Source organism: Acomys minous, assembly GCF_964271855.1.
Source record: "Acomys minous genome assembly, chromosome: 16".
Taxonomy (NCBI): domain Eukaryota; kingdom Metazoa; phylum Chordata; class Mammalia; order Rodentia; family Muridae; genus Acomys; species Acomys minous.
The window spans coordinates 21242626-21386804 of NC_140498.1; the positions used below are offsets into that span (position 1 = coordinate 21242626).

The 144179-nt window shown below is 47.2% G+C and overlaps 2 protein-coding genes across 5 annotated transcripts in view; both read right to left on the reverse strand.

The window, feature by feature from the left end:
• Window positions 1-26011: 26011 nt before the first annotated feature.
• Window positions 26012-99477, reverse strand: RASGEF1C (RasGEF domain family member 1C). Its single transcript, XM_084763305.1, has 14 exons — window positions 99361-99477; window positions 50475-50657; window positions 50223-50345; window positions 48707-48844; window positions 46615-46815; window positions 45995-46066; window positions 38478-38567; window positions 36085-36187; window positions 35367-35446; window positions 35189-35284; window positions 34037-34132; window positions 30108-30231; window positions 27308-27380; window positions 26012-26750 (listed from the first exon to the last, which is right to left on the reverse strand). The coding sequence occupies exons 2-14, from the start codon at window positions 50649-50651 to the stop codon at window positions 26726-26728; spliced, it is 1398 nt and encodes a 465-aa protein (XP_084619431.1). The 5' UTR covers window positions 50652-50657; window positions 99361-99477; the 3' UTR covers window positions 26012-26725.
• Window positions 99478-113487: 14010 nt separating this feature from the next.
• MAPK9 (mitogen-activated protein kinase 9) overlaps window positions 113488-144179 on the reverse strand; it is a 45769-nt gene continuing 15077 nt past the window's right edge. For 2 of the 4 annotated variants that reach the window (XM_084761901.1, XM_084761903.1), the window contains exons 3-12: window positions 139262-139391; window positions 135021-135079; window positions 132611-132749; window positions 127214-127379; window positions 125728-125799; window positions 121504-121686; window positions 119861-119985; window positions 118771-118834; window positions 117894-117962; window positions 113488-116781 (exon numbers count right to left, since the gene is read on the reverse strand). In XM_084761901.1, the coding sequence (XP_084618027.1) occupies window positions 116639-116781; window positions 117894-117962; window positions 118771-118834; window positions 119861-119985; window positions 121504-121686; window positions 125728-125799; window positions 127214-127379; window positions 132611-132749; window positions 135021-135079; window positions 139262-139391 (1150 nt within the window). In that variant the 3' untranslated portion in view covers window positions 113488-116638. Of the gene's footprint in view, window positions 116787-117893; window positions 117963-118770; window positions 118835-119860; window positions 119986-121503; window positions 121687-125727; window positions 125800-126162; window positions 126235-127213; window positions 127380-132610; window positions 132750-135020; window positions 135080-139261; window positions 139392-144179 lie in introns of all 4 variants that reach the window. The other 2 variants (XM_084761902.1, XM_084761904.1) reach the window with 2 other exon arrangements.

Below are 144179 nucleotides of genomic sequence, written 5' to 3' on the forward strand. Positions count from 1 at the left end.
ACCAGAGGAGGAAGTTTCTTATTGCAACACCACCGGGGTTTTTTAACAGAGGTGGCGACTGTGCCTCATTCTCTTGCTGGGACCTCGACCTCACAATCTCACATTCCTGGCCAATTCATAATCTATATATAGGAAAGAATGTTATAGTCAAGTCTCAGGAGTGGCCAGGGTTTGGACAGACGACAGGACACATACTCAAGAGTTTCGTAAGATGGGGTGCTTCATGGAAAGCTAGCCATTGGCAGGTCAGGCAACTTTGATAGGACAAAACACACACACACACACACACACACACACACACACACACACACACACACACACCACCACCAACAAAAGCATCTGTTTCTCACATACATAAGACCTTAGGTTTGATACCCAGCACAACAACCACAGAAAGAACTAAACTGCTTTATAGAGAACTTCAGTTGAAACTGAAGCTTGAGAAAGAAAGGGGCTTATATGGCACGGGTTGAAGAGGAGGTAAGAAACTGTGAGTGCGGTGCTTCTCGCTAGGCGCCTTGAGTCTCTGGAGACTGTGTAACCCTCTGTCAGAAAGGACCCCAGATTCACACTCCCAGCCAGCAGCTGGAAGCGTGCCAAGTCCTTCCGCGGCCTCCCCGTTCACCCCAACAGGCTCTTTCAGCGTTCTTTACATCTTTCTGTCCTTACCCTTCTGACCCTTTTTTGCCTCCACCTCTCCAGTGCTGGGGTCACAGGCATGCACCAGCATCCCCAGTCTCTACCGTAGCCTTGCTTACTCTGAGAAGCAGAAGAAGAGAAACCCTGACATGACACTGTGGACAGAGAATGGATGATGAGCTGAAGAAAACAGAAACAAAACAACTAAATATTTGGTCTTTGTTTCCAGGCTCAGGGCACAACTCTTTAAACCCCTTGGGATTTCAGACACTAGGCGTCTTTTGTATGCTAATCAGACGAGTAGCTGGTAGCTTTGCAGAGAGCTTTACCTGGGAGTTGACCCTCAAAGGAACTAGCCATGTGACTAGGCAAAGCGGGCCATTCAACACTATGGCCAAAGATGTCAAGGAGGGAGACAGGCTGGACACTAAGTTATTCACCAATGGCCAATGATTTAATCACTCAAGCCTGTACATGGAAGCTGCCTTTAAAAAAAAAAATCCTTAAATCATGTAGACTTCAGCCATACAGAAAGAACTACAGACAACTAAGGGGTGCTGGGGCGGGGGGTGGGGGGCAGGGGGGGTGGGGGGGGCAGGGAGAGACATAGTCTTCCCCAGGGAGGAACACACCAACTGGCTGTCCGACATCAAATGGTCAGCCCTAAAAACACCCATCTAAGTAACAAGATACAGACTGAGCAGGCTATATTTAGAAACATATGTATATAAATATACATGTATGTGTATATTTATACACATACGGAATAAGAGCATTAGTCATTACAATTAATGAAAGGAGAGGCTGTGAATTTGAAAGAGAGCAAGGGAGGGTATATGGGAGGGGTTTAGAAGGATGCAAGAGAAGAGAAATGTTGCATTAAAATATCAAAAAAATAAAAAAGAAAGAAAAGAATTTAAAAATCCTTAAATTGCAGGTCCAAAGAGCTTACAAGTTGGTAAAAACACCAAGACAACTGGCAGAGGACATCCGCAGGCAGGGCATAGAAACGCTACATTTCCAAGGCCTTGTCCTACGTATCTCTTCCATTTGACTGGTTTATGGTCATCTAATGGCTGTGCTACAGTTTGAATGTCTCCTCCAAAACTCATATGGAAGCCGGGCGGTGGTGACAAACACCTTTAATCCCAGGACTAGGGAAGAAGAGGCAGGAAGATCTCTGTGAGTTCAAGGCCAGCCTGGTCTACAAAGAAAGTCTAGGACAGCCAGGCCTCTGTGTAACAGAGAAACTCTGTCTTGAAAAAACTAGGTCAAAACTCATATTGAAATGTAATTGTTACTCTGATGGGGCAGGGTGAGGTGGGGGATGGGCCCTTTAAGAAATGACGGAATAAGAGCATTATCTCCTGGAATAGGCTGTGTCTCGAGAGTGAGTTATTAGAAAAGTGAGGTCAACTACATTGGGGTTCTATTGCTTCCACCCTTTTGCTGCCTTCCAGCGCGATGCCTTCTGTTATGTTATGATGCAGCAAGAAGGCTTGCCAGGTGTTGGCCCCCTAATATTGGGCTTCCTAGCCTCCTGAGCCATGAGGAATAAATTCCTCTTCTCTGTAAATCACCCATTCTGTTATAGGTATTCTGTTACAGGAAGATACTAAGCTATTGTTTCCAGAGTTGAGCAAAGTGTAGAACAGGAATTAGGAGAGGTTGTGGGAACTCTGACTTTGTGGGCAAGTTGAACAAAAGTGTGGGTATTTGGAGATTTGGAGGGATCGGTGGTTTTTATGTTGGGGAGAGCAACAGAGGGGTTTCCTAAGGAATTTGGGGGTGTCCCTATAAGCATGAAAGGCATATCCAAGCATATAAGGTATAGATATGAGTACAGAAAATAACAGATGCACCTGCTTCCCTCCCTGTGACCAGAGATGACTTCCTCTGATCCTAGGCCCGGAGTCAAGAATCTCTCCAGCACCCACACAATAGGGAAAAGACCTTAGACCACTTTCCAGGAGCAGCTTGGGCTGGAAGGAGACCTTTTAGCCATCTATTAGGATGCTTGGGGCTAAAAGTCACCAAAGACCTGCCTTGGACCGGCTCACTTGAGAGGAAATCCAGAAGCAGGAAAGGCCCTAGACTGTGGCTGCGCATCCACTTCTCCACTTACTGACTTTGGCCCCAGGCTTTTCCCTCCCACTGCGGTGAGCTGAGTACCAGCTACAACTGGAGCAGCCTACATCCTTGTTCCTGCTTAGAGAGGTAGAGAAAAAGCCTTCTCTCTTCTATGTTACAGGAATAATCTTCAGCCAGTTTCGATACCTACCCAACCATCCCAGACGAAAAGGGTCAACAAGGAAATGCCAAGGCTAGCTGGGCTAATCCGGGTCCCCTGGCTGGAAGATGGATAGAATTACCCCTTTGCTTACACTGGCTAGTGTGCCCGCATTTACCTTACGAAGGCGCAGGCTGCATGCAATCAGGGTGGGCTCTGGGTAGAGATTCTCAATGCACTGTGGCCACTGCCTAGTGCTAGCATGCGCCATGAGGGAGACTTCCCCCGCCCTCTCTGTTATCCCCTCCTCTCTCCTGCCCCATTTTGCCTTCTTTCTGCTTCACCACTCTGTTCCTCCATCTCCTGTTTTCCTTTCTTGTCCTTTCCTGTTTTCTGGAAAATATCACACACGCATATATATATCATACGTCAGCTGTTCTGGTAGACAGTTGGGCTCACATGTGTACACACGCACAGCTGTCACCCAGTATCTTAGATGGCCCGCTTTTAGAATATCACAGATCAGCTGTCCTGTGAACACAGCATTTTACTCAACCTCACAGCTCCGGAGAGTGAAGAATCCAAGACCGAGGTGCTGATAGGTCTGGTGTTTGATGGGGATGTTTTTATAGACCCTAGCCCTCCAGAGACAGAAAACATGAGGATAGTGCAGGCCACAGTCAGCAGCCTTCTCAGCTTCATCTCTCCTTGGGTCACCTGTGGTCACCTGTGGTTTGCTTGCCCAAGACTCTTTTCCGTACTGCAGTTAATGACATACATAATGACTTTCAGTTGGCCACAACTATAAACACTATAATTCATAAAACAATGACTGGAAGCCGGGCGGTGGTGGCACTTGCCTTTAATCTCAGAGCATGGAAGGCAGAGGCAGGCGGATCTCTGTGAGTTCAAGGCCAGCCTGGTCTACAGAGTGAGTTTCAGGATACCAAAGCTACACAGAGAAATACTATCTCAAAAACAAAACGATGCCGGGCAGTGGTGGTGCATGCCTTTAATCCCAGCACTTGGGAACTCAGTGAGTTCGAGGCCAGCCTGGTCTACAAAGAGAGTCTAGGACAGCCAAGGCTACATTACACAGAGAAACCCTGTCTCAAAAAAACAAAACAAAAAACAAAACAAAACAACAAAAATTATGACTGTAGATGCTATGGGAAATTTTCTGTTGTCTAGCAATACCAAAGGATCACACTGGGAGAAACAAACTTACTGTGTTGCCAGTCATGAAGACTTTAACATTCATACATATGATCATAATGATGCGCCATCTTACTGCTCTATGTTTTTTCTATGTTATATTTCTTGACTGTTTATTTGGGAGAGAGCCCTACTCTGTGTAGGGATCATATAGACCAGACTGACCTTAAAGTGATAGCAACCCTCTTGCCTCTCCCTCTGATGTTTTAAAAATATTTATTTATGTATTTGTGTGGCGTGTGCACGTGCATGTGTGTGGGTGTGCGCCTGTGTGAGGGGGTGTGGGGGTGTTCATGTGTGTAGGTGTACTTGTGCCACCGAATATGAATGGATTTCAGAAAACAATTTGTAGAAGTTGGTAATCTCCTCCCTTGAGGGCCCTGGGAATTGAACTCAGGCCACCGTTCTTGGCAGCAAGTTCCAAAATGAGCCATCTCATTGATCCCTGACACTTTTAAGTTACTATTACAATTTACTTTATTGTATGTGGGAGTGGGTAAGAAGGTATACGTGTGTGTGTGTGTGTGTGTGTGTGTGTGTGTGTGTGTGTGTGTGTAGACACCAGAGGCAGGTACTGAGTATCTTCCTCTATGGATCTCTTCTAGTTCTTGTTTTGCTTTGTTGTTTTTTTTTTTGTTTTGTTTTGTTTTTTGTTTTTTTGTTTTTTTGCTTTTCTGAGACAGGATTTCTCTGTGTAGCCCTGACTATCCTGGACTCGCTTTGTAGACCAGGCTGGCCTGGAACTCACAGCCATCTGCCTGCCTCTGCCTCCCTGAGTGCTGGGATTTAAAGGCGTGCGCCACCACGCCCAGCCCTCCTCTATATAGATTCTATTTTAGTATTGTTTTTGTTGTTGCTATTATGTGTGTGAACACATGGGTGCCACAGCACACATAGAGGTCAGAGGACAATTTTGTGGAGTCAGTTCTCTCCTTCAACCTCCTTTACGCGGGTTGTGGGGATAGAACTGACGTAGCAGGCATGTGTACAAATACTTGTGCCTGCTTCCTTCCACCTGACTTTTGAGACCAGGTCTCTCATGGAGACTGGAGTTGGCTACGTTGGCTAGGATGGCTGGCCAGCAAGGCCTTAGTGTCTCATACCTCTTCCTCCCCAGCATTGGCTTGCAGGTTCACACTGCCCTGCCCAGCTCTTTTATTTTTATTTTCATATAATATATTTGATCATATTCTTTCCCCTCTCCACCCAACTTCTCCCAGATCCTTCTCACCTTCTAACCCAGGCAGCATTCATGTTCTTTGTCTCTGTCTGTCTCTCTCAGCAAAGCAAATGAAAACAAAAACAAACAAACAAACAAACAAACAACAGAACAGAAAAGAAAAGGGAAAAAAAGGAAACAAAAGGAATCCAGTAAGAGCCAGTGGTGGTATCACAGGCCTTTAACCCCAGCATTTCAGAGGCAGAGGCAGGTGGATCTCTGAGTTCAAGGCCAACCTGGTTTACAGAGTGAGTTCCAGGACAGCCAGGGCTACATAGTGAGACCATGTCTCAAAAAAACCAAAAAGGAAAGAAAGAAAGAAAGAACGAGACCCCATACGAAATCATATCAAAACAAAACAAAGCAAGAGTATAAAAACAAACAAATAAACAAAACCAAACAGTTCATTTTGTGTTGTCCAACTACTTCTGGGCAAGGGGCTTGCCCTGGAGTGTGGTTGAGACAGCCAGTGACACGCCATTAGAGAAAACTGATTTTCCCAGCAGGTACCAATTGCAGATGGCTTCTTGCTTAGGGGTGGGGCCTCTGTCTACTTTTCTCCCCAGTGCTGGGAGCTGGTGTGCCCTATCCACCTTTTTGTTTTCTTTTGTTTTTCGAGGCAGGATTTCTTTGTGTGCAGCCCTGGGTGTCCTGGAACTTGTTCTTTAGACTAGGCTGGCCTCGAACTCTGGAGTGCTGGGATCAAAGTTGGGCGCTGCCACCACCACATTAACGAGGCCTGCCTAGCTTTTATATGGATGTTTTGGGTGTGAACTCTGGTTCTCCCTGCTGGTAAAGCAGCAAGTACTTTAACCCTCGGAGCCATCTCTTAAGCCCACGTTTATTTTTTCTTATATAAGACATGTTTGCTGTGAAATAGTATGTCAGCCGTAGCTCATGCATCTTGCGTTTGTTTATGACCCCTTGAGTGAGTGTATCAAGAGGTCACGGCAAACAATGGACCTTGACCCTCTGTTTTTGTGTGACTACGTGCTGATGTCCACCCAGTGAGAAATCCCCTACGGAAGCATTTCTCAGAATGTACTCTGTTGGAAACACACACATACCTCCTTTGAAGAAAAACTCTTGATTTTTCTTTGCCAAGACTTTGTTCCTTAGCTCTTAGGCGCACCACGAGCACGTGATCACACACCTGGTGCAGCAAGCAGCCCCCCAACCCCCACCCCACAGGCAGCTCTGACTCATCTGTTAGGCTCAGTAGGTGTGGGTCTTTAGGCCACAAGACTGTGGGGCTGGCAGGGGGCGGGGGGTGGGGGGAGCGCTGATGGGGGGGGGGCAGATGCTGTCTTAAGATACGAGTAAAACACATTTTAGTCAAAAATTATATTTGTCTTCATATCAATGCAGTCATAAACATAGATCTTGTGAGGGAGGGCTACGGGGGATGGCTCGGCAGGTAAAATGCTTGTAGGCCGGAGTTTGGATTTCCAGTACCCACTGAAAAGCTGGGGACAGAAATGAGTCTGAAACTCCAGTGCTGGGAAGGGGAGTGGGGTGACAGGCAATTCCTGGGCCTTTGCTTGGCCAGTTTAGCTGAACCAGTGAGTTCCAGGTTCAGACTGTCTCAAAAACTAAGGTGGAGAGTGACTGAAGGAGACCACTGATGTCCACCTCTGGCCTCCAGATGCATGTACACACACACACACACACACACACACACACACATACACACACACACACACACACCACACAACCCCCCCCCAATAGATCATTTGGTATATTGTAGCATATATATTTAGTTCTTTTCCTATATATTTAGGTATTTCAGCATCTTAAACAATTCTTTCTAGCTCAAGAGGTTACTTTCCCAGAGCTAGCCAGTTCTTTAAAAAAAAAAAAAATTATTAAGTATACAGTGCCCTGCCTGCATGTACACCTGCAGGTCAGAAGAGGGCATTAGATCACATTATAGATGGTTGTGAGCCACCATGTGATTGCTGGGATTTGAACTCAGGACCTCTGGAAGAGCAGTCAGTGCTCTTAACCTCTGAGACATCTCTCCAGCCCCAAGCTAGCCAATTCTTAGACATTGGGCAGGCTTAGACTGCAGTATCCCTGAGATGTACAGACTGATCAGTCAGAGCCACACCTCCTCTTGCTGGCCCTGACACCCCAGGAGGCTATCGGACTGGGCCTTAATGACCTAGACCCAGAACTAGGTACAAGGGGCTGAGGGAACACCTATCCTGGCCTGTTTTGTGTCATTAATAACAGAGCCACAGACTGGGGAATTTAAAAACACTAGGAATTTATTTGGCTTGAGGTTCTGGAGATTGCTGAGTCCAGTGGTGGTGAGGGCTTTTTTTAAAAAAGATTTATTTACTTATTATTATATATAGTGTTCTGCCTGCATGTACACTTACAGGCCAGAAGAGGGCACCAGATCACATTACTGATGTTTGTGAAGCACCATGTGGTTGCTGGGAATTGAACTCAGGACCTCTGGCAGCACTCTTAACCACTGAGCCATCTCTCCAGTGCCCTCTCCAAGGGCAAGAGCCTAAGAGAAAGGGCAAGAAGAGACCACCTCTTAGGGCAGATTCTCTCAACGGCCATACATTCCAGCAACCGTGGCATTTACCCTGCATGAAAAGCACAGCACTCACCACCGAGCCTGTTCATATCGGGCCTCCCTGTCGCTGGGCATCAAGTTTCCAGGGCGTGAGCTTTATAGGCACATTCAGCCACAACACCACCCCTGCCCTAGTTCCCACCATGATGAAATTGTTCAAACCAACCAGTCCTAAATCATCTGCCAATCCCACTTTCCTCTCACAAGGAAACCATAATAAGAGTGCTGTTGTAAACCTGCTCTTTACTCTTGTCTTTCGCCTCTTGAATGTCCTAATGTTGTTTTCATATGGCCTCATGAGGCATCATATGCCTCCTCTGTCTGTGACCTGGGAATATATGCGCTTTGTTTCCTGGAACCCTGTGTGAGCCACCCATGCCCCCGCTCACCCCGCCCCTTCCCCCCAGCTATCTATCTCACTGGCCAAGGACACCCATCAGCAAACCCCAAAGCCTGAACTCCCAGAGTTCAATCCCCAAAGTCTCACATGCTGGGAAGAGAGACCAGACTCTCAAAAGCTGCCCTCCAGCCTCCATGTGGGTGCCTTGGTACGCACGTGTGTGTGTGTGTGTGTGTGTGTGTGTGTGTGTGAGTCCTGTCTCCAACACATAACAAATAAATAAATGCAATTTAAAATATACAAATAGGAGACATGTCTTTTATGGAGGAAGGGGCCCATGAGGGGAAGAAGGGCAAGAGTCCAAAATATCGCAATGCAGCCCTGCCTACAGGTGGGCCAAGAGCCCTGTGAGAGTGTGAGCTGCAGCTTTGGTATGTGTGTAGTTATGGTTAAATATTAAATGTCTTCCAACGTCACCCATGTCCTTAGCTAGGGGCACTATTTCAAGTGGTGAAAACTTTAAGAGGTGGGCCCTAGGAGGAAGACATGGCTCATTGGTGACATGTGTCAGGGAGCTCTGCCTTGCGTTGGCCCCTTCCTGTCTCGCTGCTTCGTGCCCATCATAAAGTGATCAGCTTTGCCCTACCACCCACTTTCCACCATGATTTATGTGCCTCTGTCTATGATGTAGACACAGTGGAACCAAGTGACCCCAGACTGAAACATCTAAAATGGCCAAAATAAAACCAGCTTTCTTTAAGTTAGTGGTTCTCAACCTGTGGGTTGAGACCCCTTTGATGGTCTAATGACCCTTTCACAGGGGTTGCCTAAGACCACTGGAAAACACAGATTTACATTATGATTCATAACAGTCGAAAAATTACAGCTATGAAGTAGCAATGAAAATAATTTTATGGTTAGGGGTCAACACAACACGAGGAACTGTATTAAAGAGTCACAGCATTAGAAAGGTTGAGAACCACTGCCTTATCTCAAATCTTTATCATAGTGACCAAAAGAAAAAAGAAAAAAAAGGAAAGAAAGAAAGAAAAGAAAAACACAAACAAACTTACAAAAACACTGACTAACCCAACACAGCTATGTTCTAAGAGCCTTCCTGGAACGTCTGGGTAGAGTGTTGGCATAGTGTGTAGAGGCGCCGCTGAGAGGACAGCCAGGCCAACAGGGAAGCACCAGCCTGACCAACATTGCAGGGACATCTGGATCTCTAGCCACAGCTCACCTGGCCTTTCCAGTTTCTTGAGCCAAAGACTGAAATTTTGCTGGGACCAGTTTGAGTTCCTGTTACTCAAACCAAAAGAGTCCTGGCAGACAATCCTATAGGGAAATGTCTTTTTTCCCCCTCCTTCAAGAAGCTACTGGAATGCTTTAGGATTACCAGCCTTTCACTTTTGATAATCTCTCTTTCTCTGTACCACTCTCGTACTGGGTTTCCTATTGTTTGGACCCCAGACCTCGAGTATGCTAGGTGAGCAAGCTACCCCTGACTCCAGCCCATGTGGGTGTTTCCTACATGAATAATCGATGCTGTTCTCTCGCTCCTCAGAGACGCTTTTACTCGTTGCTTTCTCTTTTCGTTCCAAACCCGGTTGTGGTTGGTAATTTGTTTTATTGAACCATTCCTGTTTATTAAACTTTCACTGTTCAGCTCACTCTGTGGGGCTAGGAACCGTGGCACATGCCTCTGATCCTGACCCTTGGGAGGCGGAGGCAGATGGCTCTCTGAGAATTTGAGGCCATTCTGGTCTACAGAGTGAGACACTGTTTCAAAACAGAAAACAAACAAAACAACAACAAAAACTGCTCTGTGGTTTCTTTATCCTGACAAGATGCACACATTTCATGCCCTTCTGTGCATGCAGATGTGGAGGCCGGAGGAAAAATTCAATTATTATTCCTCAGATTCTATCCACCTGCTCCTGAGTCAGGGTCTCTTTATTGGCCTAAAGCTCATTAAGTGGGCTAGGCTGGCTGGTCAGCATGCTCCAAGGATCTGCCTGCTTGGGACTCATCAGTTCTGGGATTATAAATGTACACAAGCACACTTGGGTTTTTTTTTTTTCATGAATTTGGGGGTTTGAACTCAGGTCTTCATGCTTGCAAGGAAAACACTTTACTGAGTAAGCCATCTCCTAGCCACTGGGAGAATTTTATGTTTTTTTAATAGATATATTTCTTTTTATGTGTATTTTTTGCCTGCATGTACGTGTGTGTGTGCAGTGTGTGTGTGTGTGTGTGTGTGTTGAACCTCCCTTGTGCTCTGTGTCTGTACCACCTTTTGGCAAATTTGTGTGTATAACTCTTCCTCCTGGACCCCATAGACAGATTGCCATTGCTTGAACACACCACTGCTCTCTGTGGGTAACAGAATATGACCTCTACCATGTCTGTTCACAGTTCATTTACTGAGAGGCACTACCCAACTGACTGCAGGTGGGCCGAGTGCCCAGGGTGGGTGTGAGCTGCAGCTGTGGTAAGCATGTCATTATGGGTGGATATGAAATGTCTTTCAAAGGCGTCTGGATTCTAGAAGAAAGAGGAGTGTAATCAAGCCACGGGCCCAGAAGGAGGAGGGGGGGGAGGGAAAAAAAGAAGAAGCCCCAGACATTTCAGTGATCAGCATTAATGGTCACCAGAGCAATCTATTCACACAGCTATGCTCATATGGGATGCATCTATGCACGACATAGACACATGGGTGACACACACACGCAACACACCTGTTCTTCAGCCTATTCTATAGTTATATCCTAAAACACCCATTTGAAGTAAAAAAAAAAAATACAGTAAATAAACCATGCATCCTAAAGACTATATACATCTAAGCTACCAAGGATCATCTTATGGCTTGGGTATGAATTGTTTGTTTGCTTTTTTTTTTTTTTAAACAAACGCTCATGTTCACAGCATGCTTCCTGGTGCAACGTTCAGGGGCAGGGCCTGGGGAAGTGGTTAGGCCACCAGGGCTCTGACTTCATCCGTGGGTGACAGATTTATGGAGTCATACTTTGATGTTACTGGGAGGAGATGGGTACCAGGAAAGAGGGACCTGGTGAGAGGAAGTCTCCCTCCCCATCTCCTCCTCCCTCCTCCTCCCTCCTGGCTGCCACAGGGTGAGCGACTTCCTTTTCCACACTCTTCTGCCATGATGCGCCACCTCACGCCTCAGGCCCAGGGACATGGAGTCAACTGAGCAGAGCTGAGCCCTCTCAAACCAAGAACCAAAACAGTTTTCTTTTTAAAAACTTACTTATCTGTATTTTAAAAGTGTTTTGTTGTTTGTTTGTTTTTGTTTTGGGGGGGTTTTATTTTGCTTTTGCTTTTTCATTTTTTGTTTGTTTGTTTGTTTTTGAGACAGGATTTCTTTTGTGTAGCCTTGGCTGTCCTGGACTCATTTTGTAGACCAGGCTGGCCTCGAACTCATAGAGGTCTCTCTGCCTCTGCCTCCCTAGATTCTCTGGAAGAGAAGTAAGTGCTCTTAGCTGTTGAATCATCTCTCTAGTCATTAAGTGTGCTGGCTGTTTTTTTTGTTTTTTGTGTTTTTTTTTTCAACATGACACAGCTAATTATCTAGAAAGAGGAACTTTAGTTTGGTTGGTTTTGTTTGTTTGTTTGGTTGGTTTTGTGAAGATCAGGTTTCTCCATGTATCCTTGGCTATCCTGGACTCCCTTTGTAGACCACGCTGGCCTCGAACTCACCAGATCCACCTGTTCTGGCCTCCCTGAGTGCTGGGATTACAGGTATGCACCACCTCGCCTGACTGGAAGAGGAAATTTAATTGAAATGACTCCATCAGATAGGTGGTCTGTAGGCAAGATGGTTGATATGGGAGGGCCCAACCCACTAGGGGCAGGGAAACCCCTAGGCAAATGGTCTTAGGTGGCATGAAATAGGAGACTGAGCTAGATGAGGAGCAGGCCAGTGAGCAGCATTCCTCTGTGAGCTCTGCTTCCGTCTCCAGGTTCTTACCTTACCTTCCTGCCTTACTTTCCCCCTCGTAATGGACTATACCCCATAAATCAAATAAACCCTTTCCTCCCCAAAATGCTTTTGGTCATGGTCTTTATCTCAGCAAAAGAAGGCAAATTAAGACACTAAGTTTCCCTTCTTAGGTTTGTTTGTTTGTTTTTTGTCACAGCGATGGAAAACTGAACAACACAGTGCTGTAGAGAGTAAGCCTGTTCTCCATGTGGTGATGTGGCCACCTGGGAGCTGCTGCTCTTGCCTAGACCATGAGAGTGTCAGACTGCACAGACATGAGAGTGTCAGAGTGCACAGACTGCACTAACCTCACAACACAAAGTCTGCCATCTACTCAATGCATATTGTAACCATTGGAGTTACAGGTGTCTGTACAACCACACGGAGATGCCCCTGTGGGATTTACTCACATGAAATGCATCTGAACAGGTTCAGAGATGGGCTTGGCCCTTTGCATCAGACACATAAGCATGTTTTTTGGTCTGGTGTGGTATGTAAGAGCTATCTATAAGGATGCTTGTCACAGCATTGCTTTTCGAGGTAAAGGAGGGAGGAAAGCCAATGAGCTTGTGATAGATTTCTGCTTTTGTAAGTGATTTAAATCCACTGTAGGTAAAGATTGTATAAGGTAAACAGAAGATGCATGTAAGAAAAAATCGGAAGGGTACATATTAGGTTACTTCAGTGAGTAGCCATGGGAGAGGGGAAGGGGAAGGCCGAGTAATAAAAGGAAAAAGAAGATCGTCAAGATCAGGTCAATGTGCAGACGTCACTTGATCTCGACAAACTGAACAATTTTTGAAAGGGTGTGTTAAGAAGCTAGCAGTGGTTCTGTGTGGATTGGGCTTTGCATTGATTTTTTTTTTTCACTTTTCCTTCACATTAAAGTGGATTAGATTGAAGTAATACTAGTAATACAGATCTTCCTAACCTAGATCATTCAACTTAAGGTGGCTTGATTTCATGACACTTCAAAAGTGACTTAAGTCAAATCCACGGTGGGATGGAGACTCTTCTTCTTTTTTTAAAAATTTATTATTATGTATGCAGTGCTCTGGCTGCACATACACCTGCAGGCCAGAAGAGGGCATCATATCACATTATAGATGGTTGTGAGCCACCATGTGGTTGCTGGGAATTGAATTCAGGACCTCTGGAGGAGCAGTCAGTGCCCTTAACCTTTGAGCCATCTCTCCAGCCCGAGACTCCTCTTTTTGTGTCCCTATAGTGGCTTACCACAGGTGAATTTAAAAAAGAAAAGAAATCTATTTCTTACCATTCTGGGGGCTAGAAAGTCCAGTGTCAAGATGTGGGCATCTGGTGAGGACCATCCTGCTGTATCCATGGCAAGACAGGAGGCATCACATAGGGAAAAAGCAGCAGGCACATTGCTTAGACCTCTGTGCTTCTTACAAAGCCAGGGCTTACCTGTGACCTCATCTAAACTACCTCATGACCTCATCTAAACTACCTTATGACCTCATCTTACCTACCTTATGACCTCATATAACCTAGTTTATGACCTCATCTAATCCAGTTTATGACTTCATATAACCCACCTTATGACCTCACATAACCCACCTTATGACTTCATCTTACTACTTTATGATCTCATATAACCCAGTTTATGACCTCATCTAATCTACCTTATGACCTCATATAAGCCACCTTATGACTTCATTTAATCCACCTTATGACCTCATCTTACCTACCTTATGACCTCATATAATCCAGCTATGACCTCACCTAATCTTCCTTATTTTACCTACCTTATGACCTGATATAACCCAGTTTATGACCTCATATAACCCAGTTTATGATTGGCCTATTTTAACACCCACCTCGTGGCCTCACCTCAGGCCCACTTTTAAATACTATCAACATTTGGAGGAATCAACTTTTTAACTATGAAGTTTATGAGGGAGGGGCCCGTTGAAAGCATAGTGTGGGGTGACTGGAAGTGACATTTGGGAAGTGCCATTATGGTCAAGAGTGTAAAGCCCTCATAAAAAAAGCTTGTTGCATTACTAAAGAGGCCCCAGGGCACCGTGCATATGTTAGAGTGCAGGTCTGTAAGGGAGGGGCAGGGGGTGTTCAAAGCTAGCCTGGGCTAAATAGTGAGACCCTGTCTCAAAAACAAAACAAAACAAACAAACAAACAAGACTAAGAACAAAAGAGATCTAATCTAAGGGAACTAAGTCCCCCACTCCTGTCACAGGAGGACACAGTGAGCAGGCACCTCCATGGACCAGGAAGCGGGCCTCACTCCTCGCTAACCCGCCTGCACCCTGATGGCATGCTTCCTTCCAGCAGAGAACTGCAGTCTGTTCTCTCTAAGCCTGCCAGTCTGTAGTGTGCTGTGACAGACGCATGAACTGACCACAGCCCAGGTGGGTCACACAGACATGGGAGATGGCACAAGTGTAATGTTGTTGGATAGCTAGGCGGGGGCCGGAAGACAGGGAAGTCTTTCAGGAGCGGTTGGAAGGCCATGTTTTTCATAATTTCTCCACTCTAAGTGTTTGCCAGTGCAGTTAGCTAAACTGCACTCGTGGTGCTCTCTACACTCAAGGGACTCGGCACTGTCCGGGTTCAGCGCTTCATGCTTTTACATGGTCATTGGCTTGAACACTGCTTGCCGAAACCCAGGCGGCTGTTTTGTCAGGTTGGGGGCCCTGTCACACCCTGCATACGTTATGACTTATGGCCCCGCCTTGGATCACTGATCCAGTGTTCTAGGTGTGGGATCAGAGTTCAGGCCTCTGCCGGAGGATCTTGAGGCATCCAGAACTGTTAAACCTCAAATATGCTTGACTAATTTTGGTCTCAGGACGCCTCCATATTCTACTCCACGTAGAGCCATGGGCTCAGGCCATTCACAGTCTGCCCGCCCACTCACATCAGGCAAACACAGATGTGTGACAATTTAAGCAATCTCTATGCCTCACCCCTGTTTTCAGTGCATGAATGCTACCCGACCACGTTGCAGGCAGGAGTTTTTCAAACACATTCGTGTTCTGTGGGCTTCCCCATTCACCAGGTGGTGTTCGTTTAATGAAAGTCTGTTAAATTTTACCATTTCTGAAGTTCCTTTGCAGTAAACATCGTATCTGCATGGCCGCCACACAAGAAAACTTTGTTCTAGATGCTATTCTGAGGCAGGGAGTCACAAAGCCCAGCTTGGCCTGGTATTTGCTCGGTAGCCCAGTCTGGTTTTTGAACTGGTAGCAATCCTCCTGCTTCCATCTCCTGGGGGTTGGAATCATAGACCTGCGTGAAACACCATGTCCAACGTAACCCCGTTTCCTCAATAAAGTTAGCCGCAAGCGTCAGAGATGGGGCTGTTTAATCCACAGCAGTCAGGGGAACCCTGACCTTTGGGAGATGCCCCCCTGCCCCGCCCCATGCCACTTGCTTGCCTCCTCCCTCTCGCAGGGCCCCTTCCTCACAGTCAGGTTGTAAAGAGGGGAAGATGGGTGGGGGAGGGGAGGGGTAGTGGGAGGGGAGGGGCAGGAAGTGGAGGTGGGGCAGGAGTGGAAAGAAGAGGGTGGGGGAGGGAGTAAGGGTGGGGTGGGGCTGGGGGGGGAAGTTTGGGGGTAAGGAGTGGGGGTTGGGGATAGGTAGTAGGGGGTGTTAGGGGTAAGGATTGAGGGGTGCTAGTAGTCATCTAGAGGGTCTCAGGGCTTGGTTCCCTCCCTGGCACCAAGAATTCCAAGTCCAGGCAGAGAGAGACAAGAGTCCCAAGAAGGAGAAAATACCAGCTGTATTCCTTTGCGATGGGAGTGGCCCTCACTCTGCTCTGCTCAACTGATGCTGGTTTGGACATTTTATAGGGCCTTTGGGTCCTCTTCTTTTCCTAGTTGGTCTTGTTTAGGTAGCCTTTTTTTTTTTCTTTTTCTTGATATGTCTCTGGGAACCAGAAGCTGCCATTGGGGGGCGGGGCAGACTTGCTTTGTCTTTCCTTGTCTGCCTATGTCCCTCTACCTCTCCTTCACTGCCCTCATCCTCAGATGGCCCTGAGGCCCTTGCTGCCCGGCCCTCACTTGTGCTGCCATTCCCAGCATTCCCCCTTTCCTTTCCAATCCCGTCACTCCTCTTTCTCTATTGCTCAAACGTCATTACTTTGGGGGGGGGTTCCCTAGAACCTTGGCGTAGCTCCTCTGTCCTCGACTCTTCACCTTCCCTGCTTTATCTTTCTTAGCCTAATTTTTTTTAAAAAACATAATGATAAAACATATAACACCTTTTGATCCTGGTCTAGCTCTCAAAAGAGTACCCAGCACAGATTAGAACTAGTGCGTCTCAACCTTCCTGACGCCCAGACTCGTAACACAGTTCCTCGTGTGGCGGTGGTGACGGGTTGCTGCTTCCTAACTGGAGTCTTTCTACTGTTATGAACGGTAATGTAAACATCTGATATGTGACCCCTCCCAAGGCGGTCGTGGCCCACAAGGTGAGAACTGCTGGATTTTTTTTTTTTTTTTTGAGACAGGGTTTCTTTGTGTATTCTTAGCTGTCCTAGACTCGCTTTGTAGACCAGGCTGGCCTCGAACTCACAGCGATCCGCCTGCCTCTGCCTCCCGAGTGCTGGGATTAAAGGCGTGCGCCACCACGCCCGGCTAACTGCTGGATTTTATTGGAAGTGATTTGTAGAGTAAATGAGTGATGGCTGTGCGGGCGCTTTCAGCCTCTGGGCCTTTGCAGGGGTTAGTGCCTTAGCTCGGATGTTCTTTTCCTCTGTGGGCCTTTCTTGTCACTCAGACCCCATCAAGTGTCTTTACCACAGAGAGTCTCTTAATACCCCCCCCAATGCATCCAATGCATTTTCTCCTTCATAAATTGAGGTATAATTCACGTACCATTTCATGACACAAAACTCAGCGTCCTTGCATACACGACCAGTGCTATCAAATCCCCGAGCATGCACATCGCCATGCAAAGGAACCCACGGCAGCTTGCAGTCTTCCTCGTCCTCGTGCCCCAGGTCCTGGAAAGAGATGAGACCCTTCTGTCTGTGTGGCCCAGCCTGCCCCAGATCCTGCATGGAAGCGGGATCCACTGCGAGCAGCCTTTGTGTCCGGCTTCCTGTGGTCAGTGCAAGGTTTTCAAGGTTCATTTCATGGTGTGGAGTTCATCAGAGCTCACTTCCTCCTTCTGGCTGAAACATTTTCCACCGTATGGACACTTTGTTCACTAGTCACTTATAAGGTTTTTTGCATAATGCATGTTTTCATCTTTCTTTCTTTCTTTTTTTTTTTTGGTTTTTCAAGACAGTATTTTCTCTGTGTATCCTTGGCTGTCCTGGACTCACTTTGTAGGCCAGGCTGGCCTTGAATTCACAGTGATCCACCTGCCTCTGCCTCCCAAGTGCTGGGATTACAGGCATGCGTCACCACTCCTGGCTATAATGTTGAGATTCTAACAGTCTCTGATAGGGCTGGTAGTAGAGTGCAGTGAGGGAATTACTCGCTTCAGGGGCAACCAGGGCATACTAAAGTATCTCAACTGCCAGAAAACAAAAAACAAAAAACAAAAAACAAAAAACAAAAAACAAAAAAAACTTAAAACATTTAGGACCGGGGCTGAAAAGATTGATGGTTCAGGGGCTAAGAACTTGCTGCTCTTCCAGAGGACCCAAGGTTAGTTCCCAGCACCTACACCAAACAGCTCACAACCACCTGTAACATCAGCACTAAAAAATCTGATGCCCTTTATTGGCCTCCATGGGCACTGCACACACACACACACACACACACACACACACACACACACACACACACACACACACCCCACATAAATAAAAGTAATACGTTTAAAGAATTACAGCAACAAGATGGCTCAGCTGATAAAGGCGCTCCCTTCAAGCCTGACCTGACCCATTTCCTGGACTCATATGGTGGCAGGAGAGAACGGATTCCCACAGGTTGACAACTTGTCCTCTGACCTCCACTCTGGCCGTGTGGCGTGTGTGTACTTCCTTCCTACACACTAAATAAAACTTAAAATGTAAGGGCTGGAGAGATGGCTCAGTGGTTAAGAGCATTGTCTGCTCTTCCAGAGGTCCTGAGTTCAATTCCCAGCATCCACATGGTGGCTCAAAACCACCTATAATGTGATCTGATGCCCTCTTCTGCAGATAAAGCACTCATATACAATAAATAAATAAATAAATAAATAAATAAATAAATAAATCTTTAAAAAAACTTAAAATGTAAAAAAGAAAGAAAGAGAGAAAAACAAACAAACTTTAAACATTTACCTATAAAATGTGTAATGATCAAGTTAGGATAATTAACATTTCAACTAAAAGGTCCAAGAGCTGGAGATTGAGGCAAAGGAAATGTGGAATCCTGGCTGTAAAATATTGGTACTTGGTCCACCAGGACGGCTCACTGGATAAAAGCGATTCACACACAAGCTTGATAACCAGAATTTGGCCCCTGGACCCCCATGGTTGAAAGAGGTCAGACTCCAGAAAAGTATTCTCTGGTCTTTCTACCTGTAATGCTGCTGGCTCTCTCACAGTACACTAATTAAGTGAAAAAAGGGGGGCAGGGGGCTGGAGAGATGGCTCAGAGGTTAAGAGCACTGTCTGCTCTTCCAGAGGTCCTGAGTTCAATTCCCAGCAACCACATGGTGGCTCAGAACTATCCATAATGTGATCTGATGCCCTCTTCTGGTGTGCAGGTGTACATGCAGGCAGAGCACTGCATATGTAATAATAATAATAAAATAGTACTGTGTGGATTCATTCTTCATTAACTTTTTCTTTTTAAATTGCAACTTGGTGTGGTAACCCAGAAACCCTGTCTCAACCAATATAATAAATAAATAAATAAAAATTTAAAACAGACCTATAACCGCAACATTCCTGAGGCCAAAACACTTAACATTGTAGGTACCAGGCCAGTTTGAGCCACACACAGCAAGATTCTGTTTTGTTTTGTAAAAAAAAAAAATCTCTCATTAAGCTGGGCATAGTGGCTCAAGCTTGTGACCCCAGCATCACAGAAACAAGAGGATAATTTCACTGTCCAAACCACCCTGGTCTACATAGCAGGTTGCAGACCAGTCAGAGCTACATAGGAAGAATGTATTAAAAAAAAAAAAAAAAGGCATTAACCTTCTTAATCTGAGTCTTGGGCACTCTGGTAAAATTTGCACCAGGCTTGCGACATACCTAGTCATTCAAATCCCTTCTGGAACATAAACCTCAGGTTGGAATAATTATCACACACAGCGGCCTCGCTGAAAGTTCAAGGAAGAACTTCGTGTGCCTCCACAATTAGCGGGCCTTCACTTTACAGCAGGCCCTCCAGCTGTGAAGCGGACCCAAATCAAATGGGGAGAAAGATTTCCCCAGGTAATCGAACTAAGACCAGCCCCGCCCCCCCAGGGGAGGTTAAGGTGGAAAGTCGAGGGACTAGATTCTAGGGCATCTTGGGAAGAAATAGGGGGGAGCAGGGGTCGGATGGGTAGTGGAGGAGGAGGCGATGTCAGTGGTAAGGCCAGAGGTGCCTTCTGGTACCCTAGAACTCTGAGTTAGGTTTGGGCCTAGAGAGAAGCTACCGTCTTTTCGTCTTTTCTGGCACCTTAGCTGCGCCCCAAGCTTGGCCTGGAGACGAGTCGTGGGTGACAGGGAGAGGGCGCCTCCTGGTGGCTCCACGTAGCCATGCTCACCCTGCAAGCCTCCATAGTAAATAACTCCATAGCAAACACCAGGGCTGCTACCGGGGCGCAGACTTGAAGGGGCCACACAAACCTCAGCAATCAGGATACTATTTTAATGCAATACTTGCCACCATCCCCCGAAAAATCAATCTATTTTGGAGAGCAATTTGCAGGATCTGTCCAGATCTAAAACCTTGGTCCCTGAACTCGAGAGATGGTTTAGCGGTTAAGAGCGCTCACAGCTCTTCCAGAAGATCCAGAGGTCGGTGTCCAGCATCGACACTGGAGCAATTCACAACAGCCTACAACTCCAGCTCTAGGGGATATGCCGCCCTCTTCTGGCCTCCTTGGGTACTGCGCTTGTGCAACCCACATATATTCACAAATGAAAATAAAATATTAATAATTAAATAAAGCCTTGCTCTCTCCTCCTTTTGCACTTGTCCCTCGTTGGTCTTCCAGTGTCCTTGGATTTTCCTTCTCTTTCCCACCTGGCACACTGATCACAGACCATATCTAGAAAATAACATGACTCTAAACCATGAGTCTTCAAAGACTCCTGAGTTACCTTTCCTACATCCCTGTGACAAAATACGTAACAGAGGAGACTTACATAAGGAAAGATTTACTCTGACCATGGTCTCATCCCATTCTAGCCAGGAAGACATGGTAGACGTCATGGTGATGGAAGTACATGGGACAGAGACTCAGGCGGAGAGTTCAGCGTACAAGGACTGCCTCCAAGGACCACCCTCCCTTTCTGCCATGTCACCTTCCAAAGGTTTTATACCCTCCCAGACTAGGACCACCAGCTGGCTAGCAAGTGTTCAAATACACGTGTCATGAGGGGGGGGGCATTTCACATGCACGTCATGATAGCATTCAAGGACCCAGAAGGCGAGAGCCGACCCCTCTGCACACAGTGACTCACCTCTGCCTGCTAGGCTCCACCCCCTAAAGGTTCCACACCCACCACAACACACCACCAACTGGGAACCAGAGTAGTCACACACTTAAGTCTGTAGAGGACGTGTCCTGCAATCCACAACCGTCCCCTCCCCCCCCAGAGGCCCACATGCCAAAGGCTCGGCTGCCAGCCTGCAAGGCTCTTGGAGGTGGCAGAACTTTAGGAATCGGGGTCAGCTGGGAAGGAAGTTATGACACTGAGGTCACACATGCCCTCAAAAAGGGTGCCGTGGGACTGGCAGCTCCCTGTTTTTCTTTTGTGCTTCTGGGAAGCTGATGGGGCGTTTTGTGCACTGTGTGCTTTTGCTGTGACCTACTGTCTCTCTACAGGAGTCAAGCAACCGTGGCTGAATCTCTGAGGTGAACCAAAAATAAGGCTTCTCTCCCGATGGATGACTTAGTTCAGGCCTTTTTGTCACAGTGACAGAAAGCAGAGGGGCATACCGCCACACACCTTTGACACAGGGCCAAACCCCAGAACTCCGGCCCCTCTCTCTAGCCTGCTGCCTCTATTATTGTTATGACACAGCTGTTTATATTATTGGGACTCTCGCGTCGATGATGTCACTTTGCTCCATTCAAACTGCTTCTATGGCTGTTTAGTACTTTTACGACAGTGTGGATGTGGATGTGGTGTGTGTGTGTGTGTGTGTCTGTCTGTCTGTCTGTCTGTCTACTATTTCAACCATGACATATTTTTCCTGCTCTCTTTTTATTCCAATATGTTAACACTGGAGAGGTGAGTGCTGCCACACACTCTTAGGAGAGTCTGTTCATTTTTCTTGATCTTTTTTTCTTCTGTTTTTCAAATAGTATACACTATTTTCATCTGTCTTTCAATCTTCAAGCTTGTGGGCTCTTTCTATTGCCAGTTCAGGTCAAGCTCTCCCCCTCCAGTAACATTTGTTTTTAACTTTAAATTTTAATTTTATGTGTATGGGTGTTTTTTTTTTTAACCTGCACACCACCTGCATGCAGTACCAGAGGGAGCCAGAAGAGGGCGTGTGATTTTTCTGAAACTAACAGCTGTTAGCCACTATGTGGGTAGTGAGAATCAAACCAGGGTCCTCTGGAAAAGCAGCAAATGCTCTCAAGCTCCGAGCCATCTCTCTCTAGCCCACCTCCACCAACACTTTAAAACCTCCTTTATTGTGCTTTCAATGTCAGATTCCATTATTTAAAAAATAAATTGGCTCTGCTTGTCAATATTCTGTATTTGACCAGCCATTGCTACCCACTTTCCTTTACTTCTCAAGCATGGTCCCCAGCTATTTCCACAGACACATAGTAGGTGCTCTCTGACACCTCCTCTCACAGGCATTTTCTGTTACCTTCTCCCCCCACCGCCACCCCGTTCATGGCGTGGCATTTCTGGTTTGTTTTGAACTCATGTCTCTTAGCTTTTGGTTGGACACTGGGCATTCAGAGTGTGGCCCTGGGCATGGATGCAGTCGGTCTGAAAGGACAGTGACTTGCCCAGGGTGCCCTGTGACTGTCTCCCACCTGTCCCTCAGCCATCTGTCTGCCTTTGGTGGTCTCCGCACCTCACTGTTAGGCTTCCGCCTCACTGATGAGCAATCGGTCCACGGTTCACAGCAACGTCCAAGGACATGAACTACAGCACAGACTGATGCTGCCGAGATGCGGGCTCCTATCCAGAGTGGGTTTCCTAGGCAACCATGTGGTTTGTTCTGACCCCAGGTTTTCTCTGGTAGGCTGTTTGCCTTATGGCTTAGTTTACTGGGATTAAGAGGGTGTGGCGTCTTCCCGTGATTTCTTCCTACCAAGATCTCTACTGCTTTTGAAATTGCCCTTGGGTCTGAAGTAGTCCTTGAAGAATTTGGGAGATGTCTGTTGTTACAGCTTGTCTGTGGCCCTTTTTCAGGGTGACACCCTTTGCTTTTTGAGTTCGGACTGTAGCCTCATCTACGCCCCGCCCCCCATGGTATTTCCACCACATGAGTAAGCTGGTGTGAGTGCGACCAGGGCCCCAGCACTCTCAGAGGAAGTGGCCAGGTCAGTCATCTCTCTGTGAATGGGGCTGGGTGCAGGGAGGGCTCCATGCTGCTCAGCTCTGCTCACTCAAGGTTGGTAGCCCAGAGCTGGAGACGCAGCGGGAGAGGCTGGAAGCCTGTCTCTCCTGTGGGGCTGAGCCCTGGCCTGGGGACTGGTGAGGAGGGCCAGGGGGTTCTTGGCTGTGGCCCCTGGAGTTGACTTCTATTGTTCCTCATGGGAGGAAGTGGTCACAGTTCTAATGTCACAAGACTCATACTTCTTATGCAGTTTTAGTAGATTTCCTTTCCTTTCTTTTTTCAGTGTGTGTGTGTGTGTGTACGTGTGTGTGTATACACGTGTGTTTGGGTGTGTGTATACACGTGTATGAGAACGGAGGCCAGATGTCAATGTTTAGTGTCTTCTATCACTCTCCACTTTATTTTTTTGAGACGGCCTTTCACCGAACCTGGAGTTCATCATTTTGACTAGACTGGCTGGCCAGTGGGCTCCTGCGACCTGGGGACCTCAGGTCCCCAGGCTTGCTCAGCAGCAAACACGTTGTTATTCACTGGTCCATCTCCAAAGGCCAGGTTGCCTGAATAACCTTTCCTGAGTGGCACCATGATCTAAGGTAATCTAGAGCGGCCTCACTGGAGGAGCTCGTGCACAGAACTCAGAGTCTGCAGGGCTCTGCGCAAGACCACAGGCTCTCGGTCTTGGGAGCTCCACCCCACCTCCCACTTCAAATTATTGAAATGTTTTTGAAGTGCTGTGGATTGAACTTGGACAGGACTCTACGTTTTAAGCAAGTCATCTACCATGGCATGTGCCCCAGCCACAAGGTGCTGGAGGGAAACACGGTTTATTTTGGGCATATGGTCTTGGCTAGGTAGCTCAGGCTGGCCTTGAACTGTTGATCCTTTAGCCTCAGGCTTTTGAGTGTTAAGATCATAGGCATACATCATCACCTGGCTTAGCAATTCGCTTTTTGTCCAAGTATCATTTGTGTTGAAAGGCTTTGCTTCTGTACACTTGTACACCAAAGAGGGCACCAGGTCTCATTATAGATGGTTGTGACCACCATGTGGTTGCTGGGAATTGAACTCAGGACCTCTGGAAGAGCAGCCAGTGCTCTTAACCTCTGAACCATCTCTCCAGCCCCAAGCCTCTGCTTCTTTTCTCCACCTTTTCTTCCTTATCTCTAGTCCCCAGAGGCGCTCTGCAGTTACAGGAATGCCCCACCTGCTAGCCTACTTTTTCATTTGTTTGTTTTTTGTTTTGTTTTGTTGTTTTTTTTTTTTTTTGAGACAGGGTGTCCTGGACTCATTTTGTAGACCAGGCTGGCCTGGAACTCACAGCAATCTGCCTGCCGGGATTAAAGGCGTGCGCCACCACGCCCGGCAAAGCTAGCCTACTCTTAGCTGAGGCTTCTCCTGGTGCCCTAGCTTCTCCCTTGCTCCACTTCTCCCAGCTTCTCTCTTACTACCAGCCCTTGGTATCTCCAGGGCTTCCTGTTCGTTTTCTTGTGTTGGATTACACGATTGCCAAAGTCATCATCTTTCTTGATTTTTATGTCCTTACTTTGGTGGCGTGTATCTTGCTGCAGGAATATATGCTGTCTAGGCTTTGGGAGGGAGTCCTGAGCCCTGCTGGTGGGGTATGGATGGGCACAGGCATTGGGGTGGGGGTGTGGGGGTGGAGGGGGCAGGGGGGGACGGTCACAGGTACCTTTTCTTGTCCATGCCTGAAACACTCTTACTCACAGCTGCGGAGGTTGGGCCCCATGGTGACTGTGTTATTTAGATTCACATCTATGGATGCTGGGCTGTTTCCAGCCTTTTCTCTCTCAAACAGCTCTGCAGTAAAAGTTTAAAAGCATAAAGACCAGATGAGTCACTAGAGGTGACAGCCACAGACAGCAAGCATTTGTGATTTTGGTGGCAGCTCCCAGCTGGGGTTTGGCTACTGTGTCACCATCCCACAGGTCCCTGCGTTAGAAGCTTAGTGCCTGGGTGGTAGTACTGTGAGAGACAGGAAGCTTTTCAAATTTTTGTTTTGTTTTCTTGTTTTATTTTATGTTGTTGTTGTTTTTGGGGTCTTTTTCTGTTTTTGTTTTTTGTTGTTTTTTCGACACAGGGTCTCTCTGTGTAGCCTTGGTTGTCCTGGACTTGCTTTGTAGACCAGGCTGGCCTTGAACTCACAGCAATTTGCCTGCCTCTGCCTCCCAAGTGCTGGGATTAAAGGTGTGCGCCACTACCACCCAGCTGTTTTCTTGTTTTTTGAGGCGGGGTTTCCTGGCTGTCCTGGAACTTTTGGTAGTTACAGGATTTCCCTGGCTCTCTGTAGAGTTAGCAATCCTTTACCCTCTTAAGCCTCCATCATTGTAATCTGCCCCATGTGCCACACAGCAAGGGCCTTTCCAGAGCTGAATCAATTCAGGTGCCATGTCCCTGGCTTTCTGGACCTGTGAGCTAACTAGAGCGCTTGATTAAGTTAGCCTCTTCAAGGATTCTGTCAAGGGAGTAAACAGTGAATGACACCCTGTCCAAGTTCCATCTTTGGAATGCATCAATTTACATTATAAACTGGGATGCTTGGGCAGCCTTCACGGAGGGTTGGATGTAGACAAGTCAGTAGCCACTACGGAAGGCCAGAGCACTCCCCACAGCTCAGTGAGCCTGGGTGAGGAGCTGCTCAAGGCAAGAGGAGAGCATCTTGGCCGGATGCTGCCATATCTCTTTCAGAATTCTACGGATTCCTCGTGGGCCCGAGGCTGCCTATGTGGCCAGGAAGCAGGGACAGACAACGACAAGGTCTCACACTGAACTTTCAGCTCAGCAACTGGTACAACGGCTGGTCAGCGAGCTCCAGGAATCTGCCAATTTCTGTCCACCTAGCACCAGAGTTACAGATGTGCGTCACCAACACTTGGCTTTTACACAGGAGCAGGGCATCCACACTCAAGCCCTCACGTTTGCACCTCCCTGAGAGAGCCATCTCCCGGCACCACATCCTATTCTGAAAGTGTGTCGACACATTCCCGGGGATGATCTGCGACCCCCACTCCGTACTCTATTGAGGCTCATCTTGGGCCTGAGGCTCAGAGACACACTATGGACACTCGTGCACAGGATGGGCGTACAAACATGTTTACTCCGACTCTTAATGTTTACAGGGGAGCTAGGCGGCAGGTTGTAATATACACATTGCCAACTCCACGACTCCACGGTTTGTCTCGTTGACTTGCTTTACAGCTGTCGCCAAGAAGGTCATCCTGATACCAGCAGGATGCAGATGGGGATGGGTGACCGCACAAACAAGTCCACTGGGGCGGTGGGGGGTGGGGCGGGGGAGCAGGACAGGAGCCCATCAGCAGGGGCTCGAGTGGGCTCTGCGCTGGCACAGGCACGTCTCATGTTGCACCGTGATGCCTGCTGTAGGTACAGAAGCTCCCAAGCCACCGGGTGACAGCACATGTCACTCCACAAGACCACGTGATTGCAGTCACCCAGTCGTCGGGGTAGCACGTGTGTGTGTGTGTGTGTGTGTGTGTGTGTGTGTGTGTCCCTGTCCAGAATGGACAGATTGACGGCGTGACCCACTTGGTCATAAAGGCAAAGTTTGCCCAAAGCATGTCACCCATGCTTTTGAAGGCCCTGCCAGGACAGTCAGGGCTGAGGTCCCGTAAAAGGTTTCCTGTGCCCATGTGGCCATGGTGGCAGGTACAGGGTCTGGGTTTGCAAAGTAGTGAGGCTTTGCATCAACCTCCACCCGTTGGGCCAGCTGAGACAGGGTTGGGATGGCCTGTTGTCAGCTCCTTTGCTTCCTCCTCCTCCTCCTCTGTCTCGGCTTCTCAGGTCTTCCCCAGAATAGAAGATCTGCAGATTGAGACACACAGCAGGGTAAGGTGAGCCTCTCCTGTGGCCAGAGCGCTTCCCCCATAGGCCACCTTCTCAGCATTGCAGAAGTGGCCAGAGAAGGGTGTGGCGAATCCTTTCGGTTCAGCCCTGCGAGTCCATTTCTTGTCTCTGACTTCCATCTGGCTGTGTTAACAAGCTGAGCAAGCAGGAGATTGTGTGTGTGTGTGTGTGTGTGCGTGTGCGTGTGCGTGTGTGTGTGTGTGTGTGCATGTGTGTGTGATATTTTCTGGCACAAAATATGGACCAGGAGTTCCTGGCCCTGGGATACTCATCCTAACCATCCCACAGACATGCAACCAGGGTCATCGGCTCGGTCTCCTTTCGCTATCCATAGGCCTTGAATTCTGCTCCGATGCTCTGATCTCTCTGGTCCCAGTGTGTTCTTCTTCCTTCCTCACAGGGAGGAGCCTCATCAACAAATACCTCGCAAACCTCTCAGCCTCATCCTGGCCCCAGGCAGCCCAGCTGTATCCCTCCGTCCGTCTTGCATGCCCCTTCCTGGCACGCAGACCCACCTTAGAGATTTCCACCTCTCTTTTTCTGTCTGGTTCTCTGGGCTCTCACTTTCATACGAAGCCAAATAGAGACCTAAACCAAAACAGAAGTAAAGGGAAGTGAAATTACGCAACTACAGCAGGTGACCATAACTCTTTGTTCACCCAGAATTTGACCTGATTTTGTTTGTTTGTTTGTTTGTGGATTTAACTTCTCATTTGGAGGCCACCACTTGCAGGCAATTTTAGGAAATAACATGGCCCTGGGAATACCATATGCAAAACTAAAGAGCAGAGTATGTACTTCACTTATGATGGTTTAATATACTATTTTTTTTCTGCTCACGATGCCCTAAGGTAATGCATTTAGTAGAAAACACAATCTGAAATTTGAATTCGGATTCCCCCCCCCCCCCACTTAGCTAGCAATAAGACGTGTGCTCCTCTCTGTGAGCTGCACCTGCACTCCATCAGTCATGTGACTCAACCCACACAGCATATTGTGTTCAATAAATGGACTATCCCACATATAGTGATATGCTCTGTTTTATGCTAGACTAGACGTGGTGGCACATCTTTAATCCCAGTACTCAGGAGACAGAAGCAGTTAGATCTCTGTGAGTTCAAGACCAGCCTGGTTCTACAGAGCAAGTTCCAGGACAACCAGGGATACACAGAGAAACCCTGTCTCGAAAAATGAAACCAAACAAAACCACAAAACACTTACCAGCTGCCTTTGTGTTAGATTACTGTGCTCTTTTGCATTGTGAGCATTCTAAGCATGTCTGCAGCAGGCTGGACTCCTCTGTGATGCCCGTATGCTAGGGCTACGAGAGATGCGGCTTTGACTTATGGTATTTCCAACTTAGGATGGGCTTACTTGGATGTAATCCCATCATGAACTGAAGGGCCCTGGTACAGTTAGTACCATGATCAGAACACTGACATTGGCAGACTTTAGACACAGGACATTTCCATAACAACCAGAGCAGTGCATTTTCAGACTCACATCCACTTCTCATCGCCTTATAATTTCTTTTTCTCTTGTCCTCTCTCCCCTCCCCTCTGCTTCCCCACCTCTCTTTTTCTTTCTGTGATGTTGGGGATTGAACCCTGGGGCAGCATTCTACCACTAAACCACATCCCAGATGCCACCTCCCTTTTCTGACAAATACTAATCTGTTTCTATGATATTTGAAGAATATTATAGAAAGAGTCATATAGTGTGTGTGTGTAACACACACACATGATATATATGTATGTATATATATATGTATATATATATATATATTTATATATATAAATTTTTTTCAAGTCTGGAGACTCATCCACAGGTGGCTGGTATCAATGGCATGTATCCTGTTTGTGTCTGAAAAATTCCAAAGTGGGGGTGTATTATAGTTCATTTAACCATTCACCCACTGTCAGACACTGCAATTGTTTTCAGTTTGAGGCTATAACAAGGGGAACTTATAGACACTGGTTGTTCATTTTTTGTTTCTTGGGAGGCACGGATATCATTTGCCTAGAATAAACCAATGACCAGGAGTGTAATTTCCTGGCCATATAATGTTAATAGTATTTACTTTTATAAGATATTCTGTCAGTTGGGCATGCTGTAATCCTAACACTGGGGACCCAGGTGTAATTTTGGAGTTAGTCTGTTTTTTATTTTTCTTTGTTTTTTTTGAGACAGGGTTTCTCTGTGTAGCCTTGGCTGTCCTGGACTCACTTTGTAGACCAGGCTGGCCTCGAACTTACAGTGATCCTCCTGCCTCTGCCTCCCAAGTGCTGGAATTAAAGGCGTGCGCCACCACACCCGGCCTGGAGTTAGTCTGGGCTATATAACTTGAGCTACACAGCGAGAACCCACCTCTACAAACAAAACAAAACAAGTATCTAGGTAACTATAAAAAGTGAAACAAACCTGAAACCAGGACCTCTTTGTCTACACAGATGCTCTTGGGGTTATGACACCATAATGTCCCAATAAACCTCTGCAAACTGAAAGTGTTGAGGTTTAATCAGCTTATCTAGCAAGGCACAGGCCCGCAACCCCAGCTCCTCTGGAGGCCGAGAGAGTAGGATCACAAGGGCAGGTTTGCCTGGGCCACAAAATTATTCAAAGCCGGGCAGCTTACTGAGCCCCATCCTCAACATAAAAAGCTAAAAAGAGGCCTGGGGGTATAGCCCAGTGTTAGGACATTTGCCTGGTGATGTGTGAGGCCTTGAGTTCCATAGTTCCCAGAAAGCAGTGTCTCATGCCAGTGTGCATCACATGCTGCCCTCACACATGTGCCCCAACACTTGGCTCTGCTTCCTCATGTGAGCCCCACTTCTTATACTCACTCCCACTTTCTTAATGAGGAAAACGGGGGGGGGGGGGGGGGGGGAGGGGAGGCTGGGTGTTGAAGTGAGGCTAGGGCTTACTCTAAGTCTTCCACAGGACATAGAATTCTGACGCCGTGGAAAGACAACTGTGTTCATTTACGCTTGCAACACAGGACGCTCATGCGGGATGGACAGGCTGCACATGCTCAGAACGCACACCAACGATCACACTGTGGTCAGGGAGGGAACTGAACTCAGGGGCCCTTGAGGTCCTGGCCTGCAACCTGCTGAGTTGGTCTTGCGCTCCTTAGCAGACAACTGGGTGCTGTGCATCAGACAAGGGGGCGATGCCTTCTCGGTTCCACTCTGGGGCCAGCAAGTATGAGTGAGATGTATCTCTGCCCAGAGTTGGTGTCCCTGAATGGTGACCGGCTAAGAAGCCACTGGACAGTCCTACCGCCAGAATGTCAAGGCCATGGGGCTACCTTACCGTCTTCGCTGAAGATGGGGGCAGTGTACAGGTAGTGGGTGATGCTTGCATCTTGCTCAAAAGGACATTCCACTTGTTTCCAGGTGATGAACTCTCCAACCTGCTTGGCCAGCTCCAGAAATTTCTGCCAGGTTTACAGAGATACAAAATGGAGCCAAGTGTGTGGCTTGCCTTGGCTCATCACCCTTCAGTCATCTTGTGGGTCTGAGAAGGAACATGGGACCACAGGTGACAGCAGAACCTAAGAAAGGTGCTGGGAGTTCTCTGAGAATCACCTTGCCAATTCTCCTTTATCCCTCTTAGCAATCAGTGACACCTGCCACCTCAGGCTCCCAGCCTCCCCATCAAGGGGGGGTGGCGGCTGTCGGAACACGGCTTTTTAAGAACTACCTATGTACATCAGGCTAGTCTCTAACTCAGAGACATCCTCCTGCCTCTGACTCCAGACAGGTTTGGATTAAAGGCATGTGCCACCACACCCGGCTGCCCACAGCCTTTGCCCGCATGTAGCAAGAAGGTGCATAGCTTACTTTGAATTTCTTTTTGTGTTTTTCTTTGGGAAAGTGACATAAGCTTGTTGACTTATAGGATGGTGTAAACGCGATTCAGCAAATCTATTTAAATAAAAATTGAGTCACTTAAAAAGATTTATGTTATTTTTAAGTATGTGTGTATATGTGGGTGTGTGCACGTGGGGCTGGAGTAATGTGGGTGCTGGGAACCAAACCTGGGGCCTGTGGAAGAACAGTGCACGTCCTTAACTGCTGCTCCAGTTCTGCAGCCCAAGTAAATTCTTTTTTTTTTTTTAAATCTGCGGCATTTTATTTATTTATTTTATACATGTGTATAGGCACATGTGTACCTTGGCACATAGGTGGAGGTCAGAGGACAACTGGCAAGAATCAGTTTTGTCCTACCCCCATGCTGTGTCCGAGGGATGGACTCAGGTCGTTAGGCTTGGCAGCACACACCTTCACCCACTGAGCCATCGCAACAGCTCTAAGTAAATTCTTTTAAGTGTATTGTAAAATAGAATCATCTTTTAATATGCACAGCAATTGGTTCTAGGATCCCTTCGCCCCAACCAAGATACCCCCAGCCAAGTAAGGGATATGCCTCCTCCTCTTGCATGCTTTAAACCCTCTCCAGGCAGCTCCTGACACCTAGCACAATGTAAACGCTATGCAGATGGCTTCTGTGTGCATTGTTCTGGGAACAGCAACAAGCAAAACAGTCTGTACGTCTTCAGTACAGATGTAAATAAGAAATATTTTCCATCCGCCAATGCAGAACCCATGGAAACAGAAGGCTGACTACATATGTGTTTAAATAGTAAAAGTATGCTAATTTTCAGAAGGAGTTTAAACACACAGTAACTGTGGTTTGACTGTGGTTTTGGCTTTTTTTTTTTTTTTCCTCTCTCTGAGACAGGGTTTCTCTGTGCAGCCTCGGCTGAACTGGAACTCTGTAGACCAGGCTGGCCTCAAACTTACAGAGAGCTACCTGCCTCTGCCTCTTCAAGTGCTGGGTTTACAGGCGTGCGCCAACATTTGACTCTGCAATGCTCCCCACAGGCTGGTGCCTTTGCATGTTTCTTTCCCAGCTGGTGGTGCATTTGGAAGGTTATGGACCTTAGGGAGGTGGAGATTTGCTGGGGAAGTGGGTTACTGGGGTGGGGGTGGGGGGGTGGGGGGCTTTGAGGGTTGACAGCCTGGTCCCACTTGCTGTTTGGACTCTCCTTCCTGAGTACAGATGTAATACAGTCAGCCAGCTTCCTGCTCCTTCCCCTCGTGCCTTGCCTTCAACGATGAACTCTCATCCCTTTGGAACTGTAAGTCAAAACAAACCCTTTCCCCTTGGTTTTTGTCAGCGTATTTTATCACAGCAACAGCAAAGAAAACAGGATACAGCCCAGAGCCGTGCCCGGGCTGGAGAGCCTGCCCTGTGACATCCCTCAATCAGCCCTAGTAGCCAGGTCTACTGTACCACCTGCCCCTTCAGTGTGTAGCCACACGAGTGGCTCAAAGTCTTCCTCGGCTTCAACTCTAAGGACCAGTTTAAGAAGAGAAAATGATGGAGTCCTCACCCCGATAGTTTTGAGTCAGGATCAGAAAAAGCCCATCCCAGGCCCCTGGGTCCCTGCAGTCTCATCCAAGTGGCCTCTAGACAACCGTTTGGGACCACATGCTGGGCTGGATGATGATTCCTCCCTATCCTTACCCTGTCCCCCCTTCCCCACCCCCATGCCTGCTCTGCCAACTGTGGGACAGTCAGGTCTGTGGGTCTCCTGAGATCTGTGCAGATACCAGCTGTAGGCCAAAGAGCCCAGGCTTGCGTTGTGGTCCTCATCAGCTGGGGACACTCACAGAGTTCTTGACAGCCTCCAAGACTCTATGTGGCCACAGTTGTGGCCCATTTTACAGAGGCAGGGGATGAGCTTCCTACAGAGCAGGGCTTCTCACCCTTCCTAATGCTGGGACCCTTTAGTACAGTTCCTCATGGTGCGGTGACCCCAACAGTAAAATCATTTTGTTGCTATTTTATAGCTATAATTTTGTGACTGTTTTGAGTTATAAATACCTGAATTTTACGATGGTCTTAGGTGACCCCCTGTGAAAGGGTCATTCGATCTGCAAAGGGGTCACAACCCACAGGTTGAGAACTGCTGCTACAGAGCAAGTACTAGGTCCAGGATTTATGTGTCTTGGAGCTAAAGGCTGAGCGGGCACCAGGTGGGGCTAACCCTCCTGCAAGACCAGAGCCTCTTTCTTCCCACAGACTGAAAGGTCCCACTACTTGACGCCATGCTCTGTGTGCAGGACTCTGTCTGCAGAGCCCACCTGCCTCGTAGGGATGTGGGTGGGCTCTTCTGAGGCATTCAGGAACTCCCGTTCTCTGAGTGAGTTGTGGATGTCCTGACTGCTGTGGGAACCCTGGCAGGTGGGATCTCTCGCCTTGAGAGGTCATGGGGACTTCCGGGAGGAGGTGACAGTTATGAGAGTGGTGAGCTGATGGAGCAGAAAACTCTTTGCCTCCGCCCTCTGTGGTTTCTGCTTCGCGGTTCTGTCTTGCTTCTTATTGGGGATCTTCCCTGGTCCCTAGGTACTACACATTTGTGTGGTCCTTAAAGCACCTTGCCAGCTACCATCTTGGCCCTACAGGGTTGCCTTTCTCTTCAGCCTGGTGCTCTTCAGGGACCAAAGTGATTCTGCTCCCTGTGCTGAGAACAACCTCCAAGCGTGGGGTCTCGGCTTACCCTTGTGGCTGATGTTAGGGGGACCCGGATAACCCCACTTTGGAATGGCTGCAAACTGCGGCACCCTGACTTTCCTGCAGCTCCCATTCATCCAGCTATCCAGGGGCTAGCAGTCCCACGCTGGCAACGTTTGCGTGTGCGTGTGTGTGCGCGCGTGTGTGCGTGTGTGTGTGTGTGTGTGCGTGTGTGTGTGTGTGTGTGTGTGTGTGTGCGCGCGCGCTTGCTTATGTTGTGTGATCTGCAGGTGAATGTGGGCAAGTAGAGGCCAGAGGACAAACTCAGTACTGTCCACCACTCTGGACAGATCTCTGTGAGTTCGAGGCCAGCCTGGTCTACAAAGAGAGGTCCAGGACAGCCAGGGCTACACAGAGAAACCCTGCCTTGAAAAACAAACAAAACAAAGCAAAACAAACAAAAAAGACAGATTCTCTCACTGGCCTAGAACTTACCAATCAGGCTGGGCTGACTGGCCAGGGAGCCCCAGAGGTCTGCCTTTCTCCTCCTCCCAGGACTGGGATTATAAATACCTGCCAACAAACCCAGCTTTTCTTCACATGGGTTCCTCCAGTTCACACCACAAGCACTTTACTGGCTCTCTAGCTGCTTCCCTTGTTTGTAGTAGCAACTTTTAGAGCTTGCCTCATTTGGTGGTGTCGATGGCCTGTGGACCCACCTCAAAGTTGACGTGCCCGTTGGGAAGGCGGTTGGCACAGCCCTCGTTGAGGAAGTAGATATCCTTGATGAGCAGGCTGAAGAAAGGGATGACAATCTAGAAGGGAGAAAGTGCAGGTCAACTCGAAGGCAAAGCCCCCCAGCAGCCCATGGCCAGAAGGGCAGAGTACAAGACGCCAAGTCCCCGCTTGCCCAGCCTGCCCCACGGTCACCCAGCCTCAGCACGGATGGGACTTCTCCAATCAGAGGCCACAGCCCAGCTTCTAGATAGCCCCACCCTACAGTCCAACTCCTGAAGTGTGAGCCGGCAGCCCTGCTAAAACATAGCGCCACCTGTGTCCTGGGAGCAGTGAAGCGGTTGATGGGGCATAACCAGGCCGTGATAATCTGAGCAGCGCAGGATGGGGCTTGGTACCTGGCTCTGCCACTGCCTCACAGTAACTGGACAGTGAGGACCGAGGAACCGTCTCTGGGACTCAGGCTTCCAGTCTGGCTGCTGGGAATACTGAAGCCCATCAGAGTTAAGTAGAGGGCTGGGAAGCCCAGAGCCCACCTGCGCCAGAGGCTCCGTGGAGAGCAGTCGCTGCCCTTGCTGGCTGCCTTTCTAATGTTCTGGCTCCTGGGCTGGGCCAGGCTTCCTAGGGCAGGGACTGGGCCAGGTGATTTGGTCCCTCGGGTTCCTATCTGCTCGTATGGCTATGGCTTGCTTCCCAAGGAGGTGCTCAGGGGAGCTTGTGGGCACACTAGGAGCTGCGGTTTAGCCAGGAAGAGATCTTTAGTCACTGGGCACATGCCTTTGAATTCTGAGGTTTTTTTTTTTTTCTTTTCTTTTTGGCTCCCCTACCACAAAGTGTGCAACTTAATTTTATCACGTGTCTTTACCTTAAAAGGCCTGGTCTACAAAGTGAGTCCAGGACAGACAAGGCTACACAGAGAAACCCTGTCTTGAAAAATCAAAAACAAAACAAAACAAAACCCTTTAAGCCAAAAATTGAACCTTTTTTCTTTATAAATTGGCCATGTCAGACATTTGGTTACAGTGACAGAAAAAGCTGATTAATCCATGGATCCAGCCCGCTTGAGATAATATGGTCTGGAGAAAGGAGGAGCTATGAAGGCTGAAACTTGTGACCTTTGAAAGCCTCACTCCTACCTTTTCCCTGCTGCTGTGGGCGGTCAGTGAGCGGTGGGCAGCCCCGCGCAAGGCAGTCCTGTAGTTGCAGAAATTCCCCGTTGGGTCCATCTGGTGCTGGAAGGAGACAGGAAGACATCTGAGCAGCTATACTCAGGGACCTGCTGGCCACACCCTTTGGACCAGCAACCCTGTTTACCTCTAGGATGAAGAACTTGGCTGTTTTCACTTTGGCCCAAGTCTTCTTCAGCCTGGAGACAGGGCTCATGTTCATGCCGGCTGGAAGAAAGTATACAGAGCTGGGAGGGCTGCTCCAGTGTGGGAAGTCCCCTTTGTCCCCATTGGAAAAGAGGTCTCAGTGTGCCCTGACTGTGGCTGAGTGGGCAGGTGCTGGTGCACATTGTGCTGAGGTGGACTTGGGTGCATGTAACCCTGTTCCAACTACACACCCCCCCCTCCCCCCCGCCCACGGCATCAATACCTATTTTGACCTCCTTGTTCTCTCTGTCTCTGGATGCTCCCTGCCAAACTCTCCAAATGAACCCTTCAGACATTGACGTTGTTTATTTTTTCTGTTTTGTTTTGTGTTTCGAGACAGGGTCTCTCTGTGTAGCCTTGACTGTCCTGGACTCACTTTGTAGACCAGGCTGGCCTCGAACTCACAGAGATCCGCCTGCCTCTCTCTGCCTCCCAAGTGCTGGGATTAAAGGCATGCACCACTACCGCCCGGCTTGACCTTGTTTCGAATGGAGCGCCTCCATCAGCTTCCGGCAGGCCTGCTACTGGTCACCTAGCCCACAGCCCACCCATTGCAGGGATGGCCCTTGACTTGCGCCCCCACCTGCCAGTTCTGCCCACTTTAACCTCCCTAGTGGTCCTCACCCAGGGTATTTGAGGCCTGGGCAAAGTTCACTCACAGATAATGGCCATGAGGGAGTTGAAGTTGCCGATGTTGAAACACTCGCGGGCCACATCGATGAAGAACTCAATCACCTGCGCTCTCTGCTTCTTCTTGGCTGGCTGAGGAGAGGACACCAGAGCTTCAGCGGGCATCTGTTCTCCCCCTTCTCTGCTCAGACACCCCATTCAACCAGCCTGGCCCTCCTGCCCTTCCCGGAGCCCCTGTCACGGCTGAGAAGCAGAAGGCCCAGGGTCTGGGGACCCTTCACCGTACAGCCAGCACACAGCTCAGAGGTGTGGAGGGCAGATGTGGCCCAGTGAAGCGCCTGTGGGGCACAGACATCCCTGCAGCACTGCAGGGGCTGTGAGGCCTCTTTAGGACGGTGCCCCCTCAAGGTTTAACTTTCCCCGAAAGGTGAAAATAGCGCCATTTCCTTTCCTTCCAGTATGGAACTTGGTCTCCCCTCAATGGGGGCCACACACCAATCCTGAGTCCTGCTCTGCGTGCCACCCCTCTTCCTGTCAGAAAACCATGCCACTGTGAGACTCCACCTTGGGGACAAGTACTTGAGACTCTCCACACCTTTCTGGTGGGTTGAAACCAAACTATCTCTCCCCCCCCCCAGGGGGGGCGTCCCAGGAGGGTTCCTGGGTGTCCAGCTGTGCTCCTCCCATCCTCAACACTGGCCTGGCTTAGCTACCGAGCCAGCGATGGAAATGTGGGAACGAGGTCAGGCCAGTACCACTCAGGCACATTTTTCTTGTTTATCAACACCCAAATCTCTCTAGCCACCAGAAAGTGTTCCGCGACACCACTATGGGTGCTAACGCCCCTCCAAGGTCAGTCTCTGCTGCCCGCCTGAGGCGTAGTCCTGTCCTTTAGATGGCAAACACTCACCGATGACAGTGACGGAAGCCAGGTGAGGTTTAGACAAAAGCTGGCCATGTCAGCCCCCTATGGGCACCACAGGTCAGTGTCTCCTTTAGCACGTGCCCAGCTGCCCTGGTCACTGCTCAGCTGCTGAGCCCTAATGAGCATTAACCCTTGACCTCAGGCTCTGTCTTAGCAACTGCACCCTGTGAGGTGTGCGGTTTATCCCACTGTACTTTACCCGTGGGTTGCACAGGGCTGCCTATCAGATGTTTATGTTGCAACTCATAATAGTAGCAAAATTATAGTAATGAAAACAATTTTTATTGGTTGGGGGTCACCACAACATGGGAGACTGTATTAAAGGGGCTCAGCATCAGGAAGGTGGAGGACCATTGCCTTAGGATAAAGGTGCGTGACTGGAGAACTATGCTCTTCACCTCAGTGCCAGCGCGTCTAACACCAGGGTACCAGGCTTCCTGATGACAGAAGCAGACACTGGCCTGGACTCATTTTGGAATTCAGTTCTTAAACATTGTGGCCCATCTTTTATTTTTTTTTCAGAAAATGGCAGATAAGAAGTGACTGGAGGTTGGTGGTTTGGGGAAATCATTCCTATCCTTCAGAGCACTGAATAAACATATTCAAGGCGAGGTTAACGGATACAGAAGGACCCGCCCTCCTTTCCTCTGCGTGCAAAAACAGCAGCATAGCTTTAGGTTACACTGAAGACACTATGTTTAAAAAGTAGTAGGGGCAGGAGCTGGAGAGATGGCTCAGAGGTTAAGAGCACTGGCTGCTCTTCCAAAAGTCCTGAGTTCAATTCCCAGCAACCACATGGTGGCTCACAACTATCTATAATGAGATCTGGTGCCTTCTTCTGGTGTGTAGTTGTACATGTGGACACAACATTATATACATAATAAATAAATCTTTAAAAAAAAAGTAGCAGGGGCTTAGTATTGAATAAATAAAGGATTTAGGAATAGATTTACTTCCAATCTCATCATCAGCCTGGACTTTTATTTTATTTTTGGTTTTTCAATACAGGGTTTCTCTGTGTAGTCTTGGCTGTCCTAGACTCGCTTTGTAGATCAGGCTGGCCTCGAACTCACAGAGATCCGCCTGCCTCTGCCTCCCGAGTGCTGGGATTACAGGCATGAGCCACCACGCCCAGCTGGCCTGGACTTTTAATGTGCGATTTTCCAGTTCCTAAAGGTTTGACCATCTTTACCTCCAAGTCTCAAGCAAGCTACCCAGCCCAGCCGCGTGCGGCAGACGGGCTCAGACTGAGGCGCACAGTGGCCAGCCATCAGTCCTCGGCAATCTGACTTCCAACTTGGCTGGTGGGTCCACCTGAGATGCGCTTCCAGGAGACAGTCGCTGGAGTTAAGAGGTGAACCTGGTCACACCTGTGGTCCAGCCAAGCCCTAGGCTCGGGAGGGTTGGGATTCAATACATCTTCCCAGCCCCCAGCGCCCTCCCACCCGCCCCCTCCAGCCTCCGGCTAGCAGACACGGCCAGGCTGGCTTTACTCACCATGCAGATTTCAGTCGCTACCAGGTAGCACAGCCTGTTGAACCACTTCACGTAGGCCTCTACGTTGTTAGTCTTGTCACTGAAATGGGGCTAGGAAAGACAGGCAGGCTGTGTCTCCTTGTCGATAACTTCTTAGAGCACAGAATCAGGCCACAGCCATTACAGAGAACCAGAACAAAGTGACGAGCTCAGAGTCAACCAGAAACATGAGGATCTGACATGGAACCTCCTGGTCTTCTGCCTTAGGCTGGAGGCCCTGGGCTTACCCCTCCCCCACCCCACCCCCACCCCCCTGTGCCCATCACAGTGGGGGAAGAAGACAAAAGAGGAGGGCTGGGTATAGAGCACCGCGCGGTAGACTGCACCCTCACAGTGTGTGTGTGTGTGTGGGGGGGGGGAATGCCACAGCACCAGATGATGCACAAACACATGAATTAGTGAGGCTGTAACTCAAAATGATGGCTATGTACACATAGAATCAATATTGATTATCCACAGATTCCGAATTTGCAAACTTGCCCACTGATGATGATGATGATGATGATTTTGCTATTCTGATAGTTTGTATTGCTTTCCCGTTCAATGGTGTGCAGGCACAGAGAGACAAAATGTTTGAGCCACTTACATAAGCATTTCCAGCTAAAATTAGACTAAATGAAGCTATTGTGTCTTGCTTCTTCTGCTTGAACTGTGAGCAGGGATCCCTTCCCCGCCTCTGTTTAGTGTTCTCTTTTCTTTTCTTTTTGTGTTTTCTTTGGAGACTATTTCTGGTGTTTTGAAAGGATTCCAAAAATAATACTGAAATGATATATCTTATTCTTAAGCACTCAAAGGCTATGGTGTGTCCTACAGAGAAAATATGTGCTAGATAACTCTCACTTATCTATGACTTGTACGCACATAGATAGACGAACAGAGAGAGATAGATGGATAGACAGACAGACAAACAGATGGAGAGGTAGACAAGTAGGAAGATAGATTAGATGCACATACAGCTAAGTGTTTCCTTTCTGCGGCCCTGGGGATGAAACCTCACTGGGCAGGCATTCTACGCCTGAGCTCCATCTCAGACCCACGCATGAGTTGGCCTGGCCACTTGCCCTGAGTTCAGTGTTAATCACCGGTGCACATTAGAGATGTGTCTTTTGCACATAAGCACATAGCACAGCTAGGTGTTGATTGCTTGTAGAAAGTATTAAGAAGAGAAGTTTGCAGGAACCTGATGCTGCTCTTCCCCCAGGAGCCATGGCTTAGAATTTGCTAATTTGATGTCTGTGTTGGTGTTCTAGAACATAATTACTGGGAATAACAGAATCGACTGTGTGTGTGTGTGTGTGTGTGTGTGTGTGTGTGTGTGTGTTTGTGTAACAACAGATTTCTATCTGAACTTTTTCCTGAGTCATAAAATGTTTGGAGAAAAAATTCAATCTATGCTGAACATTCTGTGTTGTACATACATATGTCATTGTTTAAAGGATTAAACTTAAGGTAGAGAAATATATTTGTTTGTTTCAAGACAGGGTTTCTCTGTGTAGCCTTGGCTGTCCTGGACTCACTTTGTAGACTAGGCTGGCCTCGAATTCACAATGATCCACCTGCCTCTGTCTCCTGAGTGCTAAGATGAAAGGTGTAAGGTATAGAAATATGTATGCTAAAATACCAGGATAATTTTCAATTAATGGGAGGTAAATGAGAAAAGATGTAAAGAAAGGAGAGCAAAAGGAATAAGGAATTCAAGGAAGAGACTGACAAATGCTACAGGAGTCAGTGGGGACAAACCCTTGTAGATAAGCAATTGCAATAAAACCCCATATTCTTGACATTTTCTAAGTCAAGGATATAAGTAAAAAAGAAATAGAAAATTGCACATTTGAAAATGTCACATAGCTATTTGGAGGATACTAACTTTGATGGTTCAACTAAGAATTTTCAACTTCATGCTGGGTTTATCAGGGTAGAACCCCATTGAAAGTAAAGGACCTGTAATGTTTGGACAGGTTTTTTCTGTTTTTTATTTGTTTGTTTTTGTTTTTTTAAAAGATCTTTTTTAAAAGATTTATTTATTTATTATAGTGCTTTCCCTGCATATATGCCTGCAAGCCAGAAGAGGGCACCAGACCTCATCATAGATGCTTGACAGCCACCATGTGGTTGCTGGGAATTGAACCCAGAACCTCTGGAAGAGTCGCCAGTGCTCTTAACCTCTGAGCCACCTCTCCATCCCCATTTGGAAAGATTTTAAGGCAAAAAAAAAAAAAAATCTGCTGGAAAAGTACCATGGAAGCAACTAAAGGGTAACCACACAAAGATAAGAGGTTCAATTTAGGGGAAGGAGAGATGGCTCAACAGTTAAGACCCCTACTGTTCTTCCAGAGGACCCTGGTTCAGTTCCCAGCACCCACATGACAGCTTACAACTGTCTGTAACTCAAATTCCAGGGGATGGGAGCGGGAGAGCTGGTCCTGCCCCCAGGGCATGGGAGCAGCAGAGCAGGCCCTGCCATGATGACAGGGGAGCAGGAGAGCAGACCCTGCCCTGAGGACAAGGGAGTGGGCCCTGATCCAGAGTTCTGAGTGGACCCTACCTCAACATCTACCCCGTGTATGACCTGCTGGAACACATGAAGGGGCCGGACCTGCAGATTCACAGATTAAGAATCTCCTTGACACACGGCAACAGTGGGAGATCTGGCAGCAGTTCCAGTGAGGATCCATTAACGATAGTGCAGGTCTCAAACCAGACCCATGACTCTTAGCAACGAACATTTGAAAGTAAACGTATGTGGACAAAAGGCTGCACTGCATGATACACTACAGCTTCTGTGACAAGATTTTTTGTTTGTCTGTTTTATTTTACTGGGGGGAGGAGAGGGATTTTGGTGCATGATGTGTAAATCATAGACATTCAATAAAAGTAAAAAACAAACAAACAAAATTCCAGGGGATACAATACCCTCATACAGGGACATACATGCAGGCAAAACTCCAATGCACATAAAAAAAAATAAAGAGACATCATTTTTTTAAAAAGTTCCTGACTATATGCTATTTAAAAAAAAAAAAAAAGAGGTTTAATTTGGCCGGGCAGTGGTGGCACACGCTTTTAACCCTAGCACTCGGGAGGCAGAGGCAGGTGATCTCCATGAGCTCAAGGTCAGCTTGGTCTATAGAGTGTGTTCCATGACAGCCAGGGCTACACAGAGGAAACCCTGCCTGAAAACACAAAGAAAAACAAAAACAAAAAGAGGTTGTTAGTTAGGAAAATGTCACAAATCTAACCATGTTTGTGTAAGTAACATGTTTGGTAAAGTGCTCACTAGACAAGAATGACACCAAGCTTGGTCGCATTCACTTGTAATCCCAGCTATGTGATTGCTATATTGATGGGGGAAAAAAGATAAATAAACTACAGATTATAGTAAAGAGACACCAATATGGATGTAAGGAAATTTAAGAGAATAGTTATCAGTGAGTAACTTTATATCTGTAAATGTGAAAATTTAAGGGAAAAGGTTAAATTCTTGAAACAATATAAGAAGTTACAAAACAAGTTAAGAGGAGCTGGGCGTGGTGGTGCACGCCTTTAATCCCAGCATTTGGGAGGCAGAGGCAGTCGGATCGCTGTGAGTTCGAGGCCAGCCTGGTCTACAAAGCAAGTTCAGAACAGCCAAGGCTATACAGAGAAACACTGTCTTGAAAAGCCAACCAACCAACCAACCAACCAACAAAACAACTTAAGAGGAAAGAAAAAAGCAGGAGGCCGAGGCAGGGGGATCCTAAGTTCAAGCCCTAGCTGAGCTAGTTAGTGATCCTGTCACAAAATAAATAAAGCAAAAGGAAGGTTAGGAGTGTACCTCAATGATGGAGTGCCTGCCTAGGAAACAGAAGACTTTGGGTTCCATCCTCAGCACCACTTTGTGGTGAGGAAAGGAGAAACCGAAAACCTAAGTAGTCCTATAGTTAATAAATAACAGCAAGAGTAAACAAAGAAACAATCTAACAAGAAAATTCTGAATGGGTCAATGAAAGTTATCTCACTAAAAACATGTCTATCTCAGATGTTTCCCTGGCAAATGCTGATCAATGCTCCAGTAATAAGAAATTCTAGTCTTTTATACATAATAGAGAAAAGAGTGAGAGAAAATCTAATCAAACACAGGGTCAGGAAGAAAAGTACCAGATCAATCTCACTACTGAGTAACGAAGGCAGAGTCTCTAAGTAAAACAGCACACAGGACCCAGGGATGTGTGGAAGAGAAAAGGGCTTCTCTTCTCCCAATTCTGCTTACCTCAGAAATGTAAAGTGGGTTCGACATTGATTAAAAAAACAAAAACAAATAAAAACAATCACTCGACAGTTTTTTTTTTCTTTTTTGTTTTTTTTTTTCTGAGACAGGGTTTCTCTGTGTAGCTTTGGCTATCTTGGACTGACTTTGTAGACCAGACTGGCCTCGAACTCACAGCGATCTGCCTGCCTCTGCCTCCCAAGTGCTAGGATTAAAGGCGTGCGCCACCACGCCGGCTCACTCGAGGAGGAGAAGCAACACGTGTGTTCTGTGGCAATGCGTTATTATGAACATCCCTCTTACATCCAAGGGACGGGAACTTCTGCTGGACCTTACAGCCACGGTAACAACACACCTTGCGCTCACTTGATACTCTGCTGTGTACTCAGCCTGGCTATTTAACCTGCCTCTAAGAGAACAAGGCAATAGCCATCTTTGTCTTAGACTTCCCACGTAATCAGCTTTTACAGCCTAAGCTGATGCACAGCTTTGATTTAAATTATATACTCTTCCGTGCCCCTGGCCCAGAGCAATGCATGTGTGTTTGTATGCGTACTGTGCTAGGACAATCATTTGTTGAAAACTGCAAATGGGACGAAAGAGGCCTTGTACAATAAATATTTGCCACAAATGCTGCAAATACATTGGAGGTGTCAGTCTGTGCACAGTACTGTTTGTTATTTGGGTCGGTTGGAATGGGCAGTTTCATCCCTTGTGAAACTCGGTTAAAGTGTTTCTGTACAGTGCCCCTCATTCCTTGCTCAGGTGACACATTCTGTTTAATAAAGAAGAGCAAAGTCCTCTGCTGGGGACAGATTCACTAGAAGGCATTCAGGCAGGCAGAGGCAGACTCATTGGCAGACAGGACAGAAACCATAAGCTACACGGAGACAGGAGACACGTGGAGAGGAGTGGAGAATTCTCATCTGGGCTCACTCTTGATCAAAGTCCTCCGAGAGGGAGTGCTGGCGTCCGTCTGAGACTATCTCTAATGCCTTTAATCTAAGACAGGGTTCAACAAAACTCACCAACCATGCATATGGGGCCTCTCGACAAACTAAGAAGCGAGGCGCCTTTCCGACACCTGAAGAAATAGTCTAAAAGCAAACGCACTGCTAAAAGCGTTTCTTTTAAAACTAGGAAAAGAAGGATGCCATTTCTCAAAACTGTTTGACGTGGTGGCGGGGAGCAAGCTGGTGCCTTAAGCAAAACCGGGCAGGGGTGTCCCGCGTTAAATAACAATCTTAGCATTTCGGAGACTTAAAGTGACAACAGAAGGCTGGTCTAAAATTCATGTCCCTCTTATACTGGTGGAGTTTCTATTTACGGCTGCCACAGAACTAAACTGAAAACTGTTTCCAAGGCTGAGGGGATGGCTCAGCAGTTAAGAGCACTTGCTAGAGGCTCCCAGCACCACATGGTGGCTCAGTGGTAGGACACTGGCCTAGCATGCAGGAGGATCCAGGTTCAATCCCTAATACCTAAAAAAAAGTCCTATTCAGTATTGTCAGTTAAAAAAAATTGACATATAAAACCAACCAACCGGGGCTGGAGAGATGACTAAGAGATTAAGAGCACTGACTGGTATTCCAGTGGTCATGAGTTCAATTCCCAGCAACCACATGGTGGCTCACAACCATTTATATGATCAGACACCCTCTTCTGGCCTGCAGGTGTAAATGCAGGCAGAGCCTTGAATACATAATAAATAAATAAATAAATAAATAAATAAATAAATATTAAAAAACAAACAAACAAACAAACTACTGTTCTCTTAAAGGTGAGCACCCGAACCGACTTCTGTTTTGTTTTGTTTGTTTTTTGGCTTTTCAAGACAGAGTTTCTCTGTGTAATCTTGGCTGTCCTGGACTCATTTTGTTGACCAGGCTGGCCTTGAACTCACAGAGATCCGCCTGCCTCTGCCTCCGGAGGGAGGGGATTAAAGGCGTGCGCCACCACACCTGGCTCCGACTACTGGTTCTCACTGAATATAACTTTGACTTGAAGAATCACAGAGGAACTCTCATTATTTAGACCTCAGCATTTGGCTGACTTTGCCTGATAGTGAGTAGAAAGCCTGTCACTTCCAAGAAAACAGTTCGCAGCATTTGCTGTCAATGGTTAAGTTGAAACTTTCAAGAGAAAATTGGGAATTTACAAAACCCTTGTCTACCTCTGGGAGCTTGACAGCATCTGGGTTTCCACAGATTTTCTTCTCAACAGTGGGGAGATTTGCTTCACTCAGTGTTTTTTAAGTGACTTGTGGTGCTACAAAATCACATATACCAGTTGCGTGACAGTCCGGTGGATGTCACAGTATATGGAAAACTCAATCGTATATTTTTAGATCCCATGTTACACTGAGTGTTTAAAAAAACGAGCACTGGCAGTGTCTAACAAGAAGATGGACAAATATCTCTTAAGAATGTCAAATATTTCAATTTTTCAACTATGAGATTTGATCCCCCCCCCCTTCCCCAAGAGTTGACACTAGGATGGAACCTAGGGGTTCCTGACGACCCTGAGCCCCAACCCCCAACCTGAGGACATACATCTTCATAGTGGATGCCACTGCTCATCTGCCTCTTAAAGTCATGTGATCTCTACCAACAACATAGAAAACTTCATTTTCTGTCTAGCTTATTATCCTTGCTTGTCTCCGAGGCAAAACAAAAACAAACGCTACAGCATTTAATTTGCACTACTTTTGTTAGGTTGTAAATAGAGGAAGCTTCCAGTGATGGCTGGAGCTAGCCTGTTGGTTAGACATCCTGCTCCGGTGTTTGGGCCCTTCGGAGGTAAGAAAGCCTACTGTGTGGCTCAACTGCCCAATCTTTTCAAGCACCAGGCACCAGCCGGCACTTCCCGTAGTGACCGCTAGAGGGCATAGGTGCCCGTCAAAAAAAAAAAAAAACGCTCAAGAAGAGCCCGCAGGTCCCAGGCCATGCAAGGTGCACCCTATATCCTCTCCTTCTCCCCAGTATTGATTGAAGCCTTCCTCAAGGTGACAGCAGACTTCCCGACCACCCTTACACTCTAACTGGGTGGGTAATCTGGTGGGGTACGTCCAGTCAGTCCCCTGGGGCTCCTGGGACTCAGTGCTGCTGCCATCTGAGCTGGAAAGGCCTGGGTGGGGTGGCCAGGGGCTTCCCCGGCTGATGCCCGTGAGAGCACTCGTGACTACCACTTGGAGGAGGCCACTGTAGTCTCAGTCCTTCCAAGAACCTTTTACCTTTGTGCCTGCCAGGTCCTTGTTCACAAAAGCCTGGACAAACTCCTCGGGCCCAATGTGTCTCAGTCGCTCCTGCACAGGGAGGGGAGAAGAGTCAGAAAAGAGGGGAGGTGTGTGTGTTGGGGTGGGGGGAGCACATGTTGTAAGGCTTCAAGGGCACAATCAGGAGTGCAAGTGTGGCACAAACATGGCTACTTCCCTTCATCCCCTCTCTGGCGGCCCTTTGGCTTCCACACCTATGTAGACTCCCATGTGTTTGGGGCGAGGTCAGCTCATCCCTTTTACCAGCATGAAGGAGGGCTTAGCTGCTACCCTGGAATGCTGGGAGGGCAGCCTTCCCCACCCCCACCCAATGTGGATAGGGCTCTCCTTAAGCCCGAGAAACGCACACAGTGCGTGGTATCAGAAGGAGAGTTTGAACTGTTCTTAGTCTGGAACTTTATGCTGGCATCTCCAGACCGCCCGTCCCAGGCCCAGAAATGCTGAGGGATTGCTCCAGGGTCTTCTGCAGAGGGGCCCTTGGCCTTGGACCCCTAGGCTATGCTGAGATCAGGAAAGACAGGCTGCGGACAGCGTTTGCTATTTCTAATTGCTCACTTCCTTCCCTGGGGCCCACTCACCAGCTCCACGTGGGTCAATTGCTGGGCCAGCGTGTAGGGGTCACTGCAGACACCCAGGAGCTCCCTGTGGATGGAGGCTGGTGGCTTAGTCCTGTATGAGATGGGTTTGTCGGCCCCTACCAGGCCTTCTGGCCCCTGGCCAAGCGATGCCAGCTTCTGGTGTAGAGTCTGCAGGAGCTGATGCATTCTGTTTCCGTAGGTCTAGGGGGTGGGGGGAGGGGAGGGGAGAGGGCATCCAGGCCTGAATACCCACATCCCAAACTCAACCCTAGCCTGCTGGCTCCTGGGCTCCAAAGTGTGTGTGTGTGTGTGTGTGTGTGTGTGTGTGGTGTGTAGTGTGCCTGTGTGTGGTGTGCATGTGTGTATGGTGTGCTAGTATGTGTGTGTGTGTATGTGTGTGTGTATGGTGTGCATGTGTGTGGTTTGCCTGTGTGTATGGTATGCAAGTGTGTGTGTGTGGTGTGGTGTGCGTGTGTGGTGTGGTGTGCATGTGTGTGTGGTGTGCAAGTGTGTGTGTGTGTGCATGTGGTGTGTGTGATGTGTGTGGTGTGCATGTGTGTGTGGTGTGCAAGTGTGTATGTATGTGCAAGTGTGTGTGTGTGTGTGTGTGTACAAGGCCGGGTACCAGCACATTCTGAAAAAGGATACTACATTGGACATGTTGGGACCAAAGTGAAGGCCAGGTGGGGAGAAGGATGCAGAGTTCCAGGTGGTAGATGAGAAACAGCCTCAGGAGACCGTCGCTGGCTAATGTGCACCAGCTCCCCGGGCCACAGGGTGGAGTAGGACAGGCAAGCCAGGCAAGGAAGGCAAAGGAGGGACAGAAGGCATGGGCAGGCCCTGCCCCAGGGGACTGGCCTCTTACTGGCTCCAGTGGGAACCATCTTGCTTCTCAAGCCGGGCTCAGAAAGGCCTTCCCCACCAGCCTAATTCTCCTGCCTCAGTCCCTGGCACTGCTACCTTCCTCGGTGTGTCTTCTTTTATAGGACCTCAGTTAACACGATGCTGCATGAGACAAGAAGTGCCATCTCTGTCACCAGATCCCAGCCTGGCTCAGGGCACGCAGCATGGCATGTGGTGAACAGGGCAAGAACATTACCTCTCAACACGGAGCTCACACTGACAGCCCTGTGCCCTGAGCTGGGGCCAGACACAAGAGGTTCCCCAGGGGCCCACAAGGGGAGAGCCATCCTCTCTCCTTTGAATACCCTATTTCTTTCTTTTGAAAAAGACTCGTAAAATTAAGAACCAACTTAGATGCATATGTGTTTGTGTGCAGTTGTGCACACTTCAGTGCAGGTGCCCTCAAAGGTCAGACAGGGCCTCAGTCCCCTGGAGCTTGGGTTACAGGTAAGGCATGAGCTTCCCAGATGCTTGAAAGAGAACACTGGTCCTTTTGCTCTTAACCACTGAGCCACGTCCGCCCCAGAGATGCAAGTGATTTCTAAAGGGAGATGCCATTAGCCTAGCTGGGCTTATTGAAAAATCCACATATCCCAAGAGTTTCGGCCATTAGCTCAGGATAGATCCATGAGTGTGTTAGCCTGTGGGCAAATGTCACTCCCAGAGATGACTCCACTTCTCATGAACTGAGGGGTAGCTGGCCGAGCAGGGGCAGGCAAGTGGGGAACCTGCTCTCTCACTTGCTCTTGTGGCTATTTGTGGAACCCTTCTCCTGCCCCTAATTACAGGTCCTTAGCCACTAGCACTGCCTGCCAGCCTGGCTCTGCATGGGGTGCAAGCAAGGCAGGGAGAGGGAGGCCTGTGCAGGTCCAGGGCTATGGGCCTTTGCAGGTGGGTCACAGAGCCGCTGCCCGGCCACCAGCGCATCTGAAGGCCACGGGTGGATTCTATTCACCGCCTACTACTTTTGCCAGGACAGAAGGGAGAGGTAGAGACATGGGGCCTGTTTCAGCCCGTGGATTCCTTCTCAGCTCTGCAGGTCCGGGCTTTTCCTTGGGCTCCAGAGGGCCTGTTGAGGTTGTACCATGCAGTGTGGGGAGAGAAGGGACCAGAGGAGGCTAGAAAGAGACTCAGGTCCTGGGTGGGAAGGTACAGGAAGGGGAAGCGACTTCCACCCTGTCTGGCCCACCTCGTCACACGGGGAGATGCGGCCCACCACGTCCGTCAGGTGTCCGATGGTGGACTCTTCTTCGAAGTCCCGTGGGAAGGTCTCGGTCCACTCAGCCAACAACTGGAGCAATTTGGCACCAAACTTCCGGACTCGGGTCTGCAAGGCAAAGCAGGAGCAGGGGCCGCTGGGTGGGGTGTAGTGAGGCCTCAGGGCCCCACTGCGCATGCTCTGCCCATCTGGGCCCTTGCAGGGTTTGAGGTAAGCCTCGGGCTGTGTCCTGCAGCAGGGCGAGGACAACAGACTACAGGATGGCAGGGGAGGTGTCCCCTTGGCTCTGCTTACACAGGGGATGGGAATGAGGCAGATACGCATCTTGAGGCCAGGTCCGTCTCATTTCTGCTGCCCATAGCATCCCTGGCCTCTGTTTCCGCGGGTCAGGGTATCTTAGTTTGCCCATGGGGCTCCCTCTCTTTTCCCAGACCCAGGCTCAGCTGATTCGGCTCAGGGACAGCGTCATGTGAGAGCTGGCCAATCAGATCCCAGCATTCTAATTCATCATGTGGCATGACTGGCACACAGACGGACATGTGACCTAAGCTAGGCCAATGAAATCTCAACCTTTTACCTTTGCTGGCCTTTCCAGGTGACTGAAAGGTTAGAAGGTCACCCTGACAAAGGTGGCCACCTAGCACCGTGCAGGAGAATCTGCCGGCACAAGGTGAGGCCTGTGGTCCCAGATGAAACCAGGGAGGAACCTTAGAAAGAGAAAAATCTATGTCCTAGTGCTGTGATTTGGGCCCCTCAAAGAGAAGTACCTAATGCTTAGGATCCTTAGGCAGGTACATGGGTCAGCCATGTCCCTTTGCTTGGGCCAGTTGAAGTTGGATTTCTGCCACAGTACCCAAACCCTGACTGACACAGGTGTAAAAAAAAAATCATAAGTTGGGCTAGAGAGATAGCTCAGAGGTTAAGAACACTGGCTGTTCTTTCAAAGGTCCTGAGTTCAAGTCCCAGCAACCATATGGTGGCTCACACCCATCTATAATGGGATCTGGTGCCCTCTTCTGGCCTGCAGGTATACGTGCAGGCAGAACACTGTACATATAACAAATAAAATCTTTAAAAAAAAATAAATCATAAGTCACAGTGAGACAGGGGGAGGGAAAAGGGTCTGAGGAGCCATGGTATGGAGAGGCCATCCTTCTCATACAGAGATGGAGGGCAACCAGAAGGAACCCACCAGGTGCATGGGGCTATCCCAGGCCGCAGGTGCTAAGAGCCCTACAGATTAGGCTCTAGGGACTCAGGTCTGGTTTAATATGATCTCATGGGACTCTGGAAAAACGGCATAGGGGTCAGGGGGCCTATCCTCAGGTCCTGAGGTCCTGAGCCTCAGATAAGTCAGAAGTTTAGTAGGACAGAGCAACCGATTCCTCCCCCAGAAGCTGACACTGTGAGGTCGTGCCCAAGGGATGCTCTCAGAGGCCCCGCCCCCATCCCCCTCCCCCACCCCCCCACCCGCTCAGCTCTTTACCTTGTCCAACACCGGCTTGTCTAGCTGTTGCTGCTCTATGCACAGGTGGCACACCCGAGCCAGGAGCTCCCGGGGCTCGATGAAGAGACGAGAGCTCAGCAGGAAGGTGAAGACGTAGGCTTTCTGGTGACGATACCACACACATTCATCAGAGCACAAAGGGTGTGTCACCAGCCTGCCCCAACTCCCCAGGCCTGTCATCTGCAGCATGCTCTCTCCTGCCCCCCTCCCCCTGCCATCTGGCTCACCTACCTCGGGATAGTAATCGGCTGTGGGTACGAGGTGCTGAATCAGGGTGTCCAAAGAGGCTGAGGATGGAGCTCCGTCCAGGAGGGGCTGGCCAGCCTGCTCGCCTTCTGTGGATTCTGTGGGAGGCGGGCTGAGGTTGCCTGGGGTGACCATGTCGGAGGCACTCAGCGTCCGGGGCATGCCTGCCTGCAATGGCAGGAAACAGTTGGGGTAACCTGAGCTAGCGCCCACTGGTTCTCTGGGTTCCAGGCTGGAGGACCCTGCCTCTCACTGTCCGCCTAAGTTCAGTGAGCACAACGTGTAAGGCAGCCAGTGTCCCCTACTTCACAGCCCAGCACCTTGTAGCCTTCCCAGTTCTCCCCTCAGGAACACCATAACTTTCTCCAGAACGATCTCTTCCTGGAAAATACCTCCATAAAAGTCTCCTTCTCTCTCATCTTCACAATTCAAGCTGGGATTATACAACTCACAGAAAGCCTCCTGTTTCAGATTCCTCTAGTGCCGGCACGACAGAGGTGAACCACCACACACAGGAAAAATTGTTTTTCCAAGTCCTTAATAGTCACCATATTCCCCCCAGCGACTGGCTACAGAAATCGGCTCAGGGACGATCCTGGTCCGGGCTAGGGGGTTCAGAAAAAAAATTCCACATCTTCCTTGACAATAGAAGCTATTGTCCCCATGAGATCCTACTGACTCGTTATTGCTGAGGTCATCTTGTCTCTATGAGACGCTGGGAAAATAGGCACACCCTTTTTGTGGGGCTAGGACTGGGATCGAACACTTGTGCATACGGCCTGAGGACTCTGCCACTGAGCTCGCATCCCCAGCCCCTTTGCTACTTTACATTTTTGAGGCAGGGTCTTACTAAGTTGCCCAAGCTGGCTTTGTGTGTTCTCTGTAGTGCAGGCAGGCTTTGAACTTATGGTCCTCTTGCCTTAGCCTAAATGGGGGCTATCCCTGCTTCCTACTCCCTTCCCTCTACTCCAAAGCCATGCCTGACCCCTGGTGGACGTCAGTGGATTTTCATTGTGAGTCCTGTTGTAGGGGTGAGAACTTCTGCCCATGGCGGTGTAGTGAAAGACCCTCTGTGGGCATTACGATGCTTTCTCCGTACAAGCCTCCTCTAGAGCAATGCTGAGTGCCTCCGTGGCCTGGCCAGCAGAGGGGTTTTGCACATTTTTACAGGGAGCCTGTGCTTGCTCTCAGAAATTCTTCCGCACACCCCTGTAGGTCTGTGGGTGTTGAACCAGCTCCAGCCTAGATAGTCAGGTCACCTTACTTTCTCAAACACAAAATCTTACAGGATCCACCCCCCTGAAAGGCTCTGGCTTTGGCCTTCTTTTTATGTCCCCCAGTGACTCTGACCTAGACATAAGAACTAGACCTAGGACATGAGGTCAGAGCCCACTCAGGGATGAGAGGAAAGCCATCAGAGAGCTGTCCATGGACTAGGAAGGAGTACAGTATTAACAAAGGCTTAGTCCATCCATGTGGACCGCAGCCTGGACAGCCCTGGCCTTGGTGATAGTCACTGCTTCGCCTCCCATCTCCTTGGCAAGCTACAATCAATTGTCAGTCCTGAACATGTAAACTTCACAACCCGCCCCCCTCTGGTCCATCTGTGTGGGGAAGCTGGTGCAGATGAACATTCCGGAGGAGGCGGGTTCCTGAAGCTTCTCCATGGAGATGGCGGCCATCTCTAGACACAGCAGGTGCGGCTCTGTCTCATGTCTGGGGCTCAGCACCTGGCTCTAACTCCACAGGCCAAAACATGTGCACTCAAACGGTCCCCTCTCCTGTGTGATGTCTGCCACCTCTTCACCCTATAGCCTGTCCTGGAGCTTTTTCCAAAATGAGCCAGTGACAGCATGGAGATGACACTAAAACTCTCTGTGACCAGGCAGCTCAGTGGTCTGCCAGGTGGTGGGAGAACCCCAGAGGGAGGGATGCGTCCCGAGATGATCGGGGAAGCTGCCAGGATACCTCTGGGCCTGGCACAGACTTGAACACTTGATGCTGGGTCCATGCTAGATCCTCAAGCTCACAAGTGGAGCTGAAGGAGTATCCCACAGAGAGGAGGTTGGTGAGGTCACTGGACCGATAACTGAAGGCAGGAATGAGCTTGTGGAAAACAAGCCTGGCAAGGGACCAACGTAGGTGAAGGTGGGGTGATTATGAAAAGTGGGCTTAGGTGTCTGGGGCCAGGTGGCAGGTCCCGAGTGACAAAGTGGAGGATGAGGAGAGCACAGGGTGATGAGTACACCATACATCCATGTATGAAAACATTTCCAAGAAGCACATCAAAGCCCCAGGACCTGCCCCAACATGTCCTTTCCTGTAAGTATGATGATTTTTGATTAGCTTCTTATCTATTGCTTTATAGCATCCTCTTCTTCCTCCTCCTTCTTCTCCTCCTCCCCCTTCCTCCTCCTCCTCCTTCTTCTTCGACAGGGTTTCTCTGTGTAGCCTTGGCTGTCCTGGACTTGCTTTGTAGACCAGGCTGGCCTCGAACTCACAACAATCCACCTGGCTCTGCCTCCCAAGTGCTGGGATTAAAGGTGTGAGCCACCATGCCCAGTGCTCTATAGCTTCTTTACACACATGCAATATACACATTTATTTTCCCTCTTCTTTATTTACACACAGAAAAAAAAAAAAACTCCAGCATATTCTCACACTCTCCAGTTCTAGGTTCTTTTTATTAACAATATATCTTGAAAATCTTTCTGTGGCAGGCCAAGGTTTGTTTCATTTTTTGCTTAAAATATTTTATTTTAATTTTTAAACCATATCATTCACTATTGGTATGTCCAAGAGTAATTCCTTAAAAGCCAACGATGAAGCCACCTCAGTGTTCATCAGTGCATGAATATATAAAGTGTATTAGACATTATATGATGAAATATTATTCTACTTTAAAAGAGGAGAACATTCCAATATGCCTTAAAACATAGAGAAACAGTGAGGACATTAAGCTAAGGGCAGAAGCCAGTTACAACAAGAAAAAAGCTGGTCTGGGGAGACAGATGAGCAGTTAAGAGCATATACTTCTGTGACTCAAAACTGCCTGTAACCCAAGCTCCAAGGAACCCAACACTGCCCTCTTTTGGTCTCCACGGGTACCTGCACTCATTTACGTGTGCACGTTTCCCCCCCCCCCCCTCTTGCTGTTTGAATTGTTCTCTTGTTCTTTTTTGGTGGCATGAGGCTTGGTGTGTGAGCTGGATACAGGCACAATGTGGTTCTAGGAGAACTCCATTTTATGATGTGCCAGCAGGCTCCACAGTGCTGTAACATACCTGAGACAGTCAATGTATTAAGGTAAACAGTTTATTTCATACCACTGTTTTGGAGTTTCCATTTTGGTCAGTGACCAGCTGGTCTCAGCGCTTTGGCCCAGAGGAGGCACCATGATAGGACACTTAGTAGAAAATAAAATTCATTCATTTCTTAGGGATTAAAGAGGAGGAGGGACTTTGAGTTGAGGGGTATTTAAGACAACGTGTAGAAGCAGAAGGGGTCTTTGGTGGTTCTTTAGCTTGGGATTTTAGCTTGGCTCTTAGCTTTCTAGCTCTTGAGCTCCTGAGCTCCTCGGCCTTTTGATGTTGGGGCCTGGAGCTAGCAAGCATTTGGCCTTGGTTTGTTTGTTTGTTTTGCCTTTTCCTCCTGAGCTAGTGAGCCTTTTGGGCCCATTGGGAGGTGGAGCTGAGTAGGCAGGTCAGCTGGGTGCTTTCTTTCTGCGTCTCTGGGCTAGCAGGTTTTTCATCCCAGCATCTGGATCCTGAGTCTTTATTGGTAAAATAGAACCATCAGGGATTTTCAACTAAAACAGGCAGGCATGTTGGAGCAACCCTTTTGAACACAGCTGGGGTGAAGGTGTGAGAGGGGTACATGGTGCCACTGCTTTTGAAGTGTACCAAGATTTGGTTTCATGTGCCAAGCACTTCATATCCCATCGCCCTTTCATACTCATAAAATCCTTGGCAATCAATGCATTTCAAAAATGGACAAGGGAAAGGCTCTGGAGAGAGAGGCGTAATGCTGAAACCTGGCTCATCACTGAAGTGGTCAAGCCAAGGGTGTACGCTGCTAAGTCCACCCTGTGGCTCGTACTGACAAGGGTCCCCTTGTTTTTCAACCTAGTGGGAAAGCTGTTAGTTCCCTGTCATCATGTGGATTTTACTGTGTTGAGGTTGTCATCTCCTGGTAGTTTTGTCATGAACAGCGTTCAACTTTGCCAGTTCTGTTCTACACCACGATGACTGTGCAGGTGTATATGTGTTTCCTGTAAATGTGTATTACGTCAGTTTTTTTGTTGAACCATCCTTGCATTCCATCCACAAGTCCCACTTAGCCTTCTCGTATGATCCTTTTAATGTGCTACTGAACTTGGTTTGATACTCCTTGTTGTTGTTGAAGATTTTTGCGTCAATGTTCCTAAAGAAATACTGTCCTTGATTTTCTTTTATTGTAGGGTTCCTGCATCAGACCAAATGCTTGTCCTATAGAATGAGCTAGGGAGCATTCCCCCCTTGGTTATTGATAAAGGTTAGAAAGGATTAGCTCTTCACGTATCTGACAGTGAAACTACCAAGTCTTGGGCTTTTCTCTGTTAGTGGCTTTTGATTATTAACCCAGTCTCCTAAGCAGACTCACAGCTTCTTCAAGTCTTCATCTCTTTGTAATTTGGATGCCATAACTTTTGTGTTTCTAGGAACTTCCATCTGTTTCATCTAGGTTATCCCATTATATAATTGTTCATAGCATTCTGGTTGTCTTTTCATTTTCTGCAGAATTGGTTACATTCAGTTGTACTTCTTTCCCTAAAAGTTCTAGAAAAAGGCTTGAGTTCCTAGCTTTCTCTCGGGACCTGGAGCAAGCCTACTGTTTGGGCAAATGTCTAGGGTCTCAGCAAGTCCAGAGCGTTGGCAAGGCTGCTACTTAGCTGGGATACCTCTTCAGGAACGGGGTACAACCTGTGTCCTTAGGGGCTGGGGCACTGAACACAGGCTTGTTTCCAAGGGTCTGGATGAAGAGCATGCTCCACCTAATCCAGACACCATCTGACCTCCATAGGTTTCAGCAAGAAACAAAGTCTGAGTCTCTTGATCACTTAATCCTTAAAGGATGATGTTCTTTCATTAGATGGTCTCTTGCTTCACAGTAGCAAACCTAGGCCTTAGGTGGTGAGTGGACAGGTTACCCGCGGGAGACTAGTGGACATCCCTGGATCCCTGGGATCCCAACTCTGGACCAAGCTCCTGTCCTGGATCCTGTGAAGTGGGACTTGATAAATGTTGAGTCTTGAGGACAGATGTGGCTTAAATACTCAGCAAGGCTCAGAGTCTGGGAGCCGAGGAAGGACCACCCTAATAGGAGGACTCCCCAGCACAGCACAGCACAGCCTTCCAGGTGAGGATACCTCTGACCATGGCCTGCTGGATTCAGCTGAGGGAGAGACTCCAGTGCCCAGCCCAAGCCTTCTCTTGCATGGATGGGAAGGAGCCACTGTGGGTGGCTGGGGGATGCCACTCTATGCTAGTATATGGGCTTTGACCAGGCCATCTCATCTCTCATTCCCTGAGCTTATCTAGCTCCTAACGCCCTTTCTTCTTTCTTGGCGAAAAAACTGGGAGTGAGGAGGAGTGTCTCATTCTTAGGCAGGTGACAGGACTTGGCTGGAGAGGAGCACTGCGTTGACTTATCTGGGGCTCCCGCTGGCAGACCCTGCTGTTTCCACACTTCCAGAAGCAGTGGTTTTGGAAAGCTCCGGGCACTTGCAGGCAATCTGCTGTTGCAAGTGGCGAGCATCAAGACTCACTGCAGACGGCTAGCTGAAAATAGAGCTCTCCAAAGAGGGATAAGCTGGCTTCTCCCCGCTCCCTCATCCATCCCCAGCCATGCTGACAGTCATTTCCTAAGCTTTGCATTGAAGAGCTGTCTCATTTAACCGATCTCCCAAAACCACAGCAGAGGACTGTAGTTTCTACTTCCCAATCACCATGCTCTTTAAATTTTGGTTTGAGGAAGGTGTCTCTCTTTGTGGCTCTGGCTGTCCTTGAACTCGCTATGTAGACCAGGCTGGATTTGAACTCACAAAGATCCACTGGCCCTTGCCTCCTGAATGCTGAGATCAAAGGTGTGTGCCACCATGCCTGGCTCCAATCACTGTATTACTATTGTTGTTATTAATTTAAATGGTATTAATTTATCTTAAGTGTTAACCTGCATGTATGTATATGTATGTATATGCATCATGTGTGTGCCTGGTGACCATAGAAGCCAGAGAGTGTGTCAGATCCCCTGGAACTAGAGTTTCAGACATTTGTAAGCCATCATCGTGTGGTTCACAAAAACCCAGGTCCTCTGCAAGAACAGCGAAGGTTTTTAAGCACTATCTCTTCAGCCCCGCAACCCCACACCAAGCCCCACTGCCACCCCCATACCCCTCCATGCTTATTTGTTTCCAGAAATTCCATTTGCATTGGTTGGCACTCAAGTCAGGGAGAAGAGAATCAGGGCAGGGGTGAATGAGACCTCGTTAATAAAAGTGTAGCATCTCCTTCCCTTGGAGCTGGTGACCCAGGTCACAATCAGAGTAACTCCTGAGCCTTGTATGGAGTGACCACAGAGAAGTGTCCTTCTGATATCTCCCCTCACTAATAAAAAAGTAAAGAGTCTATAATTTAAATAACATTATTATTATTATTATTATTATTATTATTATTATTATTATTATTATTATTATTATTAAATGAGCATCTGTGACCTACTTCCTAGGCTAATAGATGAGCATTGCTGGTACTGATAACTTGTCATGCCCTCCTTCCATCACTCCCACTATTCACCCTAACCTTTGCTCGATAAGTGGATAAGCATTGTGACTTTTGTGCTAATAGTTCCCTTGCTTTTACTGATGATTTTCCCTATACATCGATCACTAAGCAATATGGCGATATGCAGCAATATATTGCCTAATTGTTGGAGACTTAGAAAATGAGTTTACTAGAGACTGAGAAATGCATCATCAGGTGATTTCATCATTAAGTGAGCACTGGTCCCTGCTTACACAAATCTAGACCAGATCCAGATGACGCAGTCTATTATGTACCAAGGGGGTGTGTGTGTGTGTGTGTGTGTGTGTGTGTGTGTACCTGTGAATGTATATGTACATATGTCACTGCTCCTAGTACTATGGGGAATAAAAAAATATGACAGAAAATCAAAGACAAGAGAAAATGATTCAATCAAGAGAAGTTGTGTACACATGACATGGTATACTTATTATCAAGGGTGATGCCTGGTATTGCCAAGTTGATTAAGTTTCAAACCACCTAGGAGATGAGTCCCCACGCATGCCTGCGGGGGCTTATCTTGATTATATTAGTTGAGGTAGGGAGACCTTCCCACCGTGGGTATCAACCACGCCTTGAGTGGGATACTGGGCTGTATAAACAGAGGACAGGAAATGAATGGCAGCATGCATTCCCCTCTCTCTTCTGACTGTGGATGAAATGTCATCAGCTGAGTCAAGCTCATGCTGCCTTGATTTACTTGACATGATGGGCTGTACCTTGAACTGTGGTCCAGAATAAATAAGCCCTTTCTCCCTTATGCTGACCCTGTCTGGGTGTTTTATCACAATGTAAACAACAACAACAACAACAACAGTGGCAGCGGCAAATAAAGAAAAACCAGACATCAAGCATTAGCATTAACAAGCGCTGTGGTTTACATTTAAAATGTCCCACCCAGGCTTATGTGTTTGAAAACTTGGCTCCCAGCCGGTGCTGCTAATTTGGGAGATTGTCAAACCTTTGCACCGAGGAGCTTAGCTGGGGGGAATGCAATAGATCACTCAGGGTAGCCTTAGAAGGCTGTGGCCACCACCGGCTCGAGTCTGAATTCTCTCGCTTCCTTGTCTGGGCACCATGTGAGGTCACAGCTCCTGTGACCATGGCCAGGTCACGCCTTCCTTGCCATAACAGAATAAGAAGAAAATATCCTGATGCCATGAGTCAAGGTACCGTGTTTCCTCCTTATGCTGTTTCTATCAGGCATTTTGTCATAGCAACCAGACAAGTGACTGATACAGAAAACTGGCAGCAGAGCCGTTGCAGTGATATACCTGACCATGTGGTCCAAAGGCCTGACATGATGGCGGTGTAGGGGAGGAGCGTGGAAGAGCTTGGAGATGTGAGGTAGAGAAGTCCTAGAGAGCTTAATGGGCCATTTGGGTACATGTTTAGATAGATGCTGATAGAAATGCAGACAGAAAAAAAAAAAGAAAGAAAGAAAAGAAAAGAAATGCAGACAGTAAAAACAATGCTCATGACAGTTCGGACAGGAACAAGGACTCCCATCAGGGACATTTGTTATACTCTGGCAAGGAATTTGGCTATGTTCTGTCGGTGTCCAGAAAGCTGGGGTGAAGCTGACTTAGGAAGTAATGGATTAAATGGTTCGGTTGAAAATATTTCAAAACCAGTATCACATCCGGGCGGTGGCATGGTTATTACCTGCTGCTTTTAGCTAGATAGGCAGAGAAAATTTGGAAAACGTACAGCAAAAAGATGTGAAAAAAACGTGCAGCTTGGCAAATAAAAGAGCTTGAGGGCGTTTAAGGCTGCAGACAAGGTGGGCACAGGCCGAGGACCTATAATTGTCAAAGAGAAAATGTACAGTTTATGCTGCGACAACAGGAAAGGTGCTTTGCTGGTGAGATGCTTCCCACTGAAACACAGTTTAAAAAAAAATTCAGGCTGTAAAAAACGCAAATACATTTGAAAGACTTTCCTTCAAAGAGAGAGAACGGTGTGCCCAAGGCAGAGGCCCTGAGCTGGCAATAAAGTGTGGTATAACACGTGGGTTGCAATGCCCAGTGCCAGATGTCAGAGCTGTGACTCAACATTTCAGAAGAGGAGCCATGGGTAACAGGATCAAATCCCCTGCATGGAACTTAGAGAGGACTGTACACAAGGCTGTAAAGGGGAATCCCGAGTTGTAAGGAACCTTTTGGATGTTGGAGACTCTAGGGACATGGAATGTCTGCTGACAGAAGCCTAAGAAACACAGTGGTGCCTATAAAGAGAAAGCCTGTGTGCTGAAGGCAGCAAGGTGCAGACGTAGCCAAGCCTGTTGATCTGAGATCAGGAGCCACCATGAGGCCCTATACCCTCTCTGCTTAGATGGGAGCCACTCTGCCTTGCCTTCTCAATCATGGTGGACCGCAGCCTCGCAAAGTGTGGGCCAGAATAGGATCTTCTTCCCTTCAGTTGCTTCTGTCAATATTACATCACAGAAAGGTGAAAAGTAATTAATACATCAAGGGTCGTCCATACATAATCGTACGTGCTATGTGTTCTACGTGGAGTAACAGCACGGTAATTTTTGCCACCAGCACAACCATGAATATTCAAGCAAGCAATGTATTGCACTATCGCATCATAGGGTAATAATCTTCTGTCATATATGCAACCTATCATTGGTCAGATGCTATACAGCACTTGACTGTACTTTGAAGACAAAGGCCAACTGCAAGACCGGCCTGCCTCCTCTAGACAGAGGCTCCAGGGAAAGGCGTGCGGATCAGTCTCAAGGCTGTGGTCTCACCTCTGTTTCTTTCACAATAGCCAGAGACGTTGTCAGCAAGGTCACCAGAGAGTCTTGGGGGCAGAAAAGGACCCAGCACAGCTGGGAGCCTAGCAGGGCTGAGAGTTGTGGTCTAGATCCTAGACATATAGATGAGATGGTCAGAGGGAGGGCCTGCCCTGTATTCTCAGTTCCTGAGTTCACGGTAGCCTGTCTCCAGAACTTTGAGGGGGAAACTAAAAACTTCTGTGAGTGACATGGATGTCCTCAGGAGAGCAGAAAGGGAGAGACCTTCTTTATCATCTCGTGAGTATGAGACAAATGCTGTTGACAACCTGGGCCAAGCTCTCCAGGGCTTCCGTCCACAGGGCTATAACACAGCCTGATGGAGAATAAAATGTGGCTGCAAGACTTACTCAAAATCAGCGGCAATCAACATTGGTGAAAGAATAGACAAAACGGACCAGCCAGCCTAGAAACAGATGCCACACAAGTACAGTCAACTGGCCTTTGGCAAAGAAACAGAAGCAATAAGGAAAGAGAAATTAGCACCTCTGCCACAAGTGATGCCGGGGCATCTGGATATTCTCATACAAAAATTAACCTAGAGCTGGTGAGATGGCTCAGTGAGTAAAGGACTCGCTACCAAGCCCAGAATTCTGAGTTCTATCCCCGGGACTCACATGATGGGAGGAAAGAACTGATCCTGCAAGTTGCCCTCTGACCTCCACATGTATGCTGTGGCATGCATGTTGCCCTCCCCCTAATAAAATGCATAAAAGAGAAAACAGTGAACATAGGCACAGACATCACATTCTTCACAGGTATCAAAACAACTTGATCTCTGGGTTTAATGTAAAACACAGACTTTCAAAACTCATAGAAGAGGATGTAGGAGAAAATCTGGGTGATCTTGAGTTTTTCAGGTTCAGTGCCGAAGACGTGATCCAGGAAATAGAGAGGTAATGTGCTGGACTTCATTAAGATGGCTAGACATGGCGCAGGTGGGCTCAGTACACCCAGAGGCTTGCTTGCCACCAGGCCATGAAGTGATGCCCACAGGCTCCACACCACATGCCGTGGGTGAGTGGAGGACATTCAGAGGCCAGCCCGACACCACGGGGCATGGGCAGGCTGTAGCATAGGAGAGCTGGCTCCGTCACTTGTCTGACACAGGTGGCATGGACATGGAGAGATTCCCTTCATCACTTAGCCCCTCACCACCTGTGGCAGTCAGGAGCGCTGGCCCCAGGACTGTGAGAGCCGAAGAGCTTGCTTGCCCCTCACTGGCTGCAGCACTTGGGAAAGTGAGCTTTGCATCTCACCTGGGCAGCACAGTAGATCTGGTCCTGAAGGTGGTGGCATGGGTGACGCAGGCCCAAGAGCACGAAAGCTGGCCCTGCCCCTCGCTGGCTGCAGCACTGGATGAGGGTGTGTGTTTGGAGAGCTGGCAGGCTGACCAACTCAGCTAGCAATCAGGCCCAGAACCAGGGCTTTGAACTGGCCCACCCTCAACATCCACCCCATCTATGATCTGCTAGGAACATGTGAAGGGGCCCGTCCTGCAGATCCAAAACTACAGGATCTCCATGACACAGGGCAACAACAGGACATCCCAGAGGAGTCCCAGGGAGGATCTAGTATTGATGATATAGCAGAAGCCAGAGGCCTCGAACCAGACCAATGACTCACTGCAATGAACATTTACAAGTTAAGATGTGTGGATAAAGGAGTATACTGTGGGACACCCTGTGACATGCTAGAACTTCTTCAACAAGATGTTTTTTATGATTTGGATTTTTTTTTTCCTTTCGGGGAAGGTTACAAGGATGGAGGGTGGTTATGAAGAAATGGGGAGTTGAGTGATATCGGGTTGCATAACGTGAAACTCACAAAGAATCAACAAAAAGATTTTTTGTTTTTTTTTTTTGAGACAGAGTTTCTTTGTGTAGCCTTGGATGTTCTGGACTCACTTTGCAGACAAGGCTGCCCTCAAACTCACAGAGATCCGCCTGCCTTTGCCTCCCTGAGTTCTGGGTTTACAGGCATGTGCCACGACGTCTGGGCACAAAATTTATTCAAAAGTTAAGTTTTTTAAAAGGTGGGGTTTTTTATTTGTTTGTTTTTTTAAAAGATGGCCATTTTCTGCTTCTGAAAAGGTGCTGCCCATCAAGAGATTAGAAAGAGGAAACACAGACAGGAGGTAGGTGCCAAGTCAAAGCACCTTCCCAGTTAGCCTCCGGGGCTTTCTGACTGGGTACCAAATGCTACCAGGCTCCTGGGCATGCTGTGGCAGAGTCTTGTGACCTTTCTCAGTCTGTGGTCAGGGGCTGGTTCCCCCCAGAGGATGACTTAGCCTGTATTGCAGACACAAAACCATTGCTTCACCCCCTAGTCTCAGCCACCTGGCTCCTTTAGTGGAGGGAGACCTTCAGACTACCCACACACACATCACCGTTCCATACAACTCCGGCACCACACTTCATCCATGCCAGCTTTGCCTATGGGAACTGGCTCCTTGTTTCAGGAAAGCCATGTTCAGTATGCCTGCCACCAATAACATGCCGCTGCAAAGCTTTAAATGCCTTTACAGCTTGGAGGGACGGCTAAACGATGAAGAGTGTGTGCTGCTCCGACAAAGGGGACTGGGGTTTGGTTGCCAGCACCTACATCAGGTAGCTCACAGCCACTTTTAATTCCAGCCCCAGTGGCCTCTGTGAGCACCTGCACTCCTGTGAACATACCCACGTACAAACAGACACAAATACATGCAATTAAAAATAAAATGACATCTTAAATAATAAAATGGCCTTAAAGCTAAGAAATACGAGAGGAGTCACTACACAGAGGCACGGTGTGAGGTAACGCAGACTGCCTGCATCCCTACGGATCTCTGTCCAGCAGCAATTCACGCACAGCTCAGGAAGCCACCCATAAGAACAGGCAGCCCCACGGTGCAGATTCAGAAATGCTTCCTACAAATGCTTCAGACCCTCTTCCTCGCCCTGCAAACAGCCGTGCGCATATTTATAGCGTCCTTATTTACAGTACAACACAATGTGGTGATTATTCAGGAACTGTGTCAATAAGACATGACAGAAGACTTAAGAAGGGGGCTCACGCTGGCAAACTGGTGCAGCCTAGGAAGGTCGTGGGGTTTGAAATGAGGCGGAAAGGAAGAGCGTTTCTTAAAACAGTGACAACTTCCCTACCAGCATGCCTCTTTCCCCATTTTGTCCCCACATCCACAGCCAGCCCACATTTGGAGACCTGGGGAAGGGAGGAAACAGAGAGCAGAGAAATAAGAGACTGTCCCTTTGAGTTTCACTTGCCTGGGAAAATGTCAAAGACACTGAAGTCTCCTCAACTACAGTTAGCAACAGCGGCTTTCTGGATACTGTAAATTCATCGTGGCAAAAGATTTTAGAGGCTCGTACCATAAAGAAGTATCTAAGATTATGACTATGCAAATGCATTTATAGTAATAATTCTACTATATTTTATGTACACCAGCACATCATATCACACTCGTGAAATCTATACCATTAACAACAACAAGAAGACAAAGTTCTTCCATAATATGCAGAGTAGATAAAAGTTCCCAGGCTTGAGGGAGAGGACATTGTAGGAATAAGGGTTGGGTAAGGGATGGGGTGGCACAGAGGGCTTTTTAGGGTCTCATTGCAACTTTGGGGGGGATGAACACTGGGTAGACCGATGAGTGGAGTCTTAAGTCAACAGACGCCGTTTCCATGGGAGGTGTTGGGGCGGATGGATAGCAAGAAATGGCTCTGAGTCCTTCTTCTGGGAGCCCTGTCTCTCACTTCATGCGGTTGACGCCCTGTCATTCAGAGTTCTGGAAGATGCTGTCTCCTGGAGAGGAGATCACAGTTCACCACAATCACATCTGCCCTGCGGGTCCCTCAGCATTATTTCATGAGGATTATTTTTTTTCTGTAGCCTCTGGTATCTACTGAAGTTCTTGTTTGTTTGTTTGCTTGCTTTTTAATGATTTCTTCTCTATCTCCACACAAGGCTATGAGCCCAGGGAGAAGGCCTATCACATATAAAGCCATGAGTCCAGTGCCTAGAAAGTACTGGGCAGCCGGAAAGTACATGTCTGAAATGAAAAGTGAGCCACTGAGTGGATGACTGTTAGCTGTGTTTTTATTTGATCATCAACTTGCTGTGTGGCTTGGACAGATTGCTTCTTTACTCTTAGTCTCATTTCCCTCTCTGAACTAGAAGGGATGGGAAGGGTGGGGGTGGGGGGGTTGGGAGGGTGGGGCTAGCACTGGTCTGCTGAGTAGCAGGAACATTATAGAAAATCATTAGTTGCCTGGCTTCCTGCTCACAGGCCCCACCTTCCTCTTCCTGAAAGTCAAGATGATGTCACTCACCTCCTCTTTGTCCTAAACCATGGGATTAGCACCCACACCTAAGTTCCTAAAGCACAGGGGCGGGGAGGTTACAGACTTATGGGGCCAGGTGGGGCTCAGGGAGAGGACATCTGTGCTCAGCACACTGCATTCCAGGTTCAAACTCTGGACTCCAGTCTCAGGGACCTCAAATGAGTGGAGAGGGCCACAGACCATAAGCCACATGGCCATTCATAGACACACACAGACGACCCAGGTGAGAAACACAGAGCAGCTCAGAGCTAACCGGCTTGCTCTGCTCACCTCGTTGAATCAGAATGGGTCTTTTTCTACATCAGATTGATCATAAATAGGTTTGTTTATTATACTCCTGTTTTGGTAGCATTAGTTTTTTTTTTTTTTTTACTCTTGCATTTTCATATTCGTTTTTAAATTACCTTGGCTACATCTGTATAAGACAAAAAACAGAAACAAACACAGCAAGAACCACCACCAACAAATCTCCTCTGAGATATCCGAATCTGTAGTTTTATTTGATGGAGAGCTTTATATTTGATATCTTTACTATGTTGAGTCTTCCAATCCATAGAGATGGCATACCTCTCTAATTACATGTATCTTTGACTCTTTCATTAAAGTCTTACAGTTTTTAGCATACCAATTTTGTATGCAGCTATGGTTATTCAGGAGTGCTTTGTGTAGTCAGGGATATAGCAACCACGCTGTATTTCAATTTTAAAAAATGAGTGTGTTTATATGTGTGTGTGTGTGTGCATGTGTAGAGGTCAGAGGATAACCTGAGAGAGTTAGCTCTCCCTTCCATCATGTCGACCCAGGAATTAAACTTAGGTCACCTGGCTTGGTGGCAGGTGCCTGTATCCACTGAGTTACCTCATTGATCTGTGTTGTTCATAGTTAAAATATGACTGTTGGGTGTCATCAAAATGGCTCAGTGAGTAAAAGCACTTGCTATTCCTGATGACCTGAGCCATTTCCCAGGCTCCTTGGCTTTTCATCATTACAACAAAGACCAGAGGCAATCAACTTGTAAAGGAAAAAGGCTTCTTTTTGCCTCAAGTTTTCCAAGGTTCAGCCTGTGACTGGGTAAACTGTATCTAACCTTTAGTGGTAAGACTGCTCAGGGGAGGAAAACTGTTCACCTCATGGTGGGTGCGATGGTTGGCATCAATGAGGGATTATCTATATTGCATCAACTGAGGGTGGAAGACCCACCCTTAAAGTAAGGCAAAAAGGAAAAAAGAAGCAGACCACAACATTTACTGCTTCCCAGTCCCTGACTTCAGATATGATATGAACATCTGCCTCAAGCTCCTGGTGGCCTGAGAGTGGCGTTCTCCACCCTTGCAGGGTAATTCCATTCAAGCTTTTTTTTTCCCTCCAAGACAGGGTTTCTCTGTGTAGCCCTGGCTGTCCTGGACTCACTTTGTAGACCAGGCTGGCCTCGAACACAGAGCTCCTCCTGCCTTTGCCTCCCGAGTGCTGGGATTAAAGGTGTGCGCCACCACGCCCAACTCAAACTTCTTTTTAAGATTTGTTTTGGGGGCTGGAGAGATGGCTCAGCGGTTAAGAGCACTGGCTGCTCTTCTAAAGGTCCTGAGTTTAATTCCCAGTACCACGTGGTAGCTCACATCTATCTGTAATAGGATCTGATGCCCTCTTTTGTCATGAAGACATACAAGGGAACAGAGCACTATCTACAAACAAATAAATATTTTTAAAAAGTTGTTTTTGTTCTTGAGACTATCGTGAAGGCAATGGGCTGCCACAAGGCTTTTACACGCCTCCTTAGTTTTGATTAACACATCCACTGCTCCTCCTTCCACCCCATTCTCATTTATCCCTTCAACCTCCAATGCTCCCCCTTTTCATACATAGTCATTCTATTGCCTCTGCTCCCCTGTACGAACCCTAATGCATATAAAATGATTTTATAAAGTGTCTTCTGAGCAGGGGTGCTATAGAGAGAGACCTGGAAGAGGTGGAGTAGGAGGTGGGTGGAAAGGAACCCTAAGGATGCAGATGGGGTGTTCCTCTTCAAGATGCACACACAACCCCACCCCCGCGCCGCCCCGGTGCACAATAATGATGCTGAGCCTGTGCAAGCATGGATTGGCATTGAGGACACACACCCAGCTCAATGCCACCAGGACATCTTTCAATCTGCCCTGGCCTTTCTGCTGGCTCGGAGCGGCCAACTCTTTAGGCACCAACCCCACCTGCCAAATATTCTAAGTCTCCCCTTGCTTCCCTCTTGCATACACGGGGACTGAGGTCCTGCCATGCTCACCCCCAGGAATGAAATATACAACCTCTTCTCATTTCCCACCCCAGGGCTTGCTGTTCTCTTATTGGAAACACCCTTCTGGCTCTTCCCCTGGCTGCCTCTGCCCCCTCCCTTCCAGAGGGGTCAAGCTATATTGAAGCCATAGTACCTTTGTCGTGTGCTTGGCTCCTGGTGTCCCCAGACTGGATATCCTCTGTACCCAGATAGCTGCTAATTAGCCTATTCTTGTTCATGATTGCTACCCCCCCCCCTCCAGAACACTGAGCAGACTCTGCCAGTGCTGGCCAGAGACACAAGTAAATAAATGAATGGACAACGCCATTGGAGGTGACTGGAGGAGCAGCAGATGGAGGGAGCTGGGTGTCAAGGCATCGAGGAGAAAGCTCAGTATGTGCCTGGCTGGAGCCCAAGGGTGACAGCAGTGACCTGGCTGCCTCTGCAGGGCTGACCAGCTGGCTGACAGCTGGGATGGTGGAGAAGCAACATGGTTGGTGAGGCGAAAACAAGTCCCTTATTTATTGTGGGGAATGAATATCAGACCGTGCATAGATCCTACTCGCCCTTGAGACCTATGATGTGACAAGTGCCCAGAGACAGAAGTTCTGTCTCTTTGGATTGCCCTTACACCAGATGAAAGGTGCCATCTTTTAGGCCCACCTGCCCTGCCTAAGCATGGCCACCTTGTTCCTGCTGTGACCCTAAATCAGCCACCGTGGCTTCTTCACCCAGTACACCTCCTGTAGAGAACCTCTGCCCAAAGCCAGTCTTCCAGAGGCATTTTTTTTTTTTACCCTCTGTACTGTGCTGGGGCCCCCATACCACTGCCCTGCCTACCTGGTCTCCTTCTCTTGATGCTCAAAGACTCTCTTTGTGCAGCCAAAGGGCTTTACCAGCTGCCTAGGCCACATCCTTTCTTACTCCAGTCCTCAGGGTCTGGTCATAGTATGGTGACCCCTCTCTGTGGATCTGTCCCTCAGGATGGGGCTCCCTGCTTTTGACCTATTGCCCGCACTCTCCTCCTTTCTTTCATGTATGTGTTCGTGTGTGTGTGTGTGTGTGTGTGTGTGTGTGTTCATGTGTGTGTGTGCGCGCGTATGCATCTATGTACGCACATGGAGGCCCGAAATCAGCATTTGGGTGTCTTCTTCAATTGCTCCTCACCTTATTCCTTCAGACAAGGTCTCTCACTGAGCCTAAAGCCCATTGATTTGGCTAGATTGGCAGCCAGCCCGCCCCAGGAATCCTTCCCAGGGCCGAGATGACAAGCTTGGGCCATCTCATCTGGCTTATTTACATGGTTGCTGGGGAAGTCGATCATGCTTATGTAGCATCCTATCTCACCAGCCCTGTGCTGCCCATGCTGCCCTTCTCATAGGCTTTATTATAGGGGGAGCCAGCTCATCCTGCCTCAAGCATCCTTGTCTTGCCAGGGCCTGGGTTGAAGGGTACTGCTGAGTTTTCCACTAGGTAGGGAGAGCGCTGAAGGCTACAGTTACATGTTCTAGGATATGGGGACCACTGTGGGACACAGGTCATTGTTCCCCATAATAGACCCTGTCCTGGCTAGGGCTACTGATGCTGCCATGAAACATCATGACCAAAAGCAACGTGGGGAGGAAAGGGTTTATTCGGCTTACAAGAAGTGAGGGAAGCCGGGCGTGGTGGCGCACGCCTTTAATCCCAGCACTCGGGAGGCAGAGGCAGGCGGATCGCTGTGAGTTCGAGGCCAGCCTGGTCTACAAAGTGAGTCCAGGACAGCCAAGGGTACACAGAGAGACCCTGTCTCGAAAAACCAAAAAAAAAAAAAAAAAAAAAAAAAAAAAAAAAAAAAAAAGAAGTGAGGGAAGTGGCACACAGGGCAGTAACCTGGAGGAAGGAGCTGAGGCAGAGGCCATGGCATGGTCCCACTTACTGGCTTGCTTCCCGTGGCTTGCTCAGCCTGCTTTCGTATGGAACCCAGGACCACCAAGCCAAGGGATGGCACCACCTGCAATGGACTGGGCCCTCCCCTTATCAATCACTAATTAAGAAAATGCCCTCCCTACAGGCTTACCCATAGCACAATCTTATGGAGGCATTTTCCCAGTTTGCAGGTCCCTCCTCTCAGATGACTCTAGCCTGTGTCAAACTGACATAAATTTAGCCAACACAGACACATAGAGCTTTCTCTAGTCCCAGCATAGGATCCTCCCGGGGAACAAGACTCTAGTAAAACAGAAGATGCTCAGAACCATTCTCAGAGGGGAGGTTTCTGAGCCCCAAGAGCCTGGGATGCTCAGTTCCCCCTGGTTAACACCATAAAAGAAAGAGAAGACCCAGGAAGGAGTATGGAAGGGTGAAGGAGCTCACTGCAGAAGCAAAACTTGACCTACTCACACTAGGGGTACAGGGCATTGGTGTGGCCAGAGCAGCAGCCTTGTGTTTGGACTCTGGGGACTGGTACGTAGGGAATGCCAACAAAGACCACAGTCCTTCCTCCTTACAACCTGGGACCCCGATAGAACTCAGGAGAGGACCAGACATCCTTCCTCTGACAAGCAGAGCCTGCCTGGGGATGCATCTGCCTCCCTTGGAATGTCCATTCCACCCAAGGGCGTCACTGTGTGGGCACCTACTGTCAGCCCTGGGGCTTTGGGCTTGGCCTCCTGCTGCAGCTCAGCTGAGCCATCCTGAGCCTCCCCCTGCCCCCACCCCTGCCTTGTCCCAGTGACAGGCACCCTGAAGAGATGCTGCCCACCCCCCCCCTCCACTCCTCCAGAGCCTAGGGCAAAAATAGCCAGTTTCATCTCTAAATGCCTTCATGAGTCACCCACACCTCCTGACAAACACCTCTCAGGCTCTTTCCAGAACGGGGAGCATCAGGCAAAAATAAACACTTAGCTTTCCTCTGCGGGCTGTGGGAATTATTTCCAAGGGTGGGTCTGGGAGACAAACTTTGGATGAGGTCTCAAGGGCCTGCTTTCGGGATAGCTGCAGAGTGTGAGCCCTCACCGGGCAAGAGAAGGGGTGTCTTCCCACTGACTGGCTGCAGAACAGCCCCCTCTATGTCCCAGGTCTCAGATTACACATATTTAAAGTGGGGTCAGGAGCCAAAGAGGGTCGGTATTCCAATAGTGGGGTCCTGCTCTGCTCATGTCACCCAAAGGTGAGCTAAGGAGGACCAGGAGGACACCTTTTGTGATGAGGGAGACAGTAAGGAGAAAACAGCCCCCCGATGTCTCAGGACCCCGCATGCCCACCTGCTGGATGTCTAGCCGGCTGGTCATCCCAGCCTTCTACTTGTCTCTCAGGAGCCATCTCTGAGAAGCATCTCTAGGCCTCAGCTGCTGTCCTGAGGCCCTGGCCTCTGCTGAGTTCAGAATCCAGGCTCTGGCTGAGTGCCACTGTGTCCTGGTGTCCACAAAGTGGCTAAGGCAGTGGGGCATACGCTAGGGAACAAGGGTGCAGGGGTCCCTAGCAGTACTGGTGCCAAGTCCACAGCAGCTGTCTCTTCCAGATGGAGTGTGCATTCTGACTTTACTCACCTTCCTACAGAGCCACAGAGCCTACGCATGAAGGTGCAGCCACCTGCCTGGGGCCTCTTGGCCAGCAAAGAACCAGCTCCCCACCCTCCTTTTCTCTAGAATTCCTGGCTAGGGCTGTACCCCAAGCTGGGGTCCACTCAACATTTCCTTCGTGCACCCAGCTAGGCAGAGTGGTACCCTCCCCACTTCCGCTCTCCTACTTGCCCATGATGTTCACTTCCAGTTCCTCTCAACGCTCCCTCTCTCCACACCTTTGCTCGGCCCGTACCGTCTCCCTGGACGCTCCTTCCCTGTCAGCTGGCCTGGTAGAGGCCCTTCAGGTTCAACCCATGTTCTTTCCTCTGGGAAGCCTGTCTTGGCTCCCACCCTGGTGGCCTCAGCTCCTTCCCTGGGCTCTGTACAGTTCTTTGGGTACCTTTGCCTTTCGACAAGTCCTACTTCTCCCTGGCTACTTCCTACCCTGATCCCTCACACCCGAGTCCCCTGAACTGGTTCTGGTAAGGACTTGCCAAGTGCATACTTATAGTAACTCCAGATAAGTGACCCTGAAGCTACTGGGATTCACGGTGTTCTTTTTTTCTTACTGATTTACTGGCCTGATTTACCAACTGGTGGCTTTCATGACAATGCTTCCTTGGAAAGCTAGGGGGGGGGACTGGCCAAATCAGGCACACATCCATGCCCGGTAATGTCTGTTGGCAATGGCTGAGTGGTCTGCCTATAGACTGGGGGAGCCACCATCACACTGCCGTACCCCACTGCTGCACCCACATCTTATGACATCTTCTGTGGCTAGCCAAAGTCTGGGTCAGGTAGAAGTAATTACATGGACATCACTACTTGGGACCTTTCTCTTTCAGCTAGAGCTGTCTACTAAGGCTACAGAAATGCTTAATTAATGAAGAATGAAGAATCAAAAATAAGCCAGGCACAGGGTCACATGCCTGTAATCCCAGCACTTGGGGAGGCAGAGGCAGGTAGATCGCTGTGAGTTCGAGGCCAGCCTGGTCTACAAAGCGAGTCCAGGACAGCCAAGGCTACACAGAGAAACCCTGTCTGGAAAACAAAACAAAACAAAACAAATAAATAAATAATTTCTATTACTCCTCTAATTCTGGAAATTTGAGGGAATGGATTAAAGCCTATGTGTGCATGCATGTATGTATGTGTGCATGTGTGTGTGCATGTGTGTGTGTGTGAGTGTGAGTGTGTGTGCATGTGTACATGTGTGTGTATGTGTGTGTGTTCATAATGGTGATCTGTGACTCAAGTAGACAGGTGTGGGGAGCCCGGGACACAGAGTGGGCTCAGAAAGTTGGGGAATTGTGAACCTGCCGTGGCAACTGGGGTGGAGGCTGAGAATCCCACCCTCGGAGTGATTTGGAGCAGGTCTTTGTGGAGGGCAGGTCTTTGTGGTATCCCTAGAGACAGTGGGACTCAGCGAAACACCAAATGGCCAGCATAGAGCTCAGGCTGTATCATATGGTGTGGGCTCGAAAAATACTGAGACAGACACCAAATAAGACCCGAAATAGCTGAAAATAACTCTGAAAAGCAAGAAGCTGCTTTGAATATTTCTCATTTTTTGCTGGAAGAGTAGGCTCTCGTGGCTGAACTTTAACAAATTCGTCACCGTCTTTTCTGGGAAGGACAAGAAAGATGAAGTCATTGGTGGTGTGATAAAACAAAGAATCATAGTGTTTCCTCAGCCTTCCCTTAGAAAAGACAAGCGTGCAGAGAAAGGGCCCTTGTTAGAAAAGCTGAGAAGACGTGTGTGTGTGTGTGTGTGTGTGTGTGTGTGTGTGTGTGTGTGTGTGTGTGTGTGTGCCACCACGCCCAGAAGCTCCACACAGAATTCTGGGCTTGGACCCCCTTCTAGGTTACAGCCTGTAGCACAGTGAAGCCATTACCCACAGCCAACACCCAGTGTGTGCACAAAGACATGGCCACTGACCTCCTTCTCTTCACCTAGCTGCTAAGGATTTTAAAACATGCTAAGATGTGTTGACATGAAGCCGGCATGCGAGTCCACCCACCATGAGAGATGTACAACTCGCTGTCTTTTAGTATAGTCATGGGTTTCTCTCTGATTGCTCAGGGACATTTCTGCGCCTGCCCATCCTCATGGCCGAACCACTGTGCCTTGCTTATTAGTTTTCTGTGCCTCTCTGTGTGTGTTCATGGGATGCACATGTGTGGAGGCCAGGGGTCATCCTTGGGTGCCATTCTTCAAGTCCCACGCACCATGCGTTTTGAGATAGTTTCTCACTGTCTCATCAACTAGGCTAGCCTAGCTAGTCAGAAAGTCCCAGAGACTGCCTGTTTCTGTACCCAGCCCTGGTATTACAAGCGCTCATCACCACACTCGGCTTTCTGCTTGTCTGTTTGTTGAGACAGGGTTTCTCTGTGTAGTCCTGGCTGTCTTGGAGTTCACTCTGTAGACCAGGCTGGCCTCGAACTCAGAGTACACCCGATTTTGCCTCCCAAGTGCATGGATTAAAGATGTGCACCACCACCGCCCAGCTCACCCGAGCTGTGAAGGCGATTGGCTTGCAAGCACAAGGGCTGCAGTTCCACCACAGAGCACCCAGCCTTTTCCCACCGGTACTGCAGCTTTATAGTGAGTTTGCACATTAGGAAACGTGGGTGCCATATTTTGTTTTTTACTCAGGAGTTGCTTATTTGGAGGCCCTTGAATTTCCATATGAATTTTAAGGTCACCTTGTCAGATTTTCCGAAGAACTCCTCCAAGGCTTTTTACAGGGTTGTGTGAGACCTACCGTGATTGGGGGAATTTGCCTTCCTAATAAGGTCATCTTACAGTACAGGAGCTTGAGGTGCCCTACCACTTCCTTATATATTCTCCAACTTAACATTTTTATGCTGTTTTACATTTTTTAAAAGTTTTACATTCTCCTCTTCCTGTGTATTTTGTGATTAATGCTATTAAACAATAGCATTATTTATACATATAATAATTCTTACAATAATTCATACAAGGTAATTGTGCATATTTGTGGGATACAATGTGAAGTTTCAATGCATATAATCATCAAATGAAGGTATCTGCCATATCTACAGCCTTAAGTGGGTAGTATATTGTGGTGAAAACACTAAAACATCTCCTCTTGCAGGGCAGTTCTGTTGCCATCTACATTCCACAGAAAGGGAAACTGAGGCTTCAACAGAGCATTCCCTGCACTGCACCATGCAGCAGGAATGTGAGGCGATGGGTCAGACTTAGCGCCCCCTATGGACCTAGACTGGTAATTAATTTGAGCATCTTTTGAAGACAGGTTTGGGGTTTCCTAGAGATGAGGTCTCTGTTTCTGACGGGGGTGGGGGGGGTGGGGGGGGGTGGGGGGGGGTGGTGTAGGGCCAGGTAGATCTCCAACTCCTGGGCATACTTGAGGTCTTGAAGGCTCAGCGTAACCAGGTGCTTAGATTTGAGCCCCTCTCACATGTACTGTGTGACCCTGAGTCATGCTGAGAGCCTGGCTTTGCGCTCAGGCAGTTCGGGTTACTCCATGTCAGTGCCTGTGAGTTGAAAGAGCCAGTTCAGGAATATTCCCTGAGGCTGAGCGCTCCCCATGCCACTTGCCCTGTTAATTACACTTTAAAACGAGCATTTATACTCACCACGATATCTGTGGGCTCAAGGATAAAATGTGCTAACTATATGCTTTTTAAAATTCATTACAATAAACACCTACTAGCGACAGAAGACAGTGATGGATGGGGCGTTAATTGTATCTGGTTCTTAGCTGACCCAGAGAGGACACAGCTGTTTGGGGTAGATTTAGACCATGGTGGACTACACTCTCTTAAGAGGATGCCCCCTTAGCCTGGGTCTCAGTGCAGCAGGTGGGCCCTAGAGGCAGAGGCAAAAGCCGGGGCGGGCCCCCCCTGCTCTTTGCAGGCTTTTGGCAGATAGACAGTCCCCTGGAGGGCACTTGATCCAGCCACGCTAAGTGCCCACTTTAATCTTGCAAAGACGGGGCCTCACCCGGGTCCATCAATCCTGTCATCAGAATAATGACTTCCGGCCACATCTCCGCAGCTCTGGGCGCAGCATGGGGCCTCTGGTCAGCTCAGGCAGCATCCATCACACCAGCCCAGCTCTGCCAGGATAGGAAGAGGGGGGAGCTGTCGTGTGGGCTCAGCTGAGCTGCGCCGGTGGTAGAGGGGGTCCTGGCTTTCTGCACGTGCTTGTGTGTGTGTTTGTGTGTTTGAAAATAAATTCAGCAACGATACAATATAGAAACGCCACAACCCTAGAGATGCCAGCTCTTGCCACTGGGCGGGGACAATCCTCTCTACCCTTCCTAGCTTCTCCAGAGCCCAAGGCCTGGCTTCTGTCTCTTGCCTCACCTTAGTCAACCTGGCCTTTTAAAGAAGAAGAAGAAGTCTGAAGGCAAGGGATTGTGAGGAGTGATAATTTTAGTATGTATGGAATTGGGGTGGCAGGCAAGACCCTGACAGGGATAAAGAGTTGCAGCCAATTAGAGTTTCTTCCGGAAACATCTTCTGGGAGAAGATGCATTCAGAGTCCTCTGTGCACTGGAATGCTGCCCGCTCCATTCTCCTCCCAGCCTTGTCTCTGTCGCTTATTATTCAAGCTGAACTCACTGGGTGCCTCGCTGGTCTCCAGCAGCTTCCCTCCAAGGAAACAGGCTGTTAATTGTCTCCACTTTTAGCCTCCTCGAAGCTCCAGCAATGTAGGCCCTCAGAACACACCACTTGCTCGAACCTCCCAACCGGGCTACAGGGAACACGGAGTGAGGCTACTGTGGAGTAAGCCCTGTGTGTCACAGAAAGAACCCAGCTCGCTCGCCTCTTGGGTCCCATGCCAAGGCCTGGCCGTGCCGCAGCTGCCCCGGGGTTGCAGCCTCTATGGCTTCCGCCTGGCCTGCATCTGTTCTTCCTCTGGACAACAGAGCCATTTGTCCTTGTCTCTGGCCTAAGACAGGAGGACACACAGTCCCGATGCCAATGGAAAGGAGCCGCCTGGGTCTGGGGCAGTGTGAAACGGTCATGAGATCCAGGCTTGGAGTGTTTACTTGGACTGTGAGAGCAGAGCCTCTCTCCTGCTGAGGTCAGAGGGAAAAACGGGAGGTGGCACTCTGTAGCTTGTTGGGAAAGAGAGAGACCATGTCTTACAGAAAACCATTCCTGAAGTCCACCCTAGACTTGATTGGCAGAGTGCAGTTACGAAGCCAGGAGCTTCTCCTTCTGTGCTTATGTTTGTTTGAGTCAGATTTCCACGCCTGTAGCAGAACCCTGACACCCAGGCTCTAGAGATCGGCATGGGCCTGGAAAGTACTACCACCATCTAGTGGGGGCTACACTGAGCCAGGTTTGCGCTGTGGGAAGTTGTCTTAGCCTGTTTTCTGTTTCTATAATAGAATACCAGAGACTGGGTAGTTTATAAAGACAAGTTTCTGAAGATGGAGAAGTCCAAGAATGTGGTCCTGCTTGCCACAGTGTGGGAAAGAGAAGGGAGCGGTGTCGGGGGCGGGAGTAGGCATGAAAGACAGATCATCAGGGGCTGTTCTTGTGATGGTGAATTCACTGAGAATTTATTCAGGGCTGTTACAGTGGCATTATTCTCTCTGCGAGGGTGGACTCTTATAACCCAAACACTTCTTAAAGGTCCTACCATCTTCCCAGACTGTTGCACTGGGAATCAAACTGTAATGTGTGTGTGTATAACATGTGTGTACATGTTCACATGTGTTTGTGCATATGGGTGTACATGTGTGTGCATGCATGTTGGGGCCAGAGATAGACATCAGGTGTCTTCTGCAATTACTCTTCACCTTATTTAATCTTTTCAAAAGGCAGCATTGCTCATTGAACCAGAAGTTTACAGATTCAGCAAGACAGGCTAGCCAGAGAGCCCTGGGGACCTTTTGTCTCTGCCTGCATAGATCTGGAATTACACATGTTGTACATGGCTTATTTTTCCATTTATTTATGAAATGCATGTGTGGTGTGTGTGTGTGCGCGCGTGCATGTGTGCGCATGCATCATATTATGTGTGTGGAGCTCAGGAGACAACTTGTGAAAGTCGGTTGTCTTCTTCCAGCATGTGGGTCCGGGAAATCAAAGGCTGGTAGGTCACCAGGCTTAGTGACAAGCACCTTTACCCACTGAGCCATCCGGCTGGTTCGGCTTTGTTTGTTTGTTTAATATGAACGTTGGTGACCTGAACTCAGGTCCTCATGTTAGTGCAGGAAACACATTATTGACTGAGCCATCTCCTGGCCCCTCAACACGAGTTTTTAAGGGAATAAACCATGGTCAAAGCACAGCGGCAAGGCAATGGCTTCACATGGGCTGATCAGAGGGAAAATGTGGGGTCCTTGCTGGCTGTAGGGCCCTGGGGAGGTCACTTCTTTCTACCCTACCTCACAGGCTTATGTGCACAAGTGACTTCCGGTCTGGAATTTAACAGCAGGAAGGAGTGGGGGATGGGCATCATGGGAGCAGAGAGAGGTATGCGTGCACATGAGCTTGTGGGAGAGGAAGTAGAAGGCAGTGAGTACCATGGCCCAGTGAGAGCAGGCTGAGAAGAGCAGCAGCATCACAGCTGGAACAAGACAGACCCTCACCAGGAGGCGAGGGGTAGGGTGGGAGTGGGTGTGGTCAAAGCCACAGAGCATCCCTGGGAGGAAGAATGGGCAGTGGCCAGAGGGAGAGTCAAGGTCCGGAATGAACTGGACTTGAGGGGGTAGCAAGAAAGGGCGGGAAGCTGGAAAGATCTGGAAGATAACACCCTGGGTCATGCTACTGCTTGGATGGAGGTGGGGATCATTGATGACACATGAACCCTTGGTTCCCAGTGTCGGAGCAAGATATATCCTTCAAGGACACCCCGCTGCGATCCAAATCCTCTTGCCAGGCCCTGCCCATCATAGCCCAACGGTAAAAATTAGCTTCTTGTTCATCTAGGTACTTCTCAATGACTGTTTTCAACAGCTGGGGTCCAAGCCTTCGACACACAAACCTTGTAGGGGACTATACCATGTTCATGTTTCAGTTAAGAGAAAACGTACAAAAGAGCCGGAGCAGTTGGGAGAGGTGTGAACTGCAGGAGGGAGTCCTGAAAGGGGAGGTGGTCTTGGCAGTGCAATGAAAGGGCTCAACAGGTTAACAGGGAGTAAGCTGGTCAGTGGACCGGGGGTGGGGGTGCAGAGCAGGGACGAGATCTAAAGGGCACTGAGAACCTCAGGGTGCGAGCATCCCAGGCTCTGAGGATCCCGTCTCCAGAGCAACGCTAGAGACTAGCATGGAAGCAGAAGCCAGCTGGAGCTCGTACCTTTGAATCTGGACCCAGTAATTATTCTGAGGACCCAATTCAGAAAGAAGACGGCCAGTGCGGCAGCTGCTGGCTGAAAAAGACACAAAACCCTGACCACAGCACTGAGCATTGAGAAGCGATTCGTCCAGCCACGGGTGTGGGGTAAGCGAGTGAGCAGCCCACAGCTGTGGAAGGAAGGCAGGGGCCTGGGCCAGAATATGGCTGAACAGATCACTGAGAAAAGTCAATCCGGCTAAGCTTTGCTTAGGACAGACTCTTCACAACCTACAACCCAGAGAAAAGACCCAGAGGTGTCTTCAATTACCTGGGTGGGGGGTGGGGGTGGGGGAGGTGACAGCTTTGTTTTCTAGGTTACCCTGTGTGCATTTCTGATTTTTCCTCTAACAATGAGCTTGTATCTTTTTTTTTCTTTTCTTTTCTCTTTTTAACAAACAGAAAATAGAAAAGTGCTCTCAGTGTAGAGAAGAGAGCAAAAAGAAAGAAAGGAGAGACGAGGGAAGGGTGAAGGGTGATGGAGGCAGGGCCACTGCACTCCACGTGTGTGCCCCACAGCCCGGCTCTCTGGGCAGCCTGCCGGTGCTGAGACTTCACGCAGCTCTGGGGGGAAGCCAGCCAGCCAATTACTCTAAAAGGCGGCAGATGTGGTCCCCTCTCCCTCCAGCCACTTACTACTCTGCAGAGGTAATAACGCACGGGAGCATTTAGGGCACATTTGAGTATGACAAAGAGAGGGGATGATGGATTCCAAGCCATTTGTCAAAGTAGGAGTTGGCATGAAAGGTAGCCCCTTAGCTGCCTTACAATTACAGCTACCCCAGGCGTCCTCTTTTCTGAATCCAGCGGCCCATCACAGCTGCCCTTTGATATGAGCTCCAGGGCTCCAGGTGGTCAGAACACTAACCGGCAACTGCACTATACTTTACAGTTTGCAGAGTCGGTTTGAAATGCACACCCCCACCTTAGGGTTTTGCAGAATCCGGCTGCATGTACACCCTTTTACAGTTTACATCATCGGACTGACACTATGTCACATTTACAGTGTGCAGGGACAGACCAAATGGAGATGCTACTGACCCTGGGTCCTAAGGTCTCACCTACAAACTTAAGGAACTAAGTCTCTGTCCCAGACCTGCTACTGGGCTACTGCCAGTGGGTTACCGATAACAAACACATGCATCTCTAGTACCTCTGGCTCCACTTTCAGACTCAGTTGTTTGTATGATGTTTTTACTGAAATACAGCCTGCGGCCTGGGATGGACAGATATTTGAAGGAGTCGGCTAGGTAAGTCTCCTGCTGACCTGACCGTACTCAGGCCAGCAGCACCCACACTAGAAAACAGATGTTTCCAGCTGTCTGCAAACCCATGGGTGTCCCTTTCCACTAAGCTCTGAGTTCCAACCACGAGGGAACGTGAACAAGATTAACTACATTGCTCTACACTCCATCTTTCAAGTTTTAAACACACTGTACCCAGGTGAGGCATTCCCCAAGCACAGGAAGATGCAGGTGAGCCCCGCATGGCTGACATCATGGACACCAAGACAGGCCACAGGAAGAATGGCTAGGGATTTGCCCACTTGCTGGGCCACGCCCATCTGGGACTCACACTCAGGAATCAGGACCTTTTCTCACCAAAATATGTGTAAGGCATCCCTAATCTAGAAATCTGAAATGCTCCAGAATCTGACTTTCTTTGCATGTCAACATGAACTTCCCCACTTATGGAAGTGGAGATGCCCCACCCCAAAAAGTTCACACTTTAGTGATATTTAATAGCACTGCTCACAGGCTGTATGTTCAAGTTCTATATGACACGTCAGCAAGTCTTGTGTTGCACTTACTTAGATCCTATCCCCAAGATATCCTACTATGGAAATGTAAATCTTTCAAAATCTGAAAACAATTGGAAACTGGAAACACTTCTCTGTCCCACATACGTTGGATGGGAGATACTCAACCTGTGTGGGTTTTTTGTTTGTTTGTTTGTTTTGGTTGTTTTCGAGACAGAGTCTCTCTGTGTAGCTGTGGCTGTCCTGGACTCCCTTTGTAGACCAGGCTGGCCTCGAACTCACAGCGATCCACCTACGTCTGCCTCCTGAGTGCTGGGATTAAAGGCGTGCACCACCACGCCCGGCTACAATTGACCTTTTCAAGCAAACAGCTGTAATGTAGTGTGGGGTTTACAGACACATGGACTAGAGGGGGCGACGGTCACAGCGCTGGGATGGCTGGACTGTGTCTCCTACACAGATGACAGGCTGAAGTCCCAGCTCTCACTACCTCAAAACAAGGTCTTGTTTGGAAATAGGGTCCTAGCTGACACACTAGAGACCTTTGGAGAAACAGAACATCCAGAGACACAGGCACACAGTGGGAAACCCCTGTGACAGTGACGAGAGACTGGAGAAGTATAGCATCACATTGGAGAACACAAAGCATCTCAGGGAAGTTACCAGAAGCTGAGAGGAGGGCAAGAAAAGGATGTGTACTCTTTGGTTCCAGAGGCACCGTGACTCTACTGTCGTCACCTTTAGAGATTACTTTATTTTTTAAATTGTGTGTATACATACACGTATATACATGTGAATACAGATGCCCACAGAGGCCAGAGGAGGACACCAGGTTTCCTAGAGTTGGGGTTACAGGTGGTTGTGAACCCCCTGACTTGGGTGCTGTGAATTGAATGAGGGGGTCCTCTACTAGAACAATGAATGCTCTTCACCATTTGCCCATCTCTCCAGCCCCAACGGCCATCTTGATTTTGGCCTTCTTGCTTCCATAACTGTGAGAGAGCACATTTCTATTGTTTTTATGGCATCCATGTTTGTGACACTTTATCAGAGCTGTTAGGAAACCGACACATGTGCAAAGGCTGAGAGAGCCTTTGGAAGGATGCTGGCACGGGGCCCACTTACTCTATCAGGACGTGCAGCATCCTTTGAAGAGCAGTTGTGCTCAGTTACTGACATTGAAGTGGGAAGAATTCTAAGGCGGCCCTAAATTCGCACCCTGGTGTACCTGGATTGTCCCCTTGTGTTAGCTTCTCTCCTTGAGTGTTGGCAGGACCTGTCAACGTGATGGATGTCAGTCCTGTGATTAGGTTATGTTCTCTGGCAAAGATGAAGGGAGTTTTGCAAATTGAATTAAGGCTGTTCATCAGTTGACTGAGTGAATCAAGAGGGAGAATGTCCTCAGCAAACCTAACCTGATAAGATGAGCTTTGAAAAAGGCCAGACTAAGGCTCCTCTCATCTTGAAGAAGCAAGCTGTCATGAGTTCTGCAGCTCTAAAAATGAAATAAAATAAAATAAAATTTTAAAAATGAATTATATATAAGAGCCTGGAAGAAGACCTTGGATCCCAGATGGGACCCAGCCCCAGCCCCAGACCTGTAAGATTATAATGGAAGGACCTAGATAAACTGTCTGTGAACACCAGATTCTTGGAAACTCAATAATAAACGAATAGTTTAATGACATTAAAGAATAGATGACAAATTTGTGGGTTGGGGACATAGAAGAAATTTGGGGGTGGGAGAGATGTACATACAGGGCTTATATATGAGATTCTAAAACACAAAAGTATGACAATAGATAAGTAAATAAACATGTTTTACATTTTAAAGATGCTTTAACGTTTGGGTGGCACATATGTACTGTGGTCCTTAAGCACTGAGACAGCATAATAAAGGGCTAACATAAGACAACAAATGACATTAACTAGAACCACAAACACTTACTTAACCCAAAGGGGGTTAGGAAAACATGACAAAAGGAACAAATAACTAATGAAACAAATAAAAATAGATTGAAGGAGGTTGGAGAGATGGATCAGAGGTTAAAAACATGCACTGCTCTTGTAGAGGGCCTAGGTTTGGTGGCTAGTACCCACACTGGGTGTCTCACAGCCATGTACAACTACAGCGCCCAGAAATCTGATGTTCTCTTTTGACACTGTAGGCACAGACTTGTGTGCACACTTGTGCACGTGTACACACACACACACACTTTAAAAAAATAAATCTATAGGGCTGGGGAGATGGCTCAGCAGTTAAGAGCACTAGCTGCTCATCCATAGGTCCTGAGTTCAATTCCCAGCAACCACCTGTAATAAAATCTGATGCCCTCTTCTGTCTGATGCCCTCTGCTATCATGCGGTCATACATGCAAAGGAAATTTATTATTTCTTACTTTCTGTAGGATTGGAATCTGGAGCATTCTAGTTGGGTCCTCTGCTCATGTACTCACACAGGCTGAAACTAGGAGGCTGGCTCATTACTTCCAAAACTCATTTCGAAACCTGGTCCCCAGTGTAACAGTACCGAGAGGTAGTGGTCCCCCAAAGAGCTGACGGGCTGTTAGGTGGGATGAATGCCTTTCTCATGGGAATAGGTTAGTTACCGCCACAGCAGGCTGTTGTAAGGCAAATTTCTCCCTTGGGCTCTGCCTCTTCCTCATAGTCTCACTGTCTCTCCCGCTTTCTGCTGAGAGTTGATACAGCTCGAGACCCTCACTATTGGCTCGGCAGATCAATGGCACCTCACCTTGAACCTCCAGCTCCTAGAACTGTGTGCTGAAGTAAATCCCTTTTATCTATAGATGTTCTACTGTTGGGTATCCTGTCATAGCAATGGAAGATGGCCAAGTCCCTGGAATAAGCATGGTCTGCTGTCTCATCTGCAGCAGGCCCTCCTCTTAGCTCACCAGCTATTGGCAGGATTCACGCCCCTACAGCAGTAACATCTGAGGGTCTCGGTTCTAAGAAGCCATTCATCACCCACGTACCACGGCAGAAAGAGAATGTTCTGAGGTCTCTGATCTGTTCTTCTTTCAAGGACTTGCCAGAGTCCTTCTGTTTCCCTGTTTTGTTAACTCAAAGCCAGCTGACTACTGACCTTGACACTGGCAGAACCCTGTCTGCCATAACATACCCAATAGCCAATGTCTTGAGTGACAGTGCGCCCTGTTACTCAAGGGACTGACTTGTGCATCATGGAGCAGGGACTTTTCTTTTTTTTTTTTTTTTGGTTTTTTTTTTGGTTTTTTTTTTTTTTTTTTTTTTGAGACAGGGTTTCTCTGTGTATCCCTGGCTGTCCTGGACTCACTTTGTAGACCAGGCTGGCCTCGAACACACAGTGATCCGCCTGCCTCTGCCTCCCGAGTGCTAGGATTAAAGGCGTGCGCCACCACGCCCGGCTGGAGCAGGGACTTTTCTTTTGTCCTAGTGCTGGGGACCAAATCCAGGGTCACGTGCTTGTGAGACAAGGGTTCTGCTGTTGAATTAAACCCCCAGCTTCTTGAGGCAGCAATCTTTTTTTGTCTATTTTCAAATGATTTTTTAATGTGTGTGTGTGTGTGTGTGTGTGTGTGTGTGTGTGTGTTTACAGGTGTCTGCAGAGGTCAAAATTAGGGAAATGGATCCCCAGAAGCTACATTTACAGGTGTCTGTGAGCTGTCCAACATGGGTACTAGGAACCGAACTCCAGTCCTCTGTAAGAGTTTTGGCACTCTTAAATGCTGAGCCATCTCTCCAGGCCAAGGAGGAATTCTTAAGGACCACCTTAGAATGCTGCCTACCATGATAAGGAAATTATGGTATATCTATAAAATGGAAATACTACTTGAAAATGAAGAGGCAGAAGTTCTTGATACGTAGAAGAACGTGAACACAGTAGTCCTCCTTTATACATGACTTTACTTTCTGCAGTTTTAGTTACCCATGGTCCACCAGGGTCTAAAAATAATAAACGCAAAGTCCCATAAATAAATCATCCACAGCATTTACTTGGAAGCCTACTCTGGGTGTGGTGGTCAAATCTTGTACCATTGTATTCGATGTTGCCTGGGACTTGACTCCTGCCTTTGTGTCTCTGAGGTGTATCCACGCCTCACACGCCACCTGCCCATCAGTTACTGAGTAGCCATTTCAGCTGTCATACTGTTGCTGGTACAGTGATTACATAGGCAGTTTCTGACATCCAATGGGAGTCTTGGAGCATACTCCTTGTGATAATGGGAGATTACTGTGCTTAAGGCAAGCATGAGAAATACTTTCATAAATGCTATATGTTGAAACATGCCACACACGGGAATGCATTGTATGCTAATATAACGTTTTTTAAAAAGGATTATAAATCTGATGTAGTAGAGAACTTGAAAACTTTTTGTTTTTTTATTTGTTTATTTTCATTTTATGTGCTTTGGTGTTTTGGCCGCGTGTATGTCAGTGTGAGGGACTCATATCCCCTGCAACCGGAGTTGCAGACAGTTGTGAGCTACCATGTGGGTGCTGAGAATTGAGCCCAGGTCCTCTGGAAGAGCAGCCAGCGCTCTTAACTGCTGAGCCATCTCTCCAGCATCCAAATTTGAAAATGTTAAAAATATGTTTTTCAATTATGATTTTTATGAAATCCAAATATATATCAACTGTTTCTGATGGAAGCAACCTTGAAATAGGGAGGTGTTGTATCGCAAGAAAACACAGATGACTTTTTCAGGGTCTTCTAAGAGATATAAAATAAGTCCTTCCTCATTTTTATACTAGTTTTATGTTGGGTGGCAACTTCTTTAAGGCTGAGTATGGTGACGCACCCCTTTAATCCCAGCCCTCAGGAGGCAGAGGTAGGTGGCTCTCTGAGGTTGAGGCCAGCCTGGTCTACAAAGCAAGTTCCAGGATAGCCAGGGCTTCACAGAGAAACACTACCTCAAAAAAAACCAATAAAATAAAGATTTATTTTTGTGTATTTGTGTCTGGTGTATGCATACATGTTCACATATGTGTGGGAGCATGTTTGCACATGTGTAGGAAGGCCAGAGGTTGATGTTTGGTGTCTTCCTTCCTTAATCATGCTTTATATACTGAAGTAGGGTCACTCACTTGAACCCAGGATACCTAGGCCAGCTATTTAGCCTGCTCCAGGCCGCACTGTCATTATAGGCAGCCTCCACACAGGCGCTGAGGATCAGAACTCGGGATCACATGCTTGCGTGACAAGTGCCTTATTCACTGAGGCATTTCCCTAGACCCCAAGCTCCCTTTTTAATTCAACTACTAGAAAAGTCCAAGAGGCCCATAGGATCCACATGCCATTTCCACTGGACCAGACTTCTGTAGGGCTAACTACACAGGGATGCGTAGGAAATAGATAAATGAACTAAGTGACATTCCAAGAATACAACCAACCAAATCCGAACACATGGGATTCCCTGCAAACATCCTTATTTCTCTTAAGAAATCAGTGGACCAGACACCAAAGACAAAAAGGAACAAAGGAGAGTTAAGAGCTGTAAAAAAGTTGCTGGGCATGGTGGCGCACGCCTTTAGTCCCAGCACTCAGGGAGGCAGAGGCAGGCGGATCTCTGTTAGAGGCCAGTGTGGTCTACAAAGTGAGTCCAGGACAGCCAGGGCTACACAGAGAAACCCTGTCTCGGAAAACCTTAAGAGAAAAAAAGTTGTAAAAAGCAAAAGCCACATGTGGAACCTGAATCATTAGTGGGCTGGGGAGACGGGTCAGTAGGTCAAATGCCTCTGCTACGTGGGCTGACTCTGAACCCCCAGAACCCATGGACGTGGCGGCTCGCATCTGAAATCCCACTGCTCCTACTGTGAGACAGGACAATCCCTGAGTGCTTGAAGGGCAGCTACCCTGCTGTACTCAGCAGCGAATGACAGCAAGAAAGCAAAAGCTGTCCTCTGACCGCCACATGCATGCCATGGCATGTGAGTACTCGTGTTCACACACATACATATCACAGAGCAAGAGGGAGAGGGGGAGAGAGGGAGAGAGACAGACAGAGAGACAGACAGAGAGACAAAGAGAGACTGAGAGAGACAGAGAGAGTTGAAAATTCATTTTTAAGTAACTGGGGCCTGGTTTCCATGGTTTGAGTGTGTCCCCCTCAGGGGTCATGTTTCAGAAACAAACCCCTATATCCGTGTGTGGATGGTATCTGAAAGTGGGGTCTTCGAGAGGTCTCTACGGTTTGGTTGGTTGGTTGGTTGGTTGGTTGGTTTTTCAAGACGCGGTTTCTCTGTGTAGCCTTGGCTGTCCTGGACTCACTTTGTAGACCAGGCTGGCCTCGAACTCACAGCGATCCGCCTGCCTCTGCCTCCCGGAGTGCTGGGATTAAAGGCATGCGCCACCACCGACTGGCTGTCTCTATGGCTTGTGAAGGTTGGGCCCCCATGATGGTATTAGTAGCTTTACAGGAAGAGGAGGGGAGCCTTCCCGTGTGAAACCCTCTGCAGTGCTGTGAGGGAAGATCCTCACAGGACACCAGCTGGTGACAACCCCATGTTCCTGGCCTTCCCAGCCTCCAGAGCCATGAGCCTAGTAGACTTTTAGCCATTACATACTATACTAACTGATCTTAGGCATTTTGTTGCAGAAATAAAATATTTATTACTAAATTATTACCAGTTTCAAGAAATACATCAAGAATACTAGGGTTATGAAAATAGAGTTGCTGTGTGCTCAAAGATACATACTGGAGGCTTAAGAGGACTTGGGATGGGGCCTTAGGCTTGCCTTAAGAAGCTAAGTGAAGAACAAGTCAGAGAACGTGAGTGGATGAGCTGGAGACACAACTCAGTCAGTACAGTGCTTGTCACACAAGCATGAAGACCGGAGCGTGGAGCCCCAGCACCGGCATGCGACTCCACCAGAAGCGCTGATGTGTGCCTGTAACCCCAGAACTGGAAGCAGAGACAAGAGGGTCCCCCTAGGGCTCAGTGGCCAGTCAGTCTAGCTGAACTGATGCGCTCCAGGTTCCACAGGAGCCACGGTCTCCATAAAATGATGAGTGATAAAAGACGCTGACCGCAATCTCTGGCCTCTACAGTACGCGTGCACGCAAGCACGCAAGCACGCAAGCACGCAAGCACGCAAGCACGCAAGGATGCTCCCGCGCACGCAAGGATGCCCGCGCGCACGCAAGTGAACTGGGAACTGGGGATGGAAACCGTATTAGTTATACTCAGCCTATTATATTCTCTTTCTGTTTTTGAATCTTTCTGTAAGGAAAGGTGGCGGGGAGATGAGGAGGGCCTCTGACTTTCTTCCTGGAACAGCCTGGATGCTGTGTGACCTTGGGCTTTGGCGGGCAGACCTGCTGGGCCCTGATCTCTGTGTGAGCTGGGAAAACAGCGGTAGCAGGAGGGGACGGCAGGCTCCCTGTCGCTCTCTCTCCTCATTAAGGTGAGTGGCAGCCCCGCTGATCACGTTCATTATGTGAAATGTGCCTCTGTCAACGGCTCGGCGCATGGAATTGGTTATGGCACAATAACCTAATTTGTTCCTCCTTCTTAGACTTGCTGTTTACAAAATAGAAGCACATTTTCCCCGCGAACGTTTCAGAACAGCAACCCGAAGCACTTGGAGCCCCTTCCATCACCCAGAGTGCTATCCAGTTTGGCTGTGCTCATGCCCAAACATCTGTTTGCAAACCACAGGCCACCAGGGACCTGCAATTCTTGTCTCCTGAGCAGCTGTCACACACTCTGTCATCTCAGCCTCTTTAAGCCTTTCCCGCAATCTGCCTTGCACAGGCTCACAAGACCTCTGCGTGTGCCATTTTTTTCTTCCTATCCTTAAGGGACTTGTCAGAACAGCCCCATTGCCAGAAGCACTAAGCTGGGGAAAGCCCTGGTGTGGTCTGGACATGGCCACTTCCCAAATGACTGATGGGTGCTGCTGCAGGATACCGAAGTGCTGAGAAGTTAAACAGTCTGATGGGAATTTGTCGCCAAGAGACAGCAAATCCCTGGGGCTAGGGGTGGGGATGCACTACAGACTGTGAGCGACCACTGAGGACCAAGAGCCAGCTCACTGTCCCCAATCCTAAAGCAGAGTGGTCAAGGCCCAGGGTCCCGGACCTCACCTCTGGCTTCTTTACCTCTTGTGCATGGAGTTTGCGGAAGGTTGGCAGGGGACCATGGGAATGGCTGAACCATGGCAGGGAGGGTTCCAACAGTGAACACAGAAAGACAGTGGGGTGGTGGGAGAGAACGCCCAATGCTCTACAGCACTGTGGGGCCACTCACTCTACAATTAGGTTAGCATGCCTCAGTGGCCAGAGAGGAAGGATTTGAAGAACAACAACAACAACAAAAAAAGGTCACATTTGAGGAGATGAAAAGGAGAACTGCCTGGGCATGATCACTGCACGTTGTGTCCATACATGGTAGCATACTGTTGCAGCCTATAAGTAAATACTAATAACTAAATCTGAAAATAAATATTTTAAAGGTAGAAAGGGAAGAAAGTGTGGAGCTCCCTGCACAGTTGATATCACCTTACCCCAGCCACCCAGGCTAGTGATGATAGAGTGGCCCAGTGCTTAATGCAGAGTGAGACCTGAGACCAGGGTCTTCTAGAATAGGACCTAACCGTCACTCCTTCCTTCCTTCCCCAGATACATATATTTGGGTTGACCCCTGTTTGACTTTTGAGTACAGCTGGGGCATCATGTTCCCATATCAGCTTCCCTTAAGTTAATCCCCACTTCAACACACACACACACACACACACACACACACACACACACACACACACAGGCTACTGCAAAAAGGCTTCATTAGTTAGTGGTATCCAAAGTGAGAACAGTCCATGGAGAGCATGGGTGGAGGGTGTCAGGACTCATCTCAATATTTTATTATAGACTGAACGTCCAAAGTGTGGACTACTCCCAAGTCTAAAGCTTTTAAAGGACCAGTGTTGGCGTAATGTGCTTGTGGATTGCGAACAGTTCACCCTGTTCGCTTAAATGTTGATCTCTCTACCACACTGTCTGGATCAATCCGGACATTTGCATTGTGATGTTTATTCTAAGTATCTCCTGTTTCATGTCACCATTTGTTCTCTGTGTTGTCAATAAAACAAACTAGCCAATCCTGAGCAATAACAGAGAATAGGGTGGGACATCCTGATTCAGTGAGGGGAGGAGAAAGGGAAGGAAGAAGAGGATGGAGCCACGAGGAGTAGAGTGGAAAACATCAGGAGACATGAACAGGGTCTTGGAGATAATTTAAAAGCAAATATAAAGTGGGAATTCAGAATGGGGGGTGGGGGAAGCTATCCTAGCCATGGAGGTTTAGGATGGAGTAATTAATGTGCAGCATTATGCTATAGGCTAATAGATCCTGGTCTCTCTGTGTGGTCATTTGGGCTTAAAGCTGGATAAGGAGTAACTATTGATTTTACTAAAATAATCATTCAATATTCAATATTAATATTCTTTCAACATACTGACAAAACAAGTGGAAAATTCCACACTTGATGTCATGTGACAGATGCGGTCAAAATGAAGGTACAGTAAAAAAATAAAAACTGTGTAAAATGATCTTCCAGCTATGTGTGTACAAGACTTCACTGTTTAAATTTGGGTACTATTCTCAACATGCCTTATTATGCATATGTAAATAATCCCACCCAATGCCCAAAATCCCATAAGCATATAAACTTCGGGTTTCAGGTATATGGGATAAGGGATAGTCAACCCTTGCTTGTTGAAAGGATCATGTTATACATGTTACTGCATGAATGTGTAGCAATATGTCATGAGTCACAGTAGCAAATTAGAAACCCAGGGGCTCTCTGGTCATTCAAGCAGGAATGTCATTAGTCATTGTCTTAGCAGGGTCTCTACTGCTGTGATGAAACACCATGACCACAAAGCCAGTTGGGGAGGAAAGGGTTTATTCTGTTTACACTCCCATGTCACTGTTCATCACCCAAGGAGGTCAGGACAGGAACTCCGACAGGACCAGAAGCTGGAGTTGGGAGCTGATGCAGAGGCCATGGAGGAATGCTGCTTACTGGCTTGCTCCCCATGGCCTGCTCAGCCTGCTTTCTTACAGAATCCAGGACCACCAGCCCAGGCATGGCACCACCCACAATGGCCTGGGGCCTCTCCCATCAACCATTAACAAATAAAACATCTTACAGACTCTTCTTTCAGATAACTCTAGCTTTATCAAGTTGACATAAGATCAGCCAGCACAGTCATCTATGTCCCTACCCCAGATCTAAAATATTTGACATTGACATTTTTTATTTTTAGATTGAATTAAGATAATTAGTTATTAAGGCATGTATATGTGTGTGTGTGTGTGTGTGTGTGTGTGTGTGTGTGTGTTGTATTCCTGTGTATATACACGCATGCATGTGTAGAGGCCAGAAGCATCTGTGGAATTGTCCTCCTCTACTGTGCTTTGCCCTGTTCCCTTGGAACAGGGTTCTTCAGTGAACCTGAAGCTCACTAACCCTGGTGTTCACCTTTTCTGCTAGACTGTCTGGCTAGTGAGCGCCCCAGGCTCCACCCTGAAATACTGTGGTATTTCACACATGCCAGCCATGCATGGCCGTGCTTTATTTACATCGGTGCCGGGGACTCAAACCTGGGTCTTCACGATTATACAGCAGGCAGTCTTACCCACTAAGCCATCTTCTCATCCCTATTAAAGCACTTTTTATGAATAAAAATTATATATATATATATATGTATACACACACACACACACACACATATATATGGTTATGGTAAATGACAGCTGTTTTGATAGAGGTATGAGAAGATCAAGCTATTAGTGTATTTTGTTATATAGGACTTTAAAAACTCATTCATCCATCAAAACATTTTCTCTCAGAAGTAGGCATCCCTGAACAGTACATTGTATAGCTGGCTTTTCCATTTTACAAAAAAATGGTGTCACCCTCTATGCACTACTTTGTAATCTAACACGACGCATGTGCAATTGCATTGCTTCCGGTTGTTGCTGTGGTGAGCCAGGTATTGTAACTCACACTCATAATTCTCCTATGGACAGATGCCGTGGGGGCAGGAGCACTGCCTTGCAAGTAAATGCAGCAAGAACCAATTTCACTAAGTGGTTTCGCACCCCTACTCAAAGACGCTAAGGGTTTTGGTCACCCACATCCTTACTAGTATTCAAATTGCCAGACATACTGATTTTTACTGATAGAATTTCTTAAATATTTGATAGGATTCACTGTAGAAGGAAGGCTCCTGGGCCTGATATTTTCTGTCTAGGAAAAAAATGTAATTATAAGTTCAATTTCTTTAATAAAATAGCATTGTGCAGGTTTTCTCTTTCTTATGTTATTTTTGATAAGCTGCAACTTTCAAAGCATTTGTCTATTCTAACTAAAGTATCAAAGTCTTGGTATACTTCTAAAAACAACTTGCTATCCTTTCCTCGTGTGTGTGTGTGTGTGTGTGTGTGTGTGTGTGTGTGTGTAGGTAGGTAGGTGTATGTGTGTGTATGTAATTAGCAATGATATCTCCCATATTTATTCCTGACACTGGTGATGTGTTCTTTCTCACTCCTGCCCTTGTCTCTCTCTCTCTCTCTCTCTCTCTCTCTCTCTCTCTCTCTCTCTCTCTCTCGTCAGTCTTGCTAAGAGTTGACCAATTTCATTAACCTTTCCCAAAGAGGATTTCTCTACCATTTTTTCCACCTTTACGCATGTCCATTTCTCATAAAACAATGCTCACAAGGACCTGGCACCCTGCACAGTGCATAGCAGGGAGTAGGCACTCAATAAACACTCTCTACTGCAAAGCAACAGTGAACTGTAAACACTCCCCTGCATCACTCAGGCTTCCCGAGACCCAGCATCAGCACCAAACATATAGCCAGATGCTGTTGGCTGGAGGCTGACACTGATGGAGTTCCCTCCAAATCTATAATGGAAAGGCCAGGAAACGCTCTCCATGGCCAGCCCAACCTCCTACGTCTCACCAACCCTCCTTAGTCTCTCCAGAACCATGGCGCCTTTCCTAGAATACGTCAACCTAATTAAGGCATAATAAGAAGGAGTTTACCTTAGACACTCGAGAGTACCCATGTTCCCAGATGCACACCATTGTGAATCACACAACAACCGCTGGGTGCAGAAAGTACTGATCCTGAGCAGGAGAGAGACTGATAGAGTGCTGATCGGAGCAGTGCTGGCTTCAAGTGGTGGACTCAGGGTGGAGAGGAAGGTGTCTGAGAGTTCTTAGCAGTTAACTTCTCACACTTCCCCTTAATTCTTTTGGGGTGTCTGCCCTCACTGCAGCTTTGGCATTTTAAATCATATAAAGAAGCCCCGTTTACATGGTTATGATGCTGACAGTCTTTTATCAGATTCACAGAACCTAGAGTACCTGCTGCCCTGCGCACCAGCCCTCAGATGTGGCAACACAAATAAAGTACAGCTGGAGCTAATGTGCCCAAGAAGAAGGAGGAGGATAAAAGAGGTGACAAAGGGGCTGAAGAGATGGCTCAGTGGTTAAGAGCACTGCCTGCTCTTCCAAGAGGACCCGGGGTTCAATTCCCAGCACCCACATGGCAGCTCACAACCGTCTGTAACTCCAAGATCTGACATTCACACACGAACGGACATAAATTAAAATTAAATAAAATACTTTTTTAAAAAAGGGTGACAAAGACTGGGATGTTGGCTCAATTTCCTTAACCAATATATTTTATTACGAACTTATTAACCGAGCGTACGTCACGTATAACCCGACTAACCGAAACATTAGGAAGAGAGGATTAAAGAATAACAAACCTGTAAGGATAACAGTTCCAAGGAATGATTCTCCTGGCGTGATCAGCAGGATTTCTTCTGCTGGACCTGGAGTAACCAGGCCCTGGAAACTCAGCAGGAGCCAGGAGCCCCAAAACCTTCCCTCGAGCGGTTCTCTCTAGGAGCGTCTCGAAGTGCAGAGATGAGCAGCCAAAACTATCCCAAATCTCCAAAGGCCCCACCTCCAGTTCTGGGCTCATTTATATATCTCCTCCCAGAGTCTGTTCACGGGATCTTTACAGTTGGCAACAATCAAGCTCCCGCACTAGGTGGTTTGTCTTTTAGTGGATTAACCTCACCTGTTCTCACAAGACCGTTCGGATCCCACACTTGGGATCATAACAAAAACAGGTTTCTCTCTCCTTCACTGAGAGGTGGTGGCACACGCCTTTAATCCCAGCACCGGAATTGCAGAGGCAGGTGATTCTCTGAGTTCGAGGCCAGCCTAGTCTACAAAGTGAGTTCCAGACAACTAAGGCTACACAGAGAAACCTTGTCTCGGAAAACAAAACGAAAAAGAAGACAAAGACCCCCTGAAGCCATCTTTCTCTCCCCTAGAAAACAGCAGTTCTTGACCTGTGGGTTGTAACCATTTTGGGGTCACGTGCCAGATATCCTGCAGTTCATATATTTATATTATTATTCATAACAGCAGCAAAATTGCAGCTATGAAGTAGCAATGAAATAATGCTATGGTTGGGGGTCACCACAGCATGAGGAGCTGCAGTAAAGGGTCACAGCATGAGGAATGGTGACACTGCTGCACCCTTGGACCACATGGATCTGGATGCAATTCTGGGGAAGCAGCTTTCTGTTTTCTTTAGGAAATGCTTTGGATATGCCTGATTCTATCGTACTAATGCGTGTCTCTTGAATATTGGCTTTCAAGTGGCACACTTATTCCAGTAACACTCTCGACTCACTCAATAAAAATAAATACCAAGCAGTAAGACTGGAAATTTTTTTTTTTAAGGTAGATGTAGACTCCGTAAACTTTTTTTTTTTTAGTCAGGATTTCCTCTGTGTAGCCTGGACTTGCCTTGCAGACCGGGCTGGCCTCCAAATCACAACCCAACTGCCTCTGCAGCCCTGAGCACTGGGACTAAAGGCGCGTGCCACCATGCCCAGCTTGAATGCTGGGACTAAAGGCGCGTGCCACCATGCCCAGCTTGAATGCTGGGACTAAAGGCGCGTGCCACCATGCCCAGCTTGAGTGCTGGGACTAAAGGCGCATGCCACCATGCCCAGCTTGAGTACATCATTCTTTATGAAGTTTTCCCAAGTACTGAGGCTGGTGATGTCTCCAAGTCCCCATAGCAACATCTTACTGAGTTTAGGAAGAAATTCTAGTAATTTACAATCAGCCAATCAGTCCTTCAAAGAATCAGGGGCAGAGAAAGATCAAAACCAGAAGCGCTCACTGGTCATACGCTCTTCTCCCCCACCCCACCCCCAGACAGGGTTTCTCTGTGTAGCCTTGACTGTCCTGGACTCACTTTGTAGACCAGGCTGGCCTCGAACTCACAGTGATCCACCTGCCTCTGCCTCCCGAGTGCTGGGATTAAAGGCGTGAGCCACCACGCCCGACTTCATGCACTCTTCTTAAAGAACTGGTCACAAGCTAAGCTTCGTCCAAGCAAGGGACGACACGAGGCCCTCTAGGTAACACAGATGTTAGCACCCTGAAATCCAACACGACAGCGGCCCATCTCCATGGCACCCACACAGCATCCCTCTTCTTCCAGCCCTGGAGAGTAGGTAGGAACTTTCACTTTCCGCTACCTGGTAAACCACATCAGGTGATAGGGAATTGTGTCCATGATTATATGATGTCACCGTTTGCCAAATTATGCTTTGCTCTGTTGGGATGTTGCCCTGTGATCTTTGCTCACTGACTTAGTGGAAGTGGTCATGGTGAAGGCTCCCACATGACAAGGAATCAGAGGTGGCCCCTGGAAACTGCGGGTGACCACGGAGGGTTGAAGATGTCCTCCAAAGTCTGTGTGTTGATTTCATCCCCAATGCAGCAGTGTTAAAAGGAGAGGCCTGGGTTGGAGAGATGGCTCAGCGGTTAAGAGCACTGGCTGCTCTTCCAGAGGACCTGGGTACAATTCCCAGCTCAATAAATAAAATAAGTTTATTTATTTATTTTACGCATGGCCACTCACAATGGTCTATAACTCCTACTCCAGGGGATCCACAAAGGGGCCTAATGAGAGGTGAGCAGGTCACAGGGCTCCATTCTGGCCAGGACCAGCTCTGAGTGATAACGAGCATATGCTGCTTTAATCCAACCGCCGCTGACAAGTTGTGACACAGCAGTCACTAACCAATACGACCACATTGAGTCGGAATGCATCATGGCCACATGGATTGGTTTCAGAGATGCATGGATGGCTGAGGGCTAAGACTCAGGCGTATCTACCCCTAATACGACTCACTGTCCCAGAAGTGGCCAGGAGAAATAACTGCTACGTGAATACACATGTTTCGATACAAACACATTTCTGATAAAAACAGGAATGAATAAATGATACTCCGTAACACAGAGGCCATGTGTCACAGTGGCCTGTATGGCCTGTACTTGTGTGGCATATGCACATACAGACACATAAACAATAGGTAAATACCCCCCTCCCCCAGTTCAGTATTGAATCTTGGATGCCATGGGCATCTTTAGCTTGTTCTAAGGCTAGTGACGACGCAGGCTTTAGGGGAGTGTATACTGCCTGCTGTGTGTAGAGGTAGGACCCAGGGGCTCAGCATGATGGCACAGATCTTTAATCCCAGCATGTGGGAGGCAGAGCAGGGAGGCCTCTGACTCTGAGGCCAGTCTGCTCTACCTACTGAGTTCCAGGCCAACCAGGGCTACACAGTGAGACCCTATCTTTAAAACAAAAATGAGGTAGGAACACAAACAAACAATCAAACAAACATGAGTGTTCAGCCCTTATGAATGAGCTGTCTGTCATGCTTGTGGGACGGGTTAGGTAGCTCTAGAGTGAGTCACTAGAAAAGTCAACTTCTCTCTCTCCCTCTTTCTTATCTTTCCTCCTTCTGCCCTGGGATGGCCAGGCACAATGGCTCTCACACATGTAGTCCCTTAATTGTGGACTCCCAGCCTTCAGACCATGAACCAAATGCACGGCTCCTGTTTGCAGTTCACTCGGGGTTTGGCATTCTGTCCCAGATGCAGAACACGAACTAAGACATTTCCTTCCTATCTCCCTCCCCACCTCTCCTAAAGCCTGCATCTTCACCAGCCTTAAACAAGCTAAAGATGCCCGTGGCATACAAGATTTAATACTGAATTGGGGGGGGGGGGCGGGACTTATTGTTTATGTTTCTGCTTGTGGATATGCCTCATGAGCACAGGTGATCGCACAGGGCAGAAGAGGGCACTGGATCCCTTGGAGCTGGAATTAGAGGTGTTGTGAGCCACTTGCTGTGGGTGCTGGGAACTGAACTCTAGAAGAGCGAGACGCTCCTAACTGCTGAGCTGTCCCTCCAGGCCCAACTGAAAGCATGTGGCTAACTTAATTAGATGAAAGCAGTAAAAACCTAAAAATTAGTAGAGAAAAGGGAGGCTGTTGAATTTGTAGATGACAGCACACCCAAGCTGTCTACAAATCACAATCTACAATCACAAGACAGGCAGAGAAATCAATTACAGCAGAAAGGCATAACAAGTGCAGAGAGAATCACCAGTTAGGAGATACAATGGAAAGAAGAAATATTTATAACGACAACAAGCCAGGTGACATTCTCCTGAATAAAGAAACATAAAAAAACCCTGTTCAAGGGCAGCTTCACCATTGGAAGTGGCCTTGAGACAGAAAACCGTCTATGACTCAACTGCATAAAGATGTCAGTTTTCCAGAAGCTAAGATAGACATGTAGCCGAGAAGAAAACTAAGCTGTGGTGTGTTGACATTGTAAGCACAAAGACCCGAGTTTGATCCTTGCAACTCATTTTTTAAAGCCCAGCACAATGGCATGCGGGATCACTCTCCCCTGCTCCCCGCCTACCCCCCCCCCCCCCAGACAGGCTTTCTCTGTGTAGCCTTGGCTGTCCTGGACTCACTTTGTAGACCACGCTGGCCCTGAACTCACAGCGATCCGCCTGCCTCTGCCTCTGGGGTGCTGGGATTACAGGCATACTTGATGGCACGTGCCTTTCATCCCAGTACTAGGGAGGCAGGGACAAGGCAGATGCTTGGGGCTTGCTGGCCAGACAGCCTGGCTTAGTTAGCAAGACCCAGGCTTGTCTCCAAAACAATAAGATGGAGGGTACCTGAAGAATGACAACTGAGGTTGTGCTTTGGCCTACACACCCACATACACTTGTGCACCTTGCTCACAGGAACACATACACACTCATGTACACACCAAAACCACTCAACTCCAAATATCATCAACACTATGGAATAGCTAGGAAACCTTTGAAATAAAGCGGCAGCAATGGGATACACAGTGAGGGGAGACTTTTTGTTCAACTGTTCTCCCCTGTATGACGGTCCTGGTTACATTTTTTTTCTTCCCTTTAGATAAAGATAAATAAAAGAAACAAATACTTTAATTAATTAAAGATAAATACCAGCTCATAAATGTCTGTAACTTCAAGGGATCCAACACCATCTTTTGGCCTCCACACAAGCACATCCACTCACACAGACACATGCATGCAACACATATATATAAAAGAAATCTTTCAAAAAGACTAAGGGGAAAAAAATCAAGAGCCTGGAATAAAAATCAAAGGTCCACCCACAGAACACAAATAGCATACGGCCACATGGTGGAGTAGTGTGTAGTAGGGAAAAAGAACTAGAACGGTCTCTACAGACAGTGAGAATTGATTTTTAGGAGGGATTTTTATCACAGTACAAAGGGGATACAACATATACTAATACACTGTATAAATGGCTTGTTTGTTAAAAAGACACATGGACGGGTAATCTAGGAAGTATTTCCAATGGTTACCACTGGCAGGGAACAGGGGCAAAGACACAGGGACGGAACTGTACTTCTAAATAACTTCTAAATATAGCTTTATATAGTTGTGACCTCTGAGCCATTAAAATATTTTACACATTCAAAAATTAAATTGCATCATGAAGTCCAAGGATGTGCAAAAACAGGCTGAACACTAGTAGAAACGCACAAAACCAATACTATATCATACTGAAAAAGACCCTGGGTGCACACTCACGGACATCTGAAACTTAACCTAACAGTTTGGGTTGGTAGCAGTTTACACATTTAAGTCTAAAACGATCTGTGTGTGTTCTAGGGTTTAGCAAACGATTAAATATACAGACAATTTGGGAATCAGGTTCTCACCGTGGCGGAATATTAATTTCTAGCCGGCGAAATCTAGACTCGATAACACCAGGGTAGCCACGGGCACACCTAACCGATAGTTTCTAGGCCCTGCAATTTCCACTTAAGGGAACAGAGACCTCTTTGGGAAATGGCGGACTCTAGGTTTGGTCCAAGTACAAATATGAGTGAGTGCTAGACCAGCTCTCAGCGACACATAATGACAAGTCAGAAGGTTCCAGAAGTTGGGCCTAGCCCAAGCACCCAGTGTCTCACTGGACCTCAGTAACCCCGCCCACACTCACGCGCCCCCTCCTGGAACGGAGTGGGATAACACTTGAACGAAAAACCAGGCTCCCTTAGCGCCTGAGCTCCTCAACTCGCTATCAGCCTCCAGTTTTGCTAGGAAGAAGGCCTTTGAGTGGCTGTCCCGCCAGCGGTGGGCGGTTGGGCGGCACAACCCGCAGCCTCTCGAATAGCTCTTATTCCCCTGACCTCTTAGGCCAGTCTCTGTTCTCTCTGCCTGGCCACTCCGGCCCTGCTTGCTCTCTGCCCCCTGCACCAATAAGCCATTCAGCCACCATTAAGCCTTTTCCTTCCCAAACCTCTGAGGCACCCAGACGAACATTCAAGCCCCGGTTCCGCTGACTTATCTGGTTCCAAGCCCTTCCCATCCATGACCTGTACCGCCCCAGGGATGTTGCACCTGTTCAGCCCTTTCCCGTAGACTCTTCATTCACTGCACAGAGGTCTCTAGCCAGCGACAGACACCTTCTCTGGCCAGGACTAGGCTCTGCCCCCCAACCTGTCAATCTCCAGTTCACTACTCTGTTTTAGGGGTAACCCTCTTACTAGAGATGTTTTTCTGAAAACGTCTGTACTGTGGTATGCCCTCTCACACCAGTGTAGGAGCAGCGCTCAGGGCACACAGTAGGTGCATTTCCAGGGCACCTGGCAAGGTACTAGGCTTGGAACCTGGAACCTTGCCTCTGTCACCTCATGGCCCTGAGACAAAACAAGTCCTATCATCTCCCTGGGTCTGTTTACTTGACTGTGAAGTGGAAACACAGCCCTGGCCATCAGGTGGGTCTTCCCAGGAGCCTTCTCGGACTCTCTTACCTGTCTTACAGCCGCAGGAGGCAGCTAGGGTACAGGGGAACCCACCACCCCACCACCTAAGCTGCTGGGCAGACAGCAGCGTTGAGAGCACCCACCTCTCTCCAGGGCTCCTCTGTCTCCATCTTTGAGCCTGCCCCCCACCCCACCCCTGCCACTGCTTGAGGGACACACCCGGAGTCCCAGCAGATGCTGCCACCCTACAGCCCCTCATGGGCACACTGGTCCTCTGATTCCCACAAGGCCAAGGCCCTTCACATGCATATCACAGGTCAACCTTGTTGTGCCCGTTTCATAGGCAGGGAAACTGAGGCCCATGTGGGAGGAGACTCTGGGCCCAGGCTGGCTTTCCTGCCACTAGCGGGTGCAGGGAGGTGGTCTCCCGCTAGCGGCTGGGGGGCGTGCCTTTCGCTGGGCCTCCAGCCGCTGCGGGGCACCTCCACCCCGGGACCCGCGCCCACCCTGCACCGTCAGGAGATGGCTGGGAGTGGGGATGCCCCCGCGAGGTTCGGCCCCGCGCGGTCCACCTCCCCGCCAGGCTCGCCGCGGCTCTGGTCACGCTCACTGTCGCCGGCGCGCACCTTGCCCCGGGTCAGCCCCGCGCGTGCCCGCCCGCGGCCCGATCCGCCGTCCCCGCCCACACCGCTGCCGCGCCCCACGAGCGGACCTCGCCGCGCCCCGCACGCCCTTGTCCGCAGCGCAGGTGTCCCGCCCGACCGCGCGTCACTCACCGGCTCCCGGCGCTCCGGCAGCCCGGGTCCGGCCCATCGGCAGCGCCCGCCGCGCCCACCGCAGCCGCCTCACCGTGGACCGGGCGCTGCCTGCCCGCCCGCCCGCAGCCCTCCGCGATCCCGCGCGCAGCCCGCCCGTGCGCCTGGCTGGCCGGCCAGAGCAGCGCGGTGCCCCCTCGCGGCCGCATGGGGAAGCGCGGGTGGAGCCGCCCGAGTCCGAGCCACGCAGCGCTGCCCGCTGCTCTCCCGGTGGGCTCAGCTTGCTGCCTTGTACAACAAGCCTCTCTCCTCTGCTCCCAGCTCTCGGGGCCAAAGCCGAACGTCCAGGCATGCCCTCGGGACCCCCAATGTGGCTCGCCTCTCCTCCTTTGGAGGAAATCCCGAGTACTACAACTGCCCCTACGGTGCCGCTCGCAGCCTGGTCCCTGAGTCCTCTGCACTCAAACTGCCCTCTGGCCAGACCTCTTCCCTGGAGCAGCCTCTAGCAACCTGAAATCCAGGTCACACTTGCCTCAAGGCTGAGTCCTGGCCTTTCACCTAGGCTTTCCTACAACAGCCACTGAACTTTGGGTGGTCTGTGTCCTCGAGCCTTATAGGCACCTGGCGGGTATCAAAAGGGTGGCGAAGACTGCATACACCCTCCTCCCTATGGTGAGGGACTTCTCAGAGAATCAGCCTTATTTCATGGCGCTGGAGGCACTGGGGTGCTAGAAAGGTAAAGGGAGAGGGGTCACGACAATTTTAAGGGAAAAGGAGCCTACGCCAGACCTGGCGACCTTCTCTGGCTCCATCCAGGTGTATCTGTCTCACTGTTGAAGTCAGATCTGTCTTCTGCTTCGGTAAGGACCTCCTGATGAACCGTGGCAGAAACCCAACCCAGTTCACTCAAGCAGAGTTTATTGGTTGTTAGAACGTAAAAAAGTCAAACTGTTGATTCCTGCAATTGTTAAATCACAGGCTTTGAATCTTTAGCAGGGAGAACGCTGGGAGCCAAGATGGAAGGGATAGAATAACCTCCTGAATAGGGTGCAGAGCTGGATCGTGTCCTCGAGTGTGGCCCAAGGCACAAGTTTTTAACCCTAGCTCTGCCCAAAGCCTTCCTTCCCAGCAGGAAGTGATGGCGCATCCCCCACTGTACTGGCCCTGACTCCTAAGGAGCACCATGCTTTGGTTATCCACATGGCATCTCCCATGCACAGGGGTCTGGACCACGGGGTGGTCACTGAGACGGGATGGGAGGGAGAAGCAGGCGGCAGGAGCCAGTGAGGAGCGGCCAGGCAGAGAAGTGAAAAGCAATGACCTTAGACAGGGTCAGTGAATGGGGCAGATCCAAGGTGGGGGGCGGGCTCTTTCCAAGGGAAACGCCACAGGGGTTGGTGATCCAGGGCAGGAGACCATGAGAGGAGTGGGGGCTTCCAGGTTGGGGGGATGGGAGGGGAGTTTCCCATGGGGTGGTTGTAAGGATTGCTAAGGAGCCCTTTTCCCAGCAGACTGTGAGACTGTGTAGGCAAAGGTATGTGGAGATTCCAGAAGGTCGATAGGCTAGTGAGTGCATCTGGGGTTGGGTCTTGGGGAGTCAAAGAAGGAGCCCCCCTTGGACAGCATATCTTCCTCAGGCTTGTTAGAGATGCATCAGGTGACTCAGGAAAGAGCCTGACAAGCCGCAAGGTGGCCAAACAGGATCACCAATAAAATGCAAGAACAAAAAGGACAGAACTTTGGACTCCAGCCAATATATTTTATTAACAGAACCCATAAACTGTCCATTTGTGAGTCTGGTGAAAGCCCTCCAAAGTTACTACAAGGGCAGAGCACTAGGAGAAAGCCACTGTACAGTCAGCCTCAAGGAGGTGTGTGTGTGTGTGTATGTGTGTGTGTGTGTGTGTGTGTGTGTGTGAGAGAGAGAGAGAGAGAGAGAGAGAGAGAGAGAGAGAGAGAGAGTCTGGGTGAAGATTGTGGAGAAAGGGGGAAAAAAGAGGAAGCCAGTATGTATCTATAGGTACAGTATGAGCATGCACGTGGTAAGTGTATGCAGTATGTGGTTCATGGTGGAGTGGTGTTCTATGTGGTACACATGCATGCAGAACCCACGCGTGTGATATGTATGCAGTACGTGGCACATCTGCATGTATGTTCTATGGGTGGCATGTGTAGCACCAGGTGCATGCACGTGTGATACGCGTGTGGAGTAAGTGTGGATCTGGATGTAGGTGTGATGGGTTCCCAGCACCATCATGAGGCTGGCCGCTAAATAAAGGATGTATCACAGATGGGACCCCGGCAAGGAGCCAGAGATAAGGCTGAAGGTTGCTGAGGTGGAAGGAGAGTCCAGGGAGCCAGGGCTGGAGCAGGGAGGGAGGGACAGCTTCATAAAAGGATGCATTGTTAGGATGGTGACCCTCATGGCTAACTAAAGCCTGCCTTCCAGGAGAGGCTGTGGGAGCTAGGCTGCCTGCAGATGGTTGAGATTACAGAGGGCACAAAACGTGCCTGTTACAAAGTACCTACTGGAACACTCAGATTCTTGTGGGTCCCACATCAAACCCAGTCACCTCCCTCCTCTACCACACAAAAGCCACAGGCAGCACCTTTATACAGTTTGTGCTGCATGCCCGAGGTTGTCCTGCAGGGTCAGAGAAGCCCCCGGGTCCCTGCTGGGCCATGGCTATTTGCACATCTATGGTTGTAAGAAAAAACAGAAGCACAGAGGTGCTGTAACCTCTGAGTGCTAGACATCGGGGGTGGGGGTGGGGTGGGGGCCCATGCTTCCACATGAAGCCCTGCTGCCTTGTGAGGAGCAAGGCTGACTGCCTCTTACTAGGGCTTGACTGTGGAAATGCTTCCCATTTTGCCGGACTCTTAGTCCCCAGCTACAGATGCTGCTTTGGAGGCTGCGGCATCAGGGAAGGTAGGACCCAGTGGGAGGGTACAGATCACTGAGGAGTTCCTTCACTGAGGAGGTTATTCTGGTCCCCTCCCTCTGCCTGCTGTGAGGCGAAGTTCCTCCTCACATACTGCAGCCATGATGGTGCTCTGTCCAAGGACATGGGACAAAGTGACCGTGGCCTGAGGCTTCGGAAACCACGAACTGAAATGAGTAATCCCTTTTCTCTTGTTGTTGGCAGTTCTTTGTTCGTGATAATGAGAATGTACACTAAGAAAAGTGTTTGCTGTAGCTAATTCCCATGGCGTGGTCTTGAGGCCTTTGGAAGTGGTTTTGGTGGTGGTGGTGGTGGTGGTGGTATTTGAAGGCTTCGGAAAAGCAGGCTAGAGAAGTTCTAAAGTATTGTATGCTCATTGGAACGGGTAATTTGGGTGGGAAGTTGGGAGATCAGGAGGACTCCAGGGGGGATGGAGACAGTGAGGACTGCCTCTGAGGCAGGAGCACAGTGCTGGGAACTGGACCAAGGCCGCTCATGCTGCAGTCTGGCGAAGACCTCGTCTATTTCTACATCCTGGGACTTTATGGGAGACAGCTTAACGTTAACAAGACAAATCTCTCTCTCTCTCTCTCTCTCTCTCTCTCTCTCTCTCTCTCTCTCTCCCCCTTCTTCCCTCTTCCCTCCTCCTTTCTTTCTTTCTCCTTTTTCTTTTGGAGACACTGAAAATTGAACCTTGTACATACTAAGTAAGTACCCTACCACTGAAATGTATCCACAATCCTTTTTCCCCATTATTGTTATCACTATTATATATCATTGTATATATAATTATTATATATTATTATCACTAACTTTCCCAGGCTAGCCTTGAACTTGTTTGGTAGCCCAGGAATCCTCCTGCCTCAGCAGCCTGAAAAGCTGAGAAGACTGTGGAGCCAAGTCTGGCTTGCCATAGGAAATGTGAACACAGCACATACACACACGGTGGCATGGACATTACTAGCTGCGTTTGGCCAGATTCACAGTGAGAATCAGCAGTAAAAAGAGATTTGAAAATATGCATCTTAGCCAGACATGATGGGGCACACCTTTAATACTAGCATCCAAGAGGTAGAGACAGGAGGATCTCTGTGAGTTCAAAGCTAGCCTAGTCTTCACAGTAAGTTCCAGGGTAGTCAGGGGTACATAGAGAGACTTTGTATCAAAAATAAAATAAAATAAAATAAAGATGCCAGGCAACGTGGTGCACACCTGTAATCCCAGCACTAGAGGCAGGTGAATCGCTGTGAGTTCAAGGCCAGCCTGGTCTACAAAGCGAGTCCAGGACAGCCAAGGCTACATAGAGAAACCTTGTCTCAAAAAGAAATAAATATTAAAGAAGAGAAAATTTAAAAAGCAAGTGATAAAGAAAGGTGGAAAGTGTGGCATCTAGCCACACAAAGACCCATGTTTAAAGTTGAGAACGAAGAAAGTAAGATTGCTAAAGGGGTTTGTGCATTAAAAATAATTCAAGCACTCTCACCTTGAAAGCTATGGTAGAATCCCAGTCTGGTCCCTAAAGGTCCCCCCATCTATTTGTCTGTCTATCCACCTGTCTATCAGTATCCATTGTCTGTCCGTCTGTCTGCCACAAGGTGAGGATGCTACTGCACTATAATGTTCTGCCAGATGCACAAGACCAAGTTAACCATGAACTGGATCCTCAAAACCTTGATCCCAAATAGACAATTACTGCCCTGAAGTTGCCTTTTCTCCCCCAGGTACTCTGTCCTCGCATGGAAAGGGGTGACTAATGCAGTGACTCTGAGCCATTAAATGTTCTTGTGCTTGTATTCAAAACCAGCCTTGAGCCGTACAATGACCAACAGCAAGGCCTGAGCCAACAATCTCAGATTGGAGCTCTCCTTTGCTCCTAATGGCATTAAAAGGCTCATAAAAATATCAGCAAAGGAAGGGAGGGGGCCGGAGAGAGGAAGAAGAGGAGGGGAAGGTTTCATGTTTTAGTGCTTTCGTGTGTGTTGGAGCATGGAGGTTAAATTCTCCCTAATGCATTTGCTGAGTTCTGTTGCTATGGGTAGGGGTGGGTGGAGCCTCTCTTCTCTCAGACATTGAGAGCTGGGGAGGGGACATGACAGTGCAACAGGCACCGCACGCAAGCCATAGAAGGGCGGTGAACTGCGCCTGAGGAGCCACTGTCATTTTTCATCTGACGGGAACCTTTAGCACTTCTGAGCCTGGCAGAGCCCGAGAATCCATCTTAGGTCCTGGCGGGAAGCCACTGCTAGAGAGACAGGAAAGTCACCAGAGACTCTGGAAGTTTTGCAGAAGCAAAGCGGCCAAGTTGGAGACTATGGACACAGGGTTGCCAAAAGAAGACTGTCTCCCCAATAACACATTTGTCCAATTTTGAAGGTGTGTGGGCGAAGGAAAACCCTTTCACGAGGCAAAGCTGTTTCCTACAGGCTCTGGGAACAGGTACTCAGATTCACTCAAACTGGTACCAATAGCAATGCTTGCCTGGACTGAAGTAGTCCACGTGTCAAACAGAAAGGAGGGAAGAGGACTGCTACCAGTGAGGGGAAAACACTGCATAAGTCTGTACTTTGTAGTGGAAGTTTTGGTGTTTTTAAAAACTCAGTTATGGCCGGGCATAGTGTCGCACACCTTTAATCCCAGCACTCGGGAGGCAGAGGCAGACCGATCACTGTGAGTTCAAGGCCAGCCTGGTCTACAAAGTGAGTCCAGGACAGCCACAGCTACACAGAGAAACCCTGTCTTTAAAAAAAAAAACAACAGATAAAATAAAATAAAAACTCAGTTATGTTATATAAACAGACATGGGACTATGGGGCAAACTATTTGCTTTGTGCAGACTTGGAGAAGGGCTCTTTGCCAGCTGCAGATAGTTTAATTCTGAGGACTCTGGAGAGGGAATAAGTACCAGAGGCAGGAAAGAAAGGGAGCTCCGAGCAAGAAGAAGACTGCTGCTCCCCAGTGCTGCTCCTGGTTGCTGTTGATGCAGTTTGATGAGAAGTTGGAGATATCCTGAAACAAAGAATGTTCTTGCCCCAATGAACCCCATGACCCTAACCAGCAGGAAGTAGCTAATGAGAACTATGCCCCCTGTCCCCACTAACTTTGCTCTCTCAAGCCTGCTGTTGAGATGTTGAAAGGTATTAGAGTGGAAAAAAGAAAAGGGAGGTTGGGTTGGAGAGATGGCTCAGTGGTTAAGGGTGCCACCTGCTCTTCCAAAGGTCTTGAGTTCAATTCCCAGCAACACATGGTGGTTCACAACCATCTGTAATGTGCTCTGATGCCCTCTTCTGGCCTGCAGGTGTACATGCACTGTATATATAATAATAAATAAATAAATAAATCTTTTTTTAAAAAAAAGAAAGAAAAGGGAGATAGAGGTATAAAAACCCCCGTTAAAATGGGTTTTTAAAAGCATGCTACAGTACTGAAACAAAAAACTCATGCTGTTTAATGCACCATAAAAGAGTTAACAGGGATGGGGACACAGCCCATTTGGCAGCGCTCTTGACTGACATGGGTTCAACTATCAGCACTGAAAAGAAGAAAGAAAGAAAGAAAGAAAGAAAGAAAGAAAGAAAGAAAGAAAGAAAGAAAGAAAGAGAGAGAAGACAGACAAAACTATGGTAGATGTGAATATGCAAGGCTACATAACAAGTGTACTTGTTATGGGCAGAATTGGAATGAGCAAACAAGGCCTCTAAGATAACAATGAAAATATAAAATAGAGGAAGAGAGATAAAATAATTTTTAAGAGCAAAAATGTTTCATTGAGATTTCTGAAGAATACTGGGTAAGGGGTTGAATAAGCCATTCTCAGGAGTTGAGGCCATGTACTGCTCTTGCAGAGGACCTGAGCCTGGCTCCCAGTACTCACGTTTGGCAGTACTCACAACGGCTTATAACTCCAGCTCGAATGGATCTGATGCCCTCTTCTGGTCTTTGAGAGTATCTCATTCATGTGTACATATGCACAACACACACACACACACACACACACACACACACACACACAATTAAAGTTAAAAATAAACTCTAAAAAGTAATTTCACAAAAGAAGGTATTTACATGTCAGTAGATATATGAAAAAGTTTTATCTTGAATAGTCACTGTGTTATTCAGCTTCCCAATGCTGCAACAAAATATAGAACATTATCACTTCAAAGGAGGAAAGGTTTATCTTGCCTTATTGTTTCAGAGGGGCCAGCCCATAGGCATTTGGCTCTATTGCTCTGGACATGTGATAAAGCTGAGCCTCATGTAGAAACATGTGGCGGAGGAAGACAATTACCTCATGGCATCCAGGGAGCAGAAAGACGGGAAAGAGCTGGGCTTCCAATATCCCCTTCAAAGGCGTGTCTCCCAATGATGTAACTTCCTTTCATCATGCCCCACCTCCTAGAGATTCCACTACCACCTCTCAGTAGCACACAGGTTGGCGGCCAAGCCATCAACACGCTGGCCTTTAGGGAATATCCTAGATCCAAACCATAGCAGCCATCACGGAATTGTGATCTGAGCTGCAGGAAGACGACTACACACCACTGGAACGAGAAAGCAGAGTCTGGTGCCGGGAAGGACAGAGACCTCAAAGGTCACGGAGGAGGTCATCCCCCGCTGGTGCCATGGAGAGGGGAAGGATAATTTTGGAAAGTCACCAGGCCGTAAATATTTGGGGGCTGATAATGGCTCTTTACAGATCCTAATCCATGGAGCCTGTGAACCAGTTGTATTATATGATAAAAGAGACCACAACGTAAAATTACAGGACTTAAAAATAGAGAGATTAGACAGGGTTATCACCATGGGTTCAACTTAACCACAGGAACACTTCAGATAAGTCATCCTGGCTGAAACAGAGTGGATGTTTCAGACAGAGAGATCTAAATGCCTTGAACTGACTGCACTGCTGGCTCTGAGTTTGCAGGGACCACCCAGTAGGACTAGAGAGAGAAGACTAAGGTGGCTTTCCTTAGCTAATGGCAAAAAGTTGGAGAGCTCCATTGCATAAGTACAGGAGCCAATGCTCCTGAAGGAAGCCTGCGCTCCCAGAGTCCCTCCCCACTACAGAAGCCCAGCCAGCTGACACTTTTGTCTCAGTCTACAGCAAAGACACTACCTGAGCTAACATGAGGGGTCTGGACCACAGCACTGTGAACTGATAAATCATGGTTGCTCTGAACGTGGTCCTACACTTACTGCCATTTGTTACTGCAGCAACAGAAAACTAATACAGCAATAATGCCGAATATCCCCCGACTCAGCAGTCCTGCTCCCATTGGAGAAGTGTGTCCCAAGACACACACACGCAGAAATGCTTAGCACAGCACCATTTGCCACAGCCTCACCCTGGAAACAATCCAAGTGCCTATCAGCAAAAAGGCTAAGTCAATTATGCTGTCGGATGTGGCAGCAAGGGGGTAGGACTTACGGCTGTTCAATAACGTGGAGAGACTCAGAAATGAGCACCTACCGTACCTAGCCAGGCACTCAGCACGGGGGACCATACAGTTAGGCATGAGAGAATGACGACCTTGAGAGTCTGGGACAGGAAAGGGATAGGCGGCATCTGGGAGGAGTGTGAAGTTTCATGTGCAGATCTGGTTCCTGCCTAGACACACAGGTGAGCTCTGCTTGGAAAACTTTACTAAGCCATCCACTTGACGTCTGCCCGGTTTCTAATATATACGTTACATTTCAGGGAAAAGGCTATTTTTTTTAATAGAAAGCATACCTCTACTCACAGCAGGCAATTGGCATCATGTCATGTGTGGATCTAAATAAAATTCTTCTTGTAAGTGGGATTGAACCCAGGAACTTGCATATGCTAGCTTAAATGCTCTACACACTGAGCTGCACCTCCCCCACCTGTCTTTCTTTGACTTCGGAAGGGATCTGTGTAGAGGGTGTGGTGGTGAACACTGTAATCCTAGCACTTGAGACCTGAGGCAGGAGGTTCCTGAGTTCCAGGTGAGCCTGGGCTACATAATGTTGCCTCAAAATAAATAAATAAATAAATAAATAATCAGTCAAGTGATCAAAGCTATCTTCAGGAGAAGGTGTAACAGTTTTTCCTCCCTATCACACCCAGCATCCATCCCCTGCTGGCACCAAGGACTGATACAGTTGTTGACCATATCTGCTAATGTTGGATGACTTGGTTGTCAGAGCAGAAGTGGCGAGTGGGACTCATGCGTGGATCTGCCTGTAGCCAAAGGTCCAGAACAGAGGCGATGCTCATGTGATGCGAACAAATGGCATGCAGCGGAGTGTGGGGATGAAGGATGCGCAGGATGCTTGCAGCTGGGGACTTTGGGAACCATCCCAGCACAGCTGAGGAGTCATGGGTTGATACAGACTTGCAAAGGGCTTGCTTCGACCTGGGCAGAGGCATTTCCCCAGAGGCTGTGTTCCTGGCCTCTATGCAGGCTGTTGTCTGTTTCTGGACTTGGAGCTCTGGCTGCCTGAAGGGGCTTCCTTCTACCCTTTGACTTTTCTTGTGCCTCATAGTTCATACACACACATGTATGGTGCATGTGTGTACAAGTGGATAGACAGGAAGAGGCTGTGACAATGGCCCCACCTCATCACTAAGCCTGCTCTCTTCCAGGAAGGCTCACTGCGGCAGATGGAGGGGCTGGAGTGTCCTTTCTTTCCCCGGGCCCATGTGTCGGAGGGACAGTTGCTACCTCTTCTGCTAGTTCCTAACAAGCTCCATCATCCTCAAGAGGGTATTCTTTCCTGTGCAATTTTCCTGACACTTAAAAAAAAAAAATAAAGAAAGCCAGCCGTGCATGCCTGTAATCCCAGCCCTCTGGGAGGCAGAGGCAGTCGGATCTCTGTGAGTTCGAAGGCCAATCTGGTCTACAAAGGGAGTCCAGGAGAGCCAAAGCTACACAGAGAAGCACTGTCTCGAAAAAACAAAAACAAAACAAAACAAAAGAGAAAAATTACACAATTAATAAGCACAAAAGAATGGCACATCAAGTGTGCTATTTTATTACAGCACTTCCTCGAGGACAATCCTGTTATCTTCATCTGTAAATTGTAGACACGGGGAGTCTACAATTTACTCTATAAAGCCTTTGGCTGTCCTGGATTTGCTTTGTAGACCAGGCTGGCCTCAAACTCACAGAGATCCGCCTGCCTCTGCTTCCTGAGTGCTGGGATTAAAGGCATGGTCCACCAACCAGGCCTAGCTGTAATTTTTCATTTATAAGAAAATGCCTTTGTACAGATGATCACAGCTGCCAGAAGATTCTAAACATTCTCTCCAGATGCTTCTGGATTCCACTTCATACTTTTTTTTTTTTCGAGACAGGGTTTCTCTGTGTAGCCTTGGCTGTCCTGAACTCACTTGGTAGACCAGGCTGGTCTTGAACTCACAGAGATCCACCTGCCTCTGCCTCCCGAGTGCTGGGATTACAGGCGTGTGCCACCACACCCAGCCCACTTCACATCCTTACACTCTAGATTTATCTATCTTATCTGCCAGGCAGGATACTGTTCCCTAAGAGCCCAGTTAAATCCTGGCACTCTGAATGTCAAGGCTTTTGTTCAGCTTTGACCTGTTTGGCCTGTCTATCCTAAAAGCAGTGTATTCATATTTCAAAAAGAATTTGTTGCTCTCCTTCTCCTATGGTAGTCAATTATTTATACACCCATGGTTGTCATTAGATAGGTACTTTTGTAATCTTGTATTTTGCTACATTTGTATTTGCTCAGGAAACTTACACCTGCTGATCAATTTGCTTGAGCCATTTGCATTTATTTTAATTCCTGGCAGCAGTAGCATTTATTTATAGTCACATTTCTTTTTTTTCTTTTTCTTTTGTTTTGTTTTTCAATACAAGGTCTCTGTGTAGCCTTGGCTGTCCTGGACTTGCTTTGTAAACCAGGCTGGCCTTGAACTCACAAGAGATCCACCTGCCTCTGCCTCCTGAGTGCTAGGATTACAGACACCACCCTGTCTGGCTTCTTTTCTTTTTCTTTTTCTTTTTTCTTTCTTTTTTTCTTTTTTTTTTTTTTTTTTAGTATTTACTCTTTTATTTCTTTATTTTTTCCTGACTGAATTTCCTTCTTCTGGCTCACATAACAAATTTTAATTTTCTATTAGATTTACCAGTTTCATTTTATTTCTTAATCATATGAATGTTTTACCTGAATATATGCCTGTGCACCATGTGTATGTCTGATGCCTTCAGATAGCAGAGGAGGGTGTCAGATCCCTTCCAACTGTTATTACAACAGACAGCTGTGAGCTGCCATGCGGATGCTGGGAACCAAACTCAGGTCCTCCAGAAGAACACCAAGTATTCTTAACTGCTGAGCCATCTCTCACCCACTTAAAATGCCAAGTCTCCATTTCTGTCACACACACCTCCCCCCCCGCCCACTGCAAGCAGGACCTTAGCATGTTCTCACATCCCTCAGGACTTCCTGCTTCCTCTCCACTGCTTGTGTCCTGTAGTTTCACCCCTGAAGTCCTGTGCCCAAGACAGGTATTTAAAGTCTCCTGAACAATCCCTTAGATTCCTCCACAAAGTGTCTGGATTCTTCAGAGGTGTCTCTATGGTTAACGTGGACTTGTTTAGCTACAGAAACGCTGTCACTGTAAGTACTGCATTTATATCGGCAGACACAAACATGTTTCTGTTTATAATAATCATGTATTTATATCTGTATCTTTCATATACATAAGTTAACAGACATTAAAAATCTGATTGCTTACCAAAAAACAACAAAGGCAATCAATGACTATATATTAGTATGAATACATGTGTGTTTGTATGTGTGCATGCAGGCAGACGCTTGTATAGATAAAGGATAGCACACACGTGGGGACCTGGAAAGGATATACAGGAATTCTTTGTTCTATTCTTTCTGCTTTTCCATCAGCTTGAAGTTACTTCAAAATTAAAACTTGAAGACTTAATGGGATCAATCAATGCAGCATAGGAATTAGCTTTGGTGGGGGGGGGGCCACGGCTGTGGCAGTTTAAGTCTCAGAAGGAGTAACGAGAGATTCAGACAGAGAAGCGGAGCCTCTGGCGAGAGCAGGCAGGTGGGCTTTAAGCTGTGCCTGTCTGAACACTGAGTGCTAAACGGACCGAGCAAGGCGCTGGGCCACCATCAAGCTGCAGCTCACCTCGGGAGCACCAAGCAGCCCTGGCTGGTGCACGTGTCGGCCAGTGACTGTCACCTGGATAGATGGATGAGGAAGTCCCTCTTCCTTACGCTCCCATGAGAGTCTTGTTCACAGCGAGATGATCAACTAAGGCTGACAGCGTGACGAGTGTGACAGATGGGGCATCCCCGAGGTAAGCCCACACAGGCAAGCTTCTCATCACAAGGAGGAAAATGTAACCGAGACGGGTTTCAGACTGTCATCACTCTGACCAAGTGGCCAGCTCTGGTGTCTATGACAGTGGGCCATAGAGATACGCAGTGTCTTTTGGTGTGATTTTAATATAAAGATCACATTATCACTTAAGTGTAGGAGTACCTGTCTGAGCTTCAGGCATATCTACCCCTGCCCCACCCTACCCCACCCCCCAACCCCCCCAATTGCAGAAAATAAAAGGAAAAAAATCAGTACAACCTTATGGACGCTGCTACATGTGGCTAGAGGATGTACATCGTATGGGACAACCTGTTTTAGACTGTTTTCTGCTGCTATAGCAAAATACACAAGACTAGTTAATTCATATAGAAAGGAAATGCATTTGGTCCATGGTTCTGGACGTTAAGGAGCACTAACTACACTGTGCAGGCACTTGCTCCATTTCTGGTGAGGGCCTACTGCTACAAGATATTATGATAAAAGTGCAGAAAAGGGAAGCGTGCACCAGGAACACAGAGGAGACCCTGACCCGCGTCTCCCTTAGGCAACTAACCTAGTCCGACACTTAACTCTGGGAAGGTCAAGAGAAGGTTCACTGAGGGACTAGCCATGAGATGGGACGGCATCGCCCCACTGGCTGTGTGTAGCTGTGATCCCCAGGACTGAATAGTAAGAAGAAAGAGAGAAAGTGAGGCAGGCATCAGGGCTCATCTGGCTCCAGCTGCCACGCCTTCCCTACGATGGTGGATTGTACCCTCAAATTCTGAGCCAAAATACCCGGCCCCTGTTTTTGTATATCGCCACAGCAGTGAGAAAAGTGACTAATACGATGTTCAGGTCACATCACGCTGGTACCACACATTACCTTCACTGGGAATGAGAAAATACTAGAGAGTACAACAGCTAGAAACTGCACATCAGCGTAGACACTGATCAGACTCTGGCTAAAAGGACAAATGATGCTCACGGCGACAAACTTTTGTAGGCAAGCCCAGCTGGTGCTGGCTCACAGCTGTGTCGCAGGCTCTCACGATGCTCCTGTTGGAAAAAGCTCTCCAAGGATTCTCAGATCTTTATAAACAAAAGGGAGTGAGGAATGAGGCTGGCGAGCACACACTTCAGGCCTTGCTCTCTTCTTTTTGCCTGGCAAGGTGTGCTACCTCCCTTCACGCCCCTTTGGGGGGCCTCTACGGTGGGGCTGCAGGTGAAATGACCTGAGGCATCCCTTCCAACTCCGAGACACCAAGACAAAGGGCTAAAGTGGGAAACGCTCTGTCACAGTGGTCCCTGGAGGAGCACGAAGTCCAGGCTTTGAGGCACAGGACAGGACCAGCTCCTAGTTGTAACAGAGTGTCCCTTTTATACCATGGTGACATTTAGCTGCAAGGGGATGTGATTCACCACCCCATCACTGATGATTCAAAACAACAACAAAAATGTATCAAACCATTACCTTATTGTCAAAGGCAACCTTATGCTTAAGTTCTCAGTAGCTGACAGAGAATCTTCAGGAGAGTGCTGAGGATCTGATTACACACTACTTTTAAATATGAGTACCTGTACTACAAAAGACAAAACCCCTTCAAACTGTCATCCCATCCACACAGACCGTTCCAGTTAATACGATTCCGGAGCTGTCTATGCTGGAGGTGGGGGGACAGCCGGTCAAGAGAAGAGCTTCCCAGCGCAGACCTTGACACCAAGGCTGTGGCGACTATCCACAGTGGTTCTGGCTCTCCTAGCGGAGAAAGGGAAGCAGGCCTTGGGAGGCCCGCTACTCTGGCCCCATGTTTCAAATGTCCTTAGTGCTCGGAAGCAGGAGTGAGACAAGAATGGCTCAGCCCGGGCACAAAACCACAAGCACACAGGTACCATCAGCGGCTTTAAGACATGTAAATAGAGAAGGCTTGGCAGGTTCTCCTGGTTACATCTTGTGAGAAGACAACACCAGCAATATTCTGAGCATATTGTACAATTTTTAAAGTCAAAACATACTGTCATTATTTTGAAAACAGAGGGATCTGCAGAACCTTTTCGGTAAGAGAACGAACAACTCTCTGGATGTGAAAACACTTTCGGATGTCTGAAATCATGACACTTCAACATCTATCCGTGTTAAGTTTGTAATCAAAATGGTGATGTGGAAAGATACAGTCAATTGTCACTTTAAAACACACAGGAACTGGACATGCTGTACATTTCTCTTTTAAAATGTAGTTTGTATTATTTTTCAACCAACCAAAACGCACATAAGATATTTTATTATAAAACATTAGGCAATGTTACTTTTGAGACAGCCAATCTGAAAGGTTGCGCCTGTGCGTACTACCAGCGTGAAAACCAGGGGAGTCACATAAGAACTAGGCAGACAGTCTCACACACCATTAGCAGAACTCACACACCACTCAGCCCAGATGACACCAGAGTTGCGTTCTTGCTTTAGATGCAGGCCGCAGCTGTCAACAAGGGCCTATGGAGGGCTTTCTCCTCCTAACACCAGGGCTCTAAGGCGCACAGCCTGGTTCTGACTGCAGGCCCAATGCTTGAGGCAGCCCGTGTTCTGAGGCCGTCTCCTACCCGGGCTGGGTATGTTGGCCCTCCGGACCTGCGCTTGACATGGGAAACCCAGACCTGGAAGGGGCAGTCATTCCACTTTTGGCTGAAAACTAAGCCAACAACAACAAAAACTAACCTAGTGCAAATTCCAGATAATCATCAATTACCTGGTTTATAAAAATACATGTCCAAAATAGTGACTTCCAGGGTGTGTACAATATAAATTACAAAAATAAAATAGAAAAGATGAAAAAGTTGAGCACATTTTTCAGTTCTTCATCCAACATCGGCATTTGACTACAGAGGTCAGTTCGAAACCATTTGCACTGTCCCAGGACCCCGGCAAATCTGGGCTCAGGAGGGAGGACCCTGAAACTGGGGTGAGGTATTTCTTTGGAGCTCTGTGGCTGGCCATAGGTACACTTGCCTAATGGAAGAGGGTCCTGGTAGACCCTGTCCACACTAGCACAGGCTCCGTCCACAACAGGCTCATTGGATATGCAGAGTAAGGGGAGAGAGAAAGCCACTCTTCCGGGGCTCCTCGCTCCTGTCAGTGGGACGGGGTGAGTCTCATAGCAATGCTCCCCTTACAGTGTAGGGCAGCTTAAAAGCTCCCTCTCTGTACTTGCCGTTTAAGGATAGCTTCAGTGAACATGCATCAGAGAGAAGAGCACTGCACGATGCTGACAAGATGCACAGTGGGAACGTTCAGACCTGTGACTCCAAGTTCCCAGGGCCCAGTAACCTGAAACCATAAACAGGCGTCTCTGCCTCCACCCACACTAGCATTTCCACTTTGTACCTGAAAGTGTCTATACATGATATAAAGCTATTCCTTATTTCAATATTGATTTTGTTCATAAAAGTTCCAGCGATCAGATCAACCAATAGGATACCACTGGTACAGACAGACTCATGATTCAGATGGTACTTTGTCCATAAAAGTTCTTATCAAATTTCCTCCTAGAGCACACTCCACAGCTCTCAAAGTAACTGAACACAAGATATGAATTGTTAACAAAACAAGCTCAAGAGAGAAAACGCTCCATGCGCAGGTAGCCCAGGTGTGGCCATCCCAACTCCATTTCTGCAGCAACACAGAGAACTCAGCATCTTACTACATCTCGAGTAATTTACAGATCAGGATCTGAAAGTATCGATTTCAGGTGAGCAGTTTTAAATCAGAAAATATTCAAGAATGAATCGCTATTCTCTAGAATATTTCTTCCGTATTCTTCTGAAGAATGTTCCCAGAACACTCATGAATTTCCCTTGGGAAAAGGAAATGCCTCCGCAAAATGGAAAATGACAGCAGCAAACAGGCACTGTGAGCCTGGCCTCCTGAGGGACCACATGTTCTGGTTGGGCATAGCTTCTGTCAGTGAGAAAGACAAGTTAGGAGGTAATGCTGCAGAGGGAAAGGCATGAGACCCAATCACGCCTCACCTTGAATAAAGAGAGGGGAGCAAAGGATGGGCGAGCTCAGGGAAGGAGGCACTGCTGAGTGCGTGCTCTGGGGAGGCCACTCTCAGCTCTACGCCAACATTAGGCAGTGGGCTCAGGAGTCTCTGCCACCAGCATTCTACTGAGATGGGGTGGTTTATGATAAAGACAGTGACTCTATAGAGGATTCTAAGTCCATGCTCAGAGGACCAAGGAAAAGGAGGTGTGTGGGTGGGATTCAAGGTGATGTGTGTCTTAAGCAGCATGAACTACAACTGGAAATGTTGTCATGCAGAAGGCTGTGTATAAAGTGCCCCACACTAGCAGGTTAAAGGACACAGCGTGTCTATAGCAAGAACTTGGCTTTAGCAGCGGTAATTCTCAGCCCCAAACATCACAAATGTAAGAAAAGCTGTATTTTTATTTATTAAATAAATTTAATTATATTCCTTCTGAAATACAAAAGATAGAATAAATCATACCATAAAAGTGGGTAAGATATGATAATATGGTGGTGGCCAATTAACACACATCAATCATTTTGGGTTTTTTTTGTGTGTGCGTGGACAGACACCAACTACTAAAAAGGATTAAGAGATTATTCTAGAAGCAGAACTACCTGGAAGATTATTTGGCATTAAAATACTGATTCCCAAAGTGCTACATGGGCAAGTTCAAGCAAGCATTTGTGGTCACATGCATACGAGTCCCCACGGTTACACATGAGCTGTCACCACGGACACCACACAACTCAGGAAAGAAACTCCACTATTCTAATTGCTCACCTGAAATGATCTTGAACAAAATTTCTAACAGTGTGGTTTGAACTCTTTCTTCAGACATGGTCTGCCTCATTTTATAGTCTAAGCAGGCAATCCTATTAGAACTGAGCAGGGGCAAGGCATCATGTTTCTTACATGCAGAACATGGAGGTTTTCAATTTGGTTCCATCAACTCCCGTGTGCTTCAGGGCCACGGAAGCGAGAGTTCCTTCACACACACGTGCGCTGTCTCCAACATATCACCGACAGCCTTCAAGGGGTCCTGTTGAGGCATCGAGACTGCTGTCTGTGTCTGAGGCCAGAGTGTGCTCAGTGGACATGGAGGAGATGTCGTTGATGGATGACGACTGAGAAGGCGTGGCCTTGCTACTTACTGCTGCATCTGTGCTAAGAGAACCAAAGAGAATAACATCTGAGGCACGGCATCCTGCACCCCAGGCACAGGGCTTCAGGCTGCTTCTCGACTCAGGGCTTTGCAGTTTCCTAGTCCTAACGAGCAACAGAACTAAGAAACCAATCAACTCTACTTTGAGCTTCTGGGATTTTTCCTTGAGTTCTTCTTTGGTTCAGTTTCCAAACAATCTTGGGCTTTCCCTGCAATACTCTTTTTCTTTCCTGTGGGCAATGTGTGTATGGTCACATATGACCGTGTTGATTACTTAAAAGATAATACCTGCCAACTTCAAGCAGAACTTAGAAGGAAATGGATGAATTTATCCTACAATTACAAGATGCTTAGTCCTTAGGAGTAGTCAAGAGTCAAAGGACATTTCATTTTCAATAGACATACCTTGCCTATAGAAAAAAAGCATCAGGAGTCAAATAAATCTTCTGTAATAAAAGTATTTTTTGAAATATATACCCCAAAAGGAAAAAGTTTAGAGCCTGCTATAAATTTTTTTTAACAAGTCTAGAAACCGTTATTTTAATTTCAGAGGTAAATTTGAAATTTCCTGCTTTCTACTATCTGTGTGTTAATATGACATGAGTAAAAATAAAACATGCAGCATCTTTTTTGGGGGGGTGGGTGGTGTTTGGGACAGGGTCTTTCTGTGTAGCCTCGGCTGTCCTGGACTCTCTTTGTAGACCAGGCTGGCCTCGAACTCACAGCAATCCGCCTGCCTCTGCCTCCCAAGCACTGGGATTAAAGGCGCGCACTACCACGCTGGGCTCAACATGCAGGGTCTTATGTCTGCAATACCTAAACCAAATGAGATCAGAGCAAAGAAGGCAACATTTAGGAAAGTGTTCAAGTCCAGTCTCTCCCTGTCTGAACAGCTGGAAGGAGCTGTTAACAAGGTTACAACAGGAATGTTTCAAATGCAGTTTAGGGCCTGGCACCTCAAAACCCTGAGTCACTGCCACCAGCATGAGCACAGGTCAGAAGGCAACGGAGTCACACCAGGGTGGCCCAAGTAGCATTAACACTTCACTGTAATTTATAAACACTGAATAGACAAAATATTAGCCAACAAAAGCAAAGCAATTACCAACCTGAAGGCTGGTCCTTTACACCATTCTTGCTTCTTTCTTCCCAGTCCATCACTTCTTTGTAAATTAGTTCTTCAAAGAGAAACAAAAGTCAAGATGCTTTGTCATTTCCTGTGCACTGAACTCTGCCTCCAGGTCCCTGGAGCCACCCCAGGCACTGGGACTTGGCTACCACATAAGTTACTAGGAGCTCACATGCGCACGCTGCACGCATACGCTGCAGAGCACTCACATGATGAGCGTGTGTATGTGTAGACCACTGGCCTGCCAGCCTGGAAAGTGTGTGGTCAATGTTGACCTGCGCTGACTACGGCCCTTAGTCACTAATGACCCTGCTGCTTCTGAATGAAAGTTTCCAAGTTTGCTTCTGTGTTAACCAATTTAGGTTACTGTGGCTGTGTGGCTCATCTTCAAGCGCTAGTAATACCTTCTTGCCTATTTCTGTCAATTTCCTCCAAACTAGATTTTAAAATATACAATTACATGGCTTAATATACACAATCACATGTCCCATATCTGCTTAGACAGGCATCTTTGTAGGGAATATGTGGCCTGTACATTGGGTTTGCTCCACAAACGCCCATGCTACCAGGAAGTGTGCTACACTTACTGACCTCAAGGCCACCATCAAGTATGTGATAATGGAAAGTCACATGGAAAGCCCCTGTGTTTCACCTGAAGCAAACTATGACGTCACACATACTCTACTCTAACACTGCTAGTATCACAGCCTTCCTCAGCTAGGAAGTGGGAAGAGAGGACATTGGGGCTTCTGGGTCTCAAGGTCCTCCCCAAGAGGCTAGTATCAAAAGTAGTGAAAAGCATGTTCTGAAGGACCATGGGCGTGTTATAAGTGAGAATTAAAACACGCTGCCCTTACCTTTCCACTCTTCAATTGCATGCTCTCTTTCTTCCAACTGGGCATCATAAATTTGAGGTGGTGGCTGAAAATTAAATGACACATCTGTAGATAGCTCAAAACTAATGGGGCATGATGGGAAAATAACACTACTTAGAATGTTTTGAGTCTACTTATAACATAAATTTAGTTTAATTAACATATTCTAAAATTTTTTGTTGTAAGAATGATATATTTTATCAGTTTAAAAAATCAAAACAATTACAGAAAGTTAACCAAAACAATCAACATAAATATATCAACAATAATATCAATCATAAACCTCAATAATCACATGACCTCAAAATTTCTGCAGACATTGTCCAAATTAAATTACAAAATTAATAATCATAGGCTGCTCTGAGTTTCCCAGGAACAAGGCTGTGTGGGAGCTGAGAGAGGTGTGGCACTTAGAACACACCTATACCCAAGTCACAGGCTCATGAATGGAAAACTCCACAACTTGGTTGCTCATAAATCCAATTCTTTTGATATAACATAATATCAAAATGGCACTTAAATCTCTACCCAGGACACAGCAGTATGCTCCACAGCTGGCATGAAGTAAACATGCCTGTATTACTATTTTACTCATTGCTAAAGATCATTCCCACAAGGGATGCCATGAAAAAACACTTAAAAGGATGAGATGCCTCGATGCGGTGTGGAGGTGTGAGCTAATGTGTCACTTGGGAAGACTCCTTAGCCTCTCTAATTTGAGGGTCTGAATAAGAAGTGAAGCCCATGGCCCAGTGCCAGGCATGAAGCAGATGCTTTACAAATTATTATTAAACATCAGCTTCATAAACATAAGGCCAACTATCCCTCCACAGCATACTTATGTACACTTCTGAGTGGTCTGTAGCTACAGCCCCAACACCAAGTGCTCCCCAGGGATACGGACCTAGGCCTCAGACAGCACTTGCTCTATTTTTGAAGTCAGGGCCCTAAAATCAACAACCTGCTATCCTCATGTGGCTACAAAAGACTGAAAAAGAGAAGATCCAAATACAGTGGTCCCTGGATAAAAAAGTGAGGCCGCTACACAGACATTTTTCAAAGAGACACTTACCGCTTCTGCTTCAGCAGGGTCATACCAAACAGTAATATAAGGGTGACGCAAGGCTTCGTCCACAGAGATTCGCTTGTCTGGATCAATCACTAACATTTTCGATAACAGATCTCTGGCTTGACTTGCTAGAGTACAAACAAATGATGTGCTTACATTGCTACCATGGAAAAGAGGAAACCACACAATAAAGAACCAAATGTGAGGGTGTGGAGAGTAAAGAGACATGTTATCTTCAGGAAATGTTTAAGGGGTTCAAGATCAACACAGCTCAGGGCCTTTAAACGTCCAGTGGCCTCTATTACATACTAGTATTTTAGCATGTGAGGTTAGGGGCACCAGGCAGCCAGTGTCCAGATGACCTGATGCTATGAAGCCACAGCAGAGTAGGTGGCAAACACCTCTTTTAGGATGCTTGCCAGGAGTGTGGACATGAAGTGCCAGGAGTTATTTTGCTTTTTGTGTCACATTAGAACAATTAAAAAACCTTTAGAATAACCCATGGTCCCAGAGCACAGCCTCACAGGCACCACTGCTTTGCCTAGCTGTGTACAATGCATTTTGTTTTTAATCTAGACATTAGTAGCTAGGGGAAAAAAACCAACAAGCTTAATAACTTAAGAAGGCTCAGTGAGGTCTCAGCACGAAAAGTTCACAACATACACAGCTATGCAAAGGCTGGGGCTTTTGTGACCATGATGCTGCTCACCCTGGGCAGAGGACAGCAAAGCTATTGTTTTTCTTCAGGTGATCACACTCTAGGAAGGACACAAGCTGGATGTGGTGGCGCACGCTTTTATTCCCAGCACTTGGGAGGGAAAGGCAGGCGGATCGCTGTGATTTCGAGGCCAGCCTGGTCTACAAAGTGAGTCCAGAACAGCCAAGGCTACACAGAGAAACCCTGTCTCGGGAAAATAAAAATCTAGGAAGGACACAAAACAGCAGCAAGAGCCTTTCCTACTAGGCCACACTCAATGGGTTCTATCTAGAATCCTTACTGAAGTGTTCTTTATATTTTAAAATTTTTTAAATTCGGATTGGTGATATCACAATATGAATCTTGTGTGTGTGTGTGTGTGTGTGTGTGTGTGTGTGTGAGCACATGTGGTATATGCACATGAGTATTTGAGAGTGGGGGCAGGGTACCAGGTACTCTGAGGCTAGAGGATGAAGCTGGTGTCCTCCTCTATTGCTCTCCCTTACTCCTTTATGGCAGGGACTTTCTGCCAGACTGGCTGGTCAGCAAGCTTCCAGGATCCACTGGTCCCAACCCTACAGTGTGGGTTTCAGGCACAGACAGTATGCCTGTGCTTTCTGAGTATGCCTGTGCTTTCTGTGTGATGCTGGGGACACAAACTTAAGTCCTCACACTTGCAAGGCAAGTGTTTTCACCCCAGAGGCATTTTCCCACCCCATAACCTAAGGGTTTTCCAGACTGATCTGGACATTTTAGTTTTGGCCAAAGGCTTCGGTTACACTGTTTCTGCCGAGGTCAAGACGCTTGACCTTTAAGCTTTCTGTGCGGTGCCTTCTTTGAATGTCAGACTATAAGATACTATAGTCTGCAATATCTGCACCTCCTAACACACATGGTTTTAGAGTTCAAATGTTAGAGAAACAAGGACAGAATAAAAGGATTGCCTTACTTTTTATTTTGTCTCGCTCAGACTCTGATGGAAATATCCAATCTGGAAAGAGCTCTTCAAATTTGATTCCAGGGTACTTTGGTCTGTTTTCCACATAATTCCTCACAGTTGGCTGAAGTTTCTTCATGAACTCCGCAGACGGTGTTCCTAGCTGTTCAATAACTTTATTCCACTGATCAATATCTAAGGATTCTCTTGAGGAAAATACAACTGAAATGCTTCATAGTCATAATACATACAGTGCTATCATGCAAAGGAAAACTATTTAATCTATGGACAAGTAAGTAACTAGGCCACCCCCAGGATCAGCAAAACCACTTTGGGACAGTATTTAAATAAGGTTTGGGTTTCTAATTCATATAAGAAAAACTCTTACACTCTGCATCTTAAAAACTATGATCATAGCTCATTAAATCAATATAATCTATATGTTTTCCTATTATAATCCAAAATAAAATTATGACAGAAATGATTCAACCTATGAGATAAATGATTAAATATGAAATAAATAAATATCATATAAACAAACTGAAATCCATGCTCATACTAAAGCTACCTTAGACTCACAGGTCTCTAAAGGAGAAAGAGATCGAGAGCCCCATCTGTTCTCTCACAGCTGGGCAGCAGAGTCTGTGAGACAGGCCGACCAAGGGAGGCCGGAGAGGGAAGGAGCGGAGCCCAGGCTGTGGCCTAGCCCACAGACCACACTCTACTGACACACTGCCTTAGACAATGATGCTTTCGGAGGCCATTCTGTTTCTCTTGGCACTGGGCCCATCCTTTTTGGTGTCTAGTACCGTGTCCTTTCTTCCTTTCAAAGTACATGACCTGGGGTTCAGAGCCAGCGTGTACTGCCCACTCAAGGTGCTCAAGTCAGTCCTCCTCACTGGTACGGCGCAGATGACACCAGTTTTGCCTAGCTCTCAGGGTGCTTGTTAGACTTAGGATGACTGGGACAATGTCTGTGGAAAGTGACACTGAAGCTGTAAACAGGTACAGAGACAATGCAAGCTATGAGATCACAGAAGCAGGAGACAGGGAAGTTACAGGCTTACTCAGAATATGCACTTGCACCACTGGAGAGAGTACCCAGGGCCAGTCACACACGCTGTTCTTCCTGGGTGTTAATTCGGAAGACCTGCTAGGGAAATGGGCTCAGAGAGGCAAATCCCAAGCAAATCTTCCTTTTCCCTTCTCCTTTCATGCACTTTGGCAAATCTGAATTACGTATACATTTTATTTAGCTGTTTAGCCAAAATAGGAAACCTGGCTTATCCCCCTCTCCTTTAACACCTCTTCCTCATGCTCGTTTCTCACTGTGAGGGCTAATCTGAGAGCGACGTGATGCCCCGCCCCCACATCGCCATGTCACTCACCACTGGGAACCATCTGGGCTCCTGGCTGAGAGCCAATCACACCTACCTAACCCTCTCACCTTCTGAAGGATGAGTGCCTCTTATTCTTATTTCTTGCTGCTCCACACCCAGTGTGCTCCCTACTGGAACCTTCTGTCATCATCCCACGCTGACAGCAACCACTTTCCTTTAACATCCCTACCCTCTGCTTACTGATGTCCGTGTCTCTAATTCTTACCCCCTCATCCTACCCTGAACATACGCTCATCAGGCCTCCCTCCTTAGTCGTCTTGAGAACCGTTTCCATTAAGGTTGCCAGAGGCAACCACTAAGTCCAATGGTCAGTCCTGAGTCCTTCCTCCCTGATCCTTGGTTCATCTCTTCGATGCTTAGCACCGGCTCAGACTTCAGTGTTATCAACAGGCGAATGATTTCCACATTTCCTTTATCCCAAATGTTTCCCTTGAATTTCACACTTGATAGGTGAGATACTCCGAATCCACAAACTCATCTGAAGGTTAGACCCTCAGCGCAAATGCAGACCCCAGGCCCAATCCTGCCATCAGTCCGACTGACCTGGTGTGAGCCTCTGCCACCTCTTTCTGGGTGACTCACAGCTTCTGCCATGTTTCCTGCTTCTACTGTCCTGGAACATCTACCTTCAAGTCAGCTTGGCAGTGAGCCTTTTACACCCTCACTTAGACGAGGCACCTAGAAATGGGCAGGTGCTCAATATATGTACCTGAGTTAGTGCTACAGAGTCATTTTATAGATGGCATGGAGGTGGCATGGGGTGCAGATGGGGCTTACCTGGGAAAGCATGGTGGGCCTTCTGGGTGGGTAGAACATGGGTCTTCCATTAAAAAAAAAGAGTGGGGGGGGAGCATAGCCCAAAGAGACCTTTCTCTAGAATGCGCAACTGCCATGGAGCTGTCTGAGCTTGGGCTTCTGGTGGCCTGATTTAAGTGTTTTCTTTTTCACAGCAGTTACGTTTCTACCAAGATCATAGACAAACCTCTTGAGAACCTCAGCTTGGTTTCTGAGCCTTTCTATAAATTCCCCAGATTTGATCTAATCTTTGTAAATGTAAGTGAAACTTTCTTTAGAAAATGATGTTAGCCAGGCATGGTGGTGCACACCTCTAATCCCAGCACTCAGAGAGGCAGAAGCAGGCAGATCTCTGTGAGTTTTAGGTCTTGTCTACAAAGCAAGTCCAAGACAGCCAAAGCTACACAGAGAAACTCTGTCTTTTAAAAAAGAAAAGAAAAGAAAATGATGTTAATTTGCACATAACTTTAAAGTACTTTAGGTGACCTTATATATAAAACATCAACTATTGCTATTGTAACATGTTAATACATAAAGTATTTTAAATTATAATGTAAAATTATTAAAATGTATGCAGAAGTACAATTTCTCATTTATCTTTATTTTTTGGAAAAAGTAATTCTTAATTTAAAAAAACAAACAAATAAGAATTGGTACAAAATTAATCTTAACTGACACTACAGCCTTATCCACTCATTGTCAAGTCCATGTGGTGTTTCTAAGTCACTGGCCTCAACTTTCCCTTGAGTTGATTTTACTTGTAAAATAAAGACTTCCTTATTTGTAACTTAGAGCAGCTAAATCCAAGATAAAAGTATATAAAAAAGCCAGAGAAATTATCAGAGCAAAATAAAATGTTGTATTCAACTTTGCATATTTTGTAATTTATGAGGAAAACGTGAAGGGAGGAGTGAAATAAAATATATTCATTTGGGTTGGAGCAATGGCTCAGAGGTTAAGAGCACTGTCTGTTCTTCCAGAGGGCCTGAGTTCAATTCCCAGCAACCACATGGTGGCTCACAACCATCTATACTGGGATCCGATGCCCTCTTCTGGCCTGCAGGGGTACATGCAGATAGAGCACTCATATGCATAAAATAAACAATTTTTTTTTTAAAAAAAAAGAAAAGAAAAACATACATATATTCATTCTAAGCTCCTGTTGTAAGGAATTCATACTTCAAGAAGGTTGTCTTCATGAAATTATAAACACTAAAGCACTTTTGTGGCATATACACACTCTCCAAACCCTGACGACAGAGCCGGCCGGTTTCCCTGGAACCACGGGTCTACTACAAACAGAGGTCACTGTAAGCTTTCCTAACAAAACCAAGATCAAAGGCCAGTGACAGGGTAAGGGCGAGGACACAGATGGAAAGCATGAAGGAGCATGTTAGCGTGGATTGTGACAGATGGAAGAACACACAGGGAAACAGAACTGATGTGACTGGCTGACCACGGTACGAGTCCCCAGTATGGCAGATACCCTTCTGCCTGTAGTCCTTAGAAATGTCTATAAAATGTCAACAAAATGACAAAGGAGAAAGCATAATGTGTTGCTCCTGACACAATTTTCATCTAGCCATTTCACTTAAATCTGCTTAGCTTGTTACAGCTCTTGTCATACCAGTAACTAACAGAACCATAAATGACTTAAATCACATATACATGGTAGCCTATGAAATTTAGACTTTACCTAGTTAATTAATAGAATGAACTAATTTGTAAAATAGTATTTCCACTTTAATATCAGAATATATTTACCAAAGACAATAGTTTTATATATCTAGCTATTTCTGATAAAAGAGCTAATATGACTGGTTTAGTTTTACTGTCTCTATTGTCACAGGTATATAAGTGAAAATAAGGACATATAAAAGTGAACCCCTTGGTTTGTGACACTAACTTAACAAGTGTAATGAAGAGCCCTGAGAACACAGTCTGCAACCCAACAGTTCCTTCTGAGCATTGTGAGGAGGCGCGACCATGCTGCCCTTAGCATGGCCACCATGGCCAGGGTCAGGGTCCTGGGGAAGGATACGGTCAGTGCCTTGGAATATCACACAACCTTTCACCAGCTCTCCCATGATGCAACCCACTGACCAGATATCAACTGAAAATAAAATGAAATGATAAAATTATGAAGTGTCATGAACAAAACAAAAGTGAGGAAAAAGGAATTCTAACAGAGTACTACACACACAGACATGGAAACATCAGGGGCTAGCTAAGGGCGCACTTTTTACACAGTATGAACGATTGCTGACCTCCACTTCAGCCTTCAGTTTGCAGCAATCTGTGGTTTTAGTGCCAAAGAGTCCAATACTTTACAGCTTAAAAAACAAACAAACAAACAAACAAACAAAACCCTGGACACAGAAGGTGCTAATGAACATAAAATCCTCAGGGCCGCGATCCCCCAGCCCCCGCCCCAGCCTCCATGGCCGAGTGCTGGGTCTCTCCCTGTGAAGGATACAGTCTCTTCCTGGGAACAGGACTTTATGGAGGACCATTTCTGCCATGATGCACCCGACAGACCAGATGTCCACTACCAAATACCAGGTGATTAAAAAACAGCCAGGGAGCCTTGCATCTCTGTTTCTAAGCCACCCCCCAAACACGGCAGCCACCAAACACTCCTGTAAGCTCCTGACACCACATCTGAATGACCATGTCTTAAGTTGCCACATACAAAGGTGGCAGCCAATAGGCAAGGGTTGGATTTTGGGAAGGCCCTGCTTAAGCATAGCTCTGTGGTGTCTGTCCTCTAGTGTGGGGTCAAGCATGGAGCCTGGCTGCATCTCCTTCCTCAGACAGGGAAGGGAGAACTAGCCACAGGCAGCTACTGGAGGGCACTGTGCCTCTCAGAGCAGGCTACAAAGCATCTACAAAATTCACAGTCAAACTCATCTCAAAAGACCTTGGCAAACTTCCACTACTATTCTCTCCTTTATTCTTATAAACAACCAAATAAATGTGTTAAAAGCTGAAGTTTAGCTTATATTTAGTTGGCACTGATAGAACAAGTGAAGTTTTGGTGTTAAAAAAAATCAGCTTTACATGAAAGAAACATGGTGTATTATTCCATTAATATTAAAAAAAGTTAAAAAGTCGTAGCAAAACCAGTCACAGTGTTGGCAACCAGGGTAAAGAGAGGGCACAAAGGCCCAGTGCTGTGGGCTCCATGGGTGTGCCCACCGACAGCTGCACTGACTCCCAGCTGCACTCTCCCATGGGCACACGGTATCTTGATCAAAATATAAAAGGGTTTGAGCTCAGCACACACTTTTAACTTGAGAATTTGGGAGCCAGAGGCAGGCAGAGTTCTGAGTTTCAGGCCAGCCAGAGTTGGGAAAAAAAGTAACAAATGGAAATAAAAAATAAATGATTTATTATATGTGGATTACAGGCACCTATATGCAGCCCGGAGCGCAAGCTGTGTCTGCCATGGGTCTTGAGGGAGGACATGCCAATGACGGTGGCAGCACTGTTTACTGCTTAGTGCCTGGAGTCCTAACCATACTTACCGTTCTCTTTGTAGCCCATGCCCAGGATGACTTCTGGAGCGCGGTAGTAGCGAGTCACTACATAGGGAGTCATCATAAAGTTGGTACAGGCTGTCCGTGCCAGGCCAAAGTCAAGGATCTTGAGGGTACAGTCTGATTTTACTACAATGTTGCTAGGCTTCAAATCCTAGAAAAGAAGTCATTTAAATGAATCACAGCATTGTAAATACAAATTTTCATACTGGCAAGGAGTTGTGAGGTGAGCGGCTACTGAAGCTTGTGAGGATGGGAAGGAGGTGGGTGGAACGGTATCCTGGGCTCTGAGACCCTGCCTCCAAACAAGTCAGGTGGCCTCTCACTGCCACTTGCTCAAAACCCGAGAGCCTGCAAGTCTCTTACGTAACATGGAATGACATTTGCACACAACCTATACACAGCCTCCCGGATCCTCTAACTCAAATCTAGATGATTATAATACCTACAATAAGGCTGTTGTTTAGGCGGTAATTACACACAAAAAAGTTTGTCTGTTTTCAGTACAGGTGGAATTTTTGTTTTCCAAATACTTTTAATCTGCAGCCAGCTGAATCCACGGATGTAGACCCCAGGGGTATGGAGGTCCTTTACTACCCAGCAGGCCTTGTCATCTAGAGCAAACAGCATGGCCACATGGCCAAGGACGGTCACAGCAGCACTGCCTCTAACAAAGACAAATGGAGCATTGTCAACCGAGCCCTACAGAAGGGGAGAACAGTTCCTGGCCCTGGCGCCATCTACCTAAAAACTGTAGTGATGGGGACAGCGGTCTACTTTGCTGCCATCTGCTGGACAACTAGGATAATAAAATACAGCTATGGATGCCTGTACGCACACGCCTGGTGCAAGGGTCACCCCAGAACCGTGAGAGCCAGCTGATGTCTGCCAAAGCAGTGAGTAAAGAGGTCACTGAGGTTCTCAGAGTCCCTCAGACTCTCCATTCAGCCTTCACAACGTAAACGGAGTTAGCTTTTAACTGTCTGGTGGCTTGAAGACTCACTTTCAGTGCCAAGATGGCAGAATCAAGACAGGTCTGCCTCTTCCAATCTCGAGAACCATCCAGAACACATTAAACAAGAAACATGAGCAAGGACACGATGACAGCTGACCTGTAGAGTTGTGGAAATGGTTACTACAACATGGCAGCCATAGGGGAGGCCAACAGCAACACTCAAAATAGACAAGGACAGAAAAGCTAGGCGTGTGTGTGTGTGTGTGTGTGTGTGTGTGTGTCCCTGATTTAACCACCACTATTGCTTGTTTGAATCTCCGATCCAAAACCACCGACTGAAGAGATGTCATAGGAAGGAGGACCTACACGTCATGACAAGTGTCTACTGTGTGGATCCCCCTGGCCCTTGCTCACAGGCAACAAAACCATTTACTCCGGTGGCTGCACAGTGGGAAAGGGGAATGACTAGCAACTCTGAGGATGGCTGAACCCAAGTCCTGAGTGTACGCCTCCCAGCTGGACGAGCCTCCGCATCACCAGGGCTCGGGCTCCTCCACTTGGGGGAGTTAGTGAAGGCCAGAGAGTAAATAGGGTCTGATCCACATCCCCTCAGACGTAAGGGAGAAGAGCTTCTGAGCTTCTAGACGCACACATATGTGTATCCACAAACACATAGACATGAGTAACACATGGACACATGTAACACATATGGTCCTAATCTTATGTCCCAAACTGAAACGGGTCAACAAGACCTAAATATACTGCCCTGAGATATGGAAATGAACACTAAAATAACTGAAGGTCGGGCTGGTAACATAGCTCAGTGGTGTAGTAGCGGCCTAGCATGCACAAGGCTCTAGTTTCATCCCTGGCATCACAAACAAAACAAAACAAAACAAAACAAAAACCAAAGAATAAATTAATAAAAAAAAAGGAAAAAAAAATCAAAAACCAAACCAAACAGTCATGACAAAACTGAATTCAAAGCTTGCTTCTAGAGAGTTACATTTTTCATAAATATTTATGTAACACTTTGATCCTTGATGAAAGCACAAATGTAAATCAACCAGTTTGTTCAGCAAGTTACAGGGACCTGTCAAGAGGTTTCCGGCTTTGAAAAGACCCAAGTTAAGGACAGACACACACACATACAGACAGGCTGGCACTGGTGCAGGTGAACAGAGCTGGAAGGAACGCTGCAGACTGCTACAGTGGGCCTTCTCCAGGTGGCTGCAGGGCAGCAGGAGGCTTTCATTTTCCCCAATTTGGGGAATTATATAAAGTAAAAGTGGTAGGAGTGAAGGATAAAACTTAACTTTTTGTTCTGTTTCACTCTAAAAACTTTCAAATAATTAAAGTTTTTGTTTATTGTGAAAATATTTTTTATTTTTTCAAGACAGAGCCTTGCCATAGAGATAGCTAAAGCTGTCTTTGAACTTATGACCGTCATGTTTTAACATGCTGAGTTTTCAGGTTCAGGCGTATGACAAATCACTTTCACAACAAAATTGAAGGTACATATCACCGTGAGAGGTGCTGTTTAGAAGAAGGAGACCAGCACTGCTTTCACTGGCATGCTAAGGCTAATTGGGTTCCTCACCCACAGAGGCCTGTCATCCAGTTTGATGTACCTGTATGTGTCTCCTCAACAGCTGCTCATACCTTTCCCAGCAGACACGGATGTGAGTGAGGCAGGAGTGTACTAGGGATCCAGAAAGAACCAGTAAGACACGGTGGGGGTGCTGGGCAGGGAGCAGGATGGACACACATTTTCTCCGGTCACCATGGGTTCTAGATACTGTGCTGAGCAAAACACACAGTTCTTTGGGCTCTATCTCATCTGCATGTAGGCAGGAGTGCTGTCCTACAGGACCACATTTTCTTTCACAAAAGGCATGTACATGCCACAGTCTCAGGAACTTTCCAGAAGCTGGGGGACATTCTCCCACTCTTACCTCTGGCTTCAGAAGGAACAAACAATTCAGGGAAAACAACTTACCCTTCAAAAGTTAATACAGCTTGGGAATCTTAGAAATTATCATAAAGCATACATTTCATTAAATGTGTATTTACAGGGCTGAGGACCACAGCTCAGTGGTAAAGCATTGCCACATATGAACAGGGCCACAGGTTCCTTCTCCAGCACCACACAAAAGGCAGTGTATTTAAGAGACATTAAGAATGCTTTTGTGGCACACACCTGTGATCCCAGCGCTCAGGGAGGCAGAGGCAGGAGGGTCACTGTAAGTTTGAGATCACAAAGTGAGTCTAAGACAGGCAAGGCTACCCAGAGAAACTCTGTGTCCAAAAACAAAAAAACAAACAGAATGCTTTTAGGAAGAGGGGTTGGTGGAGACGTCTCAGTGGTTAAGGGCACAGCTGCTCTTCCAGAGGGCCATGTTTCGGTTCCCAACACCCATGGCAGCTCACAAACACCTATGACTAGTTTCAGGAAAGCTGATGCCTTTTCCTGGCCTCCAATGCATGTGATATCCATACATAAATGCAGACAAACATCCATACACATACAATAAAAATAAATACACTTTAAAAAAAGCCTTCTGTAGCAGGGAAACAGCACTGAACTTTATAAGCATCATATTGTTGGTGGAAAATTCAGTATACTAAATAAAACTAAAAAGTATGCTTTCAGTTATTTAGAGGTCTGGGGAATTTTCTAGAAATAGAATGATTCATTAGCAATCTTCTGGTTATTATTTTAAAAGTAAACTTTGCCCTCGGAACGGCGATCATTTGAAATGACCACTGGGTGGCAGCAAAGGCTACACTTTGAATACCAACTGTGTAATGGGTGTGTACAGGGAATGAAATGCGGCAACCCAACACAGGCCTATGGACAGTCTGAAGAAAGGATCAGGTCTGGGGGAAACAAGGACGGGAATGAGTTTGCATTCTGAGAAGCCTTGGCTCAGTGCCTTGTGCTAGACCCAACCTTTCCTGGCACCTAACTGATCAGAGAGAATTCTGCCCAACGCTCTGTGTCAACAGGCTTCACTGTATCTCAGGGCTCTTCTCTGCGACAGGGAGACAACCTAGGCCAAAATCAGCATAGAAGCAAGTCCTGACAGTGACACCATGATGCTCCTTGGCCACTGGCTTTCTCCTGCCCTCAATCTAATTTCCTTGCTCATTAAAAAGGAAGCTTTGGGGCTGGAGAGATGGCTCGGTGTTTAAGAGCACTGACTGCTCTTCTAGAGGACCAGGGGTCAATTCTCAGCAACCACATGGCAGCTCACAACTGTCTGTAACTCGAAGATCTGACACACACACACACACACACACACACACACACACACACACACGGGCAAAACATCAATGGATAGAAAATTAAATAAAATTAAACAAAAAGCAAGTTTCAAATATACCAAGAACATTAACGATGGTTTGTCGTGGGGTCATTTGTATTTTTGAGTTCTTGCCTATTCTTGCAATTTTTCTTTTTCTAAGTTTTAAGTTACTGCAAAGTGGAAAGTTAAAACTCTAAGTTTTACGTTACCAAAAACTGGCCAGGTGGTAGTGGTGCATGCCTTTAGTCTCAGGACAGCCAGGGCTACACACACAACACAACACAACACAACACACACACACACACACACACACACACAGGGTTACCATGAAATGAAAAGTTAAAACAGAAAACAAAGGTTGTTCTGCAGTAGGGTGGCTCCCCATTTCTGTGTCTACAATAGCTGAAGTGCATGGGGCTTGGGCAAGACAGGATTGATTTGAACAGTGTTTTGTGCATGATATGATTCCATAGTTTAACCTGGATTTTCTTTTTTTTTTAAATTAATTTATTCTTGTTACATCTCAATGGTTATCCCATCCCTTGTATCCTCCCATTCTTCCCTCCCTCCCATTTTCCCCTTACTCCTCTCCCCTATGACTGTGCCTGAGAGGGACTTCCTCCCCCTGTATATGCTCATAGGGTATCAAGTTTCTTCTTGGTATTAACCTGGATTTTCAAAGAGCCAAATTTTTAAAAAGAAGAAGTTTTTGGAGCTGCGGAGATGGATCAGTGGGTGTGAGTGCCTGCTACACAAGCATGGGGATCTGGGTTCAAACCTCCAGCCCCTATGTGAAAAGCCAGCTGTGCTTACACACCCACTGTAACTCCAGTGCTATGGGTTTGGGGAAACGTGGAGTCAGGTGATCCCTGGGGCTTGCTGGCTGCCAGCCTCCCTCTAGGTCCAGGTTCCTGTCTCAAGGGAATAAGGCCAAAATTAAACGCTTGACATCCTCCTCTGGCCTCTAAGTATTCATAAATAAGGGGTGCACTCATATACGTGCACATATACCACACACACACTCACACTATTTTACACACACAAATACTTCCTTTTGTAACTAGATGACTGCCAACCAAATGGTGATTATTTTTAAGATAAAGTCGTTATGTGATTACTCACTCTGTGAATTATACCAGCTGAATGCAGATGCTTGATGCCACAGAGCATCTGGTAGAGAAGGTATGACATCCTTTCATGGTCCAGCTCCATATGAATAACCTGACATAAGTTAGCATCCATTAGTTCCATAACCAAGTACCTGAGTATTCAAAAGAGACCAACCATATTCATTAATATTATCCCTTCATGATTGTTAGATCACAATTGTTAAGAAACAGTAGTAATGGGATCTAAATACTGCACAGCTAAAATAAAAGCCTTTTTAATAAAGAACTTTAAAAGGAGTCAAATGTATAACAGGGCTTTAAAATTTCCAAAAGAACACACAAACAACTAGCTTACTGTCTTTCAAATTATAAACAAAACAATTTTTTTTTATCATGAAAACAATCTCCTACAGACTTTTTTACTTTTCTTTTTCATCTGTGTGTCTGACTGTCTATCCACCCCCCCCATGCCTCTCCCTGTCTTCTGTTTGATCACCCTTTCAGCATCCATACCATGCTGCTAGACTCTTGCTCTTTAACAGCACGTGACTCTGCTGGGGCTGCTGGTGTGGGAGGTCTATACACGGGGTAAGCGAAAACCCTGAGCTTTCTGCTCAGGTTCACTATGTACCTGGACTGCTCTAAAAATGCATCTTAGAAAGATGGCTCAGTAGTTAGGAGCACTGGCTGCTCTTCCAGAGGTCCTGGGTGCAATTTCCAGCAACCACAGGGTGGCTAAAAAGGAAATCTTTTTTTTTTTTTAAGCTTTTAAAGACAGGGTTTCCCTGTATGGCCCTTGCTGTCCTGGAACTCTCTCTGCAGACCAAGCTGACCACAACTCAGAGATCCTCTTGTTTCTGCCTCCTGAGTGCTGGGATTAAAGGCGTGCAGCACCACCGCCTAGTTGGAAGCTATATTTAAGGCTGAACATACAACAACAGAAACTTTCACACTCAAGGTCCACCACTAGCACATGTTTTTGGCTCATGGTAAAAGCATAGCCCCACCCCCACCAAAGAGGTGCTCAGACATAATTCTCCTCCTATTGTTGGTCATGCCATTCTGACTTGGCCTATGCCAAGTCTCTGCTAAAACTGATGACTTACACATTTGCAGAGACCCAAAGGCCAATGTCGAGAATGTGGCTGCTTTCTGCACTCAACTACTTCCTGTTGGAGTGGTTATAATCAGATACTGGCTGTCCTCTCACAGCACGCACTTTCTTGGTGATATCTGTACCTTGAAGGACCATTTACAGATTATTCTTCCATTCCTCTAGTCCAGGCCTCTTTCCTGAATTCCAGGTTCTTTCCTTTCCACCTACTTCACTGTTTCACTTGGCAATAATGTTTGAGTCCATGTCTAAAACCTACTCCTGACTCCACCTGCTCCCCCCACCTCCCACCCCCCACCCCCCCATCTAGTCCTCTCATAGCTCTCCCTGCCTCGGCTGAGAGCCTTCATGTGCGGCTTTCAATTCCTCTCCCACGGCTAGCTACCAGCAGATCCTGTGCCTCCACCTTCAAACAGTGTTGGTGTCTAATACAATGGTGTCTTGACCCATTCATTACCCACTTGAGCCTCTCACACACAATTGCTGTGATTGCCTCCCCATTCTGACTAGGCCTTTTGTCTCTGCCTCTCACAGTAGATTCTCAGCCCCCCAAAAACCCAACTGTTGTTTTGAAATGTGTCAGGTGGGATCCTTGCTCTGCGGGGAAACCTCAGCCTGACTTCCTTTCCATCTGCACACCACTTCTCTGAGCCCACGCTGCCTGCCCTGTGTGCTCCCCCACTCCAGCCACACAGGTCTCCCGCGGTAGCAGCACACACCAGCATGTTCCAGCGCTGTTCCTTTGCTTGGGCTTTTCCTTCCACCTCAGTGCCACCTTGTCCCAGTGTCTGCAGAACGCCTCCCTAGCCTTCCTCCTCAGGCCTCCACCTCCCTGTGTCTCTCCTCCATCTACTCTGCGATGACGAGCTGTGGACGACAACTAGACTAGGTGGAGGGACACTGCTCTGGGAAACCCTTCTGTGCGCTGTGTCCTGGAGGGCGTTTGGAGCAGTGACTGCCATGTGGGTCCTAATGCACTACATAAGGAAGCACAGTGCTCAGTGTGTACGGACACTTTCCAGCTGAGCAGGACCCACGAAGATCAAACACATAGAATGAAGGAGCCTCTTCTCCGGGAGCTGAAACAGACTTTTCCTGTGTTTTAGAAGCAGAACACTAGGACTTACATACTATCAGCTCCCTGAGATCTCAGGCTGTCAGACTCAGACTACAAGCTACACTGCTGGTGTCCTTGGTCCTGTGGCACTGGCAGCACCCTAGGGTCTCGAGCTTGCATATAGTCCACTGTTTCCTAAGCATAAAAATCATTAACTTTCTAAATTTTCAATCTGATGCAAAAGATACTTACACATCTTGAAATTCTTCTAGAGTTTTTTGTGGGGTGAACACATTTAACAGGCTAATTATCTAAAAAGAGAAAATTAATTATACTTTAGTATGTCAGATGGATTATAAAAACAGAACACTAAAATGTAGTAAAGATGTAAAAATGATTGCAAACTCAATATTTATCATTACTGTGGTTGTCGCCAAAGTACTCTAGTGCACACCACTGGAAAACTTAACCATCAATTCAAAGTAAGATGTGCTATTCATAGAATCAGTCACATGCCCCCAGTAACCTAACTATTATTACAGAATTTAAATATATGAAAAAGATAAAAATAATGGTTGGAAATGTACTAGTTAACATTCTGTGCTAACTGTGGAGACTTAAATACTATATGCAACTTTCTGAAAAGACTTTAAAAGATTTATTTTAGTCAGGCGTGGTGACGCATGCCTGTAATCCCTGCACTCGGGAGGCAGAGGCAGGCGGATAGCTGTGATTTCAAGGCCATCCTGGTCTACAAAGCAAGACCAGAACAGCCAAGGCTAACACAGAGAGATCTTGTCTGGAAAAACCAAAAAAAGAAAAAAGAAAAGAAAAATGTTGTTATTTATACAGTATTCTGCCCACATGTTGGCCTGCCTACCACAAGAAGGTACCAGATCTCATTACAGGTGGCTGTAAACTACCATGTGGTTGCTGGGAATTGAACTCAGGACCTCTGGAAGAGCAGACGGTGTTCTTAACCTCTGAGCCATCTCTCCAGTCCCTCTGAAAAGATTTTAAATGGGAAGGCTGAGCTGGTACTTTATGGTCATGAGGATGAGGCCTCACGGCCTTACATTCCTCTAAGAGAGTAAGCCACTGACATCACTGCTTGCTCCTTGTGGCCTCCGAGCTTGCAACCCACGTGTTTCAAGCACACACCCTCAATCATCTCACAAGACAAAGGCAAACTACTAATTACATATACAAGGGAACCAGCAAAAAGGGGAAGGAAACTGCACCCACCTTTCAGTCTTGGGGCACAAAGTCTAAAACACTGAAGTATAAAGCAGAGAAGAATATGGGCAAACATTTCCATTGTTCTGGTGTGATAAAATATTTTCTAAGCATGATAGGAAACCTAGGATATCTAACTACATTAAAAAAGAGCCAAAGTTTTAAAAAGTCAGCATACTAAAGCAACACATGAGATCAAATGGGAAAACAGCTGAAGCTGGACATGGGTGGCATGTCTGTCACTTTATCACTGATAAAGGCTGAGGCAGGAGATTGCAAGTTTGAGGCCAGCTACATAGTTCAAAGCTAGCTGGGCTTTGAACATTTTGGGCAAAATCCCAAAATGAAAAAGGTTAATACTTTTAATAATAAAACCACTTATAAATGAATTAAAAAAGACACCAAAAAGTTTAAAAGAAAAATGGAGCCACAGACCAGGTATGGTGGCACATGTCTTTAATCCCAGCACTCAAGAGGCAGAGCAGGTGGATTGATATGAGTTCAAGGCCAGCCTGGTCTAAAAAGTTAGTTCAAGACAGCAAAGGCTGTACAGAGAAACCCTGTCTCAAAAAGCCAAACCAAACCAAACCAAACCAAACCAAAAACAAAAACAAAACAAAACAAAAAACAAAACAAAAAAAAAGCCACAACAATGAAAAGCAGATTTTCAATGAAATAAAAATAATTGGGACTTCTGATATGGCTCAATGAGGACTAGAGTTCAGACTCCCGGCACCCACATAAATGTCAACAGGAATGGTGGCCCACTTGTACTCTCAGAGCCCGCAGGATAGAGATAGGGGATCACTAGAGCAAGCTGGCTTGCTAGACGAGCCAAATTGGGTTCAAGTGAGACACTTCGCTTCAATATATAATGTGGAGAGTGACTCATGAAAACATCTGACATCGACCTCTGGCCTCCACATGTACACTCAGACCTGTAACAGTGCACACAGACCCACACATGTGCAAATATGAACACAGATGCATACACAAAATCCCAAAAACATGAAAAGAAATTCAACCTTATAGATAAAACTAAGATTATTTGTTATGTATCAGATTGGCAAAAGAAAAACAAAAGCAGTACTACACAGTGCTGGGGGAATCTGAAGCAAACTGTGCTCTCAGAAGCTTTTCATCAAAGTATAAACCTACAGGATGCCTTGCCATTAGCTTGTCAGCATGTACAAAAACCGGGATTGTATGTACTGTTTGACCAGCAATTAACTTACCTGGGTATATGTACCAAATTTTATGAATGAGCATATTCACTGTACCATGGCTTCTAATAGGGAAAAAAACTGGAAATAACCTACCCAACAACATGGTTTGCTCTCTGTGGCTGTTATAGAACACTATAACAGGGCTTATTTGGTTATGGTTTATAATCTATCAAGAAGGGAACTCAGGACAGAAACTCAAGGAAGGAACCTGGAGGCAGGAACTGAAGCTGAGGCCAGGAAGGAACACCGTTTACTGGCTTGCTCAATTTGCTTCTTTAAATACACTCCAGGAGCACTGGGCCCTCCCACAGCAGTCACTAATGACTTGTCTATAGGCCAATCTGATGAAGGCATTTCCTCAATTGAGGTTTCCTCTTCTCAGATGATGCTAGCTTGTGTCAAGTTGACAAAAATACCGACCAGCACAATTTGTTAACTAAGTTATTGTATATCTGCATATGCAACCATTTACAGGTGTGTTCGTCAAAGTATATGAAATTTAGCAACATTCCACTTGGGGTAAAAAGAGGAAGAATAGCATAATTGATTTTGTTTATACATATGTGAACATACATAAACAAGTATGCTCACTGAAACACTCATGCTAGTGACCTATGGCTGAGGGGCCCAGGGATTTTTGCTTTCTAAATTATATTATCTGAATTTTTAAAAATAATAAACATATGTTTTGTAAACTGACAAAAATTAAAAATAAAACATATGTCATGTGGTGTTGGTACATGCCTTTAATCCCAGCACTTGGGAGGCAGAGGCTAGCGGGTCTCTGTGAGTTCGAGGCCAGCCTGGTCTGCAGAGCAAGTTTCAGGACAGCCAGGGCTGTTACACAGAGAAACCCTGTCTCAAAGAATAAACTGATCATAGTCACATACTTAATGTCACTATATAGAAAGATCTAGTACACCTGTTGAAACAAAGGGGAACATACAAAGTTTAGTTTAATCTTTAGTATATTCTCCACTCATCTACAACCGGAGAAGGATGTCATGAATTGACCTCCTCCTGAGAAGATGGCTAGGTGGGTAAGGCACTAGTCACAAAGCTTGCTGGTGACTGACCTGAGCTGGACCCCAGGGGCCCACAGGGTACAAAAGGCGAACCAGTTAGGGTTAGGGTTAGAAGGGTTAGAGTTTGGGTTAGAGTTAGGGTTTAGGGTTAGAGGTTAGGTTTAGGAGTTAGGGTCATGGTCAGGGGTAAGGTTAGGGTCAGGGTCATGGTCAGGGGTAGGGTTAGGGTCAGGGTCATGGTCAGAGTCATGGTCAGGGGTAGGGTTAGGGTTAGGGTCAGGGTCAGGGTCACGGTCAGGATAGGGTTAGGGTCAGGGTCATGGTCAGGGTAGGGTTAGGGTCAGGGTCATGGTCAGGGGTAGGGTTAGGGTTAGGGTCAGGGTCATGGTCAGGGTAGGGTTAGGGTCAGGGTCATGGTCAGGGTAGGGTTAGGGTCAGGGTCATGGTCAGGGTAGGGTTAGGGTCAGGGTCATGGTCAGGGGTAGGGTTAGGGTTAGGGTCAGGGTCATGGTCAGGGTAGGGTTAGGGTCAGGGTCATGGTTAAAGGTAGAGTTAGGGCTTAGAGGTAGGTTAGAGGTAGCATTAGGATTGGGGTTAGGGTTAGTCAGGGTGAGGGGTAGGGGTTGGGGTTCGGGTTAGGGTTAGTCAGGGGTAGGGTTAGGATTATGATTATGGTTACGATTAGGGTTACTCAGAGTTACGGTTAGTATCAGGGGTAGGATTAGGGTGATTCCGGCTGCTTGTCCTCTAGGTTAGAGTTAGGGTTACTGTTAGGGTTAGTTGGGGTCAGGGTTAGACAGGGTTAGGGTCAGGGGTAGGGTGACTCTGGCAGCTTGTCCTCTGACCTCCACAGTGAGCAGTGGCATAACCTGCTCCTCCGCAATAATTAGATGTAATAAAGGATATTTTTAATTTTATCAATACATTTAATCTTTTTATAGTTTCTCTCATCATCAGCTAATCTTCCATCTGATCACAGCACAGAGAAGGACCATCAGTAACTTACATTTTTATGGTTGACACACTTTAAGAGGACGAGTTCACGGTAGGCTCTCTTTGCGTGCGTTTGGTTTTGAAAAGGACGGCTTAACTTCTTGACAGCAACATTTATCCCAAGAACTGTATCAAAAGCAGCACTATAATTAGGAGATATAATAAACAGCCTATTAAAATGGCTTTTGAAAATAGCAATGGAGAAATACAATTGATGTACTATCTTTCAAAGCAAGTAACAAGACAAGGAGAAATGTTTCTGTTCTTCCCCAGTCAAGCTTTATGTACATATGGAAGGTGAAGTGGCCAAGCTGGCAGCCCAGTCTAGCCCTCCCCAGACGCACCACGCTTTTCAGCTGCAGCTGGAGTGGGATTCTGCAATTCTTTCCACTTATAATTCTCAGTTAGCTAAGATTAGCAGGTTCAGAAACAGGTAATTTAATCCAAAGCATGTAACACAGGTCAAGGAATGAAATGTTCAGTGTGGACACATCAAGAAACTGAGAACTTCCCTGTTATCATTGATTGAAATGTCAGTATACCCTGAAGAGTCATGGAGATGCCATGGTTGAGCTCATGGAAGGAATTTAATAAATCTACGTTTTGACTGATTATGCTTTCCCAGGCCAAAGAATCTGAAAGGAAGCAGAAGCCAAAGCCTCAGCTTGTGGCAAGTTCCCAAGATACAAAACCCCAGTGTAAGCACTTGCTGTATATACAGTTCTGCGGGAAAGGACTCCTCCTCTTATAAGGGTAAGATCTAAGGCTCCAGTTTCCTGTGCGCACATCCCTTCATGGAATTTAGGGTTAATTTCTCTCCAGAAACTGGATATGAAAAAGTGAACGGCACAATGGCACATTTTCAGGTTTCAAGCTAAGCATTACACAGTGTCACCAGCACAGAGGCCTTCGGAGGCTCAACAGGGGCGCAGGGCTGCTAAACACAACCTGGGGGCCCAGGCACAACTTTTGTGTGTGTTTTGGTTTTTGGTTTTTCGAGACAGGGTTTCTCTGTGTGGCCTTGGCTGTCCTGGACTCACTTTGCAGAGATCCACCTGCCTCTGCGCCGCCCCCTCCCCCTTGCGTGCTGGGATTAAAGGCAAGCATCACCATACCCAGCCAGACTTCACTTTAAACATTGCTTCTGTGAATTTATTCTCGCTACTTTGTAATACTGTTTATCTTTAATCTTTTCTGTTCTGTTCAACAGCTCTAACTTAATTACACCTGGGTTGTTTTTGGTTTTTTGTTTTTTTGAGACACAGTTTCTCTGTGTAGCCTTGGTTGTCCTGGACTCACTTTGTAGACCAGGCTGTCCTCAAACTGGCAGAGATCCACCTGCCTCTGCCTCCCGAGTGCTGGGATTAAAGGTGTGTACCACCACGCCTGGCAATTAGACCTGTTTTTAACTTAAAGGCTGTATACTGTAGAACTGGCTAAGAAGAACCACTGCATTTTTTACATTTATATGGATGCACATATATACAAGTCATAAGTGGGCCCACATGCTCAAAGGCAAACTTATTACACAGATGAATGTAATAACGAAGAAAATCTATTGTGAAAGAAATCCTTATTGTACCTGTGTACATGTGTATATATTTCTTAGATTCAACTTTCTGATCTAAAAAAGATTTTGTCTAAATTTTCAGATAAACAGAAGTTATGATTGAGCTTATGGGCACCACAGAATAACATGGTGTCTTCTATTAATAACACTACTACATTGTGTTGGTTTTTTCTTTTTTCTTTTCTTTTTCTTTGAGTCAGGGTTTCTCTATGCAGTCCTGAAACTTACTATATAAACCATGTTAGCCTTGAACTCAGAGGTCTGCCTGCCCCTGGCTCCGGAGTACTGAGAGTAAAGGCGTGTACTGCCTTACCCTGCTTATACTGTGTTTTTTTAAATTGCTAAGAGAATACATGTTAAGTGTTCTCACTGCAGAAATCATGTAAGACATGTGTATATAAATTAGCTGCATTTAGATATATTATAATGTACATATACTTTGAAACTATGTATGTATGTGTATGTATGTATGTATGTATGTATGTATGTGTGTGTGTGTGTGTATTTTGACTAGTTTTTTGCCTACTTGATATAAGCTAGAGTCATTTTGCAAGAGGCTATGTCAACTGAGAAGATGTCCCCACCAGACTAACCTGTGGGGCATTTTCTTGACTAATGACTGATGTGGGAGGTCCAGCCCATTATGAGTGGTACCACCCCTGGGTAAGCGGTCCTGGTTGGTATAAAAAAACAAACTAAACAAACCAGGAGGAGCAAGTCAGTAAGCATCACTCTCCATGGTCTCTGCTTCAGTTCCTGGCCTGACTTCCCTGGACTACAAATAAACCCTTCTCTCCTCATGTTGTTTTTGATCATGGTGTTTTTACAACAGCAACAGAAACCTAACTAAGGCAATAAAATAAACAAATACCTAGATCAGTTAAACTTTTTTTGACATACAAAATGAGTCAAATGGACTAATTCTTACGGCTTGGAGACAGGTTCCTCCACTCCTGCTCCAGCTACAGGAACAAAGACCTGCAGCTATTCGTGTTTCCTGTACTTGTGACCGGCTTTTAACTCAAAGGAAGAGACGCTTCCTGGTATGAAACTAAGGGTCTAGCTACTCACTCGGCACCTTCAACCGCTTGCAGCTTTGTTCTGACGCTATTTCAGGGCTCCTTTGTCAGTGAGTTAATGCACCTAATCTTGCTCCCCCCCCCCCACACACACGTCATGTTCCACCCTGTGCTCTCTTTACCCTCTTTGCTCATCCTCCAAACCTTTGTCTTAAGCAATCGTGTTTGCTCGCATCTTCATGTTAAACTGACAGCTAAGCCTCTGTGATGCTTCTCTCAGCTGTCTACAAACCATGACAGCCACCAGGAAAGTACATGTACACGTTTAAACATTACCAGGTACAGAGCTGGGATTAGGCTTCACTTCCCAAAGACCACACCATCTTTGCTGCCAATTGCACACAGAAAATTAGAATGTCTGCTACATGGAGCCAGCTGGGTTCCGTCCTTCCAGCTACCGAGTGCTTGGACATCCCACCTTTGTTTCTATGTAGACCACGCCTCTTCCTATACTTCCTTCCACAAGTTTCTAATAAACATTTTTTTTTTCCTAAGAGAAGAAAAACTCGGCTGGGCACAGTGGCAAATGTCTGTAATCCTAGCACTCTAGAAGACAGAAGCAGGCACATCATCTCTGTGAGTTTGAGGCCAGCCTGGTCTACAAAGTGAGTCCAGGACAGTCAAGGCTACACAGAGAAACCCTGCCCCGAAAAAACAACAACAACAACAAAAAAAAAAAAAAAAAAAAAAGGAAAAAGAAAAAAGCCTGTCACCAGTACCATGTCCTCCCACTCTGACATCTACTCTTGGGATTGATCTATCCTTTTTTGAAGACATCTCAAAGCTTGCTTCATGGAATTTGGCCTGAGATTCTTGTCTGGCCTCTTGTCCTACATGTTCTTGTACTGTCTTGATTGTTGGAGTGTGTCCTTAAGGAATGTCCCCAGACACCATACATGGAAGAGAAATGATCTTACTCTACCCTTGTCTTTGACTGACAGTCTGTTTTTTCAGCTGAAAACCTATTTTCTCTCAGAATGTTAAGGCCACTGATCTATTGCTCCCCAGTTCTAAGAGCTGTAAATGAGGGAGGCTTGTATGTCAGTCACTGCTTTGCTTGCTTTTGTTCCTCTGCTCAATGACACATCACAAAGAGCCATGCTCTATTGGTGCCCCCAAGTCCCCTTAATCACCCCTTCTAATTGTCCATCAGAGATGAAAGTAACCTCTGACTTTTCTCTTTTCTTTTTTCTTTTACTTTTGTGAGACAGAGTTTTCTGAGTAGCCCCAGCTGTCCTGGAACTCGCTCTGTAGACCAGGCCAGCCTCGAACTCAGAGATTTTCTTGCCTCTGACTCCCAAGTGCTGGGATTAAAGGTGTGTACCACCAACCCAACCCTGACCTAACTTCTGGCTTTTATGGCAATCACTTTCTTGCTTTCATAAAGTCAACATGTGCTCTTACATATAACCCTATCACTTATTTTTGTCATTTTTTAAAAGATGTCTCTGACTTTTCACTCAATACCGTATTATGACTCACTCACTAGTCAGAGTACTATAATTCACTCTGTCTGTCACTGCTGTAATATTCCTTTGTGTGACTGTCACTAATTTAGTTATTTTCGGTTTTGAAGTGTTGACAAGAATCACTGCAATCGACATTCATGTGCATGGCTCCAGTCCCTCAAGCATGCATCTCAGACATGCAGGTGGCCAGGCGGGAATGCATAGGTTCCATCAGTGTCTATGTCCATCAGCTGTGAGCCAAGAGCCCATGCCTGAGGGCTGGATGTGAACATCTTCACCAATACTTGGTTGGCATCATGAACGACTTACTTTTTACCCTCTGGATTGATTGTATTTCACCATGTACATGAGAATTTTGTAGAGTTTTTTGTTTTGTTTTGTTTTTGTTTGTTTGCTTTTTGTTGGTTGGTTGGTTGGTTGGTTGGTTTTTCAAGACAGGGTCTCTTTGTGTTAGCCGTCCTGGACTCTCTTTGTAGACCAAGCTGGCCTTAAACTCACAGTGATCCGCCTGCCTCTGCCTCCCAAGTGCTGGGATTAAAGGTGTGTGCCACCACGCCCAGCCTGTTTTTTGTTGCTGTTGTTTTGAGATATGGTTTCTCTGTGTAACCCTGGCTGTCCTGGACACACTTTGTAGACCAGGATGGCTTCGAACTCACATTGATCCACCTGCTTCTGCCTCCCGAGTGCTGAGATTACAGGCGTGCACCACGGTGCCAGGCTTTGTAGAGGAATTTTAATCCAGCAACATAGCTACTCTGGCTAGAATATAGACATGGCCTTAGTGCACACCTTTAATCCCAAACAATGAAAGTA

Bases quoted from the DNA above. Each gene is read 5' to 3' on its own strand.
- RASGEF1C (XM_084763305.1), bottom strand. From the start codon at position 50,651: ATGCCCCGGACGCTGAGTGCCTCCGACATGGTCACCCCAGGCAACCTC. The intron at 30,232-34,036 runs GTGGGTCCACAG...TAAACCTGGCAG, and splicing joins ACGGGCACGTCAACTTTGAG to AAATTTCTGGAGCTGGCCAA. The intron at 26,751-27,307 runs GTGGGTCTGCGT...CTCAATCTGCAG, and splicing joins GAGAGGTGGAAATCTCTAAG to ATCTTCTATTCTGGGGAAGA.